Here is a 142,500-nt window from a genome sequence, read left to right on the forward strand (position 1 = left end):
TAAAGTAATCTCAACCAGATGTAAAACCTTGATAAAACCAAATAGGAGATAGAGCTCATAATAAGAGCAAACAGTTAATAAAACATGTTAAAAAACGCTTTGAAAAAGAGTTAAAAAACATATTTAATCTGAAAAGGAAACACTTGATAAGTGGATAGTCCTTAATCCGCAGAGTTTCGAATAAATACTTTGCTTCTCATCAGAAGGTAGGAATTAGCAAAATGCGGGATCAGATTTTGCATACAAAATAAATTTTTTATTTACATCGGCAGCTGTGTGAAAAGCATATCTTATTTTTCTTTTATTAATATTATTGGAATTTTCCCCCATTTCCTTGTACATATTTGTGAATTATTCCATGGATTTCGGCCTTTTGGGTTATTTTGGACCATCTTCCAATTACGTGATTTCCTTGTGCGAATGGAAATTCAATTAACTTTCTTAGAGTTATGTTTTTGGATTTTACCGTCATTGGATTATTTACCTTTCAGCAGACTATCCATTCACATGTAATCACCTTTTTCTTCACTATATTCCCTCTGCTTTACTTTTTATCAAGTAAGATCTTTGACTTACTTGTAGTTTCATCAAATACTTTTGTATGCAAAATCCAATCCCGCATTTTGCTAATTCCTACCCTCTAATGAGAAGGAAAGTATTTCTTCGAAACTCCACGGATTAAGGACTATCCACTTATCAAGTGTTTCCTTTTCAGATTAAATGTTTTTAACTCTTTTGCAAAGTGTTTTTTAACATGTTTTATTAACTGTTTCTCTTAACCCGACGTGTGTGGCTCCTCGACATCAGATCGCCGACTCCCAACGTCGTGTACCATGGATTTTTCATTCGACTATTCTTCTTATGGCCGGATTGTCCTTTTCCCGTTGGCGACTGTCAATGAGAATACACGCAGTTCACAAAATAGAAATATGAACAAAGAAAGGAAAAACACAAACGCCAATGTTCACATATAAATTGACTGCTGGACTTGTGAGTGTGTGTGTCTTCTCCTGTTCTATCGATGTTACATTTGTCTATCTCTGTTTCACAATCAACTCTAAATATCACACTGTAATTGTTATTAACTCCCATCCGACGTATAGCGCATCTAGATCTCAACTGTCACTGTCCAACCTCCATCTGCCCTCAAGCGCATCTAGATGTCAACTGACTGTCTCCTCTATGTTGGTATCACAGGTCGCCCACCCCAACCTGGCTACCGGAAGCTGCCCTTCCCTGTTTTATCAGTAGGTTTCTATTGCTATGGTTGATTGTAGGATATTTCTGATTTCTTTGTTTATTCTAAGCTATTTCCTCTTTATTGTTAATTGTAGGATATTTCCGATTTCTTTGTTTATTCTAAGCTATTTCCTATCTCTTTGTCTTTTGTAGGATATTTCCGATTTCTTTGTTTATTCTAAGCTATTTCCACTTCCTTTGTCTATTCCCCCCTCTTAGCACTTAGTGGCTCAAATCCACCCCAGGGCCACTTTATAGTATCACTCACACACTATATATATATATATATATATATATATATATATATATATAGTCATCCACATACAGTACTGTTTCGCTGTTTCACAGCTCATCAGTGCAGCTAAACAAGCAACTACCTCAAGCCAGGATCGAAACCCGACCGCCTAAATGACAGTCGGAGCTTCTAACCATTGCTCTGTATACATATAGTGCGTTGAGGTATGTTGAAGAGAAATCATAAAGTGCTCTATCGCAAAAATATGAGAGCTAAAACACAAACAATTTTTTTCAAAGAAGCTATATCATATATATATTTATCAGCAGCAAATCATTGCAACTGATTATCCAATTCATCAATGAAGGAAAATAATATTTTGCCAAGCCTCATTAGGACCCTATGGTAGCTATGTTCATTATTAATGCTAATGAAGGTATCTATTTTTCATGCATCTCTATATAAAGTTAAGCATGTTTATATAGTTGTATGTATAGGATTAACTTATTAACTGATTAACTGCTTATTATCCATTTTGAAACACATCTGCTACATGCAAGAGTGGATAATGTAGTTTCATTTAGCATTTACAATTTTTGTGAATAACCGGTAGACTGAGTGAAGCAGAAATAATAGATGTTTTTGAAATTGCTTTTATTCTGCCTTGTATTATTGAAAATATATCAAATACTGTTTTTATGATACTGCCATTTTATAATTAAATAATGAATGATATTTTTTTAGATAAAAGTTCAAAATGTGCACAATTAAACATAAGATTTTTGCATAGAAGAGCTATGTGAAAAGTAATGAGTCAGTCATGTTCAGAGAGAATTTTGTTGGCATTTTAATCTAACTCAACATCAAGAAATTTCCAAAAGAGACAATTCTAAACCAAGAACAGTAAGAACCCCACAATAGGATGTTTCTAAACCTTTGGAAAAAAGACTTACCTCGGAATTAGTGTTTGCTCTAGAAGGCGCATCTTCCATGAATAGCTTGACTTTCATCCGTACAGATTGGCCATCACAAGATTGTGAGAAGCAGCTTTGCATGTAACATGGAAGAGACATTTGAATCTAATGACAATCTCATTTTTTTAACAAAACTCTTGCTACTAGGCTGGAGAGAATCCTAAAGAACTGTATAAAAAGCCACTGCATAGCCAAAAAGCAACTCAGTATGGTGTTGTATAGGAGAAACTGAACTGACTGAACCTTTTTTTTTTAAGAAAATGCTGGAAATTCTGTTACTGTTAACTCAGAACATTACATCCAGATGATCGATCATTTCTTTTTACCTCAAATTTCAATCTGTGTGGTTTTGGCAGGAGGAAGTGACAGCACATACCGTCGGGAATTCAATGGACTCTCTCTGAAAAATGTTTGAACAGCTCATTTCCAAATTTTTTGACAATCCATAATCTCCTCGTCCCCCAACTTGTCAAAATGTGATTTTTTTTCTTAAGGAATGTGTTTATCAGAAATAAAACTATTATATTTATCTGCAGTAATGTGTATATTTTATTTATTTATTTGAGGTAATTTGTATATTTTATTTATTTATTTGCAGTAATTTATATATTTTATTTATTTATTTGCAGTAATTTATATATTTTATTTATTTATTTGCATTAATTTATATATTTTATTTATTTATTTGCATTAATTTATATATGTAATTTATTTGCAGAAATTTATATATTTTATTTATTTATTTGCAGTACTTTATATATTTTATGTATTTATTTGCAGTAATTTATGTTATTTATTTATTTGCAGTAATTTATATATTTTATGTATTTATTTGCAGTAATTTATGTTATTTATTTATTTGCAGTAATTTATATATTGTATTTATTTATTTGCAGTAATTTATATGTTATTTATTTATTTGCAGTAATTTATATATGTTATTTATTTATTTATTTGCAGTAATTTATATATTTTATTTATTCATTTGCAGTAATTTATATATTTTATTTATTTGCAGTAATTTATATATTTTATTTATTTATTTGGAGTAATTGATATAGTTTATTTATTTGCAGTAATTTATATATTTTATTTATTTATTTGGAGTAATTTATATATTTTATTTAATTGCAGTTATTTATATATTTTTTTATTTAATTGCAGTAATTTATATATCTTATTTATTTATTTATTTGCAGTAATTTATATATCTTATTTATTTATTTGCAGTAATTTATATACTTTATGTATTTGCAGTAATTTATATATGTTATTTATTTATTTGCAGTAATTTATATATGTTAGTTATTTGCAGTAATTTATAATTTTTATATATTTATTTGCAGTAATTTATATATTTTATTTATTTATTTGCAGTAATTGATCTATTTTATTTATTTATTTGCAGTAATTTATATATTTTATTTAATTGCAGTAATTTACATATTTTATTTATTTGCAGTAACTTATATATTTTATTTATTTATTTGCAGTAATTTATATATTTTATTTTTGTATTTGCAGTAATTTATATATGTTATTTATTTATTTGCAGTAATTTATATCTTTTATTTATTTGCAGTAATTTATATATTTTATTTATTTATTTGGAGTAATTGATATAGTTTATTTATTTGCAGTAATTTATATATTTTATTTAATTGCAGTAATTTATATATTTTATTTATTTATTTGCAGTAATTTACCTATGTTATTTATTTATTTGCAATAATTTACCTATGTTATTTATTTATTTGCAATAATTTATATATTTTATGTATTTATTTGCAGTAATTGATATATTTTGCTTATTTATTTGCAGTAATTTATATATCTTATTTATTTATTTGCAGTAATTTATATATGTTATTTATTTTCAGTAATTTATATATTTTATTTATTTATTTGCAATAATTTATATATTTTATATATTTATTTGCAGTAATTTATATATGTTATTCATTTATTTGCAGTAATTTATGTTATTTATTTATTTTCAGTAATTTATATATGTTATTTATTTTCAGTAATTTATATATGTTATTTATTTATTTACAGTAATTTATATATGTTATTTTTTTATTTGCAGTAATTTATATATTTTATTTATAGTAATTTATATATTTTAAATATTTGCAATAATCTATATATTTTATTTATTTTTTTTCAATAATTTATATATTGTATTTCTTTATTTACAGTAATTTATATATTGTATTTATTTATTTACAGTAATTCATATATTTTATTTATTTGCAGTAATTTATATATGTTATTTATTTATTTGCAGTAATTTATATTTAATGTATTTATTTGTAGTAATTTATATATTTTATTTATTTGTTTGCAGAAATTTATATATTTTATTTATTTATTTGCAGTAATTTATATATTTTATTTATTTATTTGCAGTAATTTATATATTTTATTTATTTATTTGCAGTAATTTATATATTTTATTTAATTGCAGTAATTTATACATGTTATTTAGTTATTTGCAGTAATTTACATATTTTATTTATTTGCAGTACTTTATATATTTAAGTTATTTGCAGTAATTTATATATTTTATGTATTTATTTGCAGTAATTTATATATGTTATTTATTTATTTGCAGTACTTTATATATTTTATTTATTTATTTGTAGTAATTTATATACTTTGTTTATGTGTTTGCAGTAATTTATATATGTTATTTATTTATTTGCAGTAATTTATATATTTTATTTATTTATTTGCAGTAATTTATATTTTTTATTTATTTGCAGTAATTTATATATTTTATTAATTTATTTGCAGTAATTTATATTATTTATTTATTTGCAGTAATTTATATATTTTATTAATTTATTTGCAGTAATTTATATTTTTATTTATTTACAGTAATTTATATATTTTATTAATTTATTTGCAGTAATTTATGTATTTTATTTATTTATTTGCAGTAATTTATATATTTTATTTATTTATTTGCAGTAATTGATATAGTTTATTTATTTGCAGTAATTTATATATTTTATTTATTTATTTGCAGTAATTTATATATTTTATTTATTTATTTGCAGTAATTTATATATTTTATATATTTTATTTATTTATTTACAATAATTTATATATTTTATTTATTTATTTGCAATAATTTATATATTTTATTTATTTATTTGCAATAATTTATATTTTATTTATTTATTTGCAATAATTTATATTTTATTTATTTATTTGCAGTAATTTATATATTTTATTTATTTGCAATATATAAATTACTATAAATAAATAAAATATATAAATTACATATATTTTATTTATTTATAGTAATTTATATATTTTAAATATTTGCAGTAATCTATATATTTTATTTATTTATTTGCAGTAATTTATATATTGTATTTCTTTATTTACAGTAATTTATATATTGTATTTATTTATTTGCAGTAATTTATGTATTGTATTTATTTATTTGCAGTAATTTATATATGTTATTATTCATTTGCAGTAATTTATATTTAATGTATTTATTTGCAGTAATTTATATATTTTATTTATTTGTTTGCAGAAATTTATATATTTTAGTTATTTATTTGCAGTAATTTATATATTTTATTTATTTATTTGGAGTAATTTATATATTTTATTTATTTGCAGTAATTTATATATTTTATTTATCTATTTGCAGTAATTTATATATTTTATTTATTTTCAGGCTGTTATCCTCATCTTCACAAATCTTTCCTCTTAACGGTTTCGCCTGCATTCAAAAACCTGTAATGGATGTAATCGGTTGAAGACGACCAAACATTCAGCATGACCTTATTTTGGTGTAACTCTGGCTTCGGCAAGTGCCGTGAATCTTTGTTGGTGTCTAACCACCATTGAGCAGAGTGTTGCCGGTTGTCATAAAGAACCCCCCTTCATCGCAAGTTACAACTCAGTTGAAAAACAGATTGTTCTTGTTGCGTAAAGAAGGGAATATGACACTTCATAATGATGTATCTTTTGGCTGTTGTTCAATTTGTGAGGCACCCATATAATCAAGTATTTTGTCTTTCCAATCTCTCCTAAGTGGTTAGAAAAGTCATATATGTTATGCTCAATTCAGAAGCAACTTCTCGAACAGTTGTATGTGGATTGGCTTTGACTAAGATTGTTGTCAACATCCGATGGCCAACCAATATGCTCATCATCTTCAAGACTTTTTGCTGCCACAAATTTTTTTTTTTTTTTTTACATAGGCATAACCACTTATCAAGGCCCAGAAATCACTCGAGGATAAGGTTTAAGAGTAGTAGTCAATTGTAGTAGTCAGATTTGGTAAATTTGTTAACTTAAGTGGAACGTCTCATCAAGAACTTGTTTACGTTGAACTTGAAGACAATCATATTGTAGTCAGCTGGAAAGCAGGAAAACGGAAGACAATTCCACAAGTGTGCAGTTCTAAGAAAGAAGCTTTGATCATGGAATCTACATTTAAGTTTAGGCACAGATATAGAGTGGGGGGAATTATTGATAGTGTTTTCAGCTAGACGAGTGTTTCTTGTGAAAGTTTGGCGAGGGGGGACCATAGATTGAAGCTCAGTCAAGCACTTGCCATGAAAATATCGATAAAGCAGAGACAAACTCACAACATCTCTTCTGTGAGATAGAGGTTGCAGGGAAGAGAAAAGGACATCTACGAGGCTTTGAAGTCTATTATGAACTCTATCAAGGCAAGATAAGTCCTTTCTAGCAGCTCCTGTCCAGATGTGGCAACAGTACTCCATCCTTGGACATACCTGGCTCTTATATAGATAGAGAATTGCATCTACTGGATCGATAGAAGGATCCCACCATTTTCCCAGCGTCCCGGCAACAGATTTGATGTAGGGGTTCCATTTCAAATCAGGAGTAAAGGGCAGACCCAGAAGCTTGTCAAAACATGGAGCCTCCCCAAGACGAGAGCCATCCAGTTCAATTGATGCCAGATGGGGATCAGAACGTTGATGATGTAAAGATAGAAGCTTGGTTTTAGATGCATTAAAAGTAACCAGCCACTCCTTTCTCCATTGTACAACGTGATCAAGATCAGAGGAGAGAGAATCGGAGAGAACTTGATCATTTGCTATCTTAGATGTACTACCATAGATGGTAATGTCATCAGCATAAATGTCTACGAATGATGTAAGGATGTAATTTGGAAGATCATTAATGTAGATCAGGAAAAGAGTTGGGCCCAGGATGGACTCCTGAGGGACTCCAGCATTAATACTGTGAGCTTCTGATTTTTGCCCATCAACTACTACTCTTATGAACCTATCAGAGAGAAATGATTTAATAATTGAGAAAACATTTCCAGCTATACCATAGCTGGAGATCTTGTGAAGTAAACCTTTATGCCATACTCTATCAAAGGCCTTTGATATGTCAAGAGCAATTGCCCGAGAAAAGTTTCCTCCGTTGAGAGATTCGCTAATCCTATGAGATATAACTGTAAGCACATCCGCTGTAGATCTAGCAGAACGGAAACCATATTGTGTGTCACTAAGAAGGTTATTTTTGCTGAGATGGTTGATTACTTCTGTATTTAACACAGATTCCAGCAACTTACTCATGACGCACAGGAGACTTATTGGCCTGTACTGAGAGGGGGATGAGCGATCACCTGAATTTTTAAATACAGGGTATACTGATGAGATTTTCCAAAGTGATGGGAAGCAACTCTCCTTAAGACAGCATTTAAACAGTTTTGTAAGTATGGACGCTAGTTTTTTGAGTACTATAACTGGAATACTGTCAGGGCCAGTTGCTTTACTGGAATCAAGGTTTTTGATTAGCTTGGCAACATCACGTACAGATATTTGTATATCACATAGCGTGTTTTCTGATACATTGCTTAAATCATCATTGTGCTCTGTATTCAGTAGTGGTTCCTGGACCAAACGCTTCCTTGATATCGCAACAGCTTTTCAGCCTAGCTTGAATTGAAATAAGAAAATCGTATGAATTTGCTTTTTTTTCTATCTTGTATACAACATTCTGAAAAGAAGACATAATGGTTTTAAAACGATTGTGATTGAAACGAGTAGACAGAATGAAAAACACTCTTTAAAATAACATATAAAGTAAAAGTATTATAACGAAAACTTATTTGAAAATACATCATTTGAAATCAAAATAAAAAATTCTGCAAGAACCACATAGCATTAAAAATGCAAAGTGAAAAATAAATTTGGATAAAATGAAACATGATAATCCAATTGCACCAATTCAACATTTGTTTCAGTTAGCGACAATGTCACAGAATTTGTTTGTGTTGCCATTTTGTCAGAGTGTGTGTATGTATAAAACATTTTGTCAGAGTGTGTGTATATATAAAACATTTTGTCAGAGTGTGTGTATATATAAAACATTTTGTCAGAGTGTGTGTATATAGAAAACTGTGCATGTGAGCTAAATATCAGTTAGCTTTACCTTGCACAGCAATGCATGGTTGATATGAGCTCAACTGTCACACACAACTCTGATTTACTCAAAACATATTTATCTGTTTCTGTTAATTCAGCCGAAAATGTGTGTGGAGTAATATGTGAACAAACGAGTTGAGACACCACAAATAGCATTCACATTTTTGATGTAGTCAGCATTGCACAGAAGTGAATGTAAAGCAATTTCAATTGAAATACATTTTAGATAATTTGTACTCTTCCTCCAGGCACACAACCAACATGTAAATGTAGAATGCTGTTACTGTAGAGAAAATTGTGAAAAATAACAAAAAACGCTCGTGTGTGTCTGTGTGTTTTGTCGAGTTCAGTTAATTTGATTTTATGCTAATGGTCATGTGAAAGTAACATGAATTCTCACCATTCATATGCAAATTAAATGGTCCTGGTCTACATAAAAGCAAACCATTTAAAGAAAGCCAGGCATGCACATGTACCGCATAAAGGCATGATGGATTATTCACAACATAGAAAATCAAAGAGAATGAAGAGGAAAAATACCAGATACTTTCAACAAAGCTTTTAATGTCTGGATGATTCTGAAGTTTAGATGTGGTGTGACAGATATGTTTGTTGTTAGATTGAAAATGTGGAGCTTTGAACTATGGATAATGTTCAGTGCATCTGGCTACTGCAATTGCAAGGTAGAGCTCTGGTCACTTAGTAAGGAGCAGAAAGCAGACACAAAATAGATCAAGTAGACTGTATATTACTGATGTGTTTGATGCATATGACCAGTTCATTGATCCAAAACTAAACCTAGATGAGGCAAAAGACAGTCTTTTCGCTGAGCTTTGACACCTGGCCTGGCTGATTGGAGAACCATTTTTTCAATGTTTGACTTCTGCAACACGTTATACATCTACAACGTAACTCATCCAGGATGGATACAATGAGCGCAGAACAACTGTTAACCCAAGCATGGACAATCAAAACTTAAAATGAAGGCTCTTTAGAATTGGCTGCACTTTCCACTCGACAAACACCTTCAGAATCAAAAGTGCATGATGATGCTACAAAAAAAAGCTACAGGTTTGCTGGTCCAAATGACATGGTGAAAGATCGCTTAAAGAACTGCCAAGAAAAGATGTACAAAGTTAACCGTAAGATACATTGTTTCAGATGCAATGGCTCTGGATGGAGCATCACAATACCAGAGAAATGCCAAAACATTAGCATCAGTCTCCTGCCAAAGCAACTGAAGACAAAGAAACTCCCTTCCATGAAAGTACATGTAGATGAACAAGTGTGCATAACTCTGATTAATTCTGAATGCTACCATATGCTAAACTGGGTGCCATTTTTGCCAGCAAAAGGTAGTAGCAGTTCTAACAGCAGATGAAATTGCAGAGGATACAAGAGAATAAAGTTAAAGGTTGGGCATGTTGCAGCTATCGATATCGAGGTCTTAGTTGTAAATACAGCTGTTGGGCTTCAATCTATTGTTGGAGATCGATGCGATCAAAGAGGTTGATGGCATTTTTCTGACAGACGTTTTAGCGGCTTGAGCAGATGTGCTGCCATCTCAATCGATAAGCTAGATTTCAGCGTGACATATGATCACCATAACAAGAAATGGACTAACACTCACCCTTCCATCAAACTGACTAACAGTGTGCAGGAATACGTGGTTCCTAACAATGTTTGGGATGCCCGTAAAGTGGCAGTAAAATGAATGACTAACCAATGGAAATGAGGAAGTCAGTTTTCAGATCTTCCTTGTCGTGCATATTTTCTCTTTGCGGGAAACTTGCTCATCACTTTCTTATTTGTGAATGTCTGCACTCATTAAGTGCCCAGCAACTGCAGTAACAAGAGATAAGATCCAGAACATATCTATCTCTGTCTCATCTTGGCAGAAACACTGAGCAGAGTAGAAGAAGATCTTGGTGGAGAAAAATGGTACATGGACAGAAACGAAATTACAATCTAGGTAGGTGTGAGTTGGGTAGTGATATAAGTGGTATTAGAAATAAATAGAAATTGAAGATTAGTGTTGGCTGCACCCAACTAACAATGCTAAGTATATGAATTAAGCGGTACTTAAAGGAATCAATCTAGCCCTTCAGAAGGAAGTAACAGTGTTACACAAGTGTCAGTGGATTTCCAAAACTTTGACTGGAGGAACATGATGGCAGCAGAATGCTAGCCAATAATTAGGAACAATGCAGTCGCTGACAGAAAGATTTGTGAAATCCTGTCAGAATTGCACAGATCAGATGGTAGGCTGCAATGTAGGTGGCTGTATCTCCTTAAGGAAGCAGAAGAGCTAGTTAAATGTTGAAAATTAAACTTTTATTTGATGTTATCGGCAGCCAATTTTTTTTTTTGCACAAAAATTATTTTGATTTTATATTTTTTATTTTATGTTTTTTATTTTATGTTTTTATTTTTATTCATTTATTCTTTTTATTTTAATTTTCTTTTATTTTATCCCTTGTTTTTATTTTTATTGTTTTTTATTTTTATCGTTATTTTTATTCATTGTTTTTTACTTTCATTGTTTTTATTTTAATTCATTGTTTTTTACTTTTATTGTTTTTATTTTAATTCATTGTTTTTTACTTTTATTTTTTTATTCTAATTCATTGTTTTTTACTTTTATTGTTTTTATTTTAATTCATTGTTTTTTACTTTCATTGTTTTTTATTTTAATTCATTGTTTTTTACTTTCATTGTTTTTATTTTAATTCATTGTTTTTTACTTTCATTGTTTTTATTTTAATTCATTGTTTTTTACTTTTATTGTTTTTATTTTAATTCATTGTTTTTTACTTTTATTGTTTTATTTTAATTCATTGTTTTTTTTACTTTCATTGTTTTTATTTTAATTCATTGTTTTTTTACTTTTATTGTTTTTATTTTAATTCATTGTTTTTTAGTTTTATTGTTTTTATTTTAATTCATTGTTTTTTTACTTTCATTGTTTTTATTTTAATTCTCACTTTTTGCAGCACAAAATTTTTTAATGTTTTTGTAGCACAAATTTTTTAAAATTGTTTTTATTTTATTCTCATTTTATTTTTTGTTTTTGCAGCACTAAAAACCTTTTATTTTTATTGTTTTTATTTTTTTTTATATTTCTTCAAGGAATACTTTTGATTTTATTTTTTTTATTGTTTTTATTTTTTATTGCACTAAAATTCTTATCTTTTATTTTTATTTTTACTAGCGGGGGTATCCGGCGATGCCTGCGTGTTTTTAGGTGTGGTTTTAGGTCAATCAAAACCAAACAATAAGCGAAGACTTCTTGCCCAGGTGTTTGTGTCGGGGGGGGGGGGGTCGAGGTGTGCTTTTGGGTAATTCAAAACAAAAGACGTTGCCCGGGTGTTTGTGGGGGGAGTTTTAAAAAAAAAAAAACTTTTGGTAGGTAAGTAGGAAGGATTGAACCTGAAACCTTGAGGTGAAGTTGGAAAATAAAGTGTGAAAAAAAGCGTGCAACGCTAACCACTGGACCAGCAAGAAGTAGTAGAGGAAATATGTTTGAATTTATTTAAATATTAAGAATTGGCAGGTGCCCGTACTTGACGACTTAATTATAACTTTGACTGTGGGCAGTTTTTTTTTTGTTTTATTATACGGTAAAGCCAAATCTACACGCGGCGATCAAAAAATGTTGAATATTTAGCTTTTCAAAGTTGGGCAAATTAAATACACATGCGACCCCCCCCTTCTTACCACGTAGATATTATAATTTAGATGTGATATAAAAAGTTTTAAGAAGGAGCGACACCTGCGAGAAGGCCGAGGAAAAAAAACTTTCGTGAACATACTTGAAAACGCACACACAAACATTTTCGCTTTATTTGTTGTAGCAATAAAATGTTTTCATTGCTTTTATTTTTATTTTTATGTTGTTTGTAGCACTAAAAAATTTTTTATTGTTTTTATTTTTATTGTTTTTTATTTTTATTTGTTGTAGCAATATATTTTTTATTGTTTTTTATTCTTATGTTGTTTGTAGCATTAAAATTCTTTTTATTGTTTTTATTTTTATTTGTTGTAGCAATAAATTATTTTTATTGTTTTATTTTTATTTGTTGTAGCAATACATTTTTTATTGTTTTCATTTCATTTGTTGTAGCAATATATTTTTTATTGTTTTATAAAATAAAAACAATAAAAATTTTATTTTTATGTTGTAGCATTAAAATTCTTTTTATTGTTTTTATTTTTATTTGTTGTAGCAATACTTTTTTTTATTGTTTTTATTTTATTTCATTCGTTTTCATTTTTATTCTTTTCTGTGGCACTAAAATTATTTTTATTTTTCTACATTTTTTTATTTTTATTCTTTTTATTGTACTAAAATTCTTCTTTTATTGTTTTTTCTTTTCTATTTATTTCTTTTTATTCTTTTTTATTGTTTAATTTTTCGTTGTTCTTCATTTTTTGCTGAACATTTTTTTTACTTTTATTTTATTGTTCTTTATTTTTCATTTTGTTATGCTAAAATTCATTTTTATTGTTTTAATTTTTATTTTTCCATTGTTTTTATTTTTGTTGCATTAAAATTATGTTATTATTTTTTATTGTTATATTTTGTTGCATTAAAATTATGTTATTATTTTTTATTGTTATATTTTGTTGCACTAAAATTATGTTATTATTTTTTATTTTTTATTGTTATATTTTGTTGCACTAAAATTATGTTATTATTTTTTATTTTTTATTGTTATATTTTGTTGCACTAAAATTATGTTATTATTTTTATTTTTTATTGTTATATTTTGTTGCACTAAATTTATGTTATTATTTTTTATTTTTTATTGTTATATTTTGTTGCACTAAAATTATGTTATTATTTTTTATTGTTATATTTTGTTGCACTAAAATTATGTTATTATTTTTTATTTTTTATTGTTATATTTTGTTGCACTAAAATTATGTTATTATTTTTTATTTTTTATTGTTATATTTTGTTGCACTAAAATTATGTTATTTTTATTTTTTATTGTTATATTTTGTTGCACTAAAATTATGTTATTATTTTTATTTTTTATTGTTATATTTTGTTGCACTAAAATTATGTTATTATGTTATTATTTTTTATTGTTAGATTTTGTTGCACTAAAATTATGTTATTATTTTTTATTGTTATATTTTGTTGCACTAAAATTATGTTATTATTTTTTATTGTTATATTTTGTTGCATTAAAATTATGTTATTATTTTTTATTTTTTATTGTTATATTTTGTTGCACTAAAATTATGTTATTATTTTTTATTTTTTATTGTTATATTTTGTTGCACTAAAATTATATTATTATTTTTTATTGTTATATTACGTTGCACTAAAATTATGTTATTATTTTTATTTTTTATTGTTATATTTTGTTGCACTAAAATTATGTTATTATTTTTTATTGTTATATTTTGTTGCACTAAAATTATGTTATTATTTTTTATTGTTATATTTTGTTGCACTAAAATTATGTTATTATTTTTTATTTTTTATTGTTATATTTTGTTGCACTAAAATTATGTTATTATTTTTTTTTTTATTGTTATATTTTGTTGCACTAAAATTATGTTATTATTTTTTTTTTTTATTGTTATATTTTGTTGCACTAAAATTATGTTATTATTTTTTATTTTTTATTGTTATATTTTTTTTGAACTAAAATTATGTTATTATTTTTTATTTTTTATTGTTATATTTTGTTGCACTAAAATTATGTTATTATTTTTTATTTTTTATTGTTATATTTTGTTGCATTAAAATTATGTTATTATTTTTATTTTTTATTGTTATATTTTGTTGCACTAATATCATGTTATTATTTTTATTTTTTATTGTTATATTTTGTTTCATTAAAATTATGTTATTATTTTTTATTTTTTATTGTTATATTTTGTTGCACTAAAATTATGTTATTATATTTTATTTTTTATTGTTATATTTTGTTGCATTAAAATTATGTTATTATTTTTTATTGTTATATTTTGTTGCACTAAAATTATGTTATTATTTTTTATTTTTTATTGTTATATTTTGTTGCACTAAAATTATGTTATTATTTTTTATTTTTCATTGTTATATTTTGTTGCACTAAAATTATGTTATTATGTTATTATTTTTTATTGTTATATTTTGTTGCACTAAAATTATGTTATTATTTTATATTGTTATATTTTGTTGCAATAAAATCATGTTATTATTTTATATTGTTATATTTTGTTGCACTAAAATTATGTTATTATTTTTATTTTTTATTGTTATATTTTGTTGCACTAAAATTATGTTATTATTTTTTATTGTTATATTTTGTTGCACTAAAATTATGTTATTTTATATTGTTATATTTTGTTGCACTAAAATTATGTTATTATTTTTATTTTATATTGTTATATTTTGTTGCACTAAAATTATGTTATTATTTTATATTGTTATATTTTGTTGCACTAAAATTATGTTATTATTTTTATTTTTTATTGTTATATTTTGTTGCACTAAAATTATGTTATTATTTTACATTGTTATATTTTGTTGCACTAAAATTATGTTATTATTTTTTATTTTTTTATTGTTATATTTTGTTGCACTAAAATTATGTTATTATTTTTTATTTTTTATTGTTATATTTGTTGCACTAAAATTATGTTATTATTTTTTATTGTTATATTTTGTTACACTAAAATTATGTTATTATTTTTTATTTTTTATTGTTATATTTTGTTGCACTAAAATTATTTTATTATTTTTATTTTTTATTGTTATATTTTGTTGCACTAAAATTATGTTATTATTTTTTATTTTTATATTTTGTTGCACTAAAATTATGTTATTATTTTTATTTTTTATTGTTATATTTTGTTGCACTAAAATTATGTTATTATTTTTTATTTTTTATTGTTATATTTTGTTGCACTAAAATTATGTTATTATTTTTTATTTTTTATTGTTATATTTTGTTGCACTAAAATTATGTTATTATTTTTTATTATTTATTGTTATATTTTGTTGCACTAAAATTATGTTATTTTTTATTTTTTATTGTTATATTATGTTGCACTAAAATTATGTTATTATGTTATTATTTTTTATTGTTATATTTTGTTGCACTAAAATTATGTTATTATTTTTTATTTTTTATTGTTATATTTTGTTGCACTAAAATTATTTTATTATTTTTTATTTTTTATTGTTATATTTTGTTGCACTACAATTATGTTATTATTTTTTATTTTTTATTGTTATATTTTGTTGTACTAAAATTATGTTATTATTTTTATTTTTTATTGTTATATTTTGTTGCACTAAAATTATGTTACTATTTTTTATTGTTATATTTTGTTGCACTAAAATTATGTTATTATTTTTTATTTTTTATTGTTATATTATGTTGCACTAAAATTGTTATTATGTTATTATTTTTTATTGTTATATTTTGTTGCACTAAAATTATGTTATTATTTTTTATTTTTTATTGTTATATTATGTTGCACTAAAATTATGTTATTATGTTATTATTTTTTATTGTTATATTTTGTTGCACTAAAATTATGTTATTATTTTTTATTTTTTATTGTTATATTTTGTTGCACTAAAATTATGTTATTATTTTTTATTTTTTATTGTTATATTTTGTTGCACTAAAATTATGTTATTATTTTTTATTTTTTATTGTTATATTTTGTTGCACTAAAATTATGTTATTATTTTTTATTTTTTATTGTTATATTTTGTTGCACTAAAATTATGTTATTATTTTTTATTTTTTATTGTTATATTTTGTTGCACTAAAATTATGTTATTATTTTTTATTTTTTATTGTTATATTTTGTTGCACTAAAATTATGTTATGTTATTATTTTTTATTGTTATATTTTGTTGCACTAAAATTATATTATTATTTGTATTTTTTATTGTTATATTTTGTTGCACTAAAATTATGTTATTATGTTATATTTTGTTGCACTAAAATTATGTTATTATTTTTTATTTTTTATTGTTATATTTTGTTGCACTAAAATTATGTTATTATTTTTTATTTTTTATTGTCATATTATGTTGCACTAAAATTATGTTATTATGTTATTATTTTTTATTGTTATATTTTGTTGCACTAAAATTATGTTATTATTTTTTATTGTTATATTATGTTGCACTAAAATTATGTTATTATGTTATTATTTTTTATTGTTATATTTTGTTGCACTAAAATTATGTTATTATTTTTTATTTTTTATTGTTATATTTTGTTGCACTAAAATTATGTTATTATTTTTTATTTTTTATTGTTATATTTTGTTGCACTAAAATTATGTTATTATTTTTTATTTTTTATTGTTATATTTTGTTGCACTAAAATTATGTTATTATTTTGTATTTTTTATTGTTATATTTTGTTGCACTAAAATTATGTTATTATTTTTTATTTTTTATTGTTATATTTTGTTGCACTAAAATTATGTTATTATTTTTTATTTTTTATTGTTATATTTTGTTGCACTAAAATTATGTTATTATGTTATTATTTTTTATTGTTATATTTTGTTGCACTAAAATTATGTTATTATTTGTATTTTTTATTGTTATATTTTGTTGCACTAAAATTATGTTATTATGTTATATTTTGTTGCACTAAAATTATGTTATTATTTTTTTCATCCGTTTATTTTTATTGTTTTTAGCACTAATATTTTTTTTTGTTTTATTTTTTACTGTCCTTTATTTTTTGAATGCAAAAAAATTCTCATTGTTTTTAGTTTTTAGTTTTATTCTTATACTAAAATTTAATTTATTTTTATTTTTACAATGTCCTTTATTTTTATACTTTTGTGCTGCACAAAAATTTATTTATTCGTTTTTATTTTTATTTTACTTTGTTGTTTATATTTATTTTGTTAAACTAATTTTGGGAGCTTTTATTATTTTTTTTTTTTTAATATTTTTTGCAATAAAATTTGTTGTCTTCATTTAAATTTCTGTTTTATTTTTGTTAGATTTATTTAAAATAAACATATTGTTCATTATAGAACCAATGGTATCTACTGAATTGTCATGCCACAATAATGAACATATCCAAACATTACGAAAAGCGGTAAGGTAGAAAATTAATTATTAATGAATATAGTTTTTGAAGAAATTAGCGAAGATTGGGTTTTGCCAAAATGAAACCGAAAAGAATCGTAAAAAAAGGGAAGCAAATGTTTTTGAAAACTGAAAATCTTTGGGTAATCTCCAAAAATACCGTTAGGGCTTACAACATGGCCGCCAGAAGAGTCACGTGATCCGGTTGATCCAAAACATGAATCGTGCAAATGGAAAACGCAGCCTTGAAGGCAAACTTTGACAAACAATCACAATTTGTTTGTATTAAATTTTTTGTTGATATAATGTTGTTATAAAAATAGGCAAACTTTGAGAAACAATCTTAGGTTGTTTTTAGTTAAAACAGTGTTTATTAAATGACCGTTCTAAATAAATTATTTATTATTATGATATTGAAAAACTGTTTTTGTACTTAATTATTATGCTTGTTTGTCAAAGTTTGCTTTAAATTTGCGTTTTCCGGTTTCGTAATACAGCGATTCATGTTTTGGATCAACCGGATCACGTGACTCTTCTGGCGGCCATGTTGTAAGCCCTAACGGTATTTTTGGAGATTGCCAATCTTTGGCCAATTTAGCAAAACTTAATTTTTGCTCAATCGTCTATCGAAAACTGTTTTCATTAATAATTATTTTTCGACTTTATCGTTTTTCGTAATTTTTAGATATTTTCATTACCGCGACATGACTATTCAGTTAATACCATACATAGTAAATAATACCATTGGTTTAACTTGAAATTCAATATTTTAATTTTCGAATTTCGTTATAATAACGAAGAAGAACGAATTTATTTCCCGCTGATCGATTTTATCCTTCGATTTTAATAAATAATGCTTCATCGACCAAAGTCGACATGTTCCATTATGGAGGAGAGAAATAGATGAAGACGTTCTTTAAATAATTACGTATCAAATCCTTTCACGCAAATAATGTCTTGCTCAAATTTTGTTATTGGCCTTCAACTGCTTACGCTTCCTTCAAAACCTGTTTTAGAATAATTTCTGGCCGATTGATTAGATATTACATGAAAGAAAAGATTTTACAAAACAAAAGATTTTACGAAAGATCAAAAAATAAATTCTATTTAAATCAATAAAACTGAAGAAATGATTTACTTACTTTAAGATTCAATCTTTTAAAAAAATATTTCATTTGCGCATAACGCGTCCATATGTTGGTGCGGATGGAGATGTAAACAAGTAAAACTGACTTAAAAAAGAGAGCGAATAACAAGCGGAGATAATTCCTACGATATATATATATATATATATATATATATATATATATATACATATATTTATTTACATATATATATGTTCTTTGTTTTATTTTTATTACCGTTTTATCTGTATAAAAATAAACATTTGCTCTGAATTCTGCAATAGTATTGAACACTCTCTTCAGGTTTTTACTAATTACAGTTTTAGAGAGAGAGAGAGAGAGAGAGAGAGAGAGAGAGAGAGAGAGAGAGAGAGCGAATAACAAGCGGAGATAATTCCTACTATATATATATATATATATATATATATATATATATATATTTGAAATTCAATATTTTAATTTTCGAATTTGATATATATATATATATATATATATATATATATATATATATATTTATATATATATATATATATATACATATATATATATATATATATATATATATATATATATATATATATGTCAAATTCGAAAATTAAAATATTGAATTTCATATATATATATATATATATATGTTTGCATATTTAGGTTGTTTTTTTTTTTTCAAACATATTTAATTTTTTTTTTTTTTTCAAAAATATTTAGGGTTTTTTTTTTCAAACATATTTAGTTTTTTTGTTTTTTTTTTCAAACATAAATATGTTTCATTTTTTCAAACATTTACGCTTTGTTGCTTGTTTATTTTCAAACATTTACGGTTTTTTTTTTTTTTCATATTTATTTTTTGTTGTTTTCTGTTTTGGAAACATTTACGTTTCTTTTTTGTTTTTCCAAAAATATTTACGTTTTTTATTTTTTCCAAACATATTTTTTGGGGTAAAATCCATTGAAAGCGGTCGGTGGTTCTATGAGAAAATAAAGCTGTGTACGCATTATAAATGTTTCTTTTCTGTGTCTTACGTTATACATTAGTACATTAGGGGTCATTTCAAGTTAAGTTTATTTACTGCACTCATCTGGACTGGAGAAAATCATTATTCAAATGTGTATGTCTCGTCTAAATAACTAACGATAATTCTCTGATATGGCCGACCAGACGGGTGATCAAAAAGTCAGATCGAGCGTACCGGAAAACGAAATGAGATCAAATTGCCAATTGGCCTTTTTTTTTTTTTTTTTTTTTTTTGGCTTGAACTTTGCGCTTTTCAGATTAATTTGTTATGTTTTATTTTCTTGGTGGATAATTTTTTTTTTTGCCGTGTTTTTTTTTTTTTTTTTTTTTTGCCCGTTTTTTTAGTCTCATTTCGTTTTCCGGTACGCGGTACGCTCGATCTGACTTTTTGATCACCCGTGGCCGTCTGGTCGGCCATATCAGAGAATTATCGTTAGTTATTTAGACGAGACATACACATTTAAATCATGATTTTCTCTAGTCCAGATGAGTGCAGTAAATAAACTTTTAACTCGAAATGACCCCTAATGCACTAATAACGTAAGACACAGAAAAGAAACATTTATAATGCGTACACAGCTTTATTTTCTCAACCACCGACCGCTTTCAATGGATTTTACCTTTTTTTGTTCGCGACAAGTAGTTTTCCTCATATTCCTTCATTATCCAGTGTACTCGGTATTGTTTTCACTGATCGCCATGTTTTTGTGCGTGTGTGCGTGCATACTGCACATCGCACAAAAATTGTTTTTAACTAAAATTTCTTCATTTTCGTTTTCAGCACACCTACACAAGTGATAATTTTAAAGGATTTTTTAGGGTGTAAAGATACGGCACATTTGTTTTAACATTTTATGTGAAAAAATATGCGATATAAAAAATAAATAATTGATTAAAAAAAAGTTGACGTATTTTTATATACTTTTTATACAGGGAGGGGTGAAAAAAACGTTGATTTTGTTTTAAACATAATATTGATTTTATGTACAACTTCAAGGTAAGAGAAATAAAAACTTGAATTTAACTTGAATTAAAAATAGCGTGGTAGTACGATAAGTAGGTACCGTTAAGTATTCTGCACTTTCATTTAAGAATTGCAACAAAAAAAAAAACGCTAAAAAAAAAAAACCGTAAATGTTTGAAAATAAACAAGCAACAAAACGTAAATGGTTGGAAAAATAAAACTTAAATATGTTTGCAAAAAAAAACAAAAAAAAAAACGTAAATATGTTTGAAAAAATAAAATAAAGCCTAAATATGTTTGCAAAAATCAAAAAAAAAATGTTTAAAATTAAAATATAACAAAAACATTTATTTTTATTTCAAGGGTGCCATTATATACATTTTGTGCTTCCGTAACTGGGTGGACAGACATTAACGCCACCTATAGGAAAACGGAGGAAACAGGCTCTCTCTTTCTTCCGGATTACCATATATATATATATATATATATATATATATATATATATAGCCCCTCCCCCCGCCTCCAAACATAAGCGAACACCCAACAGGTCAAGACATACTTACCAAGAAATCATCTTACCAACGAGACGCATAAAAACTTTAACATTAAGACTCGAATTTTAAAGTAACCCCCTCCTCCAACCCCCACATATTCCCCTTTTCCTCCATGCATCCCTATGCCCTCAGCCACACCAGAAATGAACTTCCCAGATCCTCCTCCACAAGTTCCTTAAACCCCAAAACTAAAACATTATCGACATACCAAGCGCCCCCTCCCCCTTGTTCCCTTCCTCTCTTTCCTCTGCCCTCCTCGCACCCCCCGACCTCATTCACTCTTTCACCCTTTCATCCCCAAATAGCGAACATTTCTGTAAAAATCTGAGGAAGCTACAGACGGCCAAAAAACGGCCGAGTAGCTGAAACTTAACAGAAAAATATGGTAATAAAAAATAAAACGTATAAGATTTTCATTTGAAATGTGCAATTCATGTAGTCGTTTAAGCATTAAAATTGTGCGTACAAAAAAAAAAAATAATTCTTTGTTCTTTGTTTCCTTCTGTAAAATAGAGAGGCCAGCAAAACATAACACAAAACAATGCTATTTTTTTTTTTACAATAATACATATTTTTGGTAAATATGAAGAATCTTTTCACCCTCGAAAAATCCATTTAAATTACCACTTCACAGGTTTTCGGGGGTACTAAAAACAAAAATAACGTTTAAAATTTCGGCAAATGAATAGTTACCAAGATATGATGAAATGTTAGTTTTAAAAAAAAGTGGGGGATCACTTTTCTATAATAATTTAACATAAAATGAGCACATTTATGGCCACTTTTTTTTTTGGTGGGGGTTGATCAGTGTAAAATGGATTATTATTATTGTCGGAAATTTATCCACTTTCACATAAATTCGACGCGAAAATAACTAGCCTGTAGAAAAAAAAAAAATAAAAAAAAATAAAAGGATGAAATAAAAAGGGGGTAAAGAATAAAATATAAAGGTCTTGTTTCAAAACGAAGAAGAGATTTTATTTACAATGAATTTGATTGCAAATTTTTCCCTTTGCAGGCATTAAATTCAAAAACAAAGAACGCCAAGGTAACAACATATAATGAAAAAAAAAACCCAAAAAACGCTGGTGCTTATATTAATAACTCTCTCATATGCAATAAATTTTAGGAACGTACTCACAAATTGATGGCGGTCAGGCATGTGCCTTTTTCTTTTCTCAATTTAAAGACTTTTAAAAATTACACTCCTTCCAAATATGTGCAAACCGTAGCCACGTAAATATTCTTCAGAAGTACACCTCGTCGTGTCCCAGTGTTCTGTTGCCAGGTAGTCTTCTTTGAAGGAGGGCTCATCAAAATTCCATATCTCCACCGGGCAATGAATCTACGTCCACTCTCCACGTCGCTGGAATCCAAAAGAGGCCAAATTTTGTGCTGGGCTCGTGACGTCATCAAGGAGCTAGCATTGCTCTTTTTCTTTAAATTAAAGGGAGTTTCGTACAAACTCAAAATATATGATACAGAAAATCAAATATAAGAAACAGAATAAAAATGTAATAAATGTATAAACAGAGGGATGCATAATTATTGGTAAAAAATAATTCCAACATTCTCCCCCAACAGGAAATGGCAGTCAACCTGTAGTTGGATGACACCGGTAAATTTTTAATACAAATTTATATATATATACCACACAATGTATGGTCGGAAGAACTCCAGGAAACACATATCAGAACAAAAAAAGCAGAAAAATTCAAATAAACTTATTCTATAAAAATTCACATGAAAACCTTCATGTTTTAGGTTTGAACAGAGGAGTACCTAACCAGATTCAAAATTTAAACTAATGATCAGATGCAAGGTCACAACAGAAATTTGAATGGAGAATATTCCACAAGATAATTAACTATTTGCATATAAAAGAGTATAAAGGCATCCAACCTCCTAATAGCCAATACCAACATAGTTGAATTTGATGACACTGTAGCATTTTCCATTTTTGTGCCGCACGAGTTTTCTGATCCGCTGCTATCATTCGACAATTCCTCGATTGCGATCCGTATTCTGCAGGAGTTATGATTAACTGAATTCCCGCATCATAATTTATTCAATTAACGCTTATTGAAGTAGAGCGATCCAATCATGCCTGATACATCACCAGTTTCCATATTCATGTGCAAATTTGAAAAGAGTTTGTGTGTGCTAAAATGTTTGCTCGTATTTCAGCAGAGTGTCTGTCAGATTCCGAACTCACGATGGTCACCAGTGTAGGATATGTGGTGGTGTGAGTTGGTGTTCACTAACTCATAATCGGAATCCGTTGTTTTTAGAGATCAAGGTTGCAGGTGCAGGAATATCTATAAATTGAAAGTGGTAGAGTATCACTGGAAACGTTAAAGATAAATTTAATGAGATTTCCGATTTTACAGAAGGGTTCTATCGTGCCACATCTACATTCATATAAATTTAAAAGGCGTGAACAACTTTGGAAAAATAACAACATTTGAATAAGAATGCAAGGTCGCTGTATTGGGATGAAATATCAACATTTATTAACATGTTTAAGAAAAAGTCATTTGAATCATTTCAACGTTAATGGTTTTGCAACAAGTGTTCGTTAGACATAATCTTTGTTAATGTGTGTCTCGTAGAAAAGGCAAAACGTTTATGATTACACATTTTCATGAACAAAAGAGACACACGTGGTTACTTTTTGGAGGGAAAAGGAAGTCATTAATTGTTTTAGTGATGTGTGTGTGTGTGTGTGCGCGCGCAAAATAACAAGGTTTCCAAGAAAAATGAATGTCGTTAGATAATTTTTTCATGTTGAGAATAACACATAATGTGCGGAAAGTCTTGTTACATAATTTAACGTCCAACATGGATGGAGTCTCTTAGACGTAAATGGAGCTGAAGGAATCTGAAGAGAAACTGGTTTGATTTTTGCAGCAAAAGCTTATATACCAATGTTCTAGAACGTGCCAGACTATTTGTTGTATCACTGTGCATGCAGCGTAACAGTTCCTTTATTGCATATGTGCAGATGGGCAAATTACGCTGTTGTGTCTTTGTGCATTCTGAAATTCATAGCCATTGACACAGTGATTGCTATGAGAATGTCTCTGCTAAAGATTTGTTCCGGCCATATATAGCGGTCACTACAAGGTCTACTGAACTGTTTTATGGTAATGTTGCTCTAATGTCTGTTGATGAAATGGTCTCGTGTGAAGTCGAATTTAGGAATACTCGTCCATGGAAAAATCATCCACGGAAGACTTGTCCATGGAAAATACGTCCATTTTTGCTGGGTAAGGAAACTGATCCATTATTGAATAAATATCTATTGGAAACACATTTTCTGGCCACTCTGGAAGCAGATATTGTCTTTAAAAGAAAATACATACCCCATAATATTTTCAATTTTTTTTTACTTGTCTACTGTTGTTTTAGAAAAAATAAAATTGATTTTTTAAGTGTTCGTTTTCTACCTATCTTTGTAAGTTTTTAGTCCTTCAACTTATTTAAAAGTGTTTATTCAGTTAAAAAAAAAACAAGTAGTGTCGAGTGTTACTTTAGAACAAAAAAAATTGTCATATTCATCCATATGAATGAGTGCCCTGTGGAATTTCCACTGGTCTCGCTAGTTTCATATCAATACAGTAATTTTGAGTTCTTTGTCAGGTGTCATTATTTTTCGGAGATAATTCTATTTCTTATTTTTATGTAAGTGAGGATGTGATTTGGTGACACCCTTCTGTTAAAATCGGCGATCTTGTTAAATCACTTTTAACGGTCTACTTTCGTCGACTTCAAGGAATTCCTGCATCTGCAACCTTGGTCCTAAATATTGAATTGGTGAACGCCGACTCACACCCTTACAAGTTAGTGACTCCACAACCAGTACCTACAATTGGTAATCAACCAGTGAGTATCACAAATGGACGAGTTTTCAATGGCCAAGTTTTCTGGGCACCAAAAATCAGAACTTTATTTCTGTTTGATAGTTTAAATGCTTTCAAATACAATTCGATGTGTCACAAAGTCATCTTTCTCCAGCAAAATAAATAAGAAGCACCAACATTCCCTCAGTGAAGAAAGTTCAGTAGGATCTCCAAACTGTTGTGTAGACGTCATCATTGTACACATTAATTACAACATCATCATTTGGTGTGTTTACTGGGTCAATTTTTATGGAAGATCATTGAGGCAGAAATTTATGAATAAATAAAATGTACAATAAAAAATGGATAAAAAACAATATAAGACTTACCTTTTGTAAAACAAAAAAAAAGATTTTTAATAACGAACTACACATATGACGAGATCCCTGGCGACACCAGATGACCTTGCTTTTCAAATAAAGGAAGAGAAGATGGGAGATGATGAGGTATGGTTAGGGGGAGCCATGCTGACACTTTGTCAAGGAAAAACAGATGTTTATGAGATTCCTGTCCACCAGAGAAGAAATAGTAAATATTTCAATGAGAAAAAAAATATAAATAAATATGATAATAGATGATAGTTGTTCTTAAGCGGTTTTAATTTCCATTTTGTACTTATGTAGCGATAGGAAGAGGAAAAATTGTCCAGAAGAAATAAAATATTTCAATGGGAAATAAATAGTTATCGCTTATCACATCAGTGCCGGTGTGGGGTTTTTAAGAAAAAGACAAACGAGAATTGTTCCTATATCACGGCTGTTATATATCTGTCAACAATGGAAAGGTTGTTTTTAAAATCTCTATTGAGCGAGATGAAGAATGGGGGTCAAGAGTAGGGGTCACCGCCAGGCATTGTTCGACCTGGGGTGACTAATCATGCCTAATTGGTAATAAGTAAAAACCTCAGTGCATGTGGGGAGTTGAGGTCTGGTAGAGATAAGCGCTAAGAGAAAAGAAAGAATAACTCCAGAAAGGTGGAAGAGGAATTTCTGATTTGATAAAAACGATTGGCTTTTTACAGTTAGAGTCCTTTTACTGGCTGGCATTCGAGGCGTCCACATCGCTCTCACCCCGCCCTGGGGGGAGGGGGGGGGCGAAACCCTCATAAGAGCTAAGTTGAAAGGCTCTTGTTCTTAGCTGGGAAATTAATTAGAGGAACTTAAGTTAAACAACCTGCATCATGAAGCTTGGATCAAAGAACTCGACTATAACCAAGTGTAAAACGATTTATGAATAATTATTTTGTTTCGTTATATAAAAATGTCCCAGAGTTTTTCCTTGTTTCTCGATTGCCGGCCTGAATGAGGATACAGTTTGTTTCAGGTATGCCCTGACGCCAGATGATGAAAGAAATAGACTGGATCCAGCATGAAGCCAGAATGACGGCCGAAATCGACAATGTTGCCACACGGACTTAAGGTCATGCACATTTTGCGTGCCCTGAGCAGCAGAAGGATATTTTCCAGTGACCAGTGAGGGTCTGATCACCCTTGAGAGGTCCACCACTAGACAAGTAAGAATGTAGCCCTGCTGGGTTGCATCTATGGTCCTGTGAGCTGGGAGCGACGAACACGTCCAAGAGTACATCACAAGTATACTCCAGTGAGCCAGGATAGCGACGGATGCAGCCCGGCCCTCTGACAAGAGGGAGTGTTAGGGTTATATTATGATGCCGATGACCTAGGACATCACATCTCTGGATGTGTACGAATGAGTAGCCACGAACACATTTTTGAAGCATCTGGAACTCAGTTTTCTTGCAAAAAAAAAAAAAAAAAACATTGAAAAATATAAGGAAAAAGGAAAATGGCCCAGAAAAATGTTTTTTTAAAAAAATCAGGGGAAAATAACCATTGAAAAAAAATTTATTAAAAAGGAAAGAAAGATTGACATTGAATTTATCGGAAAGAAAAGAGAGATTGAAATTGAACTTTGAGGGCAAAGCTAAAAACATAATAGCCAGCCGTCAGAATGCATGAAAAGAATCTGCAGCAAGGAGGACGACGAGAGACAGAGAAAAGATGGAAAGAAACGAAGCAGACGATAAGAGAGGTAAGGGCATATTTTTATTGGTTCCTATTGCTTCGCTCAGATTTTTTTTAGGTGCGGTTGTCAGTGTGGTTTTTCTTGATTAAGTCTCCAGTAACGAAAGTTTTGTCTTAACATGCAAAGTATTGTTAATTTTTTTTCCACCCCCAAAGGAAAAAGTGAAAATGAAATATGTATTCGTTAGACTGGTTGATACCTTGTCGTTGTATAAGAACGGACGCGCACATGTTGTCACTGATATGAGAGAGAGAGAGGCAAGTCCCCTTAAAAGGCATAGCAGTAAACAGATTTAGTAGACATGAGGAGAGAGGGAGGGGCGAAAAGCAAAAAGCAGCAAGCCCCAAGACCAGATTGGAGCAGGAGCGAGGGGTAGGCGAATTGATGAGCATAAGAGTGTATATGACTTATTACGGGTAGCAGTCCGAAGGGTTAGATTCGCTTTGAAATTTTTAAAAGAAAAATAGTTTTTGAAAAAAAAGGAAGAGTAAAGGAAAAATAAATAAATAAATAAATTATGATAGAACGACGGTCATATAATGGTTGAAAGGAAAAAGAAAGAAAAGAACTAGGACAGAAAGAGAGCGACAGTTGGCAGTTTTAGAAGAAAAAAAAATGCGTTGAGGAAGCCAGAAAGAATCGGCTGGGTGTGATGTGATTCCCGCGGGAGGGATGTGAAGACGTGCGGAGTGCTAGAAAGTTGAGGTTGAGAATTGTGCAATGTGCACTAGTTGTAAAGGCATGAAGAATTGAGTGGTCAAAGGTTTAACGAGACACAGGGTATGTCTGCGTAAGGTGCCAAAGAAAAAAGGCATGAGGAAACGCAATGGGAAAATGCTGCGAGGCAGCCAAAGAGAATTGTCCCAAATGTGATGCAAACCCCGGGGAAGGTGCATGAAAAAGCGCTGAATGCACGGTGTGTAATACATGGAGTTTGACAGTAGATTTAACGAGACACTGGGTGTGTTTGCATGAGATGCCATGGAAAAGGCATGTGAGAATAGGAATATCATAGATATGTGATCTCTCCGCCCGGTCCGCAGTGACAGACACTGTGCACCACTGATGAACAGGAAAACTCTTGAGAATGTGCCAGTTGGCACAGTTTAATATTCAAATTTAAAATCGTTAAATACAATTTAGGCGCGCAGTGCAATTGATTGTTTCGGCGCGTTAAAAAAATGAAAAATGACACCCACGCAAATTCCGGCGTGACCTTTATATACCAAAGGTGCGTACGTAGTTGAAAGCACCCCATGTGATGTCTTCCATCCAATGGAATTCCTCCTAGGACACATTTTAAAACTGATTTTCTAGAGCTCGTTTGGAGCCGATCAAATCGAATATAAACATGCACACACACAAAATCTATCTCTTTAGTCTCTTAGCCTTTCGAGCATTCTTTCGTCTCTTTAAACTCTTCCGACTCATTCAACGCTTTCTCATATGGACTTACCACGCGTGCAAACATCAATTATTTCATTTCCACTGCTCCGCGCATTACTACTCTCTTTTAACAGACGAACATTAATATTGTTTCTGTTACATATTTGAACATTCAAAGAACACAAAAAAAAAGAGACTCTCCATCTTTCATATGAACTCAAAAAAAGGAACTCTGAAATATTGAGAACTATGTTTTAACTTGTTATTGTTTGTTAGAATAGAATTCCGGAAATAAACCTCCGTTTGTGTTGCACATAAGATTTCTTATTTTTATTTTTATTATTTGTGGAGGAAGTCAGTTCCCAAAAAAAGGCCAGGCGACCCCCACAAGAATAATGCACGATGAGATAGAAAGGTCAAATAAGTGAGAGAGAGAAAAAGACGCTCATGCTGAGATAGCCTGAAGAATGGTTGTGAAAAGGGAAACCAAATAGGGATTGAGAGAAGTATACCGATCCTTAGAGAAATAGAAACCGGCGGTATCGATGCCATTCTGATTTTGTAACGAATAGAAGCTCTCATAAGAATAAATTAAAGATGAAGTAATGATTTGCCTGAGATTAGTGGTGAGACAGTAGACACTTAGACTGTCAAATAAAGGGACGTTTGGTTGGAGAATTTTATTAAAATTAAAGGAACAAAAAAAAAAAATGAGATTGGGGAAGAAAGGTTCCTGTCAGCCTAAGAGCAATGAACTAGGTAGACCAAAAGTAGTTAACCGGGTAGCAATCTAATAATGGACTGGGTTGCAAATGTTGGTGCATGTCGTGTGCATGTCGTGTGCATGTCGGGACATGCACACGACAGCACCAACATTTGCAACCCAGTCCATTATTAGATTGCTAATAATTTCTTCCTTTTTTTTCAAAAACTATTTTTCTTTTAAAAATTTCAAAGCGAATCTAACCCTTCGGACTGCTATTCGTGATAGGTCATATACACTCTTATGCTCATCACGTGGTAGTGACAGGCTGTGGCACGGGCCGCTCTCTCAGATGTGCTAGTAGATAGAAACCAATGGGGATAGACAGAAGAGAAACTAAAACATGTGTATCAGGGAATTGAATCTTAAATCTTTTTAGGATAAAACAAATGGAGTTTGATAGAACCGTGATTTGATTGAAGAAAAAAAAATGAATAAAAAGAACTGTTTCGTTATTTTAATATTTGTATTAAAATGTACTAATTAAAAAAAAAAAAAAAAAATTAGATGAGGACTGATACCGTGTGAAATTGTTGTGTAGCATTCTCACCTGCGTTGAATAGAAAATCATTTAGTGTGAAAACTTTCATGAAATGTGAATAATATATTGTTGGAAGTGATGTTAAGGCATTTAAACTGTTGAATAGAAAATCAGTTGGCCTGAGAGTTTTCATGAAATGTGAATAATATATTGTTGGAAGTGATGTTAAGGCATTTAAACTGTTGAATAGAAAATTATTTGGTCAGAGTTTTCACAGGGTGTGAGATGGTAAATTGGTTAGAAGTGGCATTAAAACATTTAGGCTGTCAAAGAAAAGATCATCTAGCCTGGGAATTGACATTAAAAAAAAAAATGAAATCAATCGCATGGTAAATAGTTTTGAAGCATTTAAACTGTCAAGTAGAATGTCTTAAAGAAACTAACGGTGCTGATATTATTCTGTTTTGAAAAAATTAAATATGCAGTCGTTGGGAGGGCTTTGAAATTGTGAAGGTATGAAGTATCATTGGGAAATTTTCCTTGATGCCAAGAGTTATGCATGAGCTGAGGACGTCAGTTCTTTCCCTTCGTGTAAAGGATTGAGATAGATGCGTCTGAAGAAAAGAAGAAAAACTCCGAGGTTTATGATGTTATGAGTAAAGATATTGCATTCTTGGTTTTTAGATATTTTTGTAATCAAGCACTGTACTGGAGTAGAGCTAATAATTTTTATGTGTACAACATTTCGCTCGGATTTAAAACCGACAGTATTGATGGTAAATTTAAATTTTTGTATAGCTGAAGAATGGATTGCCATTGAGCAAGTAGAGATAAATAAATAGAGGCGTAAATTTGACTTGACTGTGCCACGTTTGGTTAGAGCTATTTCAGTCACCAGAATACCACATTTACCTCGTTTTCATTTTATTGGCTTCGGATAATCCCGTGAGAATTAAGTGAGATTTTTTTTGAAGATAGTGATTTGAAGGGGAGCAATTAGACCCACGGATGAACAATAAATTAGTCATGCGGAGATACAGTGTTTGAAAGAAGACACCAGAAATGAATGGAGATCTCTGTTTGAGTCCGTGTGAATTATGAGATGAAAGATCTTATTACCATCAGTTGACTCGATGTAATGGAAAATCTGCATGTGGGTAGTGTGCCTGGAAACTTCTGTCGATCTTGTAGGATAGAGAATTAATTGTATTTGGTAATTCTGATTGAAAGGAAATAGTTTAGTTGAGGACTAACTAAATTTGGAAAAAAAGAGAAATATCAGAAAAATAGATGTGGAAAGGATCTGAACTTTCTTTTACTCAATGAGGTGTGAGAGAAATCTGACCTTTCTTTTACTCAATGAGGTGTGAGAGAAATCTGACCTTTCTTTTACTCAATGAAGTGTGAGAGAAATCTGACCTTTCTTTTACTCAATGAAGTGTGAGAGAAATCTGACCTTTCTTTTACTCAACGAAGTGTGAGAGAAATCTGACCTTTCTTTTACTCAATGAGGTGTGAGAGAAATCTGACCTTTCTTTTACTCAATGAAGTGTGAGAGAAATCTGACCTTTCTTTTACTCAATGAAGTGTGAGAGAAATCTGACCTTTCTTTTACTCAATGAAGTGTGAGAGAAATCTGACCTTTCTTTTACTCAATGAAGTGTGAGAGAAATCTGACCTTTCTTTTACTCAATGAAGTGTGAGAGAAATCTGACCTTTCTTTTACTCAATGAAGTGTGAGAGAAATCTGACCTTTCTTTTACTCAATGAAGTGTGAGAGAAATCTGACCTTTCTTTTACTCAATGAAGTGTGAGAGAAATCTGACCTTTCTTTTACTCAATGAAGTGTGAGAGAAATCTGACCTTTCTTTTACTCAATGAAGTGTGAGAGAAATCTGACCTTTCTTTTACTGAACGAAGTGTGAGAGAAATCTGACCTTTCTTTTACTCAACGAAGTGTGAGAGAAATCTGACCTTTCTTTTACTCAACGAAGTGTGAGAGAAATCTGACCTTCATTTACTCAATGAGGTGTGAGAGAAATCTGACCTTTCTTTTACTCAATGAAGTGTGAGAGAAATCTGACCTTTCTTTTACTCAATGAAGTGTGAGAGAAATCTGACCTTTCTTTTACTCAATGAAGTGTGAGAGAAATCTGACCTTTCTTTTACTCAATGAAGTGTGAGAGAAATCTGACCTTTCTTTTACTCAATGAAGTGTGAGAGAAATCTGACCTTTCTTTTACTCAATGAGGTGTGAGAGAAATCTGACCTTTCTTTTACTCAATGAAGTGTGAGAGAAATCTGACCTTTCTTTTACTCAATGAAGTGTGAGAGAAATCTGACCTTTCTTTTACTCAACGAAGTGTGAGAGACATCTGACCTTTCTTTTACTCAATGAAGTGTGAGAGAAATCTGACCTTTCTTTTACTCAATGAAGTGTGAGAGAAATCTGACCTTCATTTACTCAATGAGACATAATATTTTTTTGATAGCATCTACTATGACTGCTCAAGTTCTCAAAAAATATTTGTGAGCGTTTCTAGCCTACTTTAGAAGATATGGCCCTGTGAATTTATCTTTATTTTTCTATGTACGCACAGTAATTCAGTGAAAGATTGATAAAGACAATCATTCTAATGCTCTCAAATTTCTCAAATGTCCATGTTCTAGGGTAAAAATCAGGATGCGGTTCTGGGGTTCGGGAAGGAGTGAGTCACTCTCTCGACAACAGCACGTTTCTGCCCTCTTCTTTTCCAATCGACCACACCTGGCCTCTCGCCACCAATGTCACACCGCACAATCCGAACATCAGCAATATGAAATTCTTTTCAAGAGAAGATGTTCACAACTCTTTTCTCTCTGCCTCCTCCAGGGAATTTTTTCCAGCTTTTATATCCTTCTATCAAAAAAAAAAAAGAAGAGACAAGAAAAAAAATAGCTTCTCCCATCATGCTCTGCCTTCCCAAGATGCCCTTTGCGTATACAAATGCACTGGCCATCCTTTCCTTCTTCTTTCCCAAAGAGTGATGCAGATACGCCCGGTACGTTTTTTTCTTCTTCTTCTTTTCTAACCATATACCCCACACTACTAAGTAATTTGTTAAACTATTCAATAAGATAGTCTTTGTTAATTTAAAAAGAAAATAATTTAAATATATTTTGTAGATATTGCATTTTGTATGGTACCTGTGATAAACATTGACTCATGCATTAGGATCAACATTTAGAGTTTTTGTAGATGGCATTAAACATTAATTTAAACATAAATGGCATTAAACATTAATTTAAACATAAATGGCATTAAACATTAATTTAAACATAAATGGCATTAAACATTGTTTAAACATAAGATATCTGATAGGTAATAATTGTAATAAATTTAGAATTTGGCCAACCGTGAACTGAATGACCCTCCTTTGACCCAGACTGGAACTTGTCTGTGGCACCTAAAATATTTATTAGTCATTTTTCTTACAGTATCCAAAGAGAAAGGTGACATTTTCCTACTTGGGTTTTTTACAAGCACACAGAATAATTGAAGCAGTTTTTTTTTGTTTTTTTTTTTCAGATAAAGATGAATTGTTCTATTTGTTCTGAACTAACAGTTGAAAGAAGTACTAATTTATTCCATGATAAACAGGTTGGATTAATTTCAGTGGATCATTTGGATGCAATGGATGTAAAGCTTTCTCGTAGCAGCTTACTTTGTTTCGTAGTTCCTGAGGCCCGGAGATCCATTTCCATTCCACCGTCCACCTCTCACCATCGAACCTCGCCAGGAAATCCTCGTCCCTGATGCAGCAAGTCTTTGGTTTTTGTGTTCTGATATTTCTATCACCTTTCACTCCTGCCATTCCTACTGCGCCGAGGCGTCCAAAAGTTACTTGGCCGCCTCTCAATGTAGCGCCCCCCAGTTGGTTGATCGCACTTACACCTAAAACCACATCAACATCACCAACCAGACAATCCAACACCAGGGCTCGTAGTCCAATAGGCACACCTTGCACCAGTACTTCCAATGTTGTCTCTCCCAGGCATTTCACCTTCCTGCCATCCACGTCTTAATACTCCTGGTTCCGCTCCATGATCTAGTGGCATTCTTCGTTACCAACGTCATGGTGCAGCCTGATTCAACAAGGGGCATGTCTCTCTTCCCATTGACTACTACCGGTAACTGAAGCAACGTTTCGTTGTATGCAATTTCCACATAGAAGGGGGAACTGTAGGGGACTAAGGATATATAAATACCCCAATCCCGTTACAAAAGAATAATGAAATGAATGGGAATTGAAGGAAACAAAGACTCAAGTAATGGATAAGATAAACGTCGTTTATTTGCTGTTGAAAGAAATGAACATTTTAGTTATAACATGTCCGCGCGTATGTAACCAATGTCCGTTGCAGGACTGGTGTTGTAGCAAGAACAGGAAATGTGTTTTCATCTCAAGTTTGGGTCATTATTGTTTGTTCGCGCGTGGGAATTGAAGTGAGTGTTGTAGTGGAAATGAGAATCCAGCGTGTAGGCAAGGAAGAGGATATTAGAGTTGTCATCAGTTAGTAGTCAGCTACGCGAAGGTGTTCTTAGTGGCCAGTAGTAGATGGAGAGAGAAAGAGGGAGAATGTATACATACAGTCATTAGCTCGTGCCCCATACATAGTGGGAAGTGGGCGTGAGGTGCGCGTGCGCGCGCGCCGAAACGGCGGCGGCTTGTTTGCCCAACCTCTCTAGTTGAGAGTTGGTCCTAAAAAAAGGATTAGAAACAACTTGTCTCCTTGTTTTATACTCGCTACTGGAGTGTCTTTTGCGTATGTGTATTTCCTTAGAAAGCGGAAGTGACGTCGTGTTCGCGTGTGTGAGTACATGTGTATACGTAAGCGTGTGTGTATATATACGTGAATATGAGTGTATGTACGCGAACGTGAATGTGTACATGTGTGGACGTGGGCGCGTATGTTTGTGTGCGCGTATGTATGTGACAGCTTGAAATATGAATGTGTGTTTTGTGTGAGACTTGAAAAAGGCTCGTACAAATACTCCCCTTCCTAGGAAAAAAAAAATACATGCAATGTATATATATTTATGTATATATATATATTCTTTTTTGTGAGTAATGTTTTCGGCAGTTGATTTTTTTGTCCTGTTTTTTTTTTTTTTTTTTGCTGTTGGTGTTGTTGTTTGAAAAACAACGTCAAAAGGAACGGAATGTCAAAAACGAAGTGTGTTCGTAAAAAAAGTATTTACTTACGCGTGGAAAATGCGTTTACTCTTTTTTTGGCTGACATTTGTTGGTTTGGTTTCTGTTGTGTGTTGACATGTGCAAAGAGTTGCTTGGACAGAGAAGTGAATTGTTCCGTTTGGAAGGAAAATTTTTGTTTCGTGTTGACGGTGTCGTGTGTGTGCCCAGTTGACGGTATCTTCGCATGTGATTCTGCGGTAATGTGTGCATCGTTTGGACGGGCGCTAGTCGCGCGTTCGTTCTTGTTGAACGGGGTTTGGTTACTGTTGTCTTCGCAAGTGAGTCTGCGGTAGTGTGTGTACATTGTCTGTACGGGCGTTTGTTGTGTAGTCGTTCGTGGTTGCCGGCTGTCAACGAAACTTCAAAGTTTTGAGTTTATCCGCGTGCGTCGTGCATCTCAACTCGTATTGTTGATTCAACTTCTTCCTATGTGTTGATAGGGATGCCCTGTTTCTTTGTTGTTGCGTCTGCTTGTGCGGGAGGGAATTGCATAGGCCTATGTGATTTTGCTCCTCGTGTTTGTTGCAGGGTAATGTCAGGAAACCGTGAAAATGTTTGTCAAGCTCGAATTTGTTTTTAAATTCGATATGAAAGTCGACAGCTCCGTGTTGGTTTTTTTTTTTTTTTTTTTTTTTTTTTTTGCCGAGTCTGACAAGGGTTCGTCATTGTGGTTGGTAGTAGTTATTCCTGTGGGTAGTGGTTCGCTTGGTTTTCTTTGTTGAGAAGTTCGTTTTTTTCTTTATCAAATAAAACGCGCGCTTCGCTCAAAACAATTAATCTCAAAACGGTAGGGTCGCCATGCCTGCTTGTTCCACGTCAGTCAGGCGCCAGTTTGTTGTGGACTTGTGGCATAGGAGGAAATGCGTGCTCCTCTCGCGTTCCGAGGGAAAATGAATTGTCTCGAGGAAGAAACGAACGTGTTAAATTGAATTAAACGAACAGGAATTTCTTTGGTGAAAGAAACAAGTAAAAGAAAAGGGTACCACACGTGGTTAGTTTTGCGTGCGTCTTTCGCTGTTAGCTGGTGAGAAAGAAAGTTTATACCTTGGCGTGCGTCTCTCGTTAAGTGGTGAAGAGGGAAAGTCTTTGTAGAGAAAGAGTCTGTGTGTGTATGAGTGCTTCGTTCAACCTCATCCATTTCATTTAAATAAAGGGGTCACCAAATTTGTAGGGGACTAGGATATATAAATACCCCAATCCCGTTACAAAAGAATAATGAAACGAATGGGAATTGAAGGAAACAAAGACTCAAGTAATGGATAAGATAAACGTTGTTTATTTGCTGTTGAAAAAAATGAGCATTTTAGTTATAACATGTCCGCGCGTATGTAACCAATGTCCGTTGCAGGACTGGTGTTGTAGCAAGAATAGGAAATGTGTTTTCATCTCAAGTTCGGGTCATTATTGTTTGTTCGCGCGTGGGAATTGAAGTGAGTGTTGTAGTGGAAATGAGAATCCAGCATGTAGGCAAGGAAGAGGATATTAGAGTTGTCATCAGTTAGTAGTCAGCTACGCGAAGGTGTTCTTAGTGGCCAGTAGTAGATGGCGAGAGAAAGAGGGAGAATGTATACATACAGTCATTAGCTCGTGCCCCATACATAGTAGGAAGTGGGCGTGAGGTGCGCGTGTGCGCGCGCCGAAACGGCGGCGGCTTGTTCGCCCAACCTCTCTAGTTGAGAGTTGGTCCTAAAAAAAGGATTAGAAACAACTTGTCTCCTTGTTTTATACTCGCTTCTGGAGTGTCTTTTGCGCATGTGTATTTCCTTAGAAAGCGGAAGTGACGTCATCCATGTGTGTGTTCGTGTTCGCGTGTGTGAGTACATGTGTATACGTAAGCGTGTGTGTATATATACGTGAATGTGAGTGTATGTACGTGAACGTGAATGTGTACATGTGTGGACGTGGGCACGTATGTTTGTGTGCGCGTATGTATGTGATAGCTTGAAATATGAATGTGCGTTTTGTGTGAGACTTGAAAACGGCTTGTACAGAACCACTGGCGCAATGGCTCCCCTTCACTCGTTTCCCTGGTCCCATGCGGCAACGCAATAGCGGCTAATGTGCCCCACTCGTCCACATCGGTAGCAGATGACCCCCGGTCTTGGCTCTTTGCAGTCCTTGATCAGGTGAGGACCCTGGCACCGGAACCACTTGATGGCAGGCCTCCCCTTCTATCACCTCGCTGCCTGTCTCTCGTCATTCAAGTGGGGCCTCATGCACTTATTTCCACTCACAGCTGCAGTCACGATTGGGCCCTTGACATTCTTGACTAGGACTCTGGCGTGGACCAAGAGATCGTCCACTTCCATCGTATTGATCTCAGTGATTCTCTGCATGTTCGCGGAGATTTCTTCTGGGAACCATTTTAACCTGCTTGACTTGCCGAAATAGCTTCTAGGGTTATAATCAGGATTCAGTTCTGGGGTTCGGGAAGGAGTGAGTCACTCTCTCGACAACAGCACGTTTCTGCCCTCTTCTTTTCCAATCGACCACACCTGGCCTCTCGCCACCAATGTCACACCACACAATCCGAACATCAGCAATATGAAATTCTTTTCAAGAGAAGATGTTCATGACTCTTTTCTCTCTGCCTCCTCCAGGGAATTTTTTCCAGCTTTTATATCCTTCTATCAAAAAAAAAAAGAAGAGACAGGAAAAAAAATAGCTTCTCCCATCATGCTCTGCCTTCCCAAGATGCCCTTCGCATATACAAACGCGCTGGCCATCCTTTCCTTCTTCTTTCCCAAAGAGTGATGCCCAGATATGCCCAGTACGTTTTTTTTTCTTCTTCTTTTCTAACCATATACCCCACACTGCTAAGTAATTTCTTAAACAATTCAATAAAATAGTCTTTGTTAATTTAAAAAGAAAATAATTTAAATATAGTTTGCAGATATTGCATTTTGTATGATACGGATAGATTGTCTTTAACAAGTGATAAGCATTGACTCATGCATTAGGATCAACATTTAGAGTTTTTGTAGATGGCATTAAACATTAATTTAAACATAAATGGCATTAAACATTGTTTAAACATAAATGGCATTAAACATTAATTTAAACACAAATGGCATTAAACATTAATTTAAACATAAATGGCATTAAACATTAATTTAAACATAAATGGCATTAAACATTAATTTAAACATAAATGGCATTAAACATTGTTTAAACATGAGATATCTGATAGGTAATAATTGTAATAAATTTAGAATTTGGCCAACCGTGAACTGAATGACCCTCCTTTGACCCAGACTGGAACTTGTCTGTGGCACCTAAAATATTTATTAGTCATTTTTCTTACAGTATCCAAAGAGAAAGGTGACATTTTCCTACTTGGATTTTTTACAAGCACACAGAATGAAGTATTTTTTTTTTTTTAGATAAAGATGAATTATTCTATTTGTACTGAGCTAACAGTTGAAACAAGTACTAATTTATTCCATGATAAACAGGTTGGATTAATTTCAGTGGATCATTTGGACGCAATGGATGTTAAGCTTATTGCCTATAGGACAGGACTTGATGAGGATAAAATACAGACTATCTGTGACCATCACAAGCAGACCTTGTTAACTAAGTATGAGTGGCTTGAAAAGAGTTGGTGCAATCCATTTAAAAATCATAAGAAGCAAATTAAAGGCAGCTTGAAAGCAATTTCTTTGAAGTTGGCAGATAAAGCAAAGGCTAAGTTGTTACTTATCCCAGGCAAGAAACTTTGTCCTAAGTTGTCGAATACGAATCAGCAAACTTCTTGATGAAAAACAAAGTTGTGTATCGGATGAGGAAATGCAAGAGCTTAATGCAAGTACTTCAATAGAAACAGAAGACAAATATCAATGAATGTTTCTCTGCTATTGGAATTTCTCCAATGAAAACAAAAGGGCTTCATGACTCTGGAAAGGTCCGTTTAGGTAAAAGAAAACTTTGTTCTGCAATCAGTAGGTCATTAAACATTGACTCTGAGCTGTTATGTGATGAACCTTTAAAATTAAAAAAAATGAGATTTTAGATAAAGTTAAGTGTTTTGATAAAATGATAGAGGTTCTTGCAGCAAAAGTGAAGTCTATGGAATCCACTAAAATGAAAATACAGATCTTGACAGTTGCCACTATCGATTGGTCACACAAAAGTCATGAATGTATTTGGTGTTTCAGAACACATTGTACGCAAGGCTTGCAAATTGTGTTTGGAAAATGGTATTTTAGCTGTGCATGAACAAAAAGAGGCAAATCTTTGTTGATATTGCAAATTGTGTTTGGAAAATGGTATTTTAGCTGTGCATGAACAAAAAGAGGCAAGTCTTTGTTGATATTGCAAATTGTGTTTGGAAAATGGTATTTTAGCTGTGCATGAACAAAAAGAGGCAAGTCTTTGTTGATATTGCAAATTGTGTTTGGAAAATGGTATTTTAGCTGTGCATGAACAAAAAGAGGCAAATCTTTGTTGATATTGCAAATTGTGTTTGGAAAATGGTATTTTAGCTGTGCATGAACAAAAAGAGGCAAATCTTTGTTGATATTGCAAATTGTGTTTGGAAAATGGTATTTTAGCTGTGCATGAACAAAAAGAGGCAAATCTTTGTTGATATTGCAAATTGTGTTTGGAAAATGGTATTTTAGCTGTGCATGAACAAAAAGAGGCAAATCTTTGTTGATATTGCAAATTGTGTTTGGAAAATGGTATTTTAGCTGTGCATGAACAAAAAGAGGCAAATCTTTGTTGATATTGCAAATTGTGTTTGGAAAATGGTATTTTAGCTGTGCATGAACAAAAAGAGGCAAATCTTTGTTGATATTGCAAATTGTGTTTGGAAAATGGTATTTTAGCTGTGCATGAACAAAAAGAGGCAAATCTTTGTTGATATTGCAAATTGTGTTTGGAAAATGGTATTTTAGCTGTGCATGAACAAAAAGAGGCAAATCTTTGTTGATATTGCAAATTGTGTTTGGAAAATGGTATTTTAGCTGTGCATGAACAAAAAGAGGCAAATCTTTGTTGATATTGCAAATTGTGTTTGGAAAATGGTATTTTAGCTGTGCATGAACAAAAAGAGGCAAATCTTTGTTGATATTGCAAATTGTGTTTGGAAAATGGTATTTTAGCTGTGCATGAACAAAAAGAGGCAAATCTTTGTTGATATTGCAAATTGTGTTTGGAAAATGGTATTTTAGCTGTGCATGAACAAAAAGAGGCAAATCTTTGTTGATATTGCAAATTGTGTTTGGAAAATGGTATTTTAGCTGTGCATGAACAAAAAGAGGCAAGTCTTTGTTGATATTGCAAATTGTGTTTGGAAAATGGTATTTTAGCTGTGCATGAACAAAAAGAGGCAAGTCTTTGTTGATATTGCAAATTGTGTTTGGAAAATGGTATTTTAGCTGTGCATGAACAAAAAGAGGCAAATCTTTGTTGATATTGCAAATTGTGTTTGGAAAATGGTATTTTAGCTGTGCATGAACAAAAAGAGGCAAATCTTTGTTGATATTGCAAATTGTGTTTGGAAAATGGTATTTTAGCTGTGCATGAACAAAAAGAGGCAAATCTTTGTTGATATTGCAAATTGTGTTTGGAAAATGGTATTTTAGCTGTGCATGAACAAAAAAAGGCAAATCTTTGTTGATATTGCAAATTGTGTTTGGAAAATGGTATTTTAGCTGTGCATGAACAAAAAAAGGCAAATCTTTGTTGATATTGCAAATTGTGTTTGGAAAATGGTATTTTAGCTGTGCATGAACAAAAAAAGGCAAATCTTTGTTGATATTGCACAGTTAGTGCAAGCATTTTATCAAGATGATGAGTACACTCGATTGGTGCCAGGCAGGAAAGACTATGTTAGTATCAAACGTAATTTATATCAGCAGAAGAAACTCATATTGTGCAACCTAAATGAGCTCTTCAGAGCATTCAACGAACAGAACCCGACAGTATCTTTAGGGTTTTCAAAATTTTGTAGTCTTAGACCAAAATGGTGTGTCCTTGCTGGTAGCACAGGTACACATGCGTATGTGTATGCGCTATCCATCAAAACATCAAACTATTACTGAAACCACTAAATGTACTTAAGATCTCTGAAATATATTGTCTGCAATACAAGTAATAGACAGTGTATGATTCATATGTGCCCAAATTGTCCTAAATCATCACAGAAGCTGGGAAATTTCTTTGACACCCTTGAAGAATGTATTGGTAATGAAAACTTTATTGCTTGGCTAAATCACAATCCAGATATTTAAAGCAAAAAAAAAAAAAGATATCAGTGATAGCAAAGTTTTATTACTTAGGGATTTTGCTGAAAATTACAATTTTTTTGTTCAAGATGAGATCCAGAGTTTTCAGTGGAGTACCTCCCAATGTAGTGTACACCCAGGGGTACTCTATTTGAAGCTTGAAAACACAATGCAAAGTCAATTATATCAAGTGACAACTCCCATAATGTGAAATTTGTTTATATGGTATAGAAAAACATTATCAAGGTGATCAAGGTTAATTTGCCAAATGTGAAAAGTATTGAATATTCTACATATACTTGTGCAGCACAATACAAGAATTATAAGAACTTTGCCAATTTGTGCAACCATCAAAAAGATTTTGGACTTGATGCAAAAATGGAACTTCTTTACAAATATAAAAAAATAAAGTTTAAAAAATCCACATGCATTAAAAAAAAAAAAAATCTATCCGTATCATACAAAATGCAATATCTGCAAACTATATTTAAATTATTTTCTTTTTAAATTAACAAAAACTATCTTATTGAATAGTTTAAGAAATTACTTAACACAATATGAATATTTGAGGAGTTTGGGAGTATTAGGATGATTGTCTTTATCAATCTTTCACTGAATTACCGTGCGTACATAGAAAAAAGATAAACTTTGCAGGGCCATATCTTCTAAAGTAGGCTAGAAACCCTCACAAAATTATTTTGAGAACTTAAGCAGTCATAGTAGATGCTATCAAAAAAATATTATGAAAATTGAAGAGGACATATTTTCTCTAGACTGACTGTAAGCTACATAGATAAAAAATTGATGATTTGGGGGACATGCTTTTGGGTGAGCAAAATTTTATTTTTACCATGTATGGGGTTAAAATAATTAAATATTCGGATTCTACAGTCACTAAATGCCCTTCCTACCAAATTTCAAAAATATTGGATATGTGGAAGTATTTTCTTTTTAATTTTATAAAACACTGAAATTCTGTGACGTTTCACAGCATAAATTTAGAAGCAAAATATGCAAATTTTACACCCCCCCTAAAATCCGAACGGTAAGGTTTAGGACCAAATAATTTGGCAAATTTTCCTAACTCATGAAGTGGAATATTTGAGCCAAATTTCAGGTAATTCGATGTCAGTGGGTGCAGATTCCAACCTTTTGCTGGTGTTTTGACATGGAATGACCCTTGTGACAATACTTCGTTCATATAGATTCGCTAGAAATATAACTTGTTTTTTGCTTGTGTCAGCTTTCAGCTAAGAATGTTTTGGCTGACTTATTACCTCATTCGGACATTTTTCTTTTTACTTCTAATCTGACAATCTTTAGTAACTGACGATTTCACCTTTAAAGATCTTATATATTATATATTTAATGATTGTTACAAAGTTAGTTTTTACATTTAGCCACACATCCGCTAGTGTTGCTGTCGATCAAGCATGATGGGACTTTTGTCCATCAAAAGAGAATTGTAAAACAGCAAAATCGACATATCTCGTAGTAGATTTCTTCTAACATACTATTCACTTGCTAGTATGTAATATGCATATATACATGTCAGTTAAAATTAATTAAAGTTATTTTTTTCCTATTAGAAAAGTGTGCCAGCATTAACTATGAGCATGTGTTCACTTCACAGACCATGATCGTCCACTCTTTTTGCAAGTCTAAAATTGTTGCTCAATGTCTATTAATTTGTCCTCCCAGTTTATTTCCCCCAACACAAATCACAACTTCAGTTTAAAACAACGTTTTATTTTTTAGGAGGTTACAATCATGCATGTTTGTTTTTTTAATTTTTTCATTGTTTTGTTTTCCTATTAAAAAACAGGAATGCAAAACAAAACGCTTAGTATACACGAATCAAAACACAAATTAAGCACGATCCATTAGCTAAGGGCCCCCTTATCATACAAACCCCAAACTAACTGTGCAACATTCAGAAAATCAACTAGTTATAAAACTCTCAACCAACCAACTGTTCTTCAGTGTCTATCTGATGAAATGTCCTTCGTGATATTCACATCGTTTGTGATTTGCTAGTGTTGCTAGGGATCAAGTACAGTTGATTGGATAAAAATCAATCACAAGAAAAATGTAAAACGTGACCAAATCGACACAGATTTCTGGTAGCAGATTTATTCCAACGTACGTTTTTTTCTTGGCATTTAAATATGTATATGTTAAAATGAGGTATTAATGAGGGGAAAAAAATTGACTGCGTGCGAAAACAAACATGGTGACCAGTGAAAACCATACGATTACAGACCCGAATACTCCTAAAGATCCACTTTTTAAAGGTAAGCTTCTAGTTGGTACTCTAGTATATATTGACCATTAATTATTGTCTTTAGATCGATAAATATTTCTATAAATTAGATTGTATTAGAAACTGTGCACACACGTGAGTATACAAAAAGTTTTCCTATTAATGTTCCTGTTAATTTAAAAATTGTAATTGACGAAACTTGAAGATTGCATATCGAAAAAAAAAAAATTCTATTTAGAAAGGTTTTGTCCAAATATAGGTACATATATTTCAAAATTCTATTTAGAAAGGGCGGGCCGAGCGAATAATGTCAGGTGACAAAACTTGAAGATGGCGATAAATCTATGTTATAAAATAATTGGAAAAAGTCAAATTTCAAGCGAAATTACAAAGGAAAAAGGCCAAACGGTTTAGAAAGGCTAAATTCGTGAAATTTGACCTAAAAAACGTCGAGTGGTTCTAAAATGGGTGATCGATTTACTAGACCGTTGCATTAGAAACTGAGCACCTCCCCTACAAATATTTAAACACTGAAATTTTATTTCATTTTTTTTATAATCTGGTAAATTAGTGTCCATTCGATAATAATTCATTAAAAAAAAAAAAAAAAGTCGAAAATAGAAACAATAAATTAAGGAGGGTGTTACCGCGAGACGTACAGTCACGTATTTTCTAAGGTAAAAATAAAATGTCCTTGATCAATGTTTAGTCAAGACATTAAAAAAATGATAATATCAGAAAAAAGGTTATACTGCATGTATGCGTTATGGAACGAAGTTCTCCGAAAACAAATTTCGGGTTTGTATTACTGTAGTAGTGTAGTAGTACTGTACACATAGATTCGAAAAAGTTGTCATAAAACAAATAAATATTATCAAAGGCAAAATAAGTTATTTTTCTACCTAACTGAATATGTTTTTAGTGTTTATATTTAATGTAACATGTTTATTCAGCTTGAAAAACATACAGTGTTTAGTAAACACTGTTGTGTTTACCGATGTATTGGAAAATTTAAAATGGCGGCCGACTCTCTCTCTCTCTCTCTCTCTCTGAGACGCTAAGTTTGGGAAAATGAGTTATAAATAAAAAACAAAACAAAACAAAAAAACAGTCAAAATACTGTTAAAAACCCGCCGAATATATGTCAGCCTATGTTGTTACGCCGTAACATATTGAGCAAGTTTCTAACAGGTCTGGTTTTTTATTTATAACTCATTTTCCCAAACTTACCGCCTCAAAGAGAGAGTCGGCCGCCATTTAAAATTTTCCAATACATCGGTAAACACTGTATGTTTTTCGAGCTGAATAAACATGTTACATTAAATATAAACACTAAAAACATATCCAGTTAGGTAGAAAAGTATCTTACTTTTGATAACATTTATTTGTTCTATATTTGTTTTGTGAATCTATGTGTCTGTACAGTAATACAAACCCCAAATTTCACTTATTTTTTTTTCTTTTTTACAGCGAGAAAACAATTTGTTATGATACCAAGCAAAGGGTTCGATTTTTAGGAAGAAAAGATAGAAATAAAGATAGGGAGGGAGTCGGTGCTTTACATGGAGTTATCTCCCCGTGGCGTGTTCAATAAATTTCATAATGGCTGACTTCAACGCGCTCTCATAAGAACGTGTTTTTCCGTTGTAAAAAAAAAAAACAAACAAAAAATTACTTGATCAAATTAAATGAAAATTTTTTTCGGGGATCTTCAGTCCAAAATGGATACGTACAATATAACATTTTTTCGATATTTTCATTTTTGAATGTCTTGACTAAACGGTACAACTACCGTTTGGTAGTTAATATATGGGATTTCTGGACAAGAAGCGAAAATATATACATAAATAACGTGGTGACGTTGCACAACGAGTCTAATCGAGTTATCGTTCTTTGTTGAACAAACTTTTCTCCCAATCAATCAATTCTTCAATTCCACATTTTCCCAGAAAAATCAAGCGATTCATACATTTAACGATAACGATATTTGATCTCCTCATTAAAATTCCAACAATTTTATTTTTATTAAACCTGATATGAATTTCATCCGGGTAGGAAGGGACGAATTCCTATCGTTCACCGGTTGTTGGAATTTCTTTGTTTTTATACTTGTTTGCAGAAAAGTTTTCACTTTATATTTCCATGCTTTTCAACTTAGAATAATTCGAAGGTAGGTAAATGTTCGTTCGGCATAAGGATCGTTCGGACAGTTATCATTTTTTTCTGAGATGTCAGGGAGTTGGGGATCATTTCATTTTAAGGGAAGTTTTTTTGCTTTTAGAAGAAACAACAACAACAAAAAAACAATAGTAAAAAACCTGAAATTCTGATAAATATAAAATTCACTCAGAAAAAAAAAATTAAGGCTTGGATGCATTTGAAATATGTTTCCACAATTGGGATAGATTTTGTCTAAATACATCTTGCGTTGAAACAAAATTCTAATTTAAGTTTTATAAACTTGAAATTCAATGAGTAAAATAGAAAATGTCAACTTGCTCAGCCTGGCCGCCGTTTCTGAAATCAGTATTTATTCAAAAACAACTCTCCATCATATTTTAGGTTATTTTTGGGGTAAATTTTGGGGTAAATTTTGAACTACAACTCAACATTCACCTTTAAATTGATTTGTTTTCTGATGTGTTGAAAACCAATATCACATTCAAATTTGAGGCAGACCAAGTACTTTTCTGAATATCAAAATATTTTTTCGAGTGTATTCATGGATTTCAGTGGTCGTCGCCAATGTGGGGAGGGGGTGTTTTGTAACATGCATAGTTGGGGAAAACATGGCCGTCATTGAAAATATAAGGGATTACATTGGATAATAAAGATCTTAATATCCAAAAAAAACAAAAAAAACTACTTATCTTCCCCAAATTTAAATGTGATATTCGTTTTCAGCGTACTTGAAAATCTACAAAAGTTGTCAGTTGAAAGATGAATGTTGCACCGTTGTTGCAGTTGCACGAAAGTAAAAATAAAATACCATATTTTTATTCTGGTAATTAATAATTTGTTTACAACAAAGTGTTTAATTTTTAACGTATAATAAAATCAAACTGTTTTTATTTTTGGAATATGGGTATGTTTAACTGTAGCTAACGGAACAAAAAAAAGGGGGGGGACGTAAAAAACCGAATAAATATACAAATAAATGTTACCATAGGCAATATAAGTTATTATTCTAACTGAATAAGTTTATTTTTTTGTTTAAACTTATTTTCAATTTAATATGCAGCTAGTATCAAATCTTAAAGCTAGAAAATAAGGTGCTAGTTCACTTATTGATCTGCGCCATTTTTTCAATAGTATTTTTAAATTTAATTAAAGTTTTATGATATCTGTTTTTATTAAATTGTAAGGTTAAAGTACTACAAAACACCCTCCCCTCCCCATATTACGAATGGCTTTCTAAATGATAATGTTATTATTTCAGCACGAATCAATAAGTGCACTAGTACCGAAAATAAACATGGCTGACATGAGACTATCACGGAGAGTATCAATAATCTAGGCACCGCCAAAACTGGGGGGGGGGGGGTAAGTACTTTTTGACGGACCGTCTTTTTAAAAATCTACCAAAAATCAGATAATTATCCGATCAATACGAAATTTTCAGCGATTATTAAGAGAAGAATGAACTTTATAACAGTGTACTTATTTTTCATAAACGATATTTATATATATATTTTTTTTGCTTACAACCCCCCCTTGTTTTGAGGGGGTACAAATATGCTTAACCTAATCATCTGAAACCGAACACAACATATTGTGTTGTTGTAAGGGACAGAATTATAGATTAAAAAAAAAAAAAAATTGTTTGCATACCTTATTTTGACGTCTGAATATCAGAACTTCGATTGTGTTTAATTATCCCGCTTTTGAGTTTTGAAGTGTGAAATTCGGTGAATATGTTAAGTAAAATTAATTTAAGTTAAGCAAAAAAAAAAAAAAAAATTTTTTTTAATATTTATACGAAAAAAGCCATTTTAAAATCTTTGATAAAGAAATTGACAATTTTTTTTTTAGCGAGCCGAATAATGCATGACCATTATTAAACAGAGCATGCTTTGAAGAATCGATACAAAGAAAACAAATTCGATAAATATTGTGCCCTTTGTGTTAAAAATAGCATCATTTTTTCGATCCCGTTTGAAAACGTTTGCCGCCTTTCGACTACGGTGGACCAAACACGCAGAAATAATTTTTTTTTATTCTGTTTTAAATTGCCCTCCCCCCATTTTGGGGAGCCTGGCCCCCACACACATACACATTAAAAACCAAACTCATACAAATGGTCACCCATCTGGTACTGGCCAGCCTCAGCGTTAATAATACATTTAAATTTTCGTCACTGAAAAATAAGTTTTGTTTGGCCTGTTTGGTCTTCCATAGTTTGCTTTTTATCAACTACAAACGTAAACATTGTCCATCTAGACTCTAGATCGACGCGAAGTAACTGGTTACCTATATGAATAAGTGGAATTATTTGAAATCCAGGTACTTATATTATAATATTTCTGCATATTCTCATAGAAAATCATCCTAAATCTTAGACAACAAATAAATAAATTAATTATTTCAAAAACCTTTTTTTTTAAATATTTATGTACGTTTTTTGTGCAAGACAAAAAATGTCAGTTGTTAACTTTTTGGGAAAATTAAACATTCAAAATTTAATTAAAAATAGTAGAAAAAGTTTTACATTATTCTGTTTTCTATATGATAAAATTCAGGGTTTTATCTTTCTGGAAAAAAAAATTTACTCAGAAATAATGGATTTTAATAAATGTAATTTCGTTTTAAAGAACAACGACAACAACTTGATTTTTTGGCCATTTTTGGCGGTGCCTACAACAATCGCTAAAAATTGCAGATTACACAAAAATATTGGTAATAAAGGTATACAGTTCGGTTGGACGTTTTCGCATGATTCATGAAATCATTAGTTGTGATTGTGTTTAAAAGCAAATAATTCAAAGGAAAAGCTGACGAAAAAGTGTGACTCTCATATCATCGACGATCAACTTGCCGGCAAAACTTCAACAGTTCGTAAAAAGGATTAAAGATACACACACATTAAAAAATACAACAAACGATCCAAAACGTAACTTCTATTGTATTGTACTATAATTTATTAGTTTTTTTGTTTTTTTTGCATTTTTTGTTTTTAGCGGGAAAAAGATATTTTTTTAAAAAATATGTTTTAATTCTTATTATTCATCTGAAAGAAGCTGAGATTGATTTTTTGACACTTATGTCAACGGATCATCAATAGATAACTAGCATAGACATAGCAAAAATAAGCATATTTTGCAAGTTATAATTTGGGACGCTGAAATAATCAGTAGAACAATATAAGAAAGTTTAATGAAAAAAAAAAAATAAGCATATTTTGCAAGTTATAATTTGGGACGCTGAAATAATCAGTAGAACAATATAAGAAAGTTTAATGAAAAAAAAAAAATAAGCATATTTTGCAAGTTATAATTTGGGACGCTGAAATAATCAGTAGAACAATATAAGAAAGTTTAATGAAAAAAAAAAAATAAGCATATTTTGCAAGTTATAATTTGGGACGCTGAAATAATCAGTAGAACAATATAAGAAAGTTTAATGAAAAAAAAAAAATAAGCATATTTTGCAAGTTATAATTTGGGACACTGAAATAATCAGTAGAACAATATAAGAAAGTTTAATGAAAAAAAAAAAATAAGCATATTTTGCAAGTTATAATTTGGGACACTGAAATAATCAGTAGAACAATATAAGAAAGTTTAATGAAAAAAAAAAAATAAGCATATTTTGCAAGTTATAATTTGGGACACTGAAATAATCAGTAGAACAATATAAGAAAGTTTAATGAAAAAAAAAAAATAAGCATATTTTGCAAGTTATAATTTGGGACACTGAAATAATCAGTAGAACAATATAAGAAAGTTTAATGAAAAAAAAAAGAGAGAAAAAAAAAATATGAATACTATACCCGCGAGCGTCGGGTGAAGCTGAAGTTAGTCCCGGAAATTTCAACAAAAAATAAAACAAGTTAATCAACGAACTTAAAATATAACAATGTTAAGTAACAAAAGAAACTTTTTAATTAACGTACACAAAACATGAATGAAACGATGTTAATTAATCAACAACAAAAATTAAATAAACTTGTTAATTAATGGAAATGAAAATTATATGACATATTGCTCCCTGATGCTATAATTATACAAGGGAATACTTCTCCCTTTTCCGCCAAAGTAACTCCATGAGATGAAGGTGGAACATTTCAGTTCTCGTCCGCAATAATTTTCGGATGTGTCTCTTGGCATGAGACCAAAAACCTTCAGTTAAAAATATGAAATTTGTTTTTCTTTATTTTACTAAATCGTAAAAACTAATGAAAAGCATATAAATGTCAATGCTAATTATTTTTAACGTTTCTTCTCTAATAATTAAAAACAGAAATTTCAATGCTAATTAATATTTAAACGTATCTTTATCTTAAATGCAATTTTTTGTGTGTAGGATTGACGAAGTCAGTATCATGGATGATTGTGGCATGTTCATACATGCCGTTTTCATACTCGCCTAAAGTATTATACACAGCACAAACATCAGATATGATACATGTTTTCGACAAAATCCACGATCGAATTATTGGGAACAATGTTTCTCTATCTCTCCTTTCTACAGTTGTTACATTACATGCATTGGTTTTTTCTTTCTACTGCTCCAAAGACCCAGACTCCATCTCTAAATCTACATCTGTTGTATTTTCATTTAAAAAAGTAGGATTCATCAATTTCTACTTCTTTTGGTGTGTTATCTAAAGTTAACCCTCCCAGCAATATTGGTTTGCTTAAAATATTCTGCTCACAAACTTTTCTAATAAATTGCTTCCAATCTACAATGGCATGGGATGCAATGCCGACTTCTTTCTCAATTGCAGTTTGCTTCATATCTATACTCCAACAAAAAATAAGCATAATTATTCGCAGACGGCTTTTTTTAAAAAACAACCCCTTTCGCACGCTAACAAATGACCTACAGCTCCGGCATACCCAATACCATCCGTCTAATAGTTTACTTCTTTTCATAAACGTTCTAGGGATTTCACATGCTAAACAAGGGCTAGAATTCCCTATCAATCCAATGGAAGCTGCAAACTGAATCTCATCTTCTGTTATTTTTAGTAAAAATGAACTAAATGTCCAATTTAACTCACTTATTTCTTGTGGAGTGAAGACATGGCCCACTATATGTTCTTTAGAAACTCGGGGACGTCCTAAATTAGACATGCTATCTATTCTAAGAAATCTTAGTAATGATTTTGTAGCCGAAAGCAAAAAAAAAAAAATTAAATTCCAATAGCCAATTAAGAAGTTGTTTATCTTTTGTATAGCCAACAATTAAAATGTTGTTTATCTTTTGTATAGCCAACAATCAAGAAGTTGTTGTCCAATTAACCACTGAAAAATGCTTCCATTATTTAAAAAAAAAAAACCCCGAACACTTTATCTTGTGTAGAATTTTTTAACGTTTTTTTTTTTTTTTTTGTACTATCATGTACATATGTATTAAAAAGAAAATAAAGACTTCTGTCTTATGTTCAGACAGAAGCCGGCTTTCAGGTAGACAGAAATGACTGATTACCTAAAATACAGAAAAACAAATTTTTTATTTTTTATTTTCAATTAAAAAAATTACATTGACGGTTTAAATGCTTCAAAAACTCCTTCGAAAATGTTTTCTATTTTCGTTGTTTTGTGTACGTTAATTATTATGCACCCCAAATTATACCTTGCAAAATGAAATTACAAAATAGTAATAAATAAATAAATAAAACTTTAATCATAGCCAGAAATTGACAAATTAAATACTTCAAAATCTCTTTAAAAAAGTTTTAATCATCCTGATGTTAACCTAAAATAAAGAAAATCAAATTTCTTATTTTTTAAAATTTTTTATTTTCGTTTTAAAAAAAATTAAAATGACGGTTTTTGTTTTGTGTTAATTAATAAGTTTCTTTTGTTACTTAACATTGTTATATTTTAAGTTTGGTGATTAACTTCGTTAACTTTGCTTCAGCAATATCCAGAACTCAGCTACAGTAATCGTGCAATCATAATTTTTTTTCCATTTAACATTCTTTCATGATTCTGATTTTTCAGTGTCCCAAATTATATCTTGCGAAATATGCTTATTTTTGCTATGTCTATGCTAGTTATCTCCCTTAGATTTGATGATCCATTGGCATGAGCGCCGATTTTTTACAACAAGAAAAAGCTCCTTTAATTTAACAACGGAAATAAAAGTTATGGAGTTTGTGACGATTATGCAAGGGAGATAACTAACATTGGCTGACCGAAAATAAGCATATTTTTTTTTTTTTTGCAAGATAATTTTGGATGTTAAAATAATTGATTGAACGATGAAACAAATTCAAATAAAAAAAAAGATACCTTATCTTCACAAGTCCAGAGCATAGCCAAGGCAGTTTACAAAAAGGAAACAAGTTAAAAAAATACACTAAATAAAAAATCATGTCCTTTTGAAACTGAAAAATAAATTTTCTATCACAAATGAATTAATTTTTCTTATTAATAATTATATTCATATGAATATAATTATTAATAAGAAAAATTAATTCATGAATACTATACCTGGAACATAATCTGCACAAGAACCGTTAGTCTCAGAAATTGCCAAAACAGTTTACAAAAAGGAAACAAATCAACTAAAAATGTAAAAGGTAGAAAAATTAATAAATGCACAACAAATAAATGTGACCAAAGGCAAGATAAGTGACTCTTTCACATGTGGATCTAAGTTTTTTGTGTGTTTTAACTTATTTTAAAGTGTTTTATTACTTAAAAATAAATGTAGCCACAGACTTCTTTCCCTCTACCAAGCATTACACCTTCAACCTCTGCGATCATGACACATATTTGCATATTGTTTGCATATTGCATCAATTCAAATTAACAGGTCGTAGCCAAGGGATTTTTCTTGCATGACAAGAATGTCAACTTCAGCTGGGTCACCTTCCTCAGTACAGATCGGGACAGTCCCTACACCACAACATGCTTGTCATTACTTGTTGCTTCCTCCACATCTGACAGCGATTTGTGCTACTTATAGATCTGGAACATCCCATATCTACAAGTGAGGGACAGTACACATCACCAATTTTGACTCCAACAACAGGCAATTCTGTGTTTATTGTTTGGCAAGAGGTAGTGGGGGAATAATACCTTGTCCTCAACTTTGTTTCCTGAACAGTTGCAAGGTATGTGACCCACCTCATTGCAGTGATAACATCATACTGTTCTGTGTGTTCATGAATAAACACTCCTCATACCACTTTGACTCCAGCATTTCTTAGCAAAATCATTAGCCCCCTCCATATTTACAGCACATTGGGCTCTCGCATTTATTGCTTGCTGGGAGAGAATCCACATTATCTCTGTAAGTCTATGGTGCTGCATGACGAGTGTTAGCTGCTGCTGCAATTGGCTCTGATTCCTAAAGGATGTTTTGAGTTCAGGCCAACAATCTGTTGTTAATTCATCAATCTGTGATGATGCTAGTAACAGTCCTAAAGGCACAGCTTAATATTTTGTCGTTGACCAAATAGTAAAAATAATATTTTGTCGTCAACCAAATAGTAAAAATATTATTTTGTCATCAACCAAATAGTAAAAATAATATTTTGTCATCAACCAAATAGTAAAAATAATATTTTGTCATCAACCAAATAGTAAAAATAATATTTTGTCATCAACCAAATAGTAAAAATAATATTTTGTTGTCAACCAAATAGTAAAAATAATATTTTGTCATCAACCAAATAGTAAAAATAATATTTTGTCATCAACCAAATAGTAAAAATAATATTTTGTTGTCAACCAAATAGTAAAAATAATATTTTGTCATCAACCAAATAGTAAAAATAATATTTTGTTGTAAACCAAATAGTAAAAATAATATTTTGTCATCAACCAAATAGTAAAAATAATATTTTGTCATCAACTAAATAGTAAAAATAATATTTTGTCATCAACCAAATAGTAAAAATAATATTTTGTCGTCGACCAAATAGTAAAAATAATATTTTGTTGTCAACCAAATAGTAAAAATAATATTTTGTTGTCAACCAAATAGTAAAAATAATATTTTGTCATCCACCAAATAGTAAAAATAATATTTTGTTGTAAACCAAATAGTAAACATAATATTTTGTCATCAACCAAATAGTAAAAATAATATTTTGTTGTCAACCACATAGTAAGAATAATATTTTGTCATCAACCAAATAGTAAAAATAATATTTTGTCATCAACCAAATAGTAAAAATAATATTTTGTCATCAACCAAATAGTAAAAATAATATTTTGTTGTCAACCAAATAGTAAAAATAATATTTTGTTGTCAACCAAATAGTAAAAATAATATTTTGTTGTCAACCAAATAGTAAAAATAATATTTTGTCATCAACAAAATAGTAAAAATAATATTTTGTTGTCAACCAAATAGTAAAAATAATATTTTGTTGTCAACCAAATAGTAAAAATAATATTTTGTTGTCAACCAAATAGTAAGAATAATATTTTGTCGTCGACCAAATAGTAAAAATAATATTTTGTTGTCAACCAAATAGTAAAAATAATATTTTGTTGTCAACCAAATAGTAAGAATAATATTTTGTCATCGACCAAATAGTAAAAATAATATTTTGTTGTCAACCAAATAGTAAAAATAATATTTTGTTGTCAACCAAAGAGTAAAAATAATATTTTGTTGTCAACCAAATAGTAAAAATAATATTTTGTTGTCAACCAAATAGTAAAAATAATATTTTGTTGTCAACCAAATAGTAAAAATAATATTTTGTTGTCAACCAAATAGTAAAAATAATATTTTATTGTCAACCAAATAGTAAAAATAATATTTTGTTGTAAACCAAATAGTAAAAATAATATTTTGTCATCGACCAAATAGTAAAAATAATATTTTGTTGTCAACCAAATAGTAAATATATTTTGTTGTCAACCAAATAGTAAAAATAATATTTTGTTGTCAACCAAATAGTAAAAATAATATTTTATTGTCAACCAAATAGTAAAAATAATATTTTGTTGTAAACCAAATAGTAAAAATAATATTTTGTCATCGACCAAATAGTAAAAATAATATTTTGTTGTCAACCAAATAGTAAATATAATATTTTGTTGTCAACCAAATAGTAAAAATAATATTTTGTTGTCAACCAAATAGTAAGAATAATATTTTGTTGTCAACCAAATAGTAAAAATAATATTTTGTTGTCAACCAAATAGTAAAAATAATATTTTGTTGTCAACCAAATAGTAAAAATAATATTTTGTCATCAACCAAATAGTAAAAATAATATTTTGTCATCAACCAAATAGTAAAAATAATATTTTGTTGTCAACCAAATAGTAAAAATAATATTTTGTTGTCAACCAAATAGTAAAAATAATATTTTGTTGTCAACCAAATAGTAAAAATAATATTTTGTTGTCAACCAAATAGTAAAAATAATATTTTGTCATCGACCAAATAGTAAAAATAATATTTTGTTGTCAACCAAATAGTAAAAATAATATTTTGTTGTCAACCAAATAGTAAAAATAATATTTTGTTGTCAACCAAATAGTAAAAATAATATTTTGTCATCGACCAAATAGTAACAATAATATTTTGTTGTCAACCAAATAGTAACAATAATATTTTGTCGTCGACCAAATAGTAAAAATAATATTTTGTTGTCAACCAAATAGTAAAAATAATATTTTGTTGTCAACCAAATAGTAAAAATAATATTTTGTTGTCAACCAAATAGTAAGAATAATATTTTGTCGTCGACCAAATAGTAAAAATAATATTTTGTTGTCACCCAAATAGTAAAAATAATATTTTGTCGTCGACCAAATAGTAAAAATAATATTGTCATCGACAAAATAGTAAAAATAATATTTTGTTGTCAACCAAATAGTAAAAATAATATTTTGTTGTCAACCAAATAGTAAAAATAATATTTTGTTGTCAACCAAATAGTAAAAATAATATTTTGTTGTCAACCAAATAGTAAAAATAATATTTTGTTGTCAACCAAATAGTAAAAATTTTATTTTGTCATCAACCAAATAGTAAAAATAATATTTTGTTGTCAACCAAACAGTAAAAATAATATTTTGTTGTCAACCAAATAGTAAAAATAATATTTTGTTGTCAACCAAATAGTAAAAATAATATTTTGTCGTCGACCAAATAGTAAAAATAATATTTTGTTGTCAACCAAACAGTAAAAATAATATTTTGTTGTCAACCAAATAGTAAAAATAATATTTTGTCATCGACCAAATAGTAAAAATAATATTTTGTTGTCAACCAAATAGTAAAAATAATATTTTGTCATCGACCAAATAGTAAAAATAATATTTTGTTGTCAACCAAATAGTAAAAATAATATTTTGTTGTCAACCAAATAGTAAAAATAATATTTTGTCATCGACCAAATAGTAACAATAATATTTTGTTGTCAACCAAATAGTAACAATAATATTTTGTTGTCAACCAAATAGTAAAAATAATATTTTGTTGTCAACCAAATAGTAAAAATAATATTTTGTTGTCAACCAAATAGTAAAAATAATATTTTGTCATCAACCAAATAGTAAAAATAATATTTTGTCATCAACCAAATAGTAAAAATAATATTTTGTTGTCAACCAAATAGTAAAAATAATATTTTGTTGTCAACCAAATAGTAAAAATAATATTTTGTTGTCAACCAAATAGTAAAAATATTATTTTGTTGTCAACCAAATAGTAAAAATAATATTTTGTTGTCAACCAAATAGTAAAAATAATATTTTGTCATCGACCAAATATTAAAAATAATATTTTTTTGTCAACCAAATAGTAAAAATAATATTTTGTTGTCAACCAAATAGTAAAAATAATATTTTGTTGTCAACCTAATAGTAAGAATAATATTTTGTCGTCGACCAAATAGTAAAAATAATATTTTGTTGTCAACCAAATAGTAAAAATAATATTTTGTTGTCAACCAAATAGTAAAAATAATATTTTGTTGTCAACCAAATAGTAAGAACAATATTTTTTTGTCAACCAAATAGTAAAAATAATATTTTGTTGTCAACCAAATAGTAAAAATAATATTTTGTTGTCAACCAAATAGTAAGAATACTATTTTGTCATCGACCAAATAGTAAAAATAATATTTTGTTGTCAACCAAATAGTAAAAATAATATTTTATTGTCAACCAAATAGTAAGAATAATATTTTGTTTCCACCAAATAGTAAAAATAATATTTTGTTGTCAACCAAATAGTAAAAATAATATTTTGTTGTCAACCAAATAGTAAGAATAATATTTTGTCGTCGACCAAATAGTAAAAATAATATTTTGTTGTCAACCAAATAGTAAAAATAATATTTTGTTGTCAACCAAATAGTAAGAATAATATTTTGTCGTCGACCAAATAGTAAAAATAATATTTTGTTGTCAACCAAATAGTAAAAATAATATTTTGTCATCGACCAAATAGTAACAATAATATTTTGTTGTCAACCAAATAGTAACAATAATATTTTGTTGTCAACCAAATAGTAACAATAATATTTTGTTGTCAACCAAATAGTAAAAATAATATTTTGTTGTCAACCAAATAGTAAAAATAATATTTTGTTGTCAACCAAATAGTAAAAATAATATTTTGTCATCAACCAAATAGTAAAAATAATATTTTGTCATCAACTAATTAGTAAAAATAATATTTTGTTGTCAACCAAATAGTAAAAATAATATTTTGTTGTCAACCAAATAGTAAAAATAATATTTTGTTGTCAACCAAATAGTAAAAATATTATTTTGTTGTCAACCAAATAGTAAAAATAATATTTTGTTGTCAACCTAATAGTAAGAATAATATTTTGTCGTCGACCAAATAGTAAAAATAATATTTTGTTGTCAACCAAATAGTAAAAATAATATTTTGTTGTCAACCAAATAGTAAAAATAATATTTTGTTGTCAACCAAATAGTAAGAATAATATTTTGTTGTCAACCAAATAGTAAAAATAATATTTTGTTGTCAACCAAATAGTAAAAATAATATTTTGTTGTCAACCAAATAGTAAGAATAATATTTTGTCATCGACCAAATAGTAAAAATAATATTTTGTTGTCAACCAAATAGTAAAAATAATATTTTATTGTCAACCAAATAGTAAAAATAATATTTTGTTGTCAACCAAATAGTAAAAATAATATTTTGTCATCGACCAAATAGTAAAAATAATATTTTGTTGTCAACCAAATAGTAAAAATAATATTTTGTTGTCAACCAAATAGTAAAATAATATTTTGTTGTCAACCAAATAGTAAGAATAATATTTTGTTGTCAACCAAATAGTAAAAATAATATTTTGTTGTCAACCAAATAGTAAAAATAATATTTTGTTGTCAACCAAATAGTAAGAATAATATTTTGTCGTCGACCAAATAGTAAAAATAATATTTTGTTGTCAACCAAATAGTAAAAATAATATTTTGTTGTCAACCAAATAGTAAAAATAATATTTTGTTGTCAACCAAATAGTAAAAATAATATTTTGTCGTCGACCAAATAGTAAAAATAATATATTGTTGTCAACCAAACAGTAAAAATAATATTTTGTTGTCAACCAAATAGTAAAAATAATATTTTGTTGTCAACCAAATAGTAAAAATAATATTTTGTCGTCGACCAAATAGTAAAAATAATATTTTGTTGTCAACCAAATAGTAAAAATAATATTTTGTTGTCAACCAAATAGTAAAAATAATATTTTGTCATCGACCAAATAGTAAAAATAATATTTTGTTGTCAACCAAATAGTAAAAATAATATTTTGTCATCGACCAAATAGTAAAAATAATATTTTGTTGTCAACCAAATAGTAAAAATAATATTTTGTTGTCAACCAAATAGTAAAAATAATATTTTGTTGTCAACCAAATAGTAAAAATAATATTTTGTCATCGACCAAATAGTAACAATAATATTTTGTTGTCAACCAAATAGTAACAATAATATTTTTTTGTCAACCAAATAGTAAAAATAATATTTTGTTGTCAACTAAATAGTAAAAATAATATTTTGTTGTCAACCAAATAGTAAAAATAATATTTTGTCATCAACCAAATAGTAAAAATAATATTTTGTCATCAACCAAATAGTAAAAATAATATTTTGTTGTCAACCAAATAGTAAAAATAATATTTTGTTGTCAACCAAATAGTAAAAATAATATTTTGTTGTCAACCAAATAGTAAAAATAATATTTTGTTGTCAACCAAATAGTATAAATAATATTTTGTAATCGACCAAATAGTAAAAATAATATTTTGTTGTCAACCAAATAGTAAAAATAATATTTTGTCGTCGACCAAATAGTAAAAATAATATTTTGTTGTCAACCAAATAGTAAAAATAATATTTTGTCATCGACCAAATAGTAAGAATAATATTTTGTTGTCAACCAAATAGTAAAAATAATATTTTGTCATCGACCAAATAGTAAAAATAATATTTCGTTGTCAACCAAATAGTAAAAATAATATTTTGTTGTCAACCAAATAGTAAAAATAATATTTTGTTGTCAACCAAATAGTAAAAATAATATTTTGTCATCGACCAAATAGTAAAAATAATATTTTGTTGTCAACCAAATAGTAAAAATAATATTTTGTCATCGACCAAATAGTAAAAATAATATTTTGTTGTCAACCAAATAGTAAGAATAATATTTTGTTGTCAACCAAATAGTAAAAATAATATTTTGTTGTCAACCAAATAGTAAAAATAATATTTTGTTGTCAACCAAATAGTAAGAATAATATTTTGTCGTCGACCAAATAGTAAAAATAATATTTTGTTGTCAACCAAATAGTAAAAATAATATTTTGTCGTCGACCAAATAGTAAAAATAATATTTTGTCATCGACCAAATAGTAAAAATAATATTTTGTTGTCAACCACATAGTAAAAATAATATTTTGTTGTCAACCAAATAGTAAAAATAATATTTTGTCATCGACCAAATAGTAAAAATAATATTGTGTTGTCAACCAAATAGTAAAAATAATATTTTGTTGTCAACCAAATAGTAAAAATGTTATTTTGTCATCAACCAAATAGTAAAAATAATATTTTGTTGTCAACCAAATAGTAAGAATAATATTTTGTCGTCGACCAAATAGTAAAAATAATATTTTGTTGTCAACCAAATAGTAAAAATAATATTTTGTTGTCAACCAAATAGTAAAAATACTATTTTGTTGTCAACCAAATAGTAAGAATAATATTTTGTCGTCGACCAAATAGTAAAAATAATATTTTGTTGTCAACCAAATAGTAAAAATAATATTTTGTTGTCAACCAAATAGTAAAAATAATATTTTGTTGTCAACCAAATAGTAAGAATAATATTTTGTCGTCGACCAAATAGTAAAAATAATATTTTGTTGTCACCCAAATAGTAAAAATAATATTTTGTCGTCGACCAAATAGTAAAAATAATATTTTGTCATCGACCAAATAGTAACAATAATATTTTGTTGTCAACCAAATAGTAACAATAATATTTTGTTGTCAACCAAATAGTAAAAATAATATTTTGTTGTCAACCAAATAGTAAAAATAATATTTTGTTGTCAACCAAATAGTAAAAATAATATTTTGTCATCAACCAAATAGTAAAAATAATATTTTGTCATCAACCAAATAGTAAAAATAATATTTTGTTGTCAACCAAATAGTAAAAATAATATTTTGTTGTCAACCAAATAGTAAAAATAATATTTTGTTGTCAACCAAATAGTAAAAATATTATTTTGTTGTCAACCAAATAGTAAAAATAATATTTTGTTGTCAACCAAATAGTAAAAATAATATTTTGTCATCGACCAAATATTAAAAATAATATTTTTTTGTCAACCAAATAGTAAAAATAATATTTTGTTGTCAACCAAATAGTAAAAATAATATTTTGTTGTCAACCTAATAGTAAGAATAATATTTTGTCGTCTACCAAATAGTAAAAATAATATTTTGTTGTCAACCAAATAGTAAAAATAATATTTTGTTGTCAACCAAATAGTAAAAATAATATTTTGTTGTCAACCAAATAGTAAGAACAATATTTTTTTGTCAACCAAATAGTAAAAATAATATTTTGTTGTCAACCAAATAGTAAAAATAATATTTTGTTGTCAACCAAATAGTAAGAATACTATTTTGTCATCGACCAAATAGTAAAAATAATATTTTGTTGTCAACCAAATAGTAAAAATAATATTTTGTTGTCAACCAAATAGTAAAAATACTATTTTGTTGTCAACACAATAGTAAGAATAATATTTTGTCGTCGACCAAATAGTAAAAATAATATTTTGTTGTCAACCAAATAGTAAAAATAATATTTTGTTGTCAACCAAATAGTAAAAATAATATTTTGTTGTCAACCAAATAGTAAGAATAATATTTTGTCGTCGACCAAATAGTAAAAATAATATTTTGTTGTCACCCAAATAGTAAAAATAATATTTTGTCGTCGACCAAATAGTAAAAATAATATTTTGTCATCGACCAAATAGTAACAATAATATTTTGTTGTCAACCAAATAGTAACAATAATATTTTGTTGTCAACCAAATAGTAAAAATAATATTTTGTTGTCAACCAAATAGTAAAAATAATATTTTGTTGTCAACCAAATAGTAAAAATAATATTTTGTCATCAACCAAATAGTAAAAATAATATTTTGTCATCAACCAAATAGTAAAAATAATATTTTGTTGTCAACCAAATAGTAAAAATAATATTTTGTTGTCAACCAAATAGTAAAAATAATATTTTGTTGTCAACCAAATAGTAAAAATATTATTTTGTTGTCAACCAAATAGTAAAAATAATATTTTGTTGTCAACCAAATAGTAAAAATAATATTTTGTCATCGACCAAATATTAAAAATAATATTTTTTTGTCAACCAAATAGTAAAAATAATATTTTGTTGTCAACCAAATAGTAAAAATAATATTTTGTTGTCAACCTAATAGTAAGAATAATATTTTGTCGTCGACCAAATAGTAAAAATAATATTTTGTTGTCAACCAAATAGTAAAAATAATATTTTGTTGTCAACCAAATAGTAAAAATAATATTTTGTTGTCAACCAAATAGTAAGAACAATATTTTTTTGTCAACCAAATAGTAAAAATAATATTTTGTTGTCAACCAAATAGTAAAAATAATATTTTGTTGTCAACCAAATAGTAAGAATACTATTTTGTCATCGACCAAATAGTAAAAATAATATTTTGTTGTCAACCAAATAGTAAAAATAATATTTTATTGTCAACCAAATAGTAAGAATAATATTTTGTTTCCACCAAATAGTAAAAATAATATTTTGTTGTCAACCAAATAGTAAAAATAATATTTTGTTGTCAACCAAATAGTAAGAATAATATTTTGTCGTCGACCAAATAGTAAAAATAATATTTTGTTGTCAACCAAATAGTAAAAATAATATTTTGTTGTCAACCAAATAGTAAGAATAATATTTTGTCGTCGACCAAATAGTAAAAATAATATTTTGTTGTCAACCAAATAGTAAAAATAATATTTTGTCATCGACCAAATAGTAACAATAATATTTTGTTGTCAACCAAATAGTAACAATAATATTTTGTTGTCAACCAAATAGTAACAATAATATTTTGTTGTCAACCAAATAGTAAAAATAATATTTTGTTGTCAACCAAATAGTAAAAATAATATTTTGTTGTCAACCAAATAGTAAAAATAATATTTTGTTGTCAACCAAATAGTAAAAATATTATTTTGTTGTCAACCAAATAGTAAAAATAATATTTTGTTGTCAACCTAATAGTAAGAATAATATTTTGTCGTCGACCAAATAGTAAAAATAATATTTTGTTGTCAACCAAATAGTAAAAATAATATTTTGTTGTCAACCAAATAGTAAAAATAATATTTTGTTGTCAACCAAATAGTAAGAATAATATTTTGTTGTCAACCAAATAGTAACAATAATATTTTGTTGTCAACCAAATAGTAACAATAATATTTTGTTGTCAACCAAATAGTAAAAATAATATTTTGTTGTCAACCAAATAGTAAAAATAATATTTTGTTGTCAACCAAATAGTAAAAATAATATTTTGTCATCAACCAAATAGTAAAAATAATATTTTGTCATCAACCAAATAGTAAAAATAATATTTTGTTGTCAACCAAATAGTAAAAATAATATTTTGTTGTCAACCAAATAGTAAAAATAATATTTTGTTGTCAACCAAATAGTAAAAATATTATTTTGTTGTCAACCAAATAGTAAAAATAATATTTTGTTGTCAACCAAATAGTAAAAATAATATTTTGTCATCGACCAAATATTAAAAATAATATTTTTTTGTCAACCAAATAGTAAAAATAATATTTTGTTGTCAACCAAATAGTAAAAATAATATTTTGTTGTCAACCTAATAGTAAGAATAATATTTTGTCGTCGACCAAATAGTAAAAATAATATTTTGTTGTCAACCAAATAGTAAAAATAATATTTTGTTGTCAACCAAATAGTAAAAATAATATTTTGTTGTCAACCAAATAGTAAGAACAATATTTTTTTGTCAACCAAATAGTAAAAATAATATTTTGTTGTCAACCAAATAGTAAAAATAATATTTTGTTGTCAACCAAATAGTAAGAATACTATTTTGTCATCGACCAAATAGTAAAAATAATATTTTGTTGTCAACCAAATAGTAAAAATAATATTTTATTGTCAACCAAATAGTAAGAATAATATTTTGTTTCCACCAAATAGTAAAAATAATATTTTGTTGTCAACCAAATAGTAAAAATAATATTTTGTTGTCAACCAAATAGTAAGAATAATATTTTGTCGTCGACCAAATAGTAAAAATAATATTTTGTTGTCAACCAAATAGTAAAAATAATATTTTGTTGTCAACCAAATAGTAAGAATAATATTTTGTCGTCGACCAAATAGTAAAAATAATATTTTGTTGTCAACCAAATAGTAAAAATAATATTTTGTCATCGACCAAATAGTAACAATAATATTTTGTTGTCAACCAAATAGTAACAATAATATTTTGTTGTCAACCAAATAGTAAGAATAATATTTTGTCGTCGACCAAATAGTAAAAATAATATTTTGTTGTCAACCAAATAGTAAAAATAATATTTTGTCATCGACCAAATAGTAACAATAATATTTTGTTGTCAACCAAATAGTAACAATAATATTTTGTTGTCAACCAAATAGTAACAATAATATTTTGTTGTCAACCAAATAGTAAAAATAATATTTTGTTGTCAACCAAATAGTAAAAATAATATTTTGTTGTCAACCAAATAGTAAAAATAATATTTTGTCATCAACCAAATAGTAAAAATAATATTTTGTCATCAACTAATTAGTAAAAATAATATTTTGTTGTCAACCAAATAGTAAAAATAATATTTTGTTGTCAACCAAATAGTAAAAATAATATTTTGTTGTCAACCAAATAGTAAAAATATTATTTTGTTGTCAACCAAATAGTAAAAATAATATTTTGTTGTCAACCTAATAGTAAGAATAATATTTTGTCGTCGACCAAATAGTAAAAATAATATTTTGTTGTCAACCAAATAGTAAAAATAATATTTTGTTGTCAACCAAATAGTAAAAATAATATTTTGTTGTCAACCAAATAGTAAGAATAATATTTTGTTGTCAACCAAATAGTAAAAATAATATTTTGTTGTCAACCAAATAGTAAAAATAATATTTTGTTGTCAACCAAATAGTAAGAATAATATTTTGTCATCGACCAAATAGTAAAAATAATATTTTGTTGTCAACCAAATAGTAAAAATAATATTTTATTGTCAACCAAATAGTAAAAATAATATTTTTATGTCAACCAAATAGTAAAAATAATATTTTGTCATCGACCAAATAGTAAAAATAATATTTTGTTGTCAACCAAATAGTAAAAATAATATTTTGTTGTCAACCAAATAGTAAAATAATATTTTGTTGTCAACCAAATAGTAAGAATAATATTTTGTTGTCAACCAAATAGTAAAAATAATATTTTGTTGTCAACCAAATAGTAAAAATAATATTTTGTTGTCAACCAAATAGTAAGAATAATATTTTGTCGTCGACCAAATAGTAAAAATAATATTTTGTTGTCAACCAAATAGTAAAAATAATATTTTGTTGTCAACCAAATAGTAAAAATAATATTTTGTTGTCAACCAAATAGTAAAAATAATATTTTGTCGTCGACCAAATAGTAAAAATAATATATTGTTGTCAACCAAACAGTAAAAATAATATTTTGTTGTCAACCAAATAGTAAAAATAATATTTTGTTGTCAACCAAATAGTAAAAATAATATTTTGTCGTCGACCAAATAGTAAAAATAATATTTTGTTGTCAACCAAATAGTAAAAATAATATTTTGTTGTCAACCAAATAGTAAAAATAATATTTTGTCATCGACCAAATAGTAAAAATAATATTTTGTTGTCAACCAAATAGTAAAAATAATATTTTGTCATCGACCAAATAGTAAAAATAATATTTTGTTGTCAACCAAATAGTAAAAATAATATTTTGTTGTCAACCAAATAGTAAAAATAATATTTTGTTGTCAACCAAATAGTAAAAATAATATTTTGTCATCGACCAAATAGTAACAATAATATTTTGTTGTCAACCAAATAGTAACAATAATATTTTTTTGTCAACCAAATAGTAAAAATAATATTTTGTTGTCAACTAAATAGTAAAAATAATATTTTGTTGTCAACCAAATAGTAAAAATAATATTTTGTCATCAACCAAATAGTAAAAATAATATTTTGTCATCAACCAAATAGTAAAAATAATATTTTGTTGTCAACCAAATAGTAAAAATAATATTTTGTTGTCAACCAAATAGTAAAAATAATATTTTGTTGTCAACCAAATAGTAAAAATAATATTTTGTTGTCAACCAAATAGTATAAATAATATTTTGTAATCGACCAAATAGTAAAAATAATATTTTGTTGTCAACCAAATAGTAAAAATAATATTTTGTCGTCGACCAAATAGTAAAAATAATATTTTGTTGTCAACCAAATAGTAAAAATAATATTTTGTCATCGACCAAATAGTAAGAATAATATTTTGTTGTCAACCAAATAGTAAAAATAATATTTTGTCATCGACCAAATAGTAAAAATAATATTTCGTTGTCAACCAAATAGTAAAAATAATATTTTGTTGTCAACCAAATAGTAAAAATAATATTTTGTTGTCAACCAAATAGTAAAAATAATATTTTGTCATCGACCAAATAGTAAAAATAATATTTTGTTGTCAACCAAATAGTAAAAATAATATTTTGTCATCGACCAAATAGTAAAAATAATATTTTGTTGTCAACCAAATAGTAAGAATAATATTTTGTTGTCAACCAAATAGTAAAAATAATATTTTGTTGTCAACCAAATAGTAAAAATAATATTTTGTTGTCAACCAAATAGTAAGAATAATATTTTGTCGTCGACCAAATAGTAAAAATAATATTTTGTTGTCAACCAAATAGTAAAAATAATATTTTGTCGTCGACCAAATAGTAAAAATAATATTTTGTCATCGACCAAATAGTAAAAATAATATTTTGTTGTCAACCACATAGTAAAAATAATATTTTGTTGTCAACCAAATAGTAAAAATAATATTTTGTCATCGACCAAATAGTAAAAATAATATTGTGTTGTCAACCAAATAGTAAAAATAATATTTTGTTGTCAACCAAATAGTAAAAATGTTATTTTGTCATCAACCAAATAGTAAAAATAATATTTTGTTGTCAACCAAATAGTAAGAATAATATTTTGTCGTCGACCAAATAGTAAAAATAATATTTTGTTGTCAACCAAATAGTAAAAATAATATTTTGTTGTCAACCAAATAGTAAAAATACTATTTTGTTGTCAACCAAATAGTAAGAATAATATTTTGTCGTCGACCAAATAGTAAAAATAATATTTTGTTGTCAACCAAATAGTAAAAATAATATTTTGTTGTCAACCAAATAGTAAAAATAATATTTTGTTGTCAACCAAATAGTAAGAATAATATTTTGTCGTCGACCAAATAGTAAAAATAATATTTTGTTGTCACCCAAATAGTAAAAATAATATTTTGTTGTCACCCAAATAGTAAAAATAATATTTTGTCGTCGACCAAATAGTAAAAATAATATTGTCATCGACAAAATAGTAAAAATAATATTTTGTTGTCAACCAAATAGTAAAAATAATATTTTGTTGTCAACCAAATAGTAAAAATAATATTTTGTTGTCAACCAAATAGTAAAAATAATATTTTGTTGTCAACCAAATAGTAAAAATAATATTTTGTTGTCAACCAAATAGTAAAAATTTTATTTTGTCATCAACCAAATAGTAAAAATAATATTTTGTTGTCAACCAAACAGTAAAAATAATATTTTGTTGTCAACCAAATAGTAAAAATAATATTTTGTTGTCAACCAAATAGTAAAAATAATATTTTGTCGTCGACCAAATAGTAAAAATAATATTTTGTTGTCAACCAAACAGTAAAAATAATATTTTGTTGTCAACCAAATAGTAAAAATAATATTTTGTCATCGACCAAATAGTAAAAATAATATTTTGTTGTCAACCAAATAGTAAAAATAATATTTTGTCATCGACCAAATAGTAAAAATAATATTTTGTTGTCAACCAAATAGTAAAAATAATATTTTGTTGTCAACCAAATAGTAAAAATAATATTTTGTTGTATACCAAATAGTAAAAATAATATTTTGTCATCGACCAAATAGTAACAATAATATTTTGTTGTCAACCAAATAGTAACAATAATATTTTGTTGTCAACCAAATAGTAAAAATAATATTTTGTCGTCGACCAAATAGTAAAAATAATATTTTGTTGTCAACCAAATAGTAAAAATAATATTTTGTCATCGACCAAATAGTAAGAATAATATTTTGTTGTCAACCAAATAGTAAAAATAATATTTTGTCATCGACCAAATAGTAAAAATAATATTTTGTTGTCAACCAAATAGTAAAAATAATATTTTGTTGTCAACCAAATAGTAAAAATAATATTTTGTTGTCAACCAAATAGTAAAAATAATATTTTGTCATCGACCAAATAGTAAAAATAATATTTTGTTGTCAACCAAATAGTAAAAATAATATTTTGTCATCGACCAAATAGTAAAAATAATATTTTGTTGTCAACCAAATAGTAAGAATAATATTTTGTTGTCAACCAAATAGTAAAAATAATATTTTGTTGTCAACCAAATAGTAAAAATAATATTTTGTTGTCAACCAAATAGTAAGAATAATATTTTGTCGTCGACCAAATAGTAAAAATAATATTTTGTTGTCAACCAAATAGTAAAAATAATATTTTGTCGTCGACCAAATAGTAAAAATAATATTTTGTCATCGACCAAATAGTAAAAATAATATTTTGTTGTCAACCACATAGTAAAAATAATATTTTGTTGTCAACCAAATAGTAAAAAAAATATTTTGTCATCGACCAAATAGTAAAAATAATATTGTGTTGTCAACCAAATAGTAAAAATAATATTTTGTTGTCAACCAAATAGTAAAAATGTTATTTTGTCATCAACCAAATAGTAAAAATAATATTTTGTTGTCAACCAAATAGTAAGAATAATATTTTGTCGTCGACCAAATAGTAAAAATAATATTTTGTTGTCAACCAAATAGTAAAAATAATATTTTGTTGTCAACCAAATAGTAAAAATACTATTTTGTTGTCAACCAAATAGTAAGAATAATATTTTGTCGTCGACCAAATAGTAAAAATAATATTTTGTTGTCAACCAAATAGTAAAAATAATATTTTGTTGTCAACCAAATAGTAAAAATAATATTTTGTTGTCAACCAAATAGTAAGAATAATATTTTGTCGTCGACCAAATAGTAAAAATAATATTTTGTTGTCACCCAAATAGTAAAAATAATATTTTGTCGTCGACCAAATAGTAAAAATAATATTGTCATCGACAAAATAGTAAAAATAATATTTTGTTGTCAACCAAATAGTAAAAATAATATTTTGTTGTCAACCAAATAGTAAAAATAATATTTTGTTGTCAACCAAATAGTAAAAATAATATTTTGTTGTCAACCAAATAGTAAAAATTTTATTTTGTCATCAACCAAATAGTAAAAATAATATTTTGTTGTCAACCAAACAGTAAAAATAATATTTTGTTGTCAACCAAATAGTAAAAATAATATTTTGTTGTCAACCAAATAGTAAAAATAATATTTTGTCGTCGACCAAATAGTAAAAATAATATTTTGTTGTCAACCAAACAGTAAAAATAATATTTTGTTGTCAACCAAATAGTAAAAATAATATTTTGTCATCGACCAAATAGTAAAAATAATATTTTGTTGTCAACCAAATAGTAAAAATAATATTTTGTCATCGACCAAATAGTAAAAATAATATTTTGTTGTCAACCAAATAGTAAAAATAATATTTTGTTGTCAACCAAATAGTAAAAATAATATTTTGTTGTATACCAAATAGTAAAAATAATATTTTGTCATCGACCAAATAGTAACAATAATATTTTGTTGTCAACCAAATAGTAACAATAATATTTTGTTGTCAACCAAATAGTAAAAATAATATTTTGTTGTCAACCAAATAGTAAAAATAATATTTTGTCATCAACCAAATAGTAAAAATAATATTTTGTCATCAACCAAATAGTAAAAATAATATTTTGTTGTCAACCAAATAGTAAAAATAATATTTTGTTGTCAACCAAATAGTAAAAATAATATTTTGTTGTCAACCAAATAGTAAAAATATTATTTTGTTGTCAACCAAATAGTAAAAATAATATTTTGTTGTCAACCAAATAGTAAAAATAATATTTTGTTGTCAACCAAATAGTATAAATAATATTTTGTCATCGACCAAATAGTAAAAATAATATTTTGTTGTCAACCAAATAGTAAAAATAATATTTTGTCGTCGACCAAATAGTAAAAATAATATTTTGTTGTCAACCAAATAGTAAAAATAATATTTTGTCATCGACCAAATAGTAAAAATAATATTTTGTTGTCAACCAAATAGTAAAAATAATATTTTGTCATCGACCAAATAGTAAAAATAATATTTTGTTGTCAACCAAATAGTAAAAATAATATTTTGTTGTCAACCAAATAGTAAAAATAATATTTTGTTGTCAACCAAATAGTAAAAATAATATTTTGTCATCGACCAAATAGTAAAAATAATATTTTGTTGTCAACCAAATAGTAAAAATAATATTTTGTCATCGACCAAATAGTAAAAATAATATTTTGTTGTCAACCAAATAGTAAGAATAATATTTTGTTGTCAACCAAATAGTAAAAATAATATTTTGTTGTCAACCAAATAGTAAAAATAATATTTTGTTGTCAACCAAATAGTAAGAATAATATTTTGTCGTCGACCAAATAGTAAAAATAATATTTTGTTGTCAACCAAATAGTAAAAATAATATTTTGTCGTCGACCAAATAGTAAAAATAATATTTTGTCATCGACCAAATAGTAAAAATAATATTTTGTTGTCAACCACATAGTAAAAATAATATTTTGTTGTCAACCAAATAGTAAAAATAATATTTTGTCATCGACCAAATAGTAAAAATAATATTGTGTTGTCAACAAAATAGTAAAAATAATATTTTGTTGTCAACCAAATAGTAAAAATGTTATTTTGTCATCAACCAAATAGTAAAAATAATATTTTGTTGTCAACCAAATAGTAAGAATAATATTTTGTCGTCGACCAAATAGTAAAAATAATATTTTGTTGTCAACCAAATAGTAAAAATAATATTTTGTTGTCAACCAAATAGTAAAAATACTATTTTGTTGTCAACCAAATAGTAAGAATAATATTTTGTCGTCGACCAAATAGTAAAAATAATATTTTGTTGTCAACCAAATAGTAAAAATAATATTTTGTTGTCAACCAAATAGTAAAAATAATATTTTGTTGTCAACCAAATAGTAAGAATAATATTTTGTCGTCGACCAAATAGTAAAAATAATATTTTGTTGTCACCCAAATAGTAAAAATAATATTTTGTCGTCGACCAAATAGTAAAAATAATATTGTCATCGACAAAATAGTAAAAATAATATTTTGTTGTCAACCAAATAGTAAAAATAATATTTTGTTGTCAACCAAATAGTAAAAATAATATTTTGTTGTCAACCAAATAGTAAAAATAATATTTTGTTGTCAACCAAATAGTAAAAATAATATTTTGTTGTCAACCAAATAGTAAAAATTTTATTTTGTCATCAACCAAATAGTAAAAATAATATTTTGTTGTCAACCAAACAGTAAAAATAATATTTTGTTGTCAACCAAATAGTAAAAATAATATTTTGTTGTCAACCAAATAGTAAAAATAATATTTTGTCGTCGACCAAATAGTAAAAATAATATTTTGTTGTCAACCAAACAGTAAAAATAATATTTTGTTGTCAACCAAATAGTAAAAATAATATTTTGTCATCGACCAAATAGTAAAAATAATATTTTGTTGTCAACCAAATAGTAAAAATAATATTTTGTCATCGACCAAATAGTAAAAATAATATTTTTTTGTCAACCAAATAGTAAAAATAATATTTTGTTGTCAACCAAATAGTAAAAATAATATTTTGTTGTATACCAAATAGTAAAAATAATATTTTGTCATCGACCAAATAGTAACAATAATATTTTGTTGTCAACCAAATAGTAACAATAATATTTGGTTGTCAACCAAATAGTAAAAATAATATTTTGTTGTCAACCAAATAGTAAAAATAATATTTTGTTGTCAACCAAATAGTAAAAATAATATTTTGTCATCAACCAAATAGTAAAAATAATATTTTGTCATCAACCAAATAGTAAAAATAATATTTTGTTGTCAACCAAATAGTAAAAATAATATTTTGTTGTCAACCAAATAGTAAAAATAATATTTTGTTGTCAACCAAATAGTAAAAATATTATTTTGTTGTCAACCAAATAGTAAAAATAATATTTTGTTGTCAACCAAATAGTAAAAATAATATTTTGTCATCGACCAAATATTAAAAATAATATTTTTTTGTCAACCAAATAGTAAAAATAATATTTTGTTGTCAACCTAATAGTAAGAATAATATTTTGTCGTCGACCAAATAGTAAAAATAATATTTTGTTGTCAACCAAATAGTAAAAATAATATTTTGTTGTCAACCAAATAGTAAAAATAATATTTTGTTGTCAACCAAATAGTAAGAACAATATTTTTTTGTCAACCAAATAGTAAAAATAATATTTTGTTGTCAACCAAATAGTAAAAATAATATTTTGTTGTCAACCAAATAGTAAGAATAATATTTTGTCATCGACCAAATAGTAAAAATAATATTTTGTTGTCAACCAAATAGTAAAAATAATATTTTATTGTCAACCAAATAGTAAAAATAATATTTTGTTGTCAACCAAATAGTAAAAATAATATTTTGTCATCGACCAAATAGTAAAAATAATATTTTGTTGTCAACCAAATAGTAAAAATAATATTTTGTTGTCAACCAAATAGTAAAATAATATTTTGTTGTCAACCAAATAGTAAGAATAATATTTTGTTGTCCACCAAATAGTAAAAATAATATTTTGTTGTCAACCAAATAGTAAAAATAATATTTTGTTGTCAACCAAATAGTAAGAATAATATTTTGTCGTCGACCAAATAGTAAAAATAATATTTTGTTGTCAACCAAATAGTAAAAATAATATTTTGTTGTCAACCAAATAGTAAGAATAATATTTTGTCGTCGACCAAATAGTAAAAATAATATTTTGTTGTCAACCAAATAGTAAAAATAATATTTTGTCGTCGACCAAATAGTAAAAATAATATTTTGTTGTCAACCAAACAGTAAAAATAATATTTTGTTGTCAACCAAATAGTAAAAATAATATTTTGTCATCGACCAAATAGTAAAAATAATATTTTGTTGTCAACCAAATAGTAAAAATAATATTTTGTCATCGACCAAATAGTAAAAATAATATTTTTTTGTCAACCAAATAGTAAAAATAATATTTTGTTGTCAACCAAATAGTAAAAATAATATTTTGTTGTATACCAAATAGTAAAAATAATATTTTGTCATCGACCAAATAGTAACAATAATATTTTGTTGTCAACCAAATAGTAACAATAATATTTGGTTGTCAACCAAATAGTAAAAATAATATTTTGTTGTCAACCAAATAGTAAAAATAATATTTTGTTGTCAACCAAATAGTAAAAATAATATTTTGTCATCAACCAAATAGTAAAAATAATATTTTGTCATCAACCAAATAGTAAAAATAATATTTTGTTGTCAACCAAATAGTAAAAATAATATTTTGTTGTCAACCAAATAGTAAAAATAATATTTTGTTGTCAACCAAATAGTAAAAATATTATTTTGTTGTCAACCAAATAGTAAAAATAATATTTTGTTGTCAACCAAATAGTAAAAATAATATTTTGTCATCGACCAAATATTAAAAATAATATTTTTTTGTCAACCAAATAGTAAAAATAATATTTTGTTGTCAACCTAATAGTAAGAATAATATTTTGTCGTCGACCAAATAGTAAAAATAATATTTTGTTGTCAACCAAATAGTAAAAATAATATTTTGTTGTCAACCAAATAGTAAAAATAATATTTTGTTGTCAACCAAATAGTAAGAACAATATTTTTTTGTCAACCAAATAGTAAAAATAATATTTTGTTGTCAACCAAATAGTAAAAATAATATTTTGTTGTCAACCAAATAGTAAGAATAATATTTTGTCATCGACCAAATAGTAAAAATAATATTTTGTTGTCAACCAAATAGTAAAAATAATATTTTATTGTCAACCAAATAGTAAAAATAATATTTTGTTGTCAACCAAATAGTAAAAATAATATTTTGTCATCGACCAAATAGTAAAAATAATATTTTGTTGTCAACCAAATAGTAAAAATAATATTTTGTTGTCAACCAAATAGTAAAATAATATTTTGTTGTCAACCAAATAGTAAGAATAATATTTTGTTGTCCACCAAATAGTAAAAATAATATTTTGTTGTCAACCAAATAGTAAAAATAATATTTTGTTGTCAACCAAATAGTAAGAATAATATTTTGTCGTCGACCAAATAGTAAAAATAATATTTTGTTGTCAACCAAATAGTAAAAATAATATTTTGTTGTCAACCAAATAGTAAGAATAATATTTTGTCGTCGACCAAATAGTAAAAATAATATTTTGTTGTCAACCAAATAGTAAAAATAATATTTTGTCATCGACCAAATAGTAACAATAATATTTTGTTGTCAACCAAATAGTAAAAATAATATTTTGTTGTCAACCAAATAGTAACAATAATATTTTGTTGTCAACCAAATAGTAAAAATAATATTTTGTTGTCAACCAAATAGTAAAAATAATATTTTGTTGTCAACCAAATAGTAAAAATAATATTTTGTCATCAACCAAATAGTAAAAATAATATTTTGTCATCAACCAAATAGTAAAAATAATATTTTGTTGTCAACCAAATAGTAAAAATAATATTTTGTTGTCAACCAAATAGTAAAAATAATATTTTGTTTTCAACCAAATAGTAAAAATATTATTTTGTTGTCAACCAAATAGTAAAAATAATATTTTGTTGTCAACCAAATAGTAAAAATAATATTTTGTCATCGACCAAATAGTAAAAATAATATTTTGTTGTCAACCAAATAGTAAAAATAATATTTTGTTGTCAACCAAATAGTAAAAATAATATTTTGTTGTCAACCTAATAGTAAGAATAATATTTTGTCGTCGACCAAATAGTAAAAATAATATTTTGTTGTCAACCAAATAGTAAAAATAATATTTTGTTGTCAACCAAATAGTAAAAATAATATTTTGTTGTCAACCAAATAGTAAGAATAATATTTTGTTGTCAACCAAATAGTAAAAATAATATTTTGTTGTCAACCAAATAGTAAAAATAATATTTTGTTGTCAACCAAATAGTAAGAATAATATTTTGTCATCGACCAAATAGTAAAAATAATATTTTGTTGTCAACCAAATAGTAAAAATAATATTTTATTGTCAACCAAATAGTAAAAATAATATTTTGTTGTCAACCAAATAGTAACAATAATATTTTGTCATCGACCAAATAGTAAAAATAATATTTTGTTGTCAACCAAATAGTAAAAATAATATTTTGTTGTCAACCAAATAGTAAAATAATATTTTGTTGTCAACCAAATAGTAAGAATAATATTTTGTTGTCAACCAAATAGTAAAAATAATATTTTGTTGTCAACCAAATAGTAAAAATAATATTTTGTTGTCAACCAAATAGTAAGAATAATATTTTGTCGTCGACCAAATAGTAAAAATAATATTTTGTTGTCAACCAAATAGTAAAAATAATATTTTGTTGTCAACCAAATAGTAAAAATAATATTTTGTTGTCAACAAAATAGTAAGAATAATATTTTGTCGTCGACCAAATAGTAAAAATAATATATTGTTGTCAACCAAATAGTAAAAATAATATTTTGTTGTCAACCAAATAGTAAAAATAATATTTTGTTGTCAACCAAATAGTAAGAATAATATTTTGTCGTCGACCAAATAGTAAAAATAATATTTTGTTGTCAACCAAATAGTAAAAATTTTATTTTGTCATCAACCAAATAGTAAAAATAATATTTTGTTGTCAACCAAACAGTAAAAATAATATTTTGTTGTCAACCAAATAGTAAAAATAATATTTTGTTGTCAACCAAATAGTAAAAATAATATTTTGTCGTCGAACAAATAGTAAAAATAATATTTTGTTGTCAACCAAATAGTAAAAATAATATTTTGTTGTCAACCAAATAGTAAAAATAATATTTTGTCATCGACCAAATAGTAAAAATAATATTTTGTTGTAAACCAAATAGTAAAAATAATATTTTGTCATCGACCAAATAGTAAAAATAATATTTTGTTGTCAACCAAATAGTAAAAATAATATTTTGTTGTCAACCAAATAGTAAAAATAATATTTTGTAGTCAACCAAATAGTAAAAATAATATTTTGTCATCGACCAAATAGTAACAATAATATTTTGTTGTCAACCAAATAGTAACAATAATATTTTGTTGTCAACCAAATAGTAAAAATAATATTTTGTTGTCAACCAAATAGTAAAAATAATATTTTGTTGTCAACCAAATAGTAAAAATAATATTTTGTCATAAACCAAATAGTAAAAATAATATTTTGTCATCAACCAAATAGTAAAAATAATATTTTGTTGTCAACCAAATAGTAAAAATAATATTTTGTTGTCAACCAAATAGTAAAAATAATATTTTGTTGTCAACCAAATAGTAAAAATAATATTTTGTTGTCAACCAAATAGTATAAATAATATTTTGTCATCGACCAAATAGTAAAAATAATATTTTGTTGTCAACCAAATAGTAAAAATAATATTTTGTCGTCGACCAAATAGTAAAAATAATATTTTGTTGTCAACCAAATAGTAAAAATAATATTTTGTCATCGACCAAATAGTAAAAATAATATTTTGTTGTCAACCAAATAGTAAAAATAATATTTTGTCACCGACCAAATAGTAAAAATAATATTTTGTTGTCAACCAAATAGTAAAAATAATATTTTGTTGTCAACCAAATAGTAAAAATAATATTTTATTGTCAACCAAATAGTAAAAATAATATTTTGTTGTCAACCAAATAGTAAAAATAATATTTTGTCATCGACCAAATAGTAAAAATAATATTTTGTTGTCAACCAAATAGTAAAAATAATATTTTGTTGTCAACCAAATAGTAAAATAATATTTTGTTGTAAACCAAATAGTAAGAATAATATTTTGTTGTCCACCAAATAGTAAAAATAATATTTTGTTGTCAACCAAATAGTAAAAATAATATTTTGTTGTCAACCAAATAGTAAGAATAATATTTTGTCGTCGACCAAATAGTAAAAATAATATTTTGTTGTCAACCAAATAGTAAAAATAATATTTTGTTGTCAACCAAATAGTAAAAATAATATTTTGTTGTCAACCAAATAGTAAAAATAATATGTTGTCATCGACCAAATAGTAAAAATAATATTTTGTTGTCACCCAAATAGTAAAAATAATATTTTGTTGTCAACCAAATAGTAAAAATAATATTTTGTTGTCAACCAAATAGTAAGAATAATATTTTGTTGTCAACCAAATAGTAAAAAGAATATTTTGTTGTCAACCAAATAGTAAAAATAATATTTTGTTGTCAACCAAATAGTAAGAATAATATTTTGTCGTCGACCAAATAGTAAAAATAATATTTTGTTGTCAACCAAATAGTAAAAATAATATTTTGTCATCGACCAAATAGTAAAAATAATATTTTGTTGTCAACCAAATAGTAAAAATAATATTTTGTTGTCAACCAAATAGTAAAAATAATATTTTGTTGTCAACCAAATAGTAAAAATAATATTTTGTCGTCGACCAAATAGTAAAAATAATATTTTGTTGTCAACCAAACAGTAAAAATAATATTTTGTTGTCAACCAAATAGTAAAAATAATATTTTGTCATCGACCAAATAGTAAAAATAATATTTTGTTGTCAACCAAATAGTAAAAATAATATTTTGTCATCGACCAAATAGTAGAAATAATATTTTGTTGTCAACCAAATAGTAAAAATAATATTTTGTTGTCAACCAAATAGTAAAAATAATATTTTGTTGTCAACCAAATAGTAAAAATAATATTTTGTCATCGACCAAATAGTAACAATAATATTTTGTTGTCAACCAAATAGTAACAATAATATTTTGTTGTCAACCAAATAGTAAAAATAATATTTTGTTGTCAACCAAATAGTAACAATAATATTTTGTTGTCAACCAAATAGTAAAAATAATATTTTGTCATCAACCAAATAGTAAAAATAATATTTTGTCATCAACCAAATAGTAAAAATAATATTTTGTTGTCAACCAAATAGTAAAAATAATATTTTGTTGTCAACCAAATAGTAAAAATAATATTTTGTTGTCAACCAAATAGTAAAAATATTATTTTGTTGTCAACCAAATAGTAAAAATAATATTTTGTTGTCAACCAAATAGTAAAAATAATATTTTGTCATCGACCAAATATTAAAAATAATATTTTTTTGTCAACCAAATAGTAAAAATAATATTTTGTTGTCAACCAAATAGTAAAAATAATATTTTGTTGTCAACCTAATAGTAAGAATAATATTTTGTCGTCGACCAAATAGTAAAAATAATATTTTGTTGTCAACCAAATAGTAAAAATAATATTTTGTTGTCAACCAAATAGTAAAAATAATATTTTGTTGTCAACCAAATAGTAAGAACAATATTTTTTTGTCAACCAAATAGTAAAAATAATATTTTGTTGTCAACCAAATAGTAAAAATAATATTTTGTCATCGACCAAATAGTAAAAATAATATTTTGTTGTCAACCAAATAGTAAAAATAATATTTTGTTGTCAACCAAATAGTAAAATAATATTTTGTTGTCAACCAAATAGTAAGAATAATATTTTGTTGTCCACCAAATAGTAAAAATAATATTTTGTTGTCAACCAAATAGTAAAAATAATATTTTGTTGTCAACCAAATAGTAAGAATAATATTTTGTCGTCGACCAAATAGTAAAAATAATATTTTGTTGTCAACCAAATAGTAAAAATAATATTTTGTTGTCAACCAAATAGTAAGAATAATATTTTGTCGTCGACCAAATAGTAAAAATAATATTTTGTTGTCAACCAAATAGTAAAAATAATATTTTGTCATCGACCAAATAGTAACAATAATATTATGTTGTCAACCAAATAGTAACAATAATATTTTGTTGTCAACCAAATAGTAACAATAATATTTTGTTGTCAACCAAATAGTAAAAATAATATTTTGCTGTCAACCAAATAGTAAAAATAATATTTTGTTGTCAACCAAATAGTAAAAATAATATTTTGTCATCAACCAAATAGTAAAAATAATATTTTGTCATCAACCAAATAGTAAAAATAATATTTTGTTGTCAACCAAATAGTAAAAATAATATTTTGTTGTCAACCAAATAGTAAAAATAATATTTTGTTGTCAACCAAATAGTAAAAATAATATTTTGTTGTCAACCAAATAGTAAAAATAATATTTTGTTGTCAACCAAATAGTAAAAATAATATTTTGTCATCGACCAAATAGTAAAAATAATATTTTTTTGTCAACCAAATAGTAAAAATAATATTTTGTTGTCAACCAAATAGTAAAAATAATATTTTGTTGTCAACCTAATAGTAAGAATAATATTTTGTCGTCGACCAAATAGTAAAAATAATATTTTGTTGTCAACCAAATAGTAAAAATAATATTTTGTTGTCAACCAAATAGTAAAAATAATATTTTGTTGTCAACCAAATAGTAAGAATAATATTTTGTTGTCAACCAAATAGTAAAAATAATATTTTGTTGTCAACCAAATAGTAAAAATAATATTTTGTTGTCAACCAAATAGTAAGAATAATATTTTGTCATCGACCAAATAGTAAAAATAATATTTTGTTGTCAACCAAATAGTAAAAATAATATTTTATTGTGAACCAAATAGTAAAAATAATATTTTGTTGTCAACCAAATAGTAACAATAATATTTTGTCATCGACCAAATAGTAAAAATAATATTTTGTTGTCAACCAAATAGTAAAAATAATATTTTGTCATCAACCAAAGAGTAAAAATAATATTTTGTTGTCAACCAAATAGTAAAAATAATATTTTGTTGTCAACCAAATAGTAAAAATAATATTTTGTTGTCAACCAAATAGTAAAAATAATATTTTGTCATCGACCAAATAGTAAAAATAATATTTTTTTGTCAACCAAATAGTAAAAATAATATTTGTTGTCAACCAAATAGTAAAAATAATATTTTCTTGTCAACCTAATAGTAAGAATAATATTTTGTCGTCGACCAAATAGTAAAAATAATATTTTGTTGTCAACCAAATAGTAAAAATAATATTTTGTTGTCAACCAAATAGTAAAAATAATATTTTGTCGGCGACCAAATAGTAAAAATAATATTTTGTTGTCAACCAAATAGTAAAAATAATATTTTGTTGTCAACCAAATAGTAAAAATAATATTTTGTTGTCAACCAAATAGAAAGAATAATATTTTGTTGTCAACCAAATAGTAAAAATAATATTTTGTTGTCAACCAAATAGTAAAAATAATATTTTGTTGTCAACCAAATAGTAAAAATAATATTGTGTCGATGTTGTCAACCAAATAGTAAAAATATTATTTTGTTGTCAACCCAATAGTAAAAATAATATTTTGCTGTCAACCAAATAGTAAAAATAATATTTTGCTGTCAACCAAATAGTAAGAATAATATGTTGTCGTCGACCGAATAGTAAAAATAATATGTTGTCGTCGACCGAATAGTAAAAATAATATTTTGTTGTCAACCAAATAGTAAAAATAATATTTTGTTGTCAACCAAATAGTAAAAATAATATTTTGTTGTCAACCAAATAGTAAGAATAATATTTTGTCATCGACCAAATAGTAAAAATAATATTTTGTTGTCAACCAAATAGTAAAAATAATATTTTATTGTGAACCAAATAGTAAAAATAATATTTTGTTGTCAACCAAATAGTAACAATAATATTTTGTCATCGACCAAATAGTAAAAATAATATTTTGTTGTCAACCAAATAGTAAAAATAATATTTTGTCATCAACCAAAGAGTAAAAATAATATTTTGTTGTCAACCAAATAGTAAGAATAATATTTTGTTGTCAACCAAATAGTAAAAATAATATTTTGTTGTCAACCAAATAGTAAAAATAATATTTTGTTGTCAACCAAATAGTAAAAATAATATTTTGTCATCGACCAAATAGTAAAAATAATATTTTTTTGTCAACCAAATAGTAAAAATAATATTTGTTGTCAACCAAATAGTAAAAATAATATTTTCTTGTCAACCTAATAGTAAGAATAATATTTTGTCGTCGACCAAATAGTAAAAATAATATTTTGTTGTCAACCAAATAGTAAAAATAATATTTTGTTGTCAACCAAATAGTAAAAATAATATTTTGTCGGCGACCAAATAGTAAAAATAATATTTTGTTGTCAACCAAATAGTAAAAATAATATTTTGTTGTCAACCAAATAGTAAAAATAATATTTTGTTGTCAACCAAATAGAAAGAATAACATTTTGTTGTCAACCAAATAGTAAAAATAATATTTTGTTGTCAACCAAATAGTAAAAATAATATTTTGTTGTCAACCAAATAGTAAAAATAATATTGTGTCGATGTTGTCAACCAAATAGTAAAAATATTATTTTGTTGTCAACCCAATAGTAAAAATAATATTTTGCTGTCAACCAAATAGTAAAAATAATATTTTGCTGTCAACCAAATAGTAAGAATAATATGTTGTCGTCGACCGAATAGTAAAAATAATATGTTGTCGTCGACCGAATAGTAAAAATAATATTTTGTTGTCAACCAAATAGTAAAAATATTATTTTGTTGTCAACCAAATAGTAAAAATAATATTTTGTTGTCAACCAAATAGTAAAAAGAATATTTTGTTGTCAACAAAATAGTAAAAATAATATTTTGTCTTCAACCAAATAGTAAAAATAATATTTTGTCATCGACCAAATAGTAAAAATAATATTTTCTTGTTAACCAAATAGTAAGAATAATATTTTGTTGTCGACCAAATAGTAAAAATTATATTTTGTTGTCAACCAAATAGTAAAAATAATATTTTATTGTCAACCAAATAGTAAGAATAATATTTTGTTGTCAACCAAATAGTAAAAATAATATTTTGTTGTCAACCAAATAGTAAAAATATTTTGTTGTCAACCAAATAGTAAAAATAATATTTTGTCGTCGACCAAATAGTAAAAATAATATTTTGTTGTCAACCAAATAGTAAAAATAATATTTTGTTGTCAACCAAATAGTAAAAATAATATTTTGTTGTCAACCAAATAGTAAAAATAATATTTTGTTGTCAACCAAATAGTAAAAATAATATTTTGTCACCGACCAAATAGTAAAAATAATATTTTGTTGTCAACCAAATAGTAAAAATAATATTTTGTTTTCAACCAAATAGTAAAAATAATATTTTGTCGTCGACCAAATAGTAAAAATAATATTTTGTCGGCGACCAAATAGTAAAAATAATATTTTGTTGTCAACCAAATAGTAAAAATAATATTTTGTTGTCAACCAAATAGTAAAAATAATATTTTGTTGTCAACCAAATAGTAAGAATAATATTTTGTTGTCAACCAAATAGTAAAAATAATATTTTGTTGTCAACCAAATAGTAAAAAGAATATTTTGTTGTCAACCAAATAGTAAAAATAATATTTTGTTGTCAACCAAATAGTAAAAATAATATTTTGTTGTCAACCAAATAGTAAAAATAATATTTTGTCTTCAACCAAATAGTAAAAATAATATTTTGTCATCGACCAAATAGTAAAAATAATATTTTCTTGTTAACCAAATAGTAAGAATAATATTTTGTTGTCGACCAAATAGTAAAAATAATATTTTGTTGTCAACCAAATAGTAAAAATAATATTTTGTTGTCAACCAAATAGTAAGAATAATATTTTGTTGTCAACCAAATAGTAAAAATAATATTTTGTTGTCAACCAAATAGTAGAAATAATATTTTGTTGTCAACCAAATAGTAAAAATAATATTATGTCGTCGACCAAATAGTAAAAATAATATTTTGTTGTCAACCAAATAGTAAAAATAATATTTTGTTGTCAACCAAATAGTAAAAATAATATTTTGTTGTCAACCAAATAGTAAGAATAATATTTTGTTGTCAACCAAATAGTAAAAATAATATTTTGTTGTCAACCAAATAGTAAAAATATTTTGTTGTCAACCAAATAGTAAAAATATTTTGTTGTCAACCAAATAGTAAAAATAATATTTTGTCGTCGACCAAATAGTAAAAATAATATTTTGTTGTCAACCAAATAGTAAAAATAATATTTTGTTGTCAACCAAATAGTAAACATAATATTTTGTTGTCAACCAAATAGTAAAAATAATATTTTGTTGTCAACCAAATAGTAAAAATAATATTTTGTCACCGACCAAATAGTAAAAATAATATTTTGTTGTCAACCAAATAGTAAAAATAATATTTTGTCGTCAACCAAATAGTAAAAATAATATTTTGTCGTCGACCAAATAGTAAAAATAATATTTTGTCGGCGACCAAATAGTAAAAATAATATTTTGTTGTCAACCAAATAGTAAAAATAATATTTTGTTGTCAACCAAATAGTAAAAATAATATTTTGTTGTCAACCAAATAGTAAGAATAATATTTTGTTGTCAACCAAATAGTAAAAATAATATTTTGTTGTCAACCAAATAGTAAAAATAATATTTTGTTGTCAACCAAATAGTAAGAATAATATTTTGTTGTAAACCAAATAGTAAAAATAATATTTTGTTGTCAACCAAATAGTAAAAATAATATTTTGTTGTCAACCAAATAGTAAAAATAATATTTTGTTGTCAACCAAATAGTAAAAATAATATTTTGTCATCGACCAAATAGTAAAAATAATATTTTGTTGTCAACCAAATAGTAAAAATAATATTTTGTTGTCAACCAAATAGTAAAAATAATATTTTGTTGTCAACCAAATAGTAAAAATAATATTTTGTTGTCAACCAAATAGTAAAAATAATATTTTGTTGTCAACCAAATAGTAAAAATAATATTTTGTTGTCAACCAAATAGTAAGAATAATATTTTGTTGTCAACCAAATAGTAAGAATAATATTTTGTCGTCAACCAAATAGTAAAAATAATATTTTGTCGTCGACCAAATAGTAAAAATAATATTTTGTCGTCGACCAAATAGTAAAAATAATATTTTGTCGTCAACCAAATAGTAAAAATAATATTTTGTTGTCAACCAAATAGTAAAAATAATATTTTGTTGTCAACCAAATAGTAAGAATAATATTTTGTTGTCAACCAAATAGTAAAAATAATATTTTGTTGTCAACCAAATAGTAAAAAGAATATTTTGTTGTCAACTAAATAGTAAAAATAATATTTTGTTGTCAACCAAATAGTAAAAATAATATTTTGTTGTCAACCAAATAGTAAAAATAATATTTTGTCTTCAACCAAATAGTAAAAATAATATTTTGTCATCGACCAAATAGTAAAAATAATATTTTCTTGTTAACCAAATAGTAAGAATAATATTTTGTTGTCGACCAAATAGTAAAAATAAGATTTTGTTGTCAACCAAATAGTAAGAATAATATTTTGTTGTCAACCAAATAGTAAAAATAATATTTTGTTGTCAACAAAATAGTAAAAATATTTTGTTGTCAACCAAATAGTAAAAATATTTTGTTGTCAACCAAATAGTAAGAATAATATTTTGTCGTCGACCAAATAGTAAAAATAATATTTTGTTGTCAACCAAATAGTAAAAATAATATTTTGTTGTCAACCAAATAGTAAACATAATATTTCGTTGTCAACCAAATAGTAAAAATAATATTTTGTTGTCAACCAAATAGTAAAAATAATATTTTGTCACCGACCAAATAGTAAAAATAATATTTTGTTGTCAACCAAATAGTAAAAATAATATTTTGTCGTCAACCAAATAGTAAAAATAATATTTTGTCGTCGACCAAATAGTAAAAATAATATTTTGTCGGCGACCAAATAGTAAAAATAATATTTTGTTGTCAACCAAATAGTAAAAATAATATTTTGTTGTCAACCAAATAGTAAGAATAATATTTTGTTGTAAACCAAATAGTAAAAATAATATTTTGTTGTCAACCAAATAGTAAAAATAATATTTTGTTGTCAACCAAATAGTAAAAATAATATTTTGTTGTCAACCAAATAGTAAAAATAATATTTTGTCATCGACCAAATAGTAAAAATAATATTTTGTTGTCAACCAAATAGTAAAAATAATATTTTGTTGTCAACCAAATAGTAAAAATAATATTTTGTTGTCAACCAAATAGTAAAAATAATATTTTGTTGTCAACCAAATAGTAAAAATAATATTTTGTTGTCAACCAAATAGTAAAAATAATATTTTGTTGTCAACCAAATAGTAAGAATAATATTTTGTTGTCAACCAAATAGTAAGAATAATATTTTGTCGTCAACCAAATAGTAAAAATAATATTTTGTCGTCGACCAAATAGTAAAAATAATATTTTGTCGTCGACCAAATAGTAAAAATAATATTTTGTCGTCAACCAAATAGTAAAAATAAAATTTTGTTGTCAACCAAATAGTAAAAATAATATTTTGTTGTCAACCAAATAGTAAGAATAATATTTTGTTGTCAACCAAATAGTAAAAATAATATTTTGTTGTCAACCAAATAGTAAAAATAATATTTTGTCGGCGACCAAATAGTAAAAATAATATTTTGTTGTCAACCAAATAGTAAACATAATATTTTGTTGTCAACCAAATAGTAAAAATAATATTTTGTTGTCAACCAAATAGTAAGAATAATATTTTGTTGTCAACCAAATAGTAAAAATAATATTTTGTTGTCAACCAAATAGTAAAAATAATATTTTGTTGTCAACCAAATAGTAAAAATAATATTGTGTCGATGTTGTCAACCAAATAGTAAAAATATTATTTTGTTGTCAACCCAATAGTAAAAATAATATTTTGCTGTCAACCAAATAGTAAAAATAATATTTTGCTGTCAACCAAATAGTAAGAATAATATGTTGTCGTCGACCGAATAGTAAAAATAATATGTTGTCGTCGACCGAATAGTAAAAATAATATTTTCTTGTTAACCAAATAGTAAGAATAATATTTTGTTGTCGACCAAATAGTAAAAATTATATTTTGTTGTCAACCAAATAGTAAAAATAATATTTTATTGTCAACCAAATAGTAAGAATAATATTTTGTTGTCAACCAAATAGTAAAAATAATATTTTGTTGTCAACCAAATAGTAAACATAATATTTTGTTGTCAACCAAATAGTAAAAATAATATTTTGTTGTCAACCAAATAGTAAAAATAATATTTTGTCACCGACCAAATAGTAAAAATAATATTTTGTTGTCAACCAAATAGTAAAAATAATATTTTGTCGTCAACCAAATAGTAAAAATAATATTTTGTCGTCGACCAAATAGTAAAAATAATATTTTGTCGGCGACCAAATAGTAAAAATAATATTTTGTTGTCAACCAAATAGTAAAAATAATATTTTGTTGTCAACCAAATAGTAAAAATAATATTTTGTTGTCAACCAAATAGTAAGAATAATATTTTGTTGTCAACCAAATAGTAAAAATAATATTTTGTTGTCAACCAAATAGTAAAAATAATATTTTGTTGTCAACCAAATAGTAAGAATAATATTTTGTTGTAAACCAAATAGTAAAAATAATATTTTGTTGTCAACCAAATAGTAAAAATAATATTTTGTTGTCAACCAAATAGTAAAAATAATATTTTGTTGTCAACCAAATAGTAAAAATAATATTTTGTCATCGACCAAATAGTAAAAATAATATTTTGTTGTCAACCAAATAGTAAAAATAATATTTTGTTGTCAACCAAATAGTAAAAATAATATTTTGTTGTCAACCAAATAGTAAAAATAATATTTTGTTGTCAACCAAATAGTAAAAATAATATTTTGTTGTCAACCAAATAGTAAAAATAATATTTTTTTGTCAACCAAATAGTAAAAATAATATTTTGTTGTCAACCAAATAGTAAGAATAATATTTTGTTGTCAACCAAATAGTAAGAATAATATTTTGTCGTCGACCAAATAGTAAAAATAATATTTTGTCGTCGACCAAATAGTAAAAATAATATTTTGTCGTCGACCAAATAGTAAAAATAATATTTTGTCGTCAACCAAATAGTAAAAATAATATTTTGTTGTCAACCAAATAGTAAAAATAATATTTTGTTGTCAACCAAATAGTAAGAATAATATTTTGTTGTCAACCAAATAGTAAAAATAATATTTTGTTGTCAACCAAATAGTAAAAATAATATTTTGTCGGCGACCAAATAGTAAAAATAATATTTTGTTATCAACCAAATAGTAAAAATAATATTTTGTTGTCAACCAAATAGTAAAAATAATATTTTGTTGTCAACCAAATAGTAAGAATAATATTTTGTTGTCAACCAAATAGTAAAAATAATATTTTGTTGTCAACCAAATAGTAAAAATAATATTTTGTTGTCAACCAAATAGTAAAAATAATATTGTGTCGATGTTGTCAACCAAATAGTAAAAATATTATTTTGTTGTCAACCCAATAGTAAAAATAATATTTTGCTGTCAACCAAATAGTAAAAATAATATTTTGCTGTCAACCAAATAGTAAGAATAATATGTTGTCGTCGACCGAATAGTAAAAATAATATGTTGTCGTCGACCGAATAGTAAAAATAATATTTTGTTGTCAACCAAATAGTAAAAATATTATTTTGTTGTCAACCAAATAGTAAAAATAATATTTTGTTGTCAACCAAATAGTAAAAATAATATTTTGTTGTCAACCAAATAGTAAAAATAATATTTTGTTGTCAACCAAATAGTAAAAATAATATTTTGTCTTCAACCAAATAGTAAAAATAATATTTTGTCATCGACCAAATAGTAAAAATAATATTTTCTTGTTAACCAAATAGTAAGAATAATATTTTGTTGTCGACCAAATAGTAAAAATAAGATTTTGTTGTCAACCAAATAGTAAGAATAATATTTTGTTGTCAACCAAATAGTAAAAATAATATTTTGTTGTCAACCAAATAGTAAAAATATTTTGTTGTCAACCAAATAGTAAAAATATTTTGTTGTCAACCAAATAGTAAAAATAATATTTTGTCGTCGACCAAATAGTAAAAATAATATTTTGTTGTCAACCAAATAGTAAAAATAATATTTTGTTGTCAACCAAATAGTAAACATAATATTTTGTTGTCAACCAAATAGTAAAAATAATATTTTGTTGTCAACCAAATAGTAAAAATAATATTTTGTTGTCAACCAAATAGTAAAAATAATATTTTGTTGTCAACAAAATAGTAAAAATATTTTGTTGTCAACCAAATAGTAAAAATATTTTGTTGTCAACCAAATAGTAAGAATAATATTTTGTCGTCGACCAAATAGTAAAAATAATATTTTGTTGTCAACCAAATAGTAAAAATAATATTTTGTTGTCAACCAAATAGTAAACATAATATTTCGTTGTCAACCAAATAGTAAAAATAATATTTTGTTGTCAACCAAATAGTAAAAATAATATTTTGTCACCGACCAAATAGTAAAAATAATATTTTGTTGTCAACCAAATAGTAAAAATAATATTTTGTCGTCAACCAAATAGTAAAAATAATATTTTGTCGTCGACCAAATAGTAAAAATAATATTTTGTCGGCGACCAAATAGTAAAAATAATATTTTGTTGTCAACCAAATAGTAAAAATAATATTTTGTTGTCAACCAAATAGTAAAAATAATATTTTGTTGTCAACCAAATAGTAAAAATAATATTTTGTTGTCAACCAAATAGTAAAAATAATATTTTGTTGTCAACCAAATAGTAAGAATAATATTTTGTTGTCAACCAAATAGTAAGAATAATATTTTGTCGTCAACCAAATAGTAAAAATAATATTTTGTCGTCGACCAAATAGTAAAAATAATATTTTGTCGTCGACCAAATAGTAAAAATAATATTTTGTCGTCAACCAAATAGTAAAAATAAAATTTTGTTGTCAACCAAATAGTAAAAATAATATTTTGTTGTCAACCAAATAGTAAGAATAATATTTTGTTGTCAACCAAATAGTAAAAATAATATTTTGTTGTCAACCAAATAGTAAAAATAATATTTTGTCGGCGACCAAATAGTAAAAATAATATTTTGTTGTCAACCAAATAGTAAAAATAATATTTTGTTGTCAACCAAATAGTAAAAATAATATTTTGTTGTCAACCAAATAGTAAGAATAATATTTTGTTGTCAACCAAATAGTAAAAATAATATTTTGTTGTCAACCAAATAGTAAAAATAATATTTTGTTGTCAACCAAATAGTAAAAATAATATTGTGTCGATGTTGTCAACCAAATAGTAAAAATATTATTTTGTTGTCAACCCAATAGTAAAAATAATATTTTGCTGTCAACCAAATAGTAAAAATAATATTTTGCTGTCAACCAAATAGTAAGAATAATATGTTGTCGTCGACCGAATAGTAAAAATAATATGTTGTCGTCGACCGAATAGTAAAAATAATATTTTCTTGTTAACCAAATAGTAAGAATAATATTTTGTTGTCGACCAAATAGTAAAAATTATATTTTGTTGTCAACCAAATAGTAAAAATAATATTTTATTGTCAACCAAATAGTAAGAATAATATTTTGTTGTCAACCAAATAGTAAAAATAATATTTTGTTGTCAACCAAATAGTAAACATAATATTTTGTTGTCAACCAAATAGTAAAAATAATATTTTGTTGTCAACCAAATAGTAAAAATAATATTTTGTCACCGACCAAATAGTAAAAATAATATTTTGTTGTCAACCAAATAGTAAAAATAATATTTTGTCGTCAACCAAATAGTAAAAATAATATTTTGTCGTCGACCAAATAGTAAAAATAATATTTTGTCGGCGACCAAATAGTAAAAATAATATTTTGTTGTCAACCAAATAGTAAAAATAATATTTTGTCATCAACCAAATAGTAAAAATAATATTTTGTTGTCAACCAAATAGTAAGAATAATATTTTGTTGTCAACCAAATAGTAAAAATAATATTTTGTTGTCAACCAAATAGTAAAAATAATATTTTGTTGTCAACCAAATAGTAAGAATAATATTTTGTTGTAAACCAAATAGTAAAAATAATATTTTGTTGTCAACCAAATAGTAAAAATAATATTTTGTTGTCAACCAAATAGTAAAAATAATATTTTGTTGTCAACCAAATAGTAAAAATAATATTTTGTCATCGACCAAATAGTAAAAATAATATTTTGTTGTCAACCAAATAGTAAAAATAATATTTTGTTGTCAACCAAATAGTAAAAATAATATTTTGTTGTCAACCAAATAGTAAAAATAATATTTTGTTGTCAACCAAATAGTAAAAATAATATTTTGTTGTCAACCAAATAGTAAAAATAATATTTTTTTGTCAACCAAATAGTAAAAATAATATTTTGTTGTCAACCAAATAGTAAGAATAATATTTTGTTGTCAACCAAATAGTAAGAATAATATTTTGTCGTCGACCAAATAGTAAAAATAATATTTTGTCGTCGACCAAATAGTAAAAATAATATTTTGTCGTCGACCAAATAGTAAAAATAATATTTTGTCGTCAACCAAATAGTAAAAATAATATTTTGTTGTCAACCAAATAGTAAAAATAATATTTTGTTGTCAACCAAATAGTAAGAATAATATTTTGTTGTCAACCAAATAGTAAAAATAATATTTTGTTGTCAACCAAATAGTAAAAATAATATTTTGTCGGCGACCAAATAGTAAAAATAATATTTTGTTATCAACCAAATAGTAAAAATAATATTTTGTTGTCAACCAAATAGTAAAAATAATATTTTGTTGTCAACCAAATAGTAAGAATAATATTTTGTTGTCAACCAAATAGTAAAAATAATATTTTGTTGTCAACCAAATAGTAAAAATAATATTTTGTTGTCAACCAAATAGTAAAAATAATATTGTGTCGATGTTGTCAACCAAATAGTAAAAATATTATTTTGTTGTCAACCCAATAGTAAAAATAATATTTTGCTGTCAACCAAATAGTAAAAATAATATTTTGCTGTCAACCAAATAGTAAGAATAATATGTTGTCGTCGACCGAATAGTAAAAATAATATGTTGTCGTCGACCGAATAGTAAAAATAATATTTTGTTGTCAACCAAATAGTAAAAATATTATTTTGTTGTCAACCAAATAGTAAAAATAATATTTTGTTGTCAACCAAATAGTAAAAAGAATATTTTGTTGTCAACCAAATAGTAAAAATAATATTTTGTTGTCAACCAAATAGTAAAAATAATATTTTGTTGTCAACCAAATAGTAAAAATAATATTTTGTCTTCAACCAAATAGTAAAAATAATATTTTGTCATCGACCAAATAGTAAAAATAATATTTTCTTGTTAACCAAATAGTAAGAATAATATTTTGTTGTCGACCAAATAGTAAAAATAAGATTTTGTTGTCAACCAAATAGTAAGAATAATATTTTGTTGTCAACCAAATAGTAAAAATAATATTTTGTTGTCAACCAAATAGTAAAAATATTTTGTTGTCAACCAAATAGTAAAAATATTTTGTTGTCAACCAAATAGTAAAAATAATATTTTGTCGTCGACCAAATAGTAAAAATAATATTTTGTTGTCAACCAAATAGTAAAAATAATATTTTGTTGTCAACCAAATAGTAAACATAATATTTTGTTGTCAACCAAATAGTAAAAATAATATTTTGTTGTCAACCAAATAGTAAAAATAATATTTTGTCACCGACCAAATAGTAAAAATAATATTTTGTTGTCAACCAAATAGTAAAAATAATATTTTGTCGTCAACCAAATAGTAAAAATAATATTTTGTCGTCGACCAAATAGTAAAAATAATATTTTGTCGGCGACCAAATAGTAAAAATAATATTTTGTTGTCAACCAAATAGTAAAAATAATATTTTGTTGTCAACCAAATAGTAAGAATAATATTTTGTTGTCAACCAAATAGTAAAAATAATATTTTGTTGTCAACCAAATAGTAAAAATAATATTTTGTTGTCAACCAAATAGTAAAAATAATATTTTGTTGTCAACCAAATAGTAAAAATAATATTTTGTCATCGACCAAATAGTAAAAATAATATTTTGTTGTCAACCAAATAGTAAGAATAATATTTTGTCGTCAACCAAATAGTAAAAATAATATTTTGTCGTCGACCAAATAGTAAAAATAATATTTTGTCGTCGACCAAATAGTAAAAATAATATTTTGTCGTCAACCAAATAGTAAAAATAATATTTTGTTGTCAACCAAATAGTAAAAATAATATTTTGTTGTCAACCAAATAGTAAGAATAATATTTTGTTGTCAACCAAATAGTAAAAATAATATTTTGTTGTCAACCAAATAGTAAAAATAATATTTTGTCGGCGACCAAATAGTAAAAATAATATTTTGTTGTCAACCAAATAGTAAAAATAATATTTTGTTGTCAACCAAATAGTAAAAATAATATTTTGTTGTCAACCAAATAGTAAGAATAATATTTTGTTGTCAACCAAATAGTAAAAATAATATTTTGTTGTCAACCAAATAGTAAAAATAATATTTTGTTGTCAACCAAATAGTAAAAATAATATTGTGTCGATGTTGTCAACCAAATAGTAAAAATATTATTTTGTTGTCAACCCAATAGTAAAAATAATATTTTGCTGTCAACCAAATAGTAAAAATAATATTTTGCTGTCAACCAAATAGTAAGAATAATATGTTGTCGTCGACCGAATAGTAAAAATAATATGTTGTCGTCGACCGAATAGTAAAAATAATATTTTCTTGTTAACCAAATAGTAAGAATAATATTTTGTTGTCGACCAAATAGTAAAAATTATATTTTGTTGTCAACCAAATAGTAAAAATAATATTTTATTGTCAACCAAATAGTAAGAATAATATTTTGTTGTCAACCAAATAGTAAAAATAATATTTTGTTGTCAACCAAATAGTAAAAATATTTTGTTGTCAACCAAATAGTAAAAATAATATTTTGTCGTCGACCAAATAGTAAAAATAATATTTTGTTGTCAACCAAATAGTAAAAATAATATTTTGTTGTCAACCAAATAGTAAAAATAATATTTTGTTGTCAACCAAATAGTAAAAATAATATTTTGTTGTCAACCAAATAGTAAAAATAATATTTTGTCACCGACCAAATAGTAAAAATAATATTTTGTTGTCAACCAAATAGTAAAAATAATATTTTGTTTTCAACCAAATAGTAAAAATAATATTTTGTCGTCGACCAAATAGTAAAAATAATATTTTGTCGGCGACCAAATAGTAAAAATAATATTTTGTTGTCAACCAAATAGTAAAAATAATATTTTGTTGTCAACCAAATAGTAAAAATAATATTTTGTTGTCAACCAAATAGTAAGAATAATATTTTGTTGTCAACCAAATAGTAAAAATAATATTTTGTTGTCAACCAAATAGTAAAAATAATATTTTGTTGTCAACCAAATAGTAAAAATAATATTGTGTCGATGTTGTCAACCAAATAGTAAAAATATTATTTTGTTGTCAACGAAATAGTAAGAATAATATTTTGTTGTCAAGCAAATAGTAAGAATAATAGTTTGTTGTCAACCAAATAGTAAGAATAATATTTTGTTGTCAACCAAATAGTAAAAATAATATTTTGTTGTCAACCAAATAGTAAAAATAATATTTTGTTGTCAACCAAATAGTAAGAATAATATTTTGTTGTAAACCAAATAGTAAAAATAATATTTTGTTGTCAACCAAATAGTAAAAATAATATTTTGTTGTCAACCAAATAGTAAAAATAATATTTTGTTGTCAACCAAATAGTAAAAATAATATTTTGTCATCGACCAAATAGTAAAAATAATATTTTGTTGTCAACCAAATAGTAAAAATAATATTTTGTTGTTAACCAAATAGTAAAAATAATATTTTGTTGTCAACCAAATAGTAAGAATAATATTTTGTTGTCCACCAAATAGTAAAAATAATATTTTGTTGTCAACCAAATAGTAAAAATAATATTTTGTTGTCAACCAAATAGTAAGAATAATATTTTGTTGTCAACCAAATAGTAAGAATAATATTTTGTCGTCAACCAAATAGTAAAAATAATATTTTGTCGTCGACCAAATAGTAAAAATAATATTTTGTCGTCGACCAAATAGTAAAAATAATATTTTGTCGTCAACCAAATAGTAAAAATAATATTTTGTTGTCAACCAAATAGTAAAAATAATATTTTGTTGTCAACCAAATAGTAAGAATAATATTTTGTTGTCAACCAAATAGTAAAAATAATATTTTGTTGTCAACCAAATAGTAAAAATAATATTTTGTCGGCGACCAAATAGTAAAAATAATATTTTGTTGTCAACCAAATAGTAAAAATAATATTTTGTTGTCAACCAAATAGTAAAAATAATATTTTGTTGTCAACCAAATAGTAAGAATAATATTTTGTTGTCAACCAAATAGTAAAAATAATATTTTGTTGTCAACCAAATAGTAAAAATAATATTTTGTTGTCAACCAAATAGTAAAAATAATATTGTGTCGATGTTGTCAACCAAATAGTAAAAATATTATTTTGTTGTCAACCCAATAGTAAAAATAATATTTTGCTGTCAACCAAATAGTAAAAATAATATTTTGCTGTCAACCAAATAGTAAGAATAATATGTTGTCGTCGACCGAATAGTAAAAATAATATGTTGTCGTCGACCGAATAGTAAAAATAATATTTTGTTGTCAACCAAATAGTAAAAATATTATTTTGTTGTCAACCAAATAGTAAAAATAATATTTTGTTGTCAACCAAATAGTAAAAAGAATATTTTGTTGTCAACCAAATAGTAAAAATAATATTTTGTTGTCAACCAAATAGTAAAAATAATATTTTGTCTTCAACCAAATAGTAAAAATAATATTTTGTCATCGACCAAATAGTAAAAATAATATTTTCTTGTTAACCAAATAGTAAGAATAATATTTTGTTGTCGACCAAATAGTAAAAATAAGATTTTGTTGTCAACCAAATAGTAAGAATAATATTTTGTTGTCAACCAAATAGTAAAAATAATATTTTGTTGTCAACCAAATAGTAAAAATATTTTGTTGTCAACCAAATAGTAAAAATATTTTGTTGTCAACCAAATAGTAAAAATAATATTTTGTCGTCGACCAAATAGTAAAAATAATATTTTGTTGTCAACCAAATAGTAAAAATAATATTTTGTTGTCAACCAAATAGTAAACATAATATTTTGTTGTCAACCAAATAGTAAAAATAATATTTTGTTGTCAACCAAATAGTAAAAATAATATTTTGTCACCGACCAAATAGTAAAAATAATATTTTGTTGTCAACCAAATAGTAAAAATAATATTTTGTCGTCAACCAAATAGTAAAAATAATATTTTGTCGTCGACCAAATAGTAAAAATAATATTTTGTCGGCGACCAAATAGTAAAAATAATATTTTGTTGTCAACCAAATAGTAAAAATAATATTTTGTTGTCAACCAAATAGTAAGAATAATATTTTGTTGTAAACCAAATAGTAAAAATAATATTTTGTTGTCAACCAAATAGTAAAAATAATATTTTGTTGTCAACCAAATAGTAAAAATAATATTTTGTTGTCAACCAAATAGTAAAAATAATATTTTGTCATCGACCAAATAGTAAAAATAATATTTTGTTGTCAACCAAATAGTAAAAATAATATTTTGTTGTCAACCAAATAGTAAAAATAATATTTTGTTGTCAACCAAATAGTAAAAATAATATTTTGTTGTCAACCAAATAGTAAAAATAATATTTTGTTGTCAACCAAATAGTAAAAATAATATTTTGTTGTCAACCAAATAGTAAGAATAATATTTTGTTGTCAACCAAATAGTAAGAATAATATTTTGTTGTCAACCAAATAGTAAAAATAATATTTTGTCGTCGACCAAATAGTAAAAATAATATTTTGTCGTCGACCAAATAGTAAAAATAATATTTTGTCGTCAACCAAATAGTAAAAATAATATTTTGTTGTCAACCAAATAGTAAAAATAATATTTTGTTGTCAACCAAATAGTAAGAATAATATTTTGTTGTCAACCAAATAGTAAAAATAATATTTTGTTGTCAACCAAATAGTAAAAATAATATTTTGTCGGCGACCAAATAGTAAAAATAATATTTTGTTGTCAACCAAATAGTAAAAATAATATTTTGTTGTCAACCAAATAGTAAAAATAATATTTTGTTGTCAACCAAATAGTAAGAATAATATTTTGTTGTCAACCAAATAGTAAAAATAATATTTTGTTGTCAACCAAATAGTAAAAATAATATTTTGTTGTCAACCAAATAGTAAAAATAATATTGTGTCGATGTTGTCAACCAAATAGTAAAAATATTATTTTGTTGTCAACCCAATAGTAAAAATAATATTTTGCTGTCAACCAAATAGTAAAAATAATATTTTGCTGTCAACCAAATAGTAAGAATAATATGTTGTCGTCGACCGAATAGTAAAAATAATATGTTGTCGTCGACCGAATAGTAAAAATAATATTTTCTTGTTAACCAAATAGTAAGAATAATATTTTGTTGTCGACCAAATAGTAAAAATTATATTTTGTTGTCAACCAAATAGTAAAAATAATATTTTATTGTCAACCAAATAGTAAGAATAATATTTTGTTGTCAACCAAATAGTAAAAATAATATTTTGTTGTCAACCAAATAGTAAAAATATTTTGTTGTCAACCAAATAGTAAAAATAATATTTTGTCGTCGACCAAATAGTAAAAATAATATTTTGTTGTCAACCAAATAGTAAAAATAATATTTTGTTGTCAACCAAATAGTAAAAATAATATTTTGTTGTCAACCAAATAGTAAAAATAATATTTTGTTGTCAACCAAATAGTAAAAATAATATTTTGTCACCGACCAAATAGTAAAAATAATATTTTGTTGTCAACCAAATAGTAAAAATAATATTTTGTTGTCAACCAAATAGTAAAAATAATATTTTGTTGTCAACCAAATAGTAAGAATAATATTTTGTTGTAAACCAAATAGTAAAAATAATATTTTGTTGTCAACCAAATAGTAAAAATAATATTTTGTTTTTAACCAAATAGTAAAAATAATATTTTGTTGTCAACCAAATAGTAAAAATAATATTGTGTCGATGTTGTCAACCAAATAGTAAAAATATTATTTTGTTGTCAACCCAATAGTAAAAATAATATTTTGTTGTCAACCAAATAGTAAAAATAATATTTTGCTGTCAACCAAATAGTAAGAATAATATGTTGTCGTCGACCGAATAGTAAAAATAATATGTTGTCGTCGACCGAATAGTAAAAATAATATTTTGTTGTCAACCAAATAGTAAAAATATTATTTTGTTGTCAACCAAATAGTAAAAATAATATTTTGTTGTCAACCAAATAGTAAAAAGAATATTTTGTTGTCAACCAAATAGTAAAAATAATATTTTGTTGTCAACCAAATAGTAAAAATAATATTTTGTTGTCAACCAAATAGTAAAAATAATATTTTGTCTTCAACCAAATAGTAAAAATAATATTTTGTCATCGACCAAATAGTAAAAATAATATTTTCTTGTTAACCAAATAGTAAGAATAATATTTTGTTGTCGACCAAATAGTAAAAATAAGATTTTGTTGTCAACCAAATAGTAAGAATAATATTTTGTTGTCAACCAAATAGTAAAAATAATATTTTGTTGTCAACCAAATAGTAAAAATATTTTGTTGTCAACCAAATAGTAAAAATATTTTGTTGTCAACCAAATAGTAAAAATAATATTTTGTCGTCGACCAAATAGTAAAAATAATATTTTGTTGTCAACCAAATAGTAAAAATAATATTTTGTTGTCAACCAAATAGTAAACATAATATTTTGTTGTCAACCAAATAGTAAAAATAATATTTTGTTGTCAACCAAATAGTAAAAATAATATTTTGTCACCGACCAAATAGTAAAAATAATATTTTGTTGTCAACCAAATAGTAAAAATAATATTTTGTCGTCAACTAAATAGTAAAAATAATATTTTGTCGTCGACCAAATAGTAAAAATAATATTTTGTCGGCGACCAAATAGTAAAAATAATATTTTGTTGTCAACCAAATAGTAAAAATAATATTTTGTTGTCAACCAAATAGTAAGAATAATATTTTGTTGTAAACCAAATAGTAAAAATAATATTTTGTTGTCAACCAAATAGTAAAAATAATATTTTGTTGTCAACCAAATAGTAAAAATAATATTTTGTTGTCAACCAAATAGTAAAAATAATATTTTGTCGGCGACCAAATAGTAAAAATAATATTTTGTTGTCAACCAAATAGTAAAAATAATATTTTGTTGTCAACCAAATAGTAAAAATAATATTTTGTTGTCAACCAAATAGTAAGAATAATATTTTGTTGTCAACCAAATAGTAAAAATAATATTTTGTTGTCAACCAAATAGTAAAAATAATATTTTGTTGTCAACCAAATAGTAAAAATAATATTGTGTCGATGTTGTCAACCAAATAGTAAAAATATTATTTTGTTGTCAACCCAATAGTAAAAATAATATTTTGCTGTCAACCAAATAGTAAAAATAATATTTTGCTGTCAACCAAATAGTAAGAATAATATGTTGTCGTCGACCGAATAGTAAAAATAATATGTTGTCGTCGACCGAATAGTAAAAATAATATTTTCTTGTTAACCAAATAGTAAGAATAATATTTTGTTGTCGACCAAATAGTAAAAATTATATTTTGTTGTCAACCAAATAGTAAAAATAATATTTTATTGTCAACCAAATAGTAAGAATAATATTTTGTTGTCAACCAAATAGTAAAAATAATATTTTGTTGTCAACCAAATAGTAAAAATATTTTGTTGTCAACCAAATAGTAAAAATAATATTTTGTCGTCGACCAAATAGTAAAAATAATATTTTGTTGTCAACCAAATAGTAAAAATAATATTTTGTTGTCAACCAAATAGTAAAAATAATATTTTGTTGTCAACCAAATAGTAAAAATAATATTTTGTTGTCAACCAAATAGTAAAAATAATATTTTGTCACCGACCAAATAGTAAAAATAATATTTTGTTGTCAACCAAATAGTAAAAATAATATTTTGTTTTCAACCAAATAGTAAAAATAATATTTTGTCGTCGACCAAATAGTAAAAATAATATTTTGTCGGCGACCAAATAGTAAAAATAATATTTTGTTGTCAACCAAATAGTAAAAATAATATTTTGTTGTCAACCAAATAGTAAAAATAATATTTTGTTGTCAACCAAATAGTAAGAATAATATTTTGTTGTCAACCAAATAGTAAAAATAATATTTTGTTGTCAACCAAATAGTAAAAATAATATTTTGTTGTCAACCAAATAGTAAAAATAATATTGTGTCGATGTTGTCAACCAAATAGTAAAAATATTATTTTGTTGTCAACGAAATAGTAAGAATAATATTTTGTTGTCAAGCAAATAGTAAGAATAATAGTTTGTTGTCAACCAAATAGTAAGAATAATATTTTGTTGTCAACCAAATAGTAAAAATAATATTTTGTTGTCAACCAAATAGTAAAAATAATATTTTGTTGTCAACCAAATAGTAAAAATAATATTTTGTTGTCAACCAAATAGTAAAAATAATATTTTGTTGTCAACCAAATAGTAAAAATAATATTTTGTCGTCGACCAAATAGTAAAAATAATATTTTGTTGTCAACCAAATAGTAAAAATAATATTTTGTCGTCGACCAAATAGTAAAAATAATATTTTGTTGTCAACCAAATAGTAAAAATAATATTTTGTTGTCAACCAAATAGTAAAAATAATATTTTGTTGTCAACCAAATAGTAAAAATAATATTTTGTTGTCAACCAAATAGTAAAAATAATATTTTGTCACCGACCAAATAGTAAAAATAATATTTTGTTGTCAACCAAATAGTAAAAATAATATTTTGTTTTCAACCAAATAGTAAAAATAATATTTTGTCGTCGACCAAATAGTAAAAATAATATTTTGTCGGCGACCAAATAGTAAAAATAATATTTTGTTGTCAACCAAATAGTAAAAATAATATTTTGTTGTCAACCAAATAGTAAAAATAATATTTTGTTGTCAACCAAATAGTAAGAATAATATTTTGTTGTCAACCAAATAGTAAAAATAATATTTTGTTGTCAACCAAATAGTAAAAATAATATTTTGTTGTCAACCAAATAGTAAAAATAATATTGTGTCGATGTTGTCAACCAAATAGTAAAAATATTATTTTGTTGTCAACGAAATAGTAAGAATAATATTTTGTTGTCAAGCAAATAGTAAGAATAATAGTTTGTTGTCAACCAAATAGTAAGAATAATATTTTGTTGTCAACCAAATAGTAAAAATAATATTTTGTTGTCAACCAAATAGTAAAAATAATATTTTGTTGTCAACCAAATAGTAAAAATAATATTTTGTTGTCAACCAAATAGTAAAAATAATATTTTGTTGTCAACCAAATAGTAAAAATAATATTTTGTCGTCGACCAAATAGTAAAAATAATATTTTGTTGTCAACCAAATAGTAAAAATAATATTTTGTTGTCAACCAAATAGTAAAAATAATATTTTGTTGTCAACCAAATAGTAAAAATAATATTTTGTTGTCAACCAAATAGTAAAAATAATATTTTGTTGTCAACCAAATAGTAAGAATAATATTTTGTTGTCAACCAAATAGTAAGAATAATATTTTGTCGTCAACCAAATAGTAAAAATAATATTTTGTCGTCGACCAAATAGTAAAAATAATATTTTGTCGTCGACCAAATAGTAAAAATAATATTTTGTCGTCAACCAAATAGTAAAAATAATATTTTGTTGTCAACCAAATAGTAAAAATAATATTTTGTTGTCAACCAAATAGTAAGAATAATATTTTGTTGTCAAATAAATAGTAAAAATAATATTTTGTTGTCAACCAAATAGTAAAAATAATATTTTGTTGTCAACCAAATAGTAAAAATAATATTTTGTTGTCAACCAAATAGTAAAAATAATATTTTGTTGTCAACCAAATAGTAAGAATAATATTTTGTTGTCAACCAAATAGTAAAAATAATATTTTGTCGTCGACCAAATAGTAAAAATAATATTTTGTTGTCAACCAAATAGTAAAAATAATATTTTGTTGTCAACCAAATAGTAAAAATAATATTTTGTTGTCAACCAAATAGTAAAAATAATATTTTGTTGTCAACCAAATAGTAAAAATAATATTTTGTCATCGACCAAATAGTAAAAATAATATTTTGTTGTCAACCAAATAGTAAAAATAATATTTTGTTGTCAACCAAATAGTAAAAATAATATTTTGTTGCCAACCAAATAGTAAGAATAATATTTTGTTGTCAACCAAATAGTAAAAATAATATTTTGTCGTCGACCAATAGTAAAAATAATATTTTGTTGTCAACCAAATAGTAAAAATAATATTTTGTTGTCAACCAAATAGTAAAAATAATATTTTGTTGTCAACCAAATAGTAAAAATAATATTTTGTTGTCAACCAAATAGTAAAAATATTTTGTTGTCAACCAAATAGTAAAAATAATATTTTGTCGTCGACCAAATAGTAAAAATAATATTTTGTTGTCAACCAAATAGTAAAAATAATATTTTGTTGTCAACCAAATAGTAAAAATAATATTTTGTTGTCAACCAAATAGTAAAAATAATATTTTGTTGTCAACCAAATAGTAAAAATAATATTTTGTCACCGACCAAATAGTAAAAATAATATTTTGTTGTCAACCAAATAGTAAAAATAATATTTTGTTTTCAACCAAATAGTAAAAATAATATTTTGTCGTCGACCAAATAGTAAAAATAATATTTTGTCGGCGACCAAATAGTAAAAATAATATTTTGTTGTCAACCAAATAGTAAAAATAATATTTTGTTGTCAACCAAATAGTAAAAATAATATTTTGTTGTCAACCAAATAGTAAGAATAATATTTTGTTGTCAACCAAATAGTAAAAATAATATTTTGTTGTCAACCAAATAGTAAAAATAATATTTTGTTGTCAACCAAATAGTAAAAATAATATTGTGTCGATGTTGTCAACCAAATAGTAAAAATATTATTTTGTTGTCAACGAAATAGTAAGAATAATATTTTGTTGTCAAGCAAATAGTAAGAATAATAGTTTGTTGTCAACCAAATAGTAAGAATAATATTTTGTTGTCAACCAAATAGTAAAAATAATATTTTGTTGTCAACCAAATAGTAAAAATAATATTTTGTTGTCAACCAAATAGTAAAAATAATATTTTGTTGTCAACCAAATAGTAAAAATAATATTTTGTTGTCAACCAAATAGTAAAAATAATATTTTGTCGTCGACCAAATAGTAAAAATAATATTTTGTTGTCAACCAAATAGTAAAAATAATATTTTGTCGTCGACCAAATAGTAAAAATAATATTTTGTTGTCAACCAAATAGTAAAAATAATATTTTGTTGTCAACCAAATAGTAAAAATAATATTTTGTTGTCAACCAAATAGTAAAAATAATATTTTGTTGTCAACCAAATAGTAAAAATAATATTTTGTCACCGACCAAATAGTAAAAATAATATTTTGTTGTCAACCAAATAGTAAAAATAATATTTTGTTTTCAACCAAATAGTAAAAATAATATTTTGTCGTCGACCAAATAGTAAAAATAATATTTTGTCGGCGACCAAATAGTAAAAATAATATTTTGTTGTCAACCAAATAGTAAAAATAATATTTTGTTGTCAACCAAATAGTAAAAATAATATTTTGTTGTCAACCAAATAGTAAGAATAATATTTTGTTGTCAACCAAATAGTAAAAATAATATTTTGTTGTCAACCAAATAGTAAAAATAATATTTTGTTGTCAACCAAATAGTAAAAATAATATTGTGTCGATGTTGTCAACCAAATAGTAAAAATATTATTTTGTTGTCAACGAAATAGTAAGAATAATATTTTGTTGTCAAGCAAATAGTAAGAATAATAGTTTGTTGTCAACCAAATAGTAAGAATAATATTTTGTTGTCAACCAAATAGTAAAAATAATATTTTGTTGTCAACCAAATAGTAAAAATAATATTTTGTTGTCAACCAAATAGTAAAAATAATATTTTGTTGTCAACCAAATAGTAAAAATAATATTTTGTTGTCAACCAAATAGTAAAAATAATATTTTGTCGTCGACCAAATAGTAAAAATAATATTTTGTTGTCAACCAAATAGTAAAAATAATATTTTGTTGTCAACCAAATAGTAAAAATAATATTTTGTTGTCAACCAAATAGTAAAAATAATATTTTGTTGTCAACCAAATAGTAAAAATAATATTTTGTTGTCAACCAAATAGTAAAAATAATATTTTGTTGTCAACCAAATAGTAAGAATAATATTTTGTTGTAAACCAAATAGTAAAAATAATATTTTGTTGTCAACCAAATAGTAAAAATAATATTTTGTTGTCAACCAAATAGTAAAAATAATATTTTGTCATCGACCAAATAGTAAAAATAATATTTTGTTGTCAACCAAATAGTAAAAATAATATTTTGTTGTCAACCAAATAGTAAAAATAATATTTTGTTGTCAACCAAATAGTAAAAATAATATTTTGTTGTCAACCAAATAGTAAAAATAATATTTTGTTGTCAACCAAATAGTAAAAATAATATTTTGTTGTCAACCAAATAGTAAGAATAATATTTTGTTGTCAACCAAATAGTAAGAATAATATTTTGTCGTCAACCAAATAGTAAAAATAATATTTTGTCGTCGACCAAATAGTAAAAATAATATTTTGTCGTCGACCAAATAGTAAAAATAATATTTTGTCGTCAACCAAATAGTAAAAATAATATTTTGTTGTCAACCAAATAGTAAAAATAATATTTTGTTGTCAACCAAATAGTAAGAATAATATTTTGTTGTCAAATAAATAGTAAAAATAATATTTTGTTGTCAACCAAATAGTAAAAATAATATTTTGTTGTCAACCAAATAGTAAAAATAATATTTTGTTGTCAACCAAATAGTAAAAATAATATTTTGTTGTCAACCAAATAGTAAGAATAATATTTTGTTGTCAACCAAATAGTAAAAATAATATTTTGTCGTCGACCAAATAGTAAAAATAATATTTTGTTGTCAACCAAATAGTAAAAATAATATTTTGTTGTCAACCAAATAGTAAAAATAATATTTTGTTGTCAACCAAATAGTAAAAATAATATTTTGTTGTCAACCAAATAGTAAAAATAATATTTTGTCATCGACCAAATAGTAAAAATAATATTTTGTTGTCAACCAAATAGTAAAAATAATATTTTGTTGTCAACCAAATAGTAAAAATAATATTTTGTTGCCAACCAAATAGTAAGAATAATATTTTGTTGTCAACCAAATAGTAAAAATAATATTTTGTCGTCGACCAAATAGTAAAAATAATATTTTGTTGTCAACCAAATAGTAAAAATAATATTTTGTTGTCAACCAAATAGTAAAAATAATATTTTGTTGTCAACCAAATAGTAAAAATAATATTTTGTTGTCAACCAAATAGTAAAAATAATATTTTGTCATCAACCAAATAGTAAAAATAATATTTTGTCGTCGACCAAATAGTAAAAATAATATTTTGTCGTCAACCAAATAGTAAAAATAATATTTTGTCGTCAACCAAATAGTAAAAATAATATTTTGTTGTCAACCAAATAGTAAAAATAATATTTTGTTGTCAACCAAATAGTAAAAATAATATTTTGTTGTCAACCAAATAGTAAAAATAATATTTTGTTGTCAACCAAATAGTAAAAATAATATTTTGTTGTCAACCAAATAGTAAGAATAATATTTTGTCGTCGACCAAATAGTAAAAATAATATTTTGTCGTTGACCAAATAGTAAAAATAACTTCTGTTAATCAGTACATGTCAACCATTTCTTTGGGGTGAAGTTGCTAGCTAGTGAACTATTGCCATGCAACAAAAGGATTTGTAGCAAATGCTGAACACAGACGCTGCTTAATTTTATCCCTGAGTTGTTGGTATACTGCATAGGCCATTCCGGTTAGCCTCAATGAGATGTTGCTGGTTCTTTTATTTTGCACAGTTTACAAATACGCTCAGCCTTCTCAATCCATTTGACGACTGACGGTCCAACGGTAGATCCATCAAACTCTATTATTAAGCGAATGACGAATTTGCGCATTTTTTCTTTTTTAAGTCCCCACTTATGAAAGCTGAAATAGCTTGTGGTTAAAGAAACAATTTCTCAAGTAGAAAAAGAGACAGTGTTGTCAAAACTCCAAGACTTGACACTCGATTTGCACACGACTATGATCATAGCACATACCTTCTTCCAACTCGTTGCCGTGTTCGCGTCATGTCCTTTTTTATTCACCTGTCTCATTGTCATAGAAACGCTAAAAGTCTGCTGTTAGCATTTTAGTCTTTTTTGTTACACAACCAACTCTTTGAAGCATGCACACAAGATAGCCAAGTTACAATTTTCTCTACATTTAATAATAATAGTACAATAAAAAACCTAGTCTACACAAGTGAATAGTCCCAGAAAGTGCTAAGGTAGTTTATGAGAAGGAAACCACTAATAAAAAAATTCAAAACTGAAAAATAAATTTGAAATCATAAATATAATTATTAATAAGAAAAATGAATACACAAATACCTGGAACATGATCACCACAAGAACTGTTAGTTTAGGAAATTGCTGAAACAGTTTACAAGAAGGAAACAAATCAACAAACTTATATGCATGTAAGTTTTTGTGTGAGTTTAAACTTATTTTTAAGTGTTTTATTACTTAAAAATAATTGTAGTGTTTTATTACTTAAAAATAATTGTAGTGTTTTATTACTCAAAAATAATTATAGTGTAGAGCCTGTTGCGTTAGAATGAAAAACAAAATGATGGTCTCATTAGGGTCTTAGTGCAGCCTTGATAATTGCTAAAAAAATGAAAATTAAACAAAATACTGATAGGAACACATTCAATAAATATCACCAATCGTGAGAAAATGTAATCTCTAATTTTCGATTTTTGTGTGATTATCAAGGCTCAAAGAAATCACCATTTTCTTTTACATTATAATGCAACAGACTTTACACTAGCTTCATTTATAATTAAAAAACATTTTAAATAAGTTAAAACTCATCCATGTATTTATTTTTTTGTCCCTTTTTTGCTTTGTTGGCTGGAAAATCAGTATTGCCTGTTATACATTTATTAATTTTTCCACCTTTTTTGGTCCCCCCCCCCCCCGACAAAAGGAGAGTGGACTTGTAAATTCACTCTTGTCCATTCGTCTGCACTTTTCTCAATAACTACGCCTTGGAATTTTTTGAAATTTTGCACAAACATTAAACATAGTATGAGTAAAAAAGTAACAGAACAGATTTTCCAACAAAACTCCGGTTGCCCCCCTAAAGGTACCTTTCGGGTTAAAATGGCTAAAGTTTACACTTTTATGCTTATTAAAAAAAAAAATTGATGCCTTGGATAAAAATCCAAGGCATCAATTTTTTTTTCTGAAAAGTTGTAACTAATTGATTTCTATATAATTTTCTATACTTTGCGATAACTCTTGGATGTGTCTCAGGAGATCTTTTAGGGCTAATAAAACCTCTCCATTTTTGGGACTATTTCACCATATTTGTTCAAAATTTTCTGTATGTGTCTATTTAGCATTTTTGCATGGTGCGCAACTCAAATTTAAATATGTTAAGGCCTTGGGGACTTCTGAGGCGTCATTTCCTTTTTTTTTTTGCATGGTGCAGAACCCAAAGTTAAGGCCTAAAACTGTACTGTTTGTTCATTTTTATGAGGATTTTTATGTCCCCTTGGGACTTTTGGGGCTAAATCGTGGGTGGGTGGGGGTGCTGAATTTGGTCATTTTTTTATGCCTTATTCACTGTGCACTCACAGGGAACCATGCATGCTTCACTTGTTTTGTTTTGTTTTCTTGGCTATTATAAAAAAAATTATAAGAAATTATAAAAAATTATAAGAAATTATGAAAAAAATTATAAGAAATTATAAAAAAATCTAGCTCTTGTTCTTTAATTTCATGCGAGGATCAAAATGCAAAATTTTCTGTGACTGTAAAGAATTTTAATGTAACCATTACTATTGCAGACATCAATCATTGGAAAGGAAATAACGTTGAAAATTAGTCAATAACAAATGATTTTCTCGTTACACATTTGTGAGCTATTTGCTTTAAAAGTAAATAATATTTAGTAAAAGTCATAAGCATTTAACGTTTTGTAAGAGTATCTTGTGTAGGAGACGGTGAGACTCGTCGTGGGCGACGAAGCGTTTCACTGAAGAACCACAGCAACACACAGCAAACCAACAAACAATCACAGCCACGGCGCGAAGGCAACTTACAAAGCTCAGCTGACTGCACGAATAGACACGGAACCCAACGGTCACTGTACTGATCGCCACGAACGTCAGAACCCGACTGACTCGCACCTCCAATGGACCGATTTTTATTACTCAAGATGGCCTAGCTAATTTGCATCCCCGCGAGATCTCGCGCGATCCTGCGAGATTCCGTCTCTAATAAAAGCAGGCAGGCGCCATCTTGAAACTCTTTCTTCCGCTGCCCCGACCACAGGATCAGCCACCACCCCACACGCCAGGCACACACGGACCCTCTTGCGCCGAGGGCTACGGTTAGTCTCACACTCCCCCCTGGTCTCCAGATCACATACGTGACACGGCGGACGTGGCCGTTTGATTCGAGCACTCCTGCGGAGGGGTATTGCCGGGACTTCCTCATCGGAGCTCTCAGAAGTGGCATCGGAAGCATCAGCATTAGAGCTCGCAGTTGAGTCATCAGGTCCATGGGGCACAGGTTGGATCCATCGCTCATCGTCGGATGACTCGCTCCTTCCACTGCTCGCAGTTGAGTCACCAGGTTCGTGGGGCACGGGTTGGATCCATCGCTCATCGTCGGATGACTCGCTACTTCCACTGCTTGCCGATTGGTCAGCGCTTAGAGCGGGCCGGACATCCCTTACGTGGCGCGGAGTACCATCGACTAGTATGGCCTGTTCACTGATGACGCCGGTGACCCGCCCCCTCCAAAAGCTGCTGGTGCACCGGCCGCCGGGTGGCTTCACCCAGACGGTGTCTCCCACTTGGTACGTCCCCTGGGGTTCTCGTTGGTCGGGTAGACACACTTCAACGTCCTTGACGCGCACGTGGTAGTGATGAATCGCATCAGCAGGCGCACTGCCGCCAGTCACGGTGTCCTTAGGCGTTGTGTTGTATCTGTAAACCGCCTCCGCGATCGTACACTTCTTCCTGGCCGCGATCCTCTTCACGGTTCGGTGGCATCGCTCCGCTATGCCATTGCCGCTCGGCACATACGCGCATCGGTGTCGAAGGCGGATCCCCCAGTTGTCCATAAAATGCCTAAATTCCCTGCTGCAGAACGCCGTGTCGTTATCTGTGAGGATCTCCTCAGGCGGCCCCCTTTCGTAGAATATGGATTCCAATTCGTGGATGACACTGGTGGAATCCTGCCTTGCCAATTGGCGCCAAATCGCGAACCTCGTTGGCCCGCAGTCTATCAGCGTGAGGAAGTGTTGGCTGCCGTAGTGGGTTATATCCATACCCAACCGACTCCAAGTCGCGTCCATTCCCAGCTGTCCTTTCCGCCATCTGGCTGGGGCGGGGTCGATGGACTGGCACGTTTGGCACTCCCTGACCACTGCTCTTACTGCGCTTTTTGGTATTGATGGTCTAGCCAACTTCACAAAGTAGTAGGTCCGTTGCACTCCGGGGTGCCCACTGTCGTGATGTATCTTCCTGATTTCGTCCTCCTCGACGGAGGCAGCACACAGAGGCAATGGCTTAGCTTCTTTCTTCATAGCCTCATACCATCTCCGTGGTACCCGAGTGAGCTTGTCGGCGAGGTTGTAGTCCGAGGCGACGAGCACTACGTCTACGGACAGGTTGTACTCCGTCACCAGTTTTTTCACAGTCTCGAGCCTCCGTCTTATCAGCATTTCGCTGGCTGCCTTGGTGCGTGCCCTGGCCTTGCTCGTGAGTGTGTCCGACACCCAGTGGTGCACGCAAAGTGAGTCGGTGTGCACACGCAGTTTCTTCACTTCCCATTGAAGTGCCAGGTTAATGCCCTTTATTACAGCGTCGAGTTCTGCCAGGTTGATATGGGCAGCATCATTCGCCGGTCGCAGCCAGCAGGCATCCTCAACTACGGCCCCATCTTTCTCCAAAACTACACCGATCGCTAGAGAACTTGCGTCCACCCACACGCTCAGTTTGTCTCCCTGCACGCACCAGTCCCCTGTGGCGGGGTCATTCTTTTTCACACTAACGACGGTCTCCTTTAACATTCGAACCAATAGTTCGTCGGTTATCTCATCGTCCCAGCCTTTGCTGACCGCATTTGCCCTCCTTTTTATGACGCCTGTCGCTGCACGAACCCATCCGCATACTGGAAGGTGCCCCACAAGTTTCCCGCACAGGGAGAACACGGCACGTCTTGTGTAAACGTCGGGTACGTCGGGAACTGCGGTTCCACGCCTCCACCTCAGGATCCCTCGCTCCTCTTGAACGCTCAAGCCCAATACGCGGGCACCATCCTCAAGCCGCTCAGAGTCCTTGCAGTTTAGACCAAACTCGGCAAGTTTGGATCTTACGCGCGAAGAGGACACGATATCTTCGTTCACGTATATATCGTCAATATACGCCGATGTTCCCTTTCTGATCCATTCTTCTTGTGACAACACGGCATTGACGATAGCCTTCATTATCTGGGGTGCTACGTTTAGCCCAAATCCGAGTCGCGTAAGACAGTATCTCTTCCCGGAAAACATCACTGTCTGGAAAGGCCACATCGCCTCGCCGATCCGGACCTGCAAATATGCTTTTCTCAAGTCCAGTAGGGACACATTGGACCCCTGCCGGCGCCACTCTCGAAGCTTGCTGGCACAGACGTCGGCGTCCGCTGTGAACGCATCAACGTGCGCATTCAACTCACGGTAGTCCATTACCGGCCTCACCTTTAACTTGTTAGGTTGGGCAACTGCCATCAGCGGTATCAGGCCCTTGGGGGGTCCAAGTTTGTCGTAGGGGTATGGAATCAGCCAACCGTTCTTAATCCATTCACGGAGCTCGCTTTCGTATGCAGGCCTTATCTGGTCGGGCATACGGTACTCTGCCACTTTGTTTTGTAGTTTGGCCGGTTCCTTGTCTTCTGACCACCTCCAAGTGGCGGTCCACGCCTTCTGTTGGTCGTCGAATTCCGCACTGAAGTCCGGCTGGTCGACTCTTAGTGCTGCGCACACCGGGGGCCTATCCTGAAACTCTACAACGCCAGCGCGCGTTATGCGCACGCCGCCCAGGGCTTTGATGGCATCGTAGCCTAGCAACAGGTCGAAACTCAGCGGTTTTTCGCGTGTCACCAGCGCTTCGACGTTGGCTGAGTTCCCAGTTCTTGTGCGAATGTGTACCACACCCACGCCGCAACACATTCGTATTTTTCCAGTGATGGTAGTTATCCTGACGTTCTTCTTTTTCCACGCCCGACAGAAGTCCGCACACACTATGGTGCGGGAGCAACCGGAATCAAGGAGGGCTGAACATAACGTGTCATTAACTCGGACCTGAATGACAGGGAGCGCCTTGTTTATTTTCTGTTCGGGGAAGAGGTCGGCACTGGCACCTTGTCCCCGTCCCCGTTTCCCGCACAGTCTCGGGCCATGTGCCCAGTCTTGTTACAGTGGTAGCAGCGAACAGCCGTCGACCGCCTTCTACAATTTCTTGCCATGTGGCCCCGCCCGTTGCATCTGTAGCAGATGACATCACCTTGCGGGCTGGGTCCCTGAGACGGTCCTTCGCCACTTGGTGGGGCCTGTGCGACAGCGACTACCGTTTCCTGCACCGTCGAGTCGTCCTTCATTATTGTCCTGGCTCTGTCCACTAGGTCACTCAGCGGTAGTGAGGACATGGTAGAGGTTGCTCGCAGGAGCTGCTTTGCTCCAGCGGGGAGTCCTGACAGGAATTTGTAGGCTAGGGCCCTCTCGGGAAGACCGCCGAACAACACCGTCAGCTTCTTAAGTTCGGCGAGATACACGTCCACAGTTTCGCCCAAGCGTATAGACCTCGTCTCAAACTGCTCCCATGCAGTGGCGGGGTCAGTGGCGAAAGCCCTGTACAACGCCGCCTTGATACTCGAGTAGTCACACTTCTCCTCAGCGCTGAGTTGCTGATATACAGCGAAGGCCCCGCCGGTCAGCCGCAGAGGAATCACGCGCTCGACATTTTTCACGCCGGACAACTGACAATGTAACTCGACCTTCTCAACCCAGCTGAGTACCGGGTCGGATCCGTCGAATTCCGGTATCAATTTTAGATCGAACCTATCCGCCATTGAAGAAAAGAAAACCAAGTTCGGAGTGGGGAGGCCGAAATAGCTTGTAAGAGTATCTTGTGTACGAGACGGTGAGACTCGTCGTGGGCGACGAAGCGTTTCACTGAAGAACCACAGCAACACACAGCAAACCAACAAACAATCACAGCCACGGCGCGAAGGCAACTTACAAAGCTCAGCTGACTGCACGAATAGACACGGAACCCAACGGTCACTGTACTGATCGCCACAAACGTCAGAACCCGACTGACTCGCACCTCCAATGGACCGATTTTTATTACTCAAGATGGCCTAGCTAATTTGCATCCCCGCGAGATCTCGCGCGATCCTGCGAGATTCCGTCTCTAATAAAAGCAGGCAGGCGCCATCTTGAAACTCTTTCTTCCGCTGCCCCGACCACAGGATCAGCCACCACCCCACACGCCAGGCACACACGGACCCTCTTGCGCCGAGGGCTACGGTTAGTCTCACACGTTTGTACTTATTGGATCTGAAAAAAACTGTTTAGTCAAAAATGAAAATAAATTTATTTTCTTCAATCTGAGATGGAACTTAACATGCTTACAACTTCTTAACAAATTTATTTTCCGTTTTAGATGGAGTAACTGATTCTAATTGTTTTGTGTACAATGGTATCTTGGTACTTGACCATAATTCTTTCCAGATGTTTGTTCGGACACCGAAATGTTCAAAACCAAAATATTTCCCCTTTAAATGAACTGACATAGAATTGGTTCCAGAGTTTAAAAGTCCCTTTTTATCTGTAAACGTTGAGGATTTTATACATTTAATGGTAAAAGAATGCCCATTTCTTTATTGGTCAGATAATGTGTTTAGCTTCGTATAAAGACTTTAGAAGCAAAGTTTTTTTTCCTGCACAATTAATTAATGTTGTCCTGAGATACACCCGTTTCATTCATTGTATTGAAATCTGCTGATCTTTTTTCATTTTTGGGCACCTCAAGGTCCCTTGTCGTCTCAAAAAAGGGGTCGACCAATCGAAGTGTGTGGTTCTGGTGCTGATGTGCTAAATATGACTCAGGTCTCTGTCCAGACTGTTAAAGGAGTTGAAATGACACTGTTGTAAATATAACTCTTGTCGCAGTTCAGACTTGCATGGCAATGTTGTCGGAGTGGGGTTGGTTCGTCACACTACACTTCAAAAGTATGAATTACAATGTTCCATTCAAATTATAATTTAACATTTTTAGTTGAGTTGTTTCTTTTTTAGTTGATTTGTTTCTTTTTTGAAAACCGTTTCATCAATTTCTGAAACTAATTGATTTTGTGGAGATCATGTTTCAGTTATAGTATTTATCTAATCCTTTTTTCTTATTAATGCCATTCATTTAATACCATTCATATTTATGATTGCTAATTTATTTTTCAGTTTTGAAAGAATACAATGTTTTTAGTGATTTCCTTCTCGTAAACTGTCTCAGGAATTTCTGTGACTATGCTCTTGTGGAGACTAAGGTTTTTTTTACTTGAAATTGTTTCATTGTTCAATCTAAATGCAAAAAAAAGTGCTTGTTTTTATGTAGTCGATGCTAGTTATCTTGTTATCTCCCTTGCATAATCGTCATAATCTCCATTAGTTATGTTCATTTATTTTTCTCTTTGACTTTAATTATTAATTTACATTTGCGATTTATTTGAAAACAAAAAAAAAGGTAAAACAATTCCAACTGTTAAAAAGGAAGAAACATATTTTCATTATCTTAGTGAAAACAATTGCTTCTTCAGAATTTCTACTATATTAAAAGAAAAATCTTTTGGGTGTACATACTTGTGGCAGAAAGTAAATATTGTACATCAAAAAATCACAAATTGATCAAGTAGTCTTATTTATCATATTTTATGGCTAAATGAACAATGCTCCATCTTGAAAGCAGGTTAAAAACAAAAGAAGTAACTCCAAATAATTTAAACTTGCAAAATTTTAGGAAGCCATTTTAACATGGGGACAATGGAAAAACTCAAGTTCGCTTATATAAATTTCTATATAATAATAAAACTACTTAACCAATTTGCCTGATTTTTCTGAATACAATATTTTCTTTCAATCATGGGTACATTTATCATACAGATTTTTTTGTTTTTTCATATGAATAAGATTTGGACAAGCACTATTATTTAATTATTATATAAATTATAGTAAAGCAGTTTTACTACTAAAATTTATTTTATTAATGGAATACTTGTAGAAATGTACAACTTCATTAAAGAAAGTGTTAAACTTGTATTTAATTGTTCTTTTGTAAAATTACACTCCACATGCATGTTTTCTTGTTTTTGATATCATTAGTTGTTATTCTAAAAAATAAAAGCAAAAACTAAGTTATTCTAAGTAATTCTAATCCTGTTATTGAAGTAAACAGTAGAAGAAATAAATTTGAAAAATAAAATCTTGATTAATTTGAAAATTTGGAAAACCAAATCAAAGAAAAAAACCTACAAAGTCTTCTTTGAATAAGTAGTTTCAACAACAAAAGTCCCAGAAAAAAAAATGATTTTAATCATTTAATAAAAACATTCAGTTTTACAAAATTTTACAAAAAGGTGGAAAAATTTTCAAATAATGCATACACAAAGATGTGACTAAGTTTCTCTATTCAATATTTCAACCCATTGAAGTATCTTTTCAAGTTTCAAAACAGTATTTTCATGATATAAATGTAATTATTTCTTATCTCAGAGGAAATGCAAAGAAGTTAATTGAATTGCAAAAGACAATTTTAAAGTGCTTTGTTTTCTGTGCCAATTTCTGTTTCTGCATCATATTGTCTTGGCCAGCTATATCCCTAACTGTTGACTTGTCAAACAGCCTCCTTGAAAGTTATGTGCTATGCAGATTGACATTGCAAAATTTTAAGTGTAATGATGCTTCAAACTCTGACCATTCTTTCTGTGACATATCTACTAATGAGAAAAGTCATTACTGCCTTCCCTGCTGATATGCGATGGTTCCACTTTCTCCCGTTTCAACTGTGTTGTCTCTCCTTGAATTTTAACACTGTTCACCTAGTTTATTTAATAGAGCTACTTAACCTGTAACTTTCATTTTATGAATTTCATAACCATGTTAACCTAGTCGCTAAATTCATGTAATTGCCAAGTTAACTCTGTAATCGTTTAACTGATCTTGTGCAATCTTGTAATGAAAAATACTAATCTTGTAATGAAAAATACTGATCTTGTAATGAAAAATACTAATCTTGTAATGAAAAATATCTAAGAGCATGAATAACACAAATAACGTAAAGGTTGACAAGAAAGTTTTTGCAGTTTTTAACTTTTTAATTCAGATGAACAGATCTCGTTTTAAACAAAAATTTATTGATCGAAATAAACACCATCAGAGTCAATACACTTTTGCCGACAGAAAACAACTGTATTTATGCCAGTAACATACACATTTTGATGGCAATAAAGTCATTGAAGGCATTTTTGATATAGCTTAGATTTTTAAGCATTTCTCATGCAGAAAGTAGTCAAGATGCTTGAAAAAGTTGTAGTTGGTAGATGAAAGGTCTGAAGAGTATGGTGGATGAGGCAGAGTTCTGTAGCCCAATTTGTTTAGCTTCTCCAGGGTCAGTTTAGCAATGTCATGGAGAAGAATTGGGGGCTTTTCTGTTGACTAATGCTGGGTGTTGTTGTTGCTAATGTATTTCATCCATTTGTTGACAGTACTTTTAAGTTGTAATGGGTTCACATACATTCAAAAAACTAATGGATGAGACTGGTTGTAGACCACCAAACAGTCAGCATGACTTTTAGTGCAATTCTGGCTTCAAGAAGTGTCATGGATCATCGTTGGTGTCTAATTTCTAAGCGGAGCATTGCAAGTTGTCAGAAAGAACCCACATTTATCGCAAGTTACAACCTAGTCGAGAAACAGGTCATTTTTGTTGAGTAAAAGAAGTGAAGATGTTTCTTTTGGTTGTAATTCGTGAGGCACCCATTTATCAAGTTTTTTTGTTTTTCGTATCTCTGTGGCTGGAAATCGTCTACATCAGAAGCTATTGGACAGTTGTGCATTGGCTTCAATTAAGGCTCTTAATTGATCATTGTCAGCATCCGATGGTGGACTACTATACTCATCGTCTTCATGCTTCTCGTTGCTACCACAAAATTTCTTAAACCACCATTGTGCTGTGCTTACAGTAGTGATTCCTGGGCCAAATACTTTATTGATATCGCAAGCTGTTTCAGCAACTTTTCGACCTGGCTTGAATTGAAATAAGCAAATTTACTTTTTTCATCTTGTATTCAACGTTCAGAAAAGACAATTGTTTTAAAACCATCGTAAATAAAATGATTAAATAGAGCGAAAAATGCTCTTCAGAATGATGAAGTAAAGGTTTTATAATGAGAACTTATTTGAAAATACAATATTGGAAATCAAAATTAAAAAATCCATAAGCACCTTCTTGTCAACTTATCAAGAAAAATAAACAGGTATTTTGGATGGTTAAACAAAGTTTGAGTATGTAAAGATATTAATATGAATGAACTCAATGACACAATATGATTTCTTGATGAATTTTTCAGTGAATATGAATTATATTATTTATTGAAATAGGATATTAGTCTAAAATTGTATTTATGTTGATATCAACTCTTCTATATTCGTGACTAAACATGCGTTTAATATAACAAATTTGATGTATCAGCAATGCTTAAGCCAACAATTATTCTTAAAAATCTAATATTTGAAGCAAACTTCTGGAATACAATTTATTTTATTCTAATTACAAAAATAAAACTTATAATCTCATTAACACAAATTACTTAATAATTTTAGTATTAAAAACATAAAAAATATCTAATTGGATGTTATGACTTTGTCATCGAATATGAATCCTCCATTATGGTCAACCAGTCTATTTTATAAATCTAATTATTGTTTTTGTTTTACCTTATAAATTCTGTAACTCTACTAAACTCGCTGCTAAAATGATGCAGTTACCAAATTTAAATTTAATACTTAGCAAATAATTAGTATAAAAATAAGCAAAGAATCCAATTAACAGAAATTGTTTAATCCTAGTAAAAAACAAAAATAATCAAACGTCCCTTGACTATGTATAGCATGAACTTAATGACAATACGGTTTCTAATCATTGAATACAAATAAAAATGTATTTAAAACAATTGAGGATAAATTAATGTAAACTTGTATTTGTGTTAATTATAATCTCGTCTTTATTTACAGAGTTAAACCATACTGCAATTTGATGAAAAATATCTTGAGTTTGTGCTTTCTTGACTTGTCATTTCAGGTACCACAGAACTATTTACCAAAATCAGAAGAAACGACAAATACAACTCACTAACCCTAACACTGTTTCATTTCACAGTTTAGCGTAAACATCACCTTTAGTAATGAGCCCCAAGAGACATCTTGTAACAAACATTTCTCAATATTTAAAAGATCTCAAAGAACACATCCAGTTGCTTGATAGTGACATCGATTTCATGTGAAGTGGAAAGTTTCTTTTTCTCACAATTTCATAAAATCTTTAGAGTGGGAAGTGAACAGGGTGAAACCATATGCTTGTAAAGATCAGAATTCAGGTGTAAAAAATGTCATTCCTTGAAAGATTTTGCTTTTCTGATTATTTAAGCTTGCAGAACAATATTCACATACATATAACAGAGAAACAATATATTTTGTAGATATGCCTCTTTAGATAATAATATTTTGAACACAAACATGAAAGTAAACACTAAGAAAAACGCACATTCTTGTAGAGTTTGTGGATCTTTTTTCCGTGACAGTTATACATTGAAAGTTCATATGCGATTACACACAGGAGAGAAACCTTATACTTGTAAAGTTTGTGGATTTGCATGTTCGCAGAATTCTGGCCTGGAAATGCATATGCGAACACATACTGGAGAGAAACCATATGTGTGCAAAGTGTGCAGTTCTGCTTTTTCACTGAAATGCAACCTGAACAGCCACATGCGAAAACACACTGGTGACAAACCATATTCGTGTACAGTTTGTGCATCAATGTTTTCCCATCGCACAGGTTTAAGAAATCACATGAGTGTACACACAAGAGAGAAACCATTTTCATGTGAAGTTTGTGGAAATTGTTTCGCTAAACAATCTGATGTTAAAGTTCATATGCGAATACACACGGGAGAAAAACCATTTTCTTGTCAAATTTGTGGATCTTCGTTTTCACAAAATGCGCACCGAAAAAACCACATGCGAACACACACAGGTGAAAAGCCACATTCGTGTCAAATTTGCGGATTTTCCTTCGCACAAAATTCAAGTTTGCGTGAACACATGCGAACACACACAGGAGAGAAACCATTTTCATGTCATGTGTGTTCAACTGCATTTTCACGGTTTGCGAATTTGAAAAATCACATGACTATCCACACCAAAGATCGATCGCATCCATGCACAATTTGCGGATCGGCTTTTGCTAAAAAAGTCGATTTAGAAATTCACATGCGAACGCACACGGGTGAGAAGCCGTATTGTTGCAAGTTTTGTGATTGTCGATTTTCGCAGCATACGAATCGTCAAGTGCATATGCGTAGACACACGGGTGAAAAGCCTTATCGTTGCAACGTTTGTGGATCAGCTTTTGCACATAATTCGACATTGAAAGCACATCTGCGAACGCACACAGGCGAGAAGCCATACTCTTGCAGTGTGTGCACATCTGCATTTGCACATGATTCGACGCTGCGTAATCACATGCGCAAACACACTGGAGAAAAACCATATTCTTGTGAAGTTTGTGGATTGACATTTTCACAAAATTCTAACCTGAAAACTCATCTGAAAAGACACGTCGAAGAGAAAGCAGATTCTTATAACATTGAAGCATTTCTTGTAGATTGCACTAATGAAAAATAACATAAATATGCATGAGAGAAATGATATTATTGCAAAAAATCTTGCACTAGAGAGAAACATTTATGTGTTAACATGTTCATTTTTTTTACTCATGCAAGCATTACATAAAAATATTTGTAAAACATTACATTAAAATTATCATTCATTAAGTTCTGTGAAAATATTCATAGTTTTGTAACTGTTTAAATAAAGTAATTGAAAAACATTTTTTTTACAATTCCTGAAATGTTTTGTTCAATAAAAATTACATTTTCACATTTTTTGTTGTTATTAATGTTATAAAACTGCTACATTAAATAAAATGGTTGCAAAGTTGCATCTTTGTCAGACACGTACAAGCAAGAACCACCTGTATTTTTTCATTGCAGCTGTTTAATGTTTTCAGCGGATTATTATCAAACATGAACTAATTTATGAGATTATAAAAAAATGTACTTGTACCGTTTAATCAAGACATTAAAAAATGAAAATATTGAAAAAAAGTTATATTGTACATACCTGCTATGAAATGAATGATTTTTTCAGGAACATTACAAAAAAAGACCCTAAAGTCCTTATTAATGAAATCAATATAACTCAGAGAAAAATTAATTTTTCTAATAATATTTCTGTTGAATTAAGCATTGTTTATTTAATATTTCATAAAAAAATAGTTTTTCTTTTTAAGGTTTACATTTTTAGTATAATTTTTAGATGTAACATTCTAATACTTTTATTGCATCAACAATTTTTATAAAATCTTGTAAAATTAAATTGAAAAAATTGGAAAGCAGGAACACAAAAAAATAAATAAAAAATTGATGAAAATTATACAAACATTCACTACAGGTATGGATGGATGCACGGCTCTGAAAAAAAAGAAAGAAAACCAGTCGGCTTTGTCCCTCTCCCTCTCTCTCTTCAAGCACCTGGCGTCATTTTCAAATACACCTGTAGTAGCTTTTGTGTTTCCATACTTTTTGGAATTTGCCGCCATGTTTTATTTGGTACTAGCTGTACCGCCGTACCGGCCATGTGTTGTTATGACTCAGTTTGTTTAAATAGACCCCCTCCCCAAAAAGAAAATATAAGTTTTTTATAAGAAGGAATTAGTGTGGCAAACTATTTTTTTTTCATTATAAAAAATATCCTGAGGAGAAAGAGTTGGGAAGAATATATATATAAATATAATCTTCTTCACTCTCTCTCTACATATTACAACATATATATATACAACCTGTTTCTCCGTGAATCTCATTCGATGCTTGGCGACGCCGAGGGAACAATAAAAGCTGTCAGATTTTACTGAGCATATAGAAGTCATTAACCAAAACGATCACGAAAATAACCTACCTTAATCAATTCATAACTTTTACTATTTTTTTTTTTTAACGAAAACCGTCGGCATATACCAAGCAAATGGAGCTCATTACAAAAACGGCCAAAAAACTTCCTACGCTACTAAATTCATAACTTTGACTATTTTTGATTATTCTCTTTTATTTTTCTAAGATTTTTTTTTTTTTTACGTTAACTTTTAACGTTAACTTTTTACGTTAACTTTTTACGTTAACTTTAACATTTCTTTAAATTAACAACCTTTATAGGTTTTTGAATTTTCTGATTATGAAAATCTCGATTAGATATTGTGGAGACAAGTAATTTTCTACATATAAAGATGCACGCGCACGATAAAGAAATCTACTTCTCTGTGAACGACGAGTTTCTGGAAATAATATCCATGTTGCATCCAGGTATTTTGTAGAAGGTTTTTATTCTTCAAGCTCTTCAATCGCTAGTTTGCAGTGTTTGGTTTGGTTGTTTTATAGTGGAATTTAATGTTTTTGTTCCTTGTCTTGCAGAACATGAATGAGTTTTGCAATGTGAGAGGGAAAAGGATTACAGTATTAATATGTTTTACATTTTAAGTTTGGAAACCACTTAGGAAGTGGAAATGGGAAGAAGGAAAAGAGGGGTTGTGGTTTTCGGTTTGGCAGAACATAAAGTTTTACAAAAAGCATCAATGTTAGGTGCATTTCATATCAGGAAGCCAATATCTTCAGACAGTAGCATGATCTGGTAGCACGAGAGGCATAGGAATACAACATTGTGTGATAAGACAAAAGTTGGAGATGATAGTGCGGGACCTGTTAGATTTGAGACTTTTTTAACAGAAGAGACTAGTGGTATTGCCATTCTTTCTCTTTTTAAGCCATAGGCAGTATATAAAAGCTATTAATGCAACTAATAAGTGTGCAGTTATTATAATATAAAAAACGATGTTCAATAAGCGAAATTGAAGATGCACTGTTGTACAGCTCATGCTCTCTACCGATCCAAGTTACGACAACAGGAGTATTGCCAGTACCCTCAAAATGCATCGCTGGTTTGCCACGGATGACAGGGATGTGCCCAGCTGTATTTTAAAACTTTTATTGAAAAAATCAATTCAGGTAACTTGACTATGTAGTAGAGCTGACATCTATTCAATGTAGCCGCTTTCAGTCACAATAACCGCCTCAATACTGGTCTGGAACTGGGAGCATGCTTTTTTCACAAGTGCCAGCAGGAGCTCGGTGAATTCTCGGTGATCGGCTTTGGTGTTGTGGGAGATAATGTTCTGGTCGGAGAAGGGTGGGGAGCAGTGAGAGAAAGGTACAAACTCACAGCACTCCTTCTGAAGCCTGGGTATCTTTGGACTTGTGGGCTGGCACCATCCTGCTGCCACATCCAAGGTCTGCCAGCGGCTACCAAATTGGTAATTTCAAGCCGATTTGAACATGTGAGTTGGCCTTTAAATCACACCAAAAAATATAACCGTGGCTGGAAACCTTGTTTTCATCCCACTAGGCACATCTCTATTATTCATGGCAATGCAGTGATGTATTTTGAGGGTATTGGAAATGGTCCAGTTGTTATAACTTGGATCGCTAGAGAGCATGAGTTGTACAGCGGCGCATCTCCAATCTTGCTCGTTGAACATTGTGTCACTTTAAGGCTCCCATTGCTCTTGGGATTTGTACAGAAATGGCCAACTAGTTGGTAGTCTGCTAAACAGAAAACCGGTTTTCATCAAACGAAAATAGAATCATGTCTTTACTAGTGCGAAAATTTTATCGTACCAGTTTTTGAATATTTTATTATTTGATGTTTTTCCACTTTTTTGTTGCATCAGTTTCAAATCAGTATCTGCTTAAATGTTTTACAGATGTATTTTTCAATATAGTATCTGAAAAAATAAGAAGTAATACATAATTAATTTTATATTTCTTCAAATGTTCCAACATTTAATATTTCAAAATACTATCTTACACGCACACACACATATATATACATGGTATAATCACGTTTTATATATATATATATATATATATATATATATATATATATATATATATATATATATGTGTGTGTGTGTGTGTGTGTGTGTGTGTGTGTGTGTGTGTGTGTGTGGCTGCTCGCCAGACAAAATGACGGACAGCTCCCTTAAAATAATTTTTAGAAAAATTAATAAAAATAATAAGTCAGTCTTGGCATTAAGACAAACGCGAATTTTAAAAGTTCAACATGATTTTTTATTTAACAATTTAAGAAATGCGAATGATGTTATTGTGTTGATGCATTTTTATTTGTGCGTCATTCATGAAAGTGATGAAGCTAAAATGTTTAGGAAGGGAGTATTTTGACAATAAAGTTAATGTTTGTAACTTCTTGTATGGTCGCTAGGACTATATATTTGTATTTAGTCTGATAGGTTTCGTGAAGAGTTCGTTGATAGAGAGAAAAGTGTTCCATGTATTTAAAGATAGAATTAATATATTTGCCGGCGGCTGAAGGAGACGATAGTTCTGTATTTGTGTGCGCACATGATTACAGCAGTTGTCATCGTTGAAACAAAAAGAGAAATAAAAGGCAAAGTCCCAAATGTGATAAAGAATGTTCGTTCCAGGTTACCGCACGTGAAAACAAATAGTAGTTAGAAGTATTGTGTTGTACTCACGTAAGGCCTGGGGGCGAAAGCACCCCGGCGTCCCGGCGATGTTTGCTGTTTGACAGACCAGCTATAAAGATACTGATGGTTTCCGGTTTTGCCTTTTATAAACTCTGTCATGTGATAGAGAGCTGGCTTGTGATTGAACAAGCCAGGCGGAAATGAATTTCAAATCTCGAAGCCGTGAGATGGAGCTGTGCTTGTTAGTAAAGCCTGTCGGCTGCTAAGTTTTTACGATCGCAAAATTGCGATGTACCACGGATGTACGCGGAACCAAAATGTTGCTTGTACAATCACTTAATATTTGTAATGAGTCACTGCATATATATATATATATATATATATATATATATATATATATATATATATATATATATATATATTATACACTGCTGATCAAAAATTTAAGACCACTTAAAAATCTTTATAAAAAACAACCTTTTTTTTAAAGGATAAATTTTAAACTCTTCCGACTTAAGGTTACTAATACTACAAACTAAAAGGTTATGGAAACAAAAAGGTACATTCCAAAAATGTTATTTAAAAATTTGCATTTTTATTAAAGTAGGCTTTTTACACATGATCAGAATTATAATCCAAGGGTATAAATTGTTAGATTTATGGTAATTCTAATGTTTTTAGTTCAGTTAGAGATTAGCAATCACTGTGTAAAGGTGTTACCATGCCTAAAGCAAGAAAACTAACCGAAGTTGAGCGCTCTCCAATTCTAGGATTACATAAGCAAGGTTTGTCACAGCGAGTGATAGCAAATAAGGTAAATTGCAGTAAAACTGTTATTTGCAACTTTCTAAAGAACACTGAGAATTATGGAAAAGCAAAATCTTTTGGTAGCCCCCCCCCCCCCCAATTTCTCCTGCATTGAGTAGGAGAATCAGACAGGTTGTCATGAATAATAGAGGACTTTCTTCTAGTCAAATTAAGGTGGTTACAGATGCTTGTTGCAGTCCAATAATCATCAGGTTAATAAATAAAAATCGTAAACAAATTCCTCAATTGCTTCCATGTCACAAAGTGGACCGCTTAAGATTTGGTCTTAACATACCAAACCTGAGACGTTGAGAAGTGGAAGAAAATACTGTTTTCTGATGAGAAAAAATTCAATTTAGATGGTCCTGATGGCTTCCAACGATATTGGCATGATAAAAACATGCCCCTTGAAATTTTTTCCACACATTATAGTGGTGGAGGGTCTGTAATGCCCTTTCTTACAGAGGAATGATGTAGTTCCAGGTGATGCAGGGTCGTCACACAGCAGCTAGTTATGTTAGCATGCTATAAAAAGCATCTTTGATGATGGAGGGTAATCTTTTGTGTGGGGATGGGTGGTTATTCCAACAGGATAATGCTGCAATCCACACTGCAAGACGGACCTTGAGCTTACATTTAGACACACCTAGTGAGAGAAATTGTTGATAGTGGTTGTAGCTGGTCGAGTGTTTTTATCAAAGTTTGACAAGGGGGACGTAAATTGAAACTCAGGCGAATGTGATGAATCATAAATTCTCATTGCAATAAAACTGTTTTATTTTTTATCAAGTTTTTGAAAAGGTCATCTGATGAATTGTTTGTTCATACATGCATTCCATCACCTTTGCATTCACCATGTGAGTTTTAATGCAGATTTTGACAAATTTCTACCCCATAATTGGTTGTTTGTAAACTGAGTATGCTCCATTAGTGAAGTGAAAAGAGGTAACAAGCTCAAATCGAATTACATCCAATATATCAAATCACATCCAATATATCAAATCACATGCAATATATCAAATCGCGTCCAATATATAAAATCACATCCAATATATCAAATCACAGCTAAAGTTAATACATAACCCTAAAGGTATTACTTCTTAACCAGCTTTTGAAACGAATTAAAAATAACCAGACTTTGTCAATTTGATAAAAGTTCCATTATAGCATATTTATTATGGGGTGGTCGAACATTCTGGCATTAGATAGATAATTCAATGTTGAATTTAAAAGAAATAAATAAAAATACAAAACTCACCAAGACCCCCCCGACCACCGCCACCCAACATACCCTTTAAATATCGGCATAAAAGCAGACCGACTGGATGGCATTCCTCCTCTTTAAGCTATCGACTCCAAGCTAAGTCGAACTCTACGGTCCCAAAAGCTAAGAAACTTTTCTATTCGTAACTTTTGCAGCCTATTAATCTAAAAACACTAACATGTTTTACTTTTTTATTTTTTATTTTTTCCTTATCACAACTTTTACTTTAATCCTGAATATTTGTCTTGTTATCTTATCTTTCTCCTAAATTATTTTTGTCAAAAATACTATTATTAACCAATACTTTTTCTTATATTTAAAACGAGAAAAAAAGAAGTCTCCCATGAAATTTAACATTTCCCAAATTATAATAGCATATTATCTGAACTCAAAAACATGCGGCTTTTTTTTCTTCTAAAGCATGCATTACTTCTAGCTAAAGTTAATACATAACCCTAAAGGTATTACTTCTTAACCAGCTTTTTAAACGAGTTAAAAATAACCAGACTTTTTCAATTTGATAAAAGTTCCATTATAGCATATTCATTATGGGGTGGAGCTGGAACTGTTTAACATCCCAGCTCGACCTAGATAAAGGCAAAAAGTATCCATGCATTAACATGGGAGGGGAGACTATCTTGAAGTACTATCCTAAGCTGGGAATGGGGCAACGGACTTATAAAGTAGATATTAATAAGACCTTCTCACCTTTTTTATTTTATTTATTTATTTATTTTTTCCCAATGGAGAGTAGATAATGCATGCGGATGTGTTATCGGCAGCGCCAGTAACTCATGATTCTCCTTTTTTGTCCTTCAGTCCTCATTTCCAATGAATGATTTTTCTGACAAAGGGTGAAGAAAAAGCTGCTTTCCAGGTCGGTAGTACTTTGTAAAGATTAGCCTGAGATGTCAGAAAATTTCTGTTTCTATGTCTATCCTTGTGGTCATGTCACTAGTAAGGGTGCTGGAGGTAAACGTTTCATCTGGGCTGACATTACCCGCCTAAGAGTCAGGGACCTGAACCTTGGATTAACCACTAAGGAGGCTGTCCTATCAGCAGGTTCAAAGTACCGGGGATGCTGTATTGCCATTTGGTGTATGGATTCTGGACCATACAGTAGTTTCTAGTAGGGCCTCTCGATGCCATACTAGTGGGTAATTGTTACTGCTTTACCTTATCATGTGCTACAAAACAAAAAAAAAACACAAAAAAAATTCTTGTCTTTTTCTCTCTTATTTTCCCTCTGTTCTGTTCCAACCAAGTCTACCGACCTGCTCCACAAACCCCAAAAACCTCAACAATCATGGCAAATCTCCAAAAAAGAAACACAAATAAACCTAGAACCCCATCGACCAACGTAGACCCCTACTACCAGGTCTCCTTCTCCAATATCAGGGGTCTACGTTCCAATCTTCCAGAGGTTGAAACACAATTACAGGAGATGAAACCGGACATTTTCTTTCTAAGTGAAACCATTTCTCTAGACGAATTCATAATTAAAGGATACTCTAACATCTAAATCTGACCCCCAAGATCGCTATGGGCATGGAATATGTGCCTACATCAAAGATGGCTTTCCATGTGGTAGGGATATCTCCAAAGAAAACCCTAATTTACCTTATATGTGCTTCTGGGTTGCACTAGCTTACACCACTGCATTTATATTTGCCCTCTATCGCCCCCACAACAGTGACCATATCTGAGAAAATTGACCACATCCTGTCTGCTCATCCTTCGGCTGACATTCACATTTGCGGTGACTTCAATGTCCATAATATAGCTGACTCACTCAAATAAAACCGATGATAAGGGGAGGTTTTGTCATGATTTTGCCATTGCCTATGACATTACTCAGATTGTTCACGAACCCACCCATGTGCCCAATACACCCGGTCAATATGCAAGCCTTCTAGACTTTTTTCTCACAACTTCTCCTGAGCTGTGTTCATGTTCCGTTCTATCTCCTCTGGGATCTTCTGACCTCTCCATTGTATCAGTTAAGATAAAAATGAAATGTAATAAATCTTCAGACATACCACTCCACTGTACTGTATATCAATACTCTATGCCTGACTGGGATAGCTTCCGTACATTCATATCTGATCTACCTCTGCATTCCATGTTTAAAAAGGATGTGTCCTCTATAGTATCAGACCTGACCGAATGGTTAATTGTAGGCATAGACAGATTCATACCATCCAAAAAATTCTTACAAAAACCTAACAGTCAGCCATGGTTCTCCCCTGAATGTGCTGCTGGCATCACGCACAGAAATCACTTTTTCCATAGCTACCAACGTAATAGATGTACTGAGACTAAAGCTGCTTTTAGGACTGCCAGCAACCACTGTAAAAGAGTAATAAAATATGCAAGAGAGCTATATGCTCAGTCTGTTAAATTCAAAGTAGCTGAGCAGCGGCTTGGTTCCCACCAGTTTTAGGAAATAGCAAACAGGATCTTGAATAGAGGGTGCGTTCTATCCCAACTATCATCAATGGACCTGAGATCATCTCCTCAGCATCAGACAAGGCCAAACTATTTGCCAAGAACTTTGCAGCTAATTCTACCCTATGCGACAATGACCATCAACTCCCTGTATTTCCTCCTATAACAGACAGCACTCTATGCAACATACAAATATTTGTGCGTAAGGTCGCCAAGCTAATCAAGAACCTTGATTCCAGTAAAGCAACTGGCCCTGACGGCATTCCAGTGACAGTGCTGAAAAAGCTCCAACCAGAACTTGCCCCCATACTTACCAAACTGTTTAAGCGTTGCCTTAAGGAGAAATGCTTTCCAACACCCTGGAAAACCTCATCAGTATGCCCAGTATTTAAGAATTCAGTACAGACCAATAAGTCTCCTGTGTGTCATGAGTAAGTTGTTGGAATCCATATTAAATAAAGAAGTAGTCAACCACCTCAACTGAAACAACCTTCTTAGTTACATGCAATATGGTTTCTGCTCCACAAGATCTACAGCAGATGTGCTAACGGTTATATCACATAGGATTAGTGAATCTCTTGACAAAGGTTTCCTTTCCAGGGTAATTGCTCTTAACATATTGAAGGCCTTTGATAAGGTATGGCATAAGGGCCTACTTCACAGCTACGGTATTACTGGAAATGTTTTCTCAATCATTAAATCATTTCTCTCTGATAGGTTCATAAGATTAGTGGTTGATGAGCAGAAATCAGAGGCCCACACTATTAATGCTGGAATCCCCCAGGGGTCCATCCTGGGCCCAACTCTCTTCCTGATCTACATCAATGATCTCCCAAAACATATACTTAAATCATTCGTTGACATCTATGCTGATGACACGACCATCTATGGCAACACATCAAAGGCCATAAATGACAAGGTTCTCTCTAATTCTCTCTCCTCTGATATTGAGCGCATGGTACAATGGGGGAAGAGGTGGTTGGTCACTTTTAATGCCTCCAAAACCAAGGTTCTATCTTTACATCATCAACACTCTGATCTCGATCTGGCATCAATTGAACTGGATGGCTCTCGTCTTGGGGAGGCTCCATGTTTGGATAAGCCTCTGGGTCTGCCTTTTACTCCTGATCTGAAATGGAACACGTACATCAAATCTGTTGCCAGGGACGCTGGGAAAATGGTAGGATCCTTCTACCGCTCCAAAAGATATCTCACTACTGATGCAATTCTCTATCTGTATAAAAGCCAAGTACATCCAAGAATGGAGTACTGCTGCCACATCTGGGCAGGAGCTGCTAAAAACAGCCTATCCTGCCTTGACAGACTACAAAAAAGATTTTGTGGTTTGGTGGGGGATGCCCTTTTCTCTTCCCTGCAGCCTCTCTCCCACAGAAGATACGTTGCGGGCCTGTCGTTTTATCGTTATTTCCATGGCAAGTGCTCGTCTGAGCTGCAATCTCTCGTCCCCCCTCGCCAATCTTTCACGAGAAACACCCTGAAACTGAAACTACTGTCAATAATTTTCCCCACTCTTTATCTGTTCCTAAATCCAAACGTAGATTCCATGAGCAGAGCTTCTTATTCAGAAGTGCACAATTGTAGAACTCTCTTCCGTTCGCCTGTTTCTCACCTAACTACAACTTGGATGTCTTCAAATCCAACATAAACACATTCCTGACAAACCGCCCCCTTAAGTAAGAAACTCTATAAATTCTCCAATACTATTTTATTGATTATTGTACATGAATAACCCTTATCCCTGAGTGGCCTCCAGGTAATGATACGTGGTCACACCCATGTAAAACAAAAATCCAACATATAAAATCACATCCAATATATCACATAACGGCAAATATATCAAATCATGTCCAATATATAAAATCACGCCCAATATATCAAATCACGTCCAATATATAAAATCATGTCCAATATATAAAATCACGCCCAATACATCAAATCACATCCAATATATCCAATCACATCCAATTTATCCAATAATGTCCGATATATAAAAACACATCGAATTTATCGAGTAATGTTCGATATATAAAATCACATCCAATTTATAAAATCATGTCCAATATATAAAATCACATCAAATTTATTTAATCACATCCAATATATGAAATCACATCCAATATATCAAATAATGTCCAATATATAAAATCAAATCCAAGTCATCAAATCATGCCCAATATATAAAATCACATCCAATATATCAAATCATGTCCAATATATCAAATAATGTCCAATATACCAAATCATGTCCAATATATGAAATCACATCGAATATATCAAATCACATCCAATACATAAAATCACATCCAATTTATCCAATGATGCCCAATATATCAAATCACATCCAATTTATAAAATCATGTCCAATATATCAAATCACATACAATATATAAAATAACATCCAATATATCAAATACTGTCCGATATATAAAATCCCATCCAATATTTCAAATCATGTCCAATATATCAAATCACATAAAATATATAAAATCATGTCCAACATATCAAATCACATCCAATATATCCAATCATGTCCAATATATCAAATCATGTCCAATATAAAAAATCACATCCAATATATCAAATCACATTAAATATATCAAATCGAATCCAATTTATCAAATCACATCCAATATATCAAATCGCATGCAATGTATCAAATCATGTCTAATATATAAAATCAAATCCTATTTATCAAATCATGTCCAATAAATAAAATCACATCCAATATATCAAATCACATCTAATATATAAAATTATGTAAAATATAAAATCACATCCAATATATCAAATCACACCCGATATATCAAATAATGTCCAATATATAAAATCATGTTCAATATATAAAATCATGTCCAATATATGAAATCATGTCCAATATACAAATCATGTCCAATATATCAAATCATGTCCAATATATCAAATCATGTCCAATATATACAATCACATCCAATATATACAACACCAAACAATATATAAAATCACATCCAATATATAAAATCACACATAATATATGAAATATCATCCAATATATCAAATCACATCCAATATATAAAATCATGTACAATATATCAAATCACATAAAATTTATCAAATCATGTCCAATATATCAAATCACATCCAATATATCCAATCATGTCCAATATATCACATCATGTCCAATATATAAAATCACATCCAATATATCAAATGACGTCCAATATATCAACTCACATTCAAAATATCAAATCCCATTCAATATATAAAATCACATCCAATATATAAAATCACATCCTATATATAAAATCACATCCAATATATCAAATCATGTCCAATATATAAAATTACATCCAATATATCAAATTACATCAAACATATGAAATCATTTCCAATATACAAAATAACATCCACTATATCAAATTATGTCCAATATATAAAATCACATCCAATATATCAAATCATGTCTAATATATCAAATCACATCCAATGTATCAAATTATGTCCAATGTATAAAATCATGTCCAATATACCTAATAACATACAATTTATCAAATCATGTCCAATATACATAATCACATCATATATGCAATCACATCCAATATATGCCATCACATCCAATATATCAAATCACATCCAATATATCAAATTGACTCACACATATAAAATCACATCCAATATATCAAATAATGTCAAATATATCCAATCACATCCAAATTATCAAATCATGTCCAATATATAAAATCATGCCCAATACATCAAATCACATCTAATTTATCAAATCATGTCCAATATATTAGATCAAATCCAACATATCAAATCATGTCTAATATATCAAATCATGTCCAATATATAAAATCACACCCAATTTATCAATCATGTCCAATATATAAAATCACATCCAATTTATCAAATCATGTCCAATATATAAATCACATCTAACGTATAAAAGCATGTCAAAATTATAAAATCAAATCCAATATATCAAATCACATCAAATACATCAAATCACATCCAATATATCAAATCACATCACATATATAAACTCACATTCAATATATCAAATCACATTCAATATATAAAATGACATCCAATATATAAAATCAAATCCTATATATAAAATCACATCCAATACAACAAATAATGTCCAATATATAAAATCACGTCCAATTTATCAAATCATGTCCAATATATCAAATGAAATGGAATTTAACAAATCATGTCCAATATAACAAATCACATCCAATCAAATCATATCCAATATATAAAATCACATCAAATATATGAAATCACATCCAATATATCAAATCACATCCAATATATTAAATCACATCCAATATATCAAATCATGTCCAATATATCAAATCACATTAAATTGATCAATTCCTGTTCAATATATCAAATCACATCCAATATATAAAATCATGTACAATATATAAAATCACATCCAACATATCAAATAATGTCCAATATATCAAATCATGTCCAATATATTAAATAACATCCAATATATCAAATCATGTCCAATATATCAAATCCCATCCAATATATCAAATCATGTCCAATATATCAAATCACATAGAATTGATGAATTCCTGTTAAATATATCAAATCAAATCCAATATATAAAATCACATCGCATATATATCTAATCATGTCCAATATATAAAATTACATCCAATATATCAAATCACATCCAACATATAAAATCATGTCCAATATATTAAATAACATCCACTATATCAAATCATGTCCAATATATAAAATCACATCCAATATATCAAATCATGTCCAATATATCAAATCACATTAAATTGATCAATTCCTGTTCAATATATCAAATCACATCCAATATATCAAATCACATCCAACATATAAAATCATGTACAATATATAAAATCACATCCAATATATCAAATAATGTCCAATATATCAAATCATGTCCAATATATCAAATCCCATCCAATATATCAAATCATGTCCAATATATCAAATCACATAGAATTGATGAATTCCTGTTAAATATATCAAATCAAATCCAATATATAAAATCACATCGCATATATATCTAATCATGTCCAATATATAAAATTACATCCAATATATCAAATCATGTCTAATATATCAAATCACATCCAATGTATACAATTATGTCCAATGTATAAAATCATGTGCAATATACCACATAACATCCAATTTATCAAATCATGTCCAATATATACAATCACATCCAATATATGCAATCACATCCAATATATTCCATCACATCACATATATCAAATCACATCCAATATATCAAATCGCATGCAATATATCAAATCATGTCTAATATATAAAATCAAATCCTATTTATCAAATCATGTCCAATAAATAAAATCACATCCAATATATCAAATCACATCTAATATATAAAATTATGTAAAATATAAAATCACATCCAATATATCAAATCACACCCGATATATCAAATAATGTCCAATATATAAAATCATGTTCAATATATAAAATCATGTCCAATATATGAAATCATGTCCAATATACAAATCATGTCCAATATATCAAATCATGTCCAATATATCAAATCATGTCCAATATATACAATCACATCCAATATATACAACACCAAACAATATATAAAATCACATCCAATATATCAAATCACATCCAATATATAAAATCATGTACAATATATCGTAATCACATAAAATTTATCAAATCATGTCCAATATATCAAATCACATCCAATATATCCAATCATGTCCAATATATCACATCATGTCCAATATATAAAATCACATCCAATATATCAAATGACGTCCAATATATCAACTCACATTCAAAATATCAAATCCCATTCAATATATAAAATTACATCCAATATATAAAATCACATCCTATATATAAAATCACATCCAATATATCAAATCATGTCCAATATATAAAATTACATCCAATATATCAAATTACATCAAACATATGAAATCATTTCCAATATACAAAATAACATCCACTATATCAAATTATGTCCAATATATAAAATCACATCCAATATATCAAATCATGTCTAATATATCAAATCACATCCAATGTATCAAATTATGTCCAATGTATAAAATCATGTCCAATATACCTAATAACATACAATTTATCAAATCATGTCCAATATACATAATCACATCATATATGCAATCATATCCAATATATGCTATCACATCCAATATATCAAATCACATCCAATATATCAAATTGACTCACACATATAAAATCACATCCAATATATCAAATAATGTCAAATATATCCAATCACATCCAAATTATCAAATCATGTCCAATATATAAAATCATGCCCAATACATCAAATCACATCTTATTTATCAAATCATGTCCAATATATTAGATCAAATCCAACATATCAAATCATGTCTAATATATCAAATCATGTCCAATATATAAAATCACACCCAATTTATCAATCATGTCCAATATATAAAATCACATCCAATTTATCAAATCATGTCCAATATATAAATCACATCTAACGTATAAAAGCATGTCCAAATTATAAAATCAAATCCAATATATCAAATCACATCAAATACATCAAATCACATCCAATATATCAAATCACATCACATATATAAACTCACATTCAATATATCAAATCACATTCAATATATAAAATGACATCCAATATATAAAATCAAATCCTATATATAAAATCACATCCAATACAACAAATAATGTCCAATATATAAAATCACGTCCAATTTATCAAATCATGTCCAATATATCAAATGAAATGGAATTTAACAAATCATGTCCAATATAACAAATCACATCCAATCAAATCATATCCAATATATAAAATCACATCAAATATATGAAATCACATCCAATATATCAAATCACATCCAATATATTAAATCACATCCAATATATCAAATCATGTCCAATATATCAAATCACATTAAATTGATCAATTCCTGTTCAATATATCAAATCACATCCAATATATAAAATCATGTACAATATATAAAATCACATCCAACATATCAAATAATGTCCAATATATCAAATCATGTCCAATATATTAAATAACATCCAATATATCAAATCATGTCCAATATATCAAATCCCATCCAATATATCAAATCATGTCCAATATATCAAATCACATAGAATTGATGAATTCCTGTTAAATATATCAAATCAAATCCAATATATAAAATCACATCGCATATATATCTAATCATGTCCAATATATAAAATTACATCCAATATATCAAATCACATCCAACATATAAAATCATGTCCAATATATTAAATAACATCCACTATATCAAATCATGTCCAATATATAAAATCACATCCAATATATCAAATCATGTCCAATATATCAAATCACATTAAATTGATCAATTCCTGTTCAATATATCAAATCACATCAAATATATCAAATCACATCCAACATATAAAATCATGTACAATATATAAAATCACATCCAATATATCAAATAATGTCCAATATATCAAATCATGTCCAATATATCAAATCCCATCCAATATATCAAATCATGTCCAATATATCAAATCACATAGAATTGATGAATTCCTGTTAAATATATCAAATCAAATCCAATATATAAAATCACATCGCATATATATCTAATCATGTCCAATATATAAAATTACATCCACTATATCAAATCATGTCCAATATATAAAATCACATCCAATATATCAAATCATGTCTAATATATCAAATCACATCCAATGTATACAATTATGTCCAATGTATAAAATCATGTGCAATATACCACATAACATCCAATTTATCAAATCATGTCCAATATATACAATCACATCCAATATATGCAATCACATCCAATATATGCCATCACATCACATATATCAAATCACATCCAATATATCAAATCGCATGCAATATATCAAATCATGTCTAATATATAAAATCAAATCCTATTTATCAAATCATGTCCAATAAATAAAATCACATCCAATATATCAAATCACATCTAATATATAAAATTATGTAAAATATAAAATCACATCCAATATATCAAATCACACCCGATATATCAAATAATGTCCAATATATAAAATCATGTTCAATATATAAAATCATGTCCAATATATGAAATCATGTCCAATATACAAATCATGTCCAATATATCAAATCATGTCCAATATATCAAATCATGTCCAATATATACAATCACATCCAATATATACAACACCAAACAATATATAAAATCACATCCAATATATCAAATCACATCCAATATGTAAAATCATGTACAATATATCGTAATCACATAAAATTTATCAAATCATGTCCAATATATCAAATCACATCCAATATATCCAATCATGTCCAATATATCACATCATGTCCAATATATAAAATCACATCCAATATATCAAATGACGTCCAATATATCAACTCACATTCAAAATATCAAATCCCATTCAATATATAAAATTACATCCAATATATAAAATCACATCCTATATATAAAATCACATCCAATATATCAAATCATGTCCAATATATAAAATTACATCCAATATATCAAATTACATCAAACATATGAAATCATTTCCAATATACAAAATAACATCCACTATATCAAATTATGTCCAATATATAAAATCACATCCAATATATCAAATCATGTCTAATATATCAAATCACATCCAATGTATCAAATTATGTCCAATGTATAAAATCATGTCCAATATACCTAATAACATACAATTTATCAAATCATGAACAATATACATAATCACATCATATATGCAATCACATCCAATATATGCCATCACATCCAATATATCAAATCACATCCAATATATCAAATTGACTCACACATATAAAATCACATCCAATATATCAAATAATGTCAAATATATCCAATCACATCCAAATTATCAAATCATGTCCAATATATAAAATCATGCCCAATACATCAAATCACATCTAATTTATCAAATCATGTCCAATATATTAGATCAAATCCAACATATCAAATCATGTCTAATATATCAAATCATGTCCGATATATAAAATCACACCCAATTTATCAATCATGTCCAATATATAAAATCACATCCAATTTATCAAATCATGTCCAATATATAAAATCACATCTAACGTATAAAAGCATGTCAAAATTATAAAATCAAATCCAATATATCAAATCACATCAAATACATCAAATCACATCCAATATATCAAATCACATCACATATATAAACTCACATTCAATATATCAAATCACATTCAATATATAAAATGACATCCAATATATAAAATCAAATCCTATATATAAAATCACATCCAATACAACAAATAATGTCCAATATATAAAATCACGTCCAATTTATCAAATCATGTCCAATATATCAAATGAAATGGAATTTAACAAATCATGTCCAATATAACAAATCACATCCAATCAAATCATATCCAATATATAAAATCACATCAAATATATGAAATCACATCCAATATATCAAATCACATCCAATATATTAAATCACATCCAATATATCAAATCATGTCCAATATATCAAATCACATTAAATTGATCAATTCCTGTTCAATATATCAAATCACATCCAATATATCAAATCACATCCAACATATAAAATCATGTACAATATATAAAATCACATCCAATATATCAAATAATGTCCAATATATCAAATCATGTCCAATATATCAAATCCCATCCAATATATCAAATCATGTCCAATATATCAAATCACATAGAATTGATGAATTCCTGTTAAATATATCAAATCAAATCCAATATATAAAATCACATCGCATATATATCTAATCATGTCCAATATATAAAATTACATCCAATATATCAAATCACATCCAACATATAAAATCATGTCCAATATATTAAATAACATCCACTATATCAAATCATGTCCAATATATAAAATCACATCCAATATATCAAATCATGTCTAATATATCAAATCACATCCAATGTATACAATTATGTCCAATGTATAAAATCATGTGCAATATACCACATAACATCCAATTTATCAAATCATGTCCAATATATACAATCACATCCAATATATGCAATCACATCCAATATATGCCATCACATCACATATATCAAATCACATCCAATATATCAAATGAAGTCACACATATAAAATCACATCCAATATATCAAATAATGTGAAATATATCCAATCACATCCAAATTATCAAATCATGTCCAATATATAAAATCATGCCCAATACATCAAATCACATCTAATTTATCAAATCATGTCCAATATATTAGGTCAAATCCAACATATCAAATCATGTCTAATATATCAAATCATGTCCAATATATAAAATCACACCCAATTTATCAATCATGTCCAATATATCAAATCACATCCAATTTATCAAATCATGTCCAATATATAAAATCACATCCATTATATCAGATCACACCCAATTTATCAAATTATGTTCAATATATAAAATCACATCCAATGTATCAAATCATGTCCAAAAATTAAAATCACATCCAATATATACAAATCACATCCAATACATCAAATCACATCCAATATATCAAATCACATCCAATATATCAAATAACATCCAATATAGCAAATCACATCCAATATATCAACTCACATTCAATATATCAAATCACATTCAGTATATAAAATGACATCCAATATATAAAATCAAATCCTATATATAAAATAACATCCAATATATCAAATCATGTCCAATATATAAAATCACGTTGAATTTATCAAATAATGTCAAATATATCAAATGAAATGGAATTTAACAAATTATGTCCAATATATAAAATCACATCAAATAAATACAATCACATAAAATATATCAAAACACATCAAATTTATCACATCACATCCAATATATAAAACCACATCCAATATATGAAATCACACCCAATATATCAAACAACATCCAATATATTGAATCACATCCAATATATCAAATCATGTCCAATATATCAAATCACATTAAATTGATCAATTCCTGTTAAATATATCAAATCACATGCAATATAACAAATCATTTCACATATATCTAATCATGTCCAATATATAAAATTACATCCAATATATCAGATCACATCCAACATATAAAATCATGTCCGATACAAAAAATCACATCCACTATATCAAATAATGTCAAATATATAAAATTACATCCAATATATCAAATAATGTCCAATATATCAAATCCCATCCAATTTATCAAATAATGTCTCTTATATAAATCACATCAAATATATCAAATCACATCCAATTTATCAAATCATGTCCAATATATATAATCACATCCAATATATCAAATCACATCCAATATATCCAATCAAGTCACACATACAAAATCACATCCAATATATCAAATAATGTCAAATATATCAAATCACATCCAATTTATCAAATCATGTCCAATATTTCAACTCACATTAAATATATAAAATCACATCCAATATATCAAATCATATCCAATATATAAAATCACATCCAATAAATCGAATCACATCCAATATATCAAATCACATCCAATATATCAAATCACATCCAATATATCAATCATGTCCAATATATCAAAGCATGTCCAATATATCAAATCATGTCCAAAATATCAAATCATGGTCAATATATAAAATTCCATCCAACATATCAAATAACATCCAATATATAAAATCACATCCAATATATCAAACAAAATCCAATTTACAAAATCACATCCAATATATCCAATCACATCCAATATAACAAATCACATCCAATTTATCAAATCATGTCCAATATATCAAATTACATCCAATTTAGTATATCAAGTCCAATATATCAAATCACATGCAATATATCAAATCACATCCAATATATCAAATCATGTCCAATATATCAAATCATGTCCAATATATCAAATCATGTCCAATATATCAAATCACATCAAATTTATCAAATCATGTCGAATATATCAAATCACATCCAATATATCAAATAACATCCAATTTACCAAATCACATCCAATATATAAAATCACATGCAATATATCAAATCATGTCACATATATCAAATTACATCAAATTTATCATATCAAGTCCAATTATCACATCCAATATATAAAATCACATCCAATATATCAAATAACATCCAATATATCAAACCATGGGCGATATATAAAATCACATCCAATATATCAAATAATGTCCAATATATAAAATCACATCCAATATGTCATATCAAGTCCAATATATCAAATCATGTCCGATATATAAAATCCCATCCAATATGTCAAATCATGTCCAACATATCAAATAATGTCCAATATATGAAATCACATGCAATATATCAAATCATATCTAATATATCAAATCACATCCAATTTATATAAATCATGTCCAATATATAATACCACATCGAATACATCAAATCATGTCAAATATATCAAATCGCATCCAATGTATCAAAATTTGTCCAATATATAAAATCAATTCCAATGTATCAAATCATGTCCAATATATCAAATAACATCCAATACATAAAATCACATCCAATATATCAAATCACATCCAATATATCAAATAACATCCAATATATCAAATCACATTCAATTTATCAAATCATGTCCAATATATAAAATAGCATGCAATATATCAAATCATGTCCAATATATCAAATCATGTCCAATATATACAATCACATCCGAAATATCAAATCACATCCAATATATCAAATCACATCCAATATATACAAATAACATCCAATGTATTAAATCATATCAAATATATCAAATCATGTCCAATATATAAAATCAGATCCAATTTATCAAATTATGTCCAATATATCAAATCACATCCAATTCATCATATAAAGTCCAATATATATAATCACATCCAATATATACAATCAAATCCACTATAACAAATCACATCAAATATACAAATCAAATCCAATGTATCAAATCATGTCCAATTTAAAAAAATCACATCCAATATATCAAATCATGGCCAATACACCAAATCATGTCAATATACAAAATCATATCCAATATATCAAATCACATCCAATTTATCAAATCATGTCCAATATATAAAATCACATACTATATATAAATCATGCCCAATATATCAAATAATGTCCAATATATAAAATCACATCCAATATATCAAATCACATGCAATATATAAAATCACATCCAATATATCAAATGATGTCCCATATATCAAATCACATGCAATATATCAAATCATGTCCAATATATCAAATCAAATAAGATTTATCAAATCATGTTCAATATATTAAATCACATCAAATGTATCAAATAATGTCCAACATATCAAGGCACCTCCAAAATATCAAATAACATCCAATACATCAAATCACATCCAATATATCAAAACAACTCCAATATATCAAGAAACATCCAATATATAAAATCACATCCAATTGATCAAATCATGTCCAATATATATAATCACATTCAAAATATAAAATAATGTCCAATATATCAAATCACATCGAATTGATCAACTCCTGTCCAATATATCAAATCACATCTCATATATAAAATCATGTCCAATATATCAAATCATATCCAATGTATAAAATCACATGCAATATATCAAATCACATCCAACATATCAAATCATGTCACATATATAAAATCACATCAACTATATCAAATAAAGTCCAATGTATAAAATCTCATCAAATTTATCAAATCATGAACAATACATAAAATCACATACAATTTATCAAATCATCTCCAACATATCAAATCATGTAACATATATAAAATGACATCCAATATATCAAATCATGTCCAATATATAAAATTATATCCAATATATAAAATCATGTCCAATATATACAATTATATCCAATATATCAAATCATGTTCAATATATCAAAAGACATCCAATATATCACATCACATCCAATATATAAAATTATATCTAATATATCAAATCATGTCCAATATATGAAACCACATGCAATATATCAAATCATGCCCAATATATCAAATCATATCCAATGTATAAACATCATGTCCAATATATAATATCACATCGAATATATCAAATCATGTCCGCTATATCAAATCGCATCCAATGTATCAAAACATGTCCAATATATAAAATCAAATCCAATGCATCAAATCATGTCCAATATATCAAATAACATCCAATACATAAAAGCACATCCAATATATCAAATCACATCCAATATATCAAATAACATCTAATATATAAAATCACATTCAATTTATCAAATCATGTCCAATATATAACATAGCATGCAATATATCGAATCACATCCAATATATCAAATCACATCCAATATATCAAATAACATCCAAAATATAAAATCACATCCAATATATCAAATCACATCCAATATATACAAATAACATCCAATGTATCAAATCACATCCAATATATAAAATCATGTTCAATATATAAAATCAGATCCAATTTATCAAATTATATCCAATATATCAAATCACATACAATTTATCATATTAAGTCCAATATATATAATAACATCCAATATATACAATCACATCCAATATATTCAATCACATCAAATATACAAATCAAATCCAATATATCAAATCATGTCCAATATAAAAAAATCACATACAATATATCAAATCATGGCTAATATATCAAATCACATCCAATTTCTCAAACAATCTCCAATATATCAAATCACATCCAATATATCAAATCACATCCAATATATCCAATCATGACCAATATATCAAATCATGTCAATATACAAAATCATGTCCAATATACCAATCCATATCCAATTTATCAAATCATGTCCAATATATAAAACTACATACAATATATAAATCATGTCCAATATATCAAATAATGTCCAATATATAAAATCACATGCAATATATCAAATCACATGCAATATATCAAATCATGTCCAATATATTAAATCACATCAGATTTATCAAATCATGTCCAATATATCAAGACACCTCCAAAATATCAAATCACATCCAATACATAAAATCACATCCAATATATCAAAACAACTCCAATATATCAAATAACATCCAATATATAAAATTACATCCAATTGATCAAATCATGTCCAATATATATAATCACATTCAATATATAAAATCATGTCCAATAAATCAAATCACATCGAATTGATCAACTCCTGTCCAATATATCAAATCACATCTCATATATCAAATGATGTCCATCATATTCAATCATATCCAATGTATAAAATCACATGCAATCTATCAAATCACATCCAACATATCAAATCATGTCCAATATATAAAATCACATCCACTATATAAAATAAGGTCCAATGTACAAAATCTCATCAAATTTATCAAATC

At 28.1% G+C, this 142,500-nt stretch overlaps 1 protein-coding gene and 1 long non-coding RNA gene across 3 annotated transcripts in view; one reads left to right on the forward strand and one right to left on the reverse strand.

Moving 5' to 3' along the window:
• The window catches only part of LOC145269298 (uncharacterized), a 101,599-nt gene extending 82,370 nt beyond the window's left edge, over positions 1 to 19,229 (reverse strand). Inside the window, exon 1 of one of the 2 annotated variants that reach the window (XM_080124988.1) lies at positions 19,104 to 19,229. The gene's annotated coding sequence lies outside the window, so the exon portion shown is untranslated. Of the gene's footprint in view, positions 1 to 2,427; positions 3,107 to 19,103 lie in introns of those variants that run through there. The other variant, XM_080124989.1, reaches the window with a different exon arrangement.
• Positions 19,230 to 45,422: 26,193 nt separating this feature from the next.
• On the forward strand, positions 45,423 to 118,884 carry LOC145269301 (uncharacterized). Its single transcript, XR_013864978.1, has 2 exons — positions 45,423 to 46,093; positions 117,026 to 118,884. It is a non-coding gene; the product is annotated as an uncharacterized LOC145269301 (long non-coding RNA).
• The last annotated feature ends 23,616 nt before the right edge of the window (positions 118,885 to 142,500 follow it).

The sequence above is a fragment of the Euprymna scolopes genome, chromosome 45 (genome assembly GCF_053919585.1).
Source record: "Euprymna scolopes isolate OS-2025 chromosome 45, ASM5391958v1, whole genome shotgun sequence".
Lineage (NCBI taxonomy): Eukaryota > Metazoa > Mollusca > Cephalopoda > Sepiida > Sepiolidae > Euprymna > Euprymna scolopes.